Source organism: Triturus cristatus, chromosome 10 (genome assembly GCF_964204655.1).
Source record: "Triturus cristatus chromosome 10, aTriCri1.1, whole genome shotgun sequence".
Lineage (NCBI taxonomy): Eukaryota > Metazoa > Chordata > Amphibia > Caudata > Salamandridae > Triturus > Triturus cristatus.
In genome coordinates this window covers 780754881-780899059 of record NC_140593.1, presented here as the reverse complement: position 1 = coordinate 780899059, position 144179 = coordinate 780754881, and positions in this window count along the sequence as shown.

Below are 144179 nucleotides of genomic sequence, written 5' to 3'. Positions count from 1 at the left end.
GTACTGTGTTGTTATATCATAGGCGAGACAGGGGGGAGTGGATAGCAGGTGGGACACAAAAATTACCTCTATACTCATTCCACTTGCCCCATTTTGCGACCATTTTTTCGGGCAGCCCCTTGCGATATAACAGTCTTCACCCTCATCATACACCAGTCCATATCTGTTTCCCATGCTTCTACGGAAGCTGCCAAACTCGTGCCCCACATTCTGACCACATTGCGTTTTTCGCACATCAGGCCCAGCGAAACCCATGCTTTTTACTTTGGTATTCAGGTCAGTGGGTTCCCATATATTCAACACACATCTCTTGACATTGAGAGCCATTCGTGTCTCGAGCATTTACCCCAAGCTATGATGTATTCCTTTCCAGTATGTTTCAACATGAGTGTACTCCCATAATATATGTATAAATGTGCCCTCATGGCCACAGTTCCGTCTGCACCCCGTATCTTCCGTACTACCCATCTTGACTAGTGTTGGTCCCAGTAACGTATATCCTGTGCTGAATCTTTAACTGTACCAGTCTAAATCTAGCTGAGCTCGCAACCTCCTTAGGAGAGGCCATTGCTTCCTGACACTCGTCTTCGTCCAAGTCTGAGATGTCCCTTTCCCAACACTCACAAAGCCTTTCCAACGGGTCTGAGGTATTATTCATTAGTTTTTTTATAAGTAAAGGATATTTCCTTTGTTTGCGTATAACTGTCTAGGAGTCCGTCTTCTAATGGCGAGGCCACTGGGGGGTTTCTCCCCTCGGTATCTGTGATGTCAAAGCGTGCCCCACCTGCAGGAATCGAAAACGTTCCGCGTCCGCCATCTCATATTCTTGTTGCAGTGTAGAGAATGAAATAACCTCTCCCCCCCCTCCACAAGTCACTCACCCTGGAGATCCCTATTGTGTCCCATTTGTCAAAACCCTTTGTCTTTCGCAAGGTACCCAACCTTTCCGAGTCCCACAAGGGGGCGGCCTGAGTTATCTTATGTCCCCAGCCCATGTTTCTAGTGTTCCACAGCTGGACCAACGCATATTTGGTTGGCAATCAGGCGCGCAACACCCATTGGACTCACAGGGCTTCAGCCCCCCCCCCGTCGTGTGTGGCAGCCCGGGATGAGACACCTTCCCGGGCAAAAAAGCAGCCGCACCCGAGCACTTCACGGGTCTTTAAAAGACCATTTGCATGTTACTGAGGCCTCGCTGTTGTTTCACCCCTTCTAAGAGCCCCTGCAGCTCCACTCTGCCTATTGCTTAAAGTTCAGCCCCCCCCGAAATTTTTGCTCAGCCCCCCCCCGAAATTTGGCTCTAGTTGCGCCTCTGTTGGCAATCATCCATGAAAGTCCTGGAGGTTATTTTATAATAGGCTTTTCTTTTTCCTACGATGTTCTTGATGTACGTGGTTCTGTCTGATCCACATTTCCTGTCTTCTGGAGAGGATGGACTTGTTAATCTTTCTCATCTCGTGAGGAATCATGATTGTTTTTTCTTGTGGTGTCAATTCTTAAGTCCACCATTTGACAGACAGCATTTTCTTATAGCAAGTCACCCACGGTTTGTATTGGTGACATGGTACCCCTTTTCTCTCTGGGTTGTGTATTTTTGCTGACCCTCTCATTTCAGACTGGTTTATTGGTTTACGGTGTATACATGATATAATGTGCTGCTGTGTTTCATATATTGACTTGTATCACAGGTGTCGTATATGCATGAGGTTTACAAGTATTTATTTCATAAGATATTTCGCAACTTCCCTTTTAGGTACATTATATTTTTCCACATTATTGAAAAGCGCTTTTTAAACCTGGTTTCTCAGTTCTAGTTAGTTCTTATGTATACAGTGTATACATGGCTGTATTATATGTTACACTTATTTTTTATTTTATTTTTTAAATGAGAGATAAGAAAAACGTTTTAACCAAAGATGCGGTTGATTCTTTTTTTCTCGCTTATGTTGGTGTTTGAGCTTATTCAGAGCTCGAAATTGTGTTCAGTCTGTCGCACTATGGCACTGAAGGCTGTACAGAGGAATGCTTTATACGTTCTTGCATACTGGCAGTTGTTATTGGCCAGTGAAATCTTGTGAATTGCCAATTCAATTGGAGTATCTGGTGACACATTTATGTTTGTATATATATTTATGCCTATATATGAATCTTTGTGGCAAGATTTTATACAATTGGTGCATAGGATGAATATGAGTATTAATTTTGTCCAAACTAAATTATTTATACCAAGGAGATCTTGTTGTTCATCTTTCCCTTGGGGAAATGAGTTCTGAAAGTCCTGTTTTGGGATTTTATTAGGACATTTCTTTTTCTGATTCTTTATTGTCATGAAGAATGAAGATTATAGGACTTTTATCATGCATTTGACACTTTTTGGTTTTCTTACCCCTTTAGGGGACAGAGGTTACTGTCTCTCATCCGACAGATGGTTCTTCAGTGGATTTCAACCCTTTTTCCTTCAAGGGCCGATTCTCTCAGACCTTTAAGGTTGTTTTTTATTTATATGTTTTTAATAGTCTAGTCTGTTCCCCGTTACCAAGCACATTGTCTACTTTTATTATCGTACCAATTTTTAAAAAGGGTGACCGTTCCCAGCCAGGTTGGTGCAGACCCATTTCTTTGATAGACACAATGCTGAAAATGTTAGGTAGGATTCTATGTAAAAAGATTAAAATTTGGGCAGAGGAAAATTCTGTTTTGCATCCCTGCCAATCTGGTTTTTAGAAATAAAGGGGCAAAATAGAACAGTTTCTTAATATAAATCTAATAATTGGGAAATACACCATTGCTCAGCGATCAAGCTAGTATATCGCATGGTGAGCTTGTGCGCACAAAAAGTATAGCTCCATATCTGGTGCTTCGAAGCCTCCTTGCGAGAATGATTGTTTGCTGAGTTTGGAGTGTGTTGAAGAATGGGCGGCCAGGGTGATATCGTGTATTGAGGAACAGATAAAGTAATTTGGGCAAGATTACTATTGTTGCTATGGAGATCCTCCCTGCCAGTGACAATGGCAACAAGACCCAACGGGCTATTGAGTTTGTGATCAAATTAATAGCGGTGCTATAATTCGCTCATACTGTCTCCTCCCTATCTCTGGAGATCACCACTCCTAAATATTTTATTTCCGAGGCACTCCACGGTAATGGATAGTCTAGTGGGAATTCAGGATTGTTGGGGGTGAGGGGAAAGATCTGTGATTTGTTTCAATTAATATTGATGCCCCATATTTCGCCAAAGGAAATCAATTCCCTGAGAATTGGGTTTAAGCTGATTTGTGGTTCGTGGATATAGAGAGTGATGTAATCGGCGTATAAGGACACTAGTAGGTGCCAGGAGGAATAACGTACGCATATTCTCTATGGTACTGGCGGAGCTTTGCCGCGAATCGTTCAATTGCTAACGCAAAAAGCAAGGGCGAGAGGGGGAACCCCTGCCTAGTGCCCTGTGAATTGGGGAAGTAGTTGGAATAAAGACCATTTATCTGCACTGTGGCTCGCGGCTGGCTATAAAGTATCGCGATCCAGGATAAAAAGGGAGATGGGAAACTCATTCTACGCAACACAGCAAATATATAGTCCCACTCTAGCGAATCGAAAGCTTTACTGGCATCTAAGAAGATCACTGCTGCAGCTAATTTGGGATCAATATCTTGTAACAATGCAAATATAGTGCGTAGATTATGTGAGGTGGCTTTCCCACGCATGAAGCCTGCCTGGTCAGGCAGTACCAGTCCCTCCATCAATAAGCTTAGCCTATTGGCTAGTACTTTAACCAAGATTTTGGCATTACAATTGATTAAGGACAAAGGCCTATAGGCCTCGCATGCAGTAGCAACCTTACCTGGTTTGAGGAGTGAAATGATTATAGCTTGTGGCACAGTCAATAGGAGAGTGTCCTTGCACTTAGCTTCTTCATATACCTGTTTCAGGATAGGAACTAGCTTGTCGACATAACATTTGTAGAATTCGTCCGGTAGGCCATTCGGGCCAGGTGCCCTACTGAGCAGTAATTGCATTATGGCCATGCAAAGTTCATCCTCCTCGATGTCGGCTGTTAGGAACTCCCTATGGGAGTCACTGAGTCAGCCTATGGCTGTATCTTCAGTGTAAAACCCCACGTCAATTTGGTCAGTTCTGCGTGTGTTATGTAAGTGTGAATAGTAGTCTGTGAAGGTATTAAGTATTGTTCTAGAAATGTACCTACTGCGTATACTATCACAAAAATATTATTGGAGAACCAGTGAATCCGCGTCACCTCAGCGAGTGCTTTCCCTGGTCGTTCTCCCTCCCCATACCCACGAGCACTGTGATATTTGAAGCGAAAGAGGGATTCCCATTCTGCAGTGACTAAATATTCTGTCATGAGCTCCGTGATCTGTGCCTGCCACTGGGGCTTTGGGGTTTCAGCAATGTGGGCCTCTGTTGCTTTGATGGCGTGGTCCAATTTCTGAAGAGACCCTCTAATGTCTAGTAGGATCCCTCCTCCCTTTGCAAAACATGATACCTGGATAGTGACTTTGAAACTCCCCCAGACACAGTCTAAGGTTGGGACTGTGCCTATGTTTCTAGGAAAAAAATCATGTACTTCCTGCCCTATCTCTTCGCGAAAGCTATCATCTAATAAAGCAGTGGTCTGCCGTCTCCATGATTGATATGAGGTCTCATTACCTGGGGTACACAGTTTCAACAGTACATGGGAGTGATCGGAGTAGATTAGTGCAAGGTGTGTTGTTACTCTCAACCATGTGCTTATTCCTCTCATGAGTATCCAATAGTCAATGCGGAAACAGCTGGAGTGCATACTAGAATAAAAGGTACCCTCTCTTCGAGTAGGATGTAGGGTCCTCCAGGCATCGAGCAGGTGATCAGTCATAATATCAGTTAAATGCTTCACCGCTTTGGTACAGGGGCCTGGGGTGTTATGTGAGCGATCTATGCTTGGGTTCAGTGTGACATTAAAATCCCCTCCCCATATTAAATACGTAGAGTGGATATCTAGTGTAAGGCCACACAGCTTATCAAGCTGGAGGGCGTGGATACTAGGTGCTAGCGTGCGCATGGCATTCCCGGTCAAAGCGAATGCTTAGTAAGATTTTTCCCTGGATCCTGCTCACGGCCATACGGACCCTTGTCCAGTCACTTTTGATTAGTCGACTGGATTACGGGAACTCATTGCTGGTCGGGCTGAGGGAGGACCTGGCCACCAAACTACAGGTGGTCCAGAACACGGTGGCTCGCCTCATTCTCAATAAACCGGCTCGGACCCCCTCATCACCCCTTCTGCATCAACTCCAGTGGCTTTCAATGAAAAAGAGATGCATTTTTAAACTGCTATGCCTGGTCCACAAGTCTCTCCATGGGCTGGGCCCTTCCTATTTGGCTAGGAAGCTCAAATGGTACCACCCTACTCGATTGCTGAGATCAAGCAATCAAAATCTGCTTTGTGTCTCGAGAGTCAGAAAGGTCAGGATGGGAGGGAGAGATTTTTCCTATCTTGCTCCCACCCACTGGAACTCCTTGCCAGATGAGCTCCGTGCCTGTATGAATTACCGTAGCTTTAAGAAGCTTCTTAAAACCTGGCTATTCTAAGCTGTCCTTCTTTTTTTAATATTGAGTGCCCCTCTCCCATGCGCCGAGAGATCCCTCTGGGGATGATTCGCGTGCGCAATATAAATGAGTAAATAAATAAAATAAATAAATAAATAAAGAGGGGGCGGAGCCGTCCCTCCGCCTGCCCCTTTACTTAAACCAATGTGCCAGTGAGCGCGCAGAGGATGCGCGCAGCAGGTGCGCCTAAGGCAAGCCCGTCTGCAACCGGCCGGGACAAGGTGCTAGGACCCCTGCTCCTCGCAACACAGACCTCAAGAGCCCTCTTGCCTATTCCAGAAAAGCTCTCACAGCGCTGAACAGACATGCCCCAAGCACCCATGCAAGGTACATCAAAGCATCCCCTGAATATACCCGAAGGGCCATACTCATGCTTAAACTGCAAATGGTGCAGCGTAGCACATGTAGAACGGCCATCCAAAACGACAGGAAACCAACCAAAATTTAAATGCCTATACTTTAATGCCAGATCAGTACCTAAATACTCTTTTGAGATCTGGGACACTATCAATGAATTGGACCCTGACTTAGTTTTTATTACCGAAACCTGTCTAGATGAGAACAATTGCCCTGATATAGCTAACGCCCTACCCCCGAAATGCACAATCTTACGACAAGATAGGCAAGGAAGAAGGGGAGCAGGCTTGCCATACTATTTAAAGACGACCTCAACTGCCTCCCTATCACAGCAGCCCAGCTCGGAGAGCACGAACTACTACCATTTCAAGTGTCCAAAGGAAACCATATCCTACTAGGAGGAGCGGTGATCTACAACCCCCCTGGCTACCATGCTGAATTCAGCGCCAAGCTACTCACACAACTATTCTCCGCCTGCCTAAAATATAAAAACTTCATGGTGGTCGGTGATTTTAAATGTGCACTTTGAAAAGTTAGACAACCCAGTGGCCACACACCTGAGTAACGACATGCAGATCCTCCAACTTAAACAATGGATCCAAGGCCCCATGCACAACGCAGGCCATACACTGGACCTACTGTTTTCCAATATCGAAAGCACTATGATTGAGGGGATTAAACCCGTCACGTGGACAGACCACTCCCTAATATCCTTCTCATTTGCCCAACCTGCAATACCCACTAGACCCCCTGTACCCATGCACGAATCATATAGAGCCTGGAAACTTGTCACTCCAGACTCATTTCAACTTCATTGGCCAATAGACAATCTTGAACACCTAGGAACCCTCCATCCCAACAAAGGCGCATTGAATCTCGAAACATAGATCACTCACACATTGAATTTATGTGCCCCCATAATCAAATCTAAACCCAAAAAAAGAACTATTTCAGAAAATTGGTGTACACCAGAACTCAAGGCACTAAAAAAGAAGTGCAAAACTATGGAACACAACTGGAGAATGTCCAGATCAGACACCGATAAACTATCCTACAAAACCGATCTCAAGATCTACAATCATGCCATAAAAAAAGAAAAAAAGACCTATTTTGCGCAAAGAATAAACGAAAATAGCAACTCAGTAAAAGAGTTATACAAAATCATACGAGAACTATGCAAACCAACCTGTATGTCCCAAACGCTGCACCCCTCAGCAGAGAGCTGTGAAAAGATCAGTAACTTTTTCACAGACAAAATAGACAAATCTATTCGACATTTAACACTAACATCCCAGTAGTCCCCACTATCTGGGGACAAATAGACCCTCAGTCCGAAGACTGCGCGAAACTGGACAGTTTTGCCCCGATCACCGAAGTTGAAGTCGTCAGGACTATGGAAGAAGTCAAATTAGGATCACCCCTTGACCCCTGCCCACACTTTATACTCAGGCAGATCATACCCACCCTTACCCCATTTATTACGCAGCTATTCAACAAATCATTAGAAACAGCAAACTTTCCCGAGACATGGAAACAAGCCTTATTAAACCCACTATTAAAAGGCAGCAGGCGCAGATGTGACCAACCCGGTCAATTACAGACCAATCTCCCAACTCCCATACCTCTCCAAAGTACTGGAGAAGCTGGCTAACAGACAGTTGTCCAACTACCTGGAGGACAACGACCTACTGGACCCCTCACAAACGGGATTCAGGGCCACCAACAGCACAGAAGCAACTCTTCTGCCCATCACGGACAACATAAGAACATTACTGGACCAGGGCAAGGCTGTGGCCCTAATCCTATTACACCTGTCGGCAGCGTTCGACACAGTCTCTCACCACCTCCTATTAAAAAACCTACACGGGAAAGGGATACACAGAAAGGCCCTTCAATGGCTCAGCTCGTTCCTGAGCAGTAGAACTCAAACCGTGCAAGTAGGTGCCTTCTCATCCAAACCCAAAAAATTGAACTGTGGTGTCCCGCAGGGAGCATCCCTCAGCCCCACGCTGTTCAATGCCTATGTTTCACCTCTGGCAACAATTGGGACAAAGTGGGGTTTTGGTGTGTGCTACTATGCGGATGACACACAACTAACAATCGCCATCGGACACAACGACACCAAAATTTAACAGCTGTCTCACCGAAATGGCTAATTGGATGTCGGACCGCTGCCTGAAGTTAAATGCAGACAAATCTGAAATACTGCTCCTTGGAGAAGCCAAACACATCTGGGACACATCCTGGTGGCCCTCCTCACTTGGAGACGCCCCAGCATGCAAGCAGTGTGCCACAAACCTGGGCGTAACAATCGGCGACAAACTATCCATGCAGGACCATGTACGTACATTGTGTGGAAAAAGCTTCGCCACTCTGAAGCTTCTAAAAAGGCTCTTTCCATGGATGCCCTTAGAAAGCAGAAAGACAGTCACACAGGCCCTGCTGGTCAGTAGACTGGATTATGGCCAGTAGACTGGATTTTGTATGCATGCCAGACTACCTCTTCAAAGACCTACAGGTGGTGCAAAACGCTGCAGCCAAACTGGTGTGTAACAAAGACAAACATAACTCAGCGTAGGGCTGCCTAAAACAACTTCACTGGCTGCCCATGCGCCAAAGAGCACGCTTCAAGCTCTTAGGGCATGCCCACAAAATACTCCACGACACAGGCCCCAAGATCCCTCAGAACAAAATACGATTCTACACTCCCACCAGACCACCAAGATCACAACACCAAGCACTCGCCGAAACGAAAAGGAATAAAAAGTCCAGGACAGGAGGCCGCACCTTTTCCGCATCTCGCAGCAATGCACTGGAACGAGCTTCCAGTCGAACTCAGGCTGATTAAAGAATACAACACCTTCCGGAAAAAACTTAAAGCATACCAATTCCCTAAAGACTGATATCATACCCATTAACTCATTAGACTCTACTTACCACTAGTCCGTTCTTAGCACCGTGATATCTCAAGGGATGAATGTCGCGCTTTATAAATAAATAAAATAAAAAGGTAGCGTCATTTACATTGGGAGCATAACAGTTGACCAGCGTGACAGAGTGATCAGCGAGTCTACCCCACATCATGCAGTAGCATCCCTGCGGCTCCTGATAGGAGCCGGCTGGGCGCTATTGTACATTAGATTTGATCAAGATAGCAGTTCCCCTGGCATAAGTTGAATATGAAGCAAAATACCTGTGAGCAGCCCATTTCCCAGCAAAGGTGGGCGATGACTTGGGGTCAAGGTGTGTTTCCTGCAACATTGCTAATTACACATGATGTCTGACTAGGTAGCCAAGGATGTGTCTGCATTTACGAGGGTCTCGCAGGCCACGCACATTCCATGTTAAAAAACGTATAGATAGGGCTCATTTCTGACTTAAGTGCACACATATATCCACGCATTTAGTGACATCTGCGTGGTGTTTGTGTGTTTCTTAAACAGGTTTATGCTAAGGTACATACCAACAGTCAGGCACTGACATTTACGTGTCCCACTGCGCACTGTTACTGTGACAAAAAACAAACCCCCCTCCTCCCCTTCTGGGGGCCCACATCACCCACTGGGGTTAAAATAAAAGAGCGGACTTCACTTACCAGAATCCTCTACAGCACACGCCCACATGGGCGGGACATTAAATTGTGCTCAGGTGGACTGCTCGAGTTGTTGGGTCTCCTATGCCAGTGGTCAAGGGCGGTGTTACGCCCGAAACGCGTTTGGCAATATTTGTGTGCTGTAACCAGGCTGATAGAATCCTTGGAATAAATGGATTAACACGCTGTGATGTGGCTTCATCTGGGGGGCAACTCTTGTTTTGGATTTATAGCGGCCGGCCCGGTCGCGGTGAGGCCCCACTGCGTAACATGCAGGTCCGTAGTGCAGGATACTAAGAGGCACTACAGGAACAGCGTGTCCATTCCGAGGAGGATGAACTTAACTTCAAGCCGCGCTGCAGCGCATACCCACATGGGTAAGACTGTTCATTTTTCCGGGGGCCCACATCACCCACTGGGGTTAAAATAAAAGAGCGGACTACACTTACCAGAATCCTCTACAGCACACGCCCACATGGGCGGGACATTAAATTGTGCTCAGGTGGACTGCTCGAGTTGTTGGGTCTCCTATGCCAGTGATCAAGGGCGGTGTTACGCCCGAAACGCGTTTGGCAATATTTGTGTGCTGTAACCAGGCTGATAGAATCCTTGGAATAAATGGATTAACACGCTGTGATATGGCTTCATCTGGGGGGCAACTCTTGTTTTAGATATATATATATATATATATATATACACACACACATATACGTATCTGTGTACATTTGAATGTTGTTCGTTTTGCATCTGGGAAAGCCTTTCTGCAGAGAGTGTTGCACAAATAAAACACCATGCTTTATTTTGAAAACTGTCTTTGAATTGCCTCAATCGACCTCTCTCCACACCACTTCACAAATCTGGCCCATTTACAGTAATAAACAGATTTGGTGGAGTCTGCCGGTTTCTCAAATAACTTCTCATAATATTTTTTATAGGCAGTGTTTATTTCTAGTTGGGTACAGACGGCGTCACCCTCCATATTTCGGATCCTGAGAATAGGGAAGACTGACAGGGCGTCTTTAAGAATTCTAGCAAGAAGTGGGCCTGCTCTATCCGCCGTTGCATGTTGTTTCTGAGTATAGAGAAAATAGTTTAAAATGCGCAGACCCTGCAATAGTTCCACATGTTTGATATGTGCTTCTTGTAACTGTCCCTGTTGTGACCTGTTCAGAATAGCTTTCTGTTATAACTTACCCAGGCGAGTTTCGACTTCTGTAAGCTGTTCAATGAGAGCACGCCGTGCTCCCACCCTCGTGCTAATTGCTACCCCGTATCACAGTTTTAAAGGCGTCCCATTCGATTTGACGCATGCTTGCTGTATCTGCATTATCAATAAAATAATTACCTATTGCCGTGGCATGTGCACTGTGAAAGACCGAGTCTTCTAATAGCGCGGGCTGTAATTTCCAAGTCGGTGTCAGCGCAGGAACCCTGCCCCATGGGAGTGTAAGATCTATGGGATTATGATCCGATAATATTTTGCCCAAACGTGTCATGTCACTAACAAGGCCAAGTATATTCAAGGAGCAAACTATTCTGTCAATGAGGGTATGTAACCCATGTGGTGGAGTAGAAGGAGTATTCCCTGCTATTGGGGTGCGCCATTCACTATGCATCTCCTATTTTCCACCCATCTGCCCATCCCTTGAGCGCTTCCGCCAACTTTTTACATCCTGTATTGTGTAATGGAGGGTGTGATCTGTCCAGGTCTACATCTAACACCGTGTTCAAATCGCGCCACAACACCCAGGGGTGTTCTTCCCATCCCACCAGTACCGGGCTGAGAATCTCTAGGAATTTATTTTTTGGTGCAGGGTTTCATAGCTATTTTTGGTGTACATTTCTCATGTGTGGAAGGTCATTTCCCATTTGCAAATCTCCTGTCTGCACCGCGATAGGGAATATAACACTGGCACAAAGCTCGAAGGCAAATAGCACGGATCTGAGTTAGGGCATCTTGGAATGGGTAATAATATGTTGTCCCCTATTTGAAAGGCTGCAGTTCAATATTATGTATAAAATGCGCACTTGGGGCCTTATTATGCATTGTGCATACGGGGCACAACAGGCTTGTGCACCCACTTTGTTATGCCACCCACGGCACAATAGTATTACAAAAGGGGCTGCAAATACTTGTGCGGCCCCTCCTACAATATTGATAGCGCTGGTGCACATGTAGCACCAGCACTGTCTTGAGAGGGTATTACCTCATTGGCACTGGGGCGCAGCCGCATGCAAATAAGAGCATCACTTTGCCTTTGCACCTATGACCTATTGCAAACTCGGGTGCAGAAGCAAACAGGCCCTTGGTAGGCACACTGGCAGTGTGCCATAAAAAGGTGGTACACTATCAGTGCACCACCTGGTGCAGCCCTCTGGAGGAGACAAAAGCCTATGGACTCCATAGACAATCAATCCCACTGCATGCAGGTGCAGTCACACACTGTACCCAGCTGCAAGGGGATTTTTGTTCCGTCTGTAAAGTGCAGCGGCTTTCGTCTGCACTGTGAAACATGGAGCGGCTTGTAAGGAGCCTCTTTGTATGTCACTGAATGCGCTGCCCCCAGTGCAGCTTCAAGTTTCAGCTTCTCTATGGGCAGCACATCAATTATAATATGACTCACTGTTCCTGTTTGCACCTGGTGCACCCATACATGCCAACATGTTCAAATAGGAAATGGGAGATATTGAAAAAGAAATTTGGGGAATGTATTTCCCCCATTGACTTCAATTGAAGGGGAGACCATTTTAGGTGTGAGACACCTAACAGAAAGGTGTTTTTTGCTTCACAAATCTGGAGTCTCCTACCTGAATTGGGTCCATTGTCATGTAAGCACATCTGCTTAAAGGTGTGCCATGGAACAAAAAGGTACAGTGAGTCCATTATATAATAAGTGCACCAGCAAAAACGTAAATCCTACACTTTTTTTTATTTACGGAGTACACAATTCATACCAGGACATAAATTAAGGGCCCTAGTTGATCTTTTATATAGGAATGAGAGTGAACCCCCTGCCCACCCCATGTTAGCATCGTAATGACTGAACGTTGAGACATTGGACATCTGCGATCACACCATTAACATTTTGTGAGTTGATTTCTAAAGAAAGCTGCCCTTCCAAGACCCACATTTCTGACTGTCGTTCTAACTTGACATGGTAGGCCAACTGCCTTGAGTACATCTTCCTTCACCTTCAGTCAGCTGCCACCACGCAGGTGAGGATCTCTTTGGGGATGAAAATACCAGTCGCACTGACAACCATCGCTGAATCTGTCGGCAGAAGTTTGGGAGACAGGCCACCAAATGATCCCCTAAGTGCCTTATACAGAGTTGGGTGGTAAAAGAAAATTAGCTGATTTTTGGATGAAGAGCTAAATCCATAGGGCAATACCTGGTGGAATTCTATTACTGTAGGGACATTTCAACCATGAATTCGCCCCTTGGTTTAGCCACCCAATTCAAAATCAGGCCCTTTTTAAGGTCTGTGGTAGGAGTGGCCCATGTAAATGCAATGAATCTGACTGTGAATCATATAATAATAGAATGTTTTATATAGCTTGCAGGTACTTCCACCAAAGTGTCCCGGCACTAAAGGTCAACTACAGTGATCAAGCATTAATAGGGCTTGCGGTTTTATGGTATTTATATTTTTGTCATTTCCGTACGTATTTATCCATATGCTGCATAAAGCAACCTAGAGGAGAAGGAGAAAAAGCCTATCTAAATAACCACATTTTCAGTTTTTTGTGAACACCACCTCAGTCTTTGCCTGTCCAAGCTATGGAAGTGAATTGATAAGCGGGGATGCCAGAAAACTAAAGTAACTGCCTCCAATGCATACTTCCTTTACAGTGGTGACATGAGCCAGCAAGGCTCCGGATGACCTGAGATGCCTCACCGGGGAGGGGGGCTTAGTGAGAGGGTTCAAATAGTGTGCACCTGTATTTGAAAAGGCCCTGTAACAGTAGCACAGAGCTGTGAAAGCAAGACACTTTTTCACACGGAGCCAGTGCAGTTAATGCAGTGCAAGGCCCATTGAGGCCCATCTGGGAAGATTCAACAACAATTGAGCTGCAGCATTCTGTACACGCTGGAGTCTCATCAAGTGGGATCGAGAGACTCCCAAGTATAGAATGTTGAAATAGTCCAGCCTGGCGATAACCAGTGCATGGACCACTCTTTTCTTAGCAGATTCGGGTAAGAAACAGATAATGATCTTGAGTGATCCCAGGGTCCCAAGGCATTTACCTGCCAAGGCCATAATCTGGCTATTGAATGAAGGTTTCCATCAAACCTAGGTTTTTGATCTTTGGCAAAGGAGGAGACTTGAGTGAGTCTGGCCCCCAGGCAGAAGACCAAATTGAAGGTTGCTTACGTAGGATTAGGACCTCAGTCTTACCTGGATTTAGTTTCAGGCAGCTGAGGTCCATCCATTGTGCAACCTCCAACAAGCAGGCCCACAAAGAAATAGCCGCACTAGCTGAATTCTGTGACAGTGTGATAATAAGTATCATCGGCATACGATATGATCTCAAAACTGTAGGCACGCCCTGCTGTAGTGGAAGTAACTGGGATTTAAAGGGTTCTTGCAGCACCTGAAAGGTGCTACCCTGTACAAAGGAGGCCAACCATTTCAAGGCCTTATATCCGACATCGCCTCTCCACAGCCTCTCTAATAAGAGGCTGTGGGATACGGTGTTGAAGGCCGCACTCAGGTCCAACATAAGCAGTCCAGCGGTATTGAGGGCTGAAACTCGGTCTAGCACGGATAAAGATTTGACAACCGAGAAAATTTCTTGAGATGAATTTTGCCCTGCCTCAATTTTACCGGCATGGAAGATGCAGCGAACATGCCTGATGCGACCATGATATGCTTTCAGAGCTGACTGATAGATGGCCTTGGTATGCATGTCAAATGTTCTACACCAGGTACATTCTACAAACTTACACTTTTTTTTTAGATTAAGTAATTCCTCATTGAAGCATTTGACCGTAGGTATAGTTCTATGTACCAGTCTGTCTGTCAGTGGTGCAATCTGTTCCATTGCCCCAGATATCCAGTTATCCACCTGCATATTTGCTGAATTAACATGGCCGTCGAGACTGGGGCGACTGGCGGCCAAGGCCTGAATCAAACTGGCAGAGGTTACCTTGGCCCATTTCCGTGTCCTGACCAGATGATCAGACCATGGAAGTGGGAACGGAGAGTCAACCATTACATTAGTTACATAGGAAAAAATTGGATCAAGCATATGTCCATATCCTTGAGTAGGAGAGGAAACGAACTGAGGCAGCTGAAGAGCTTCCAAATCCACGATTAAAGCAGCTGCCATGGGGCACTTGGTGTCCTCAAAATGCAGGTTGAGGTCTCCAATTACTGTGAAATTGGAATAACGCAGAACAAGTGGACACAAAACATCAGCTAGTGAAGTAATAAAGCTAGCAGCCGGGACCAAGGGGAGATAAATTAATATTCCGAAGATAGAGGAGTTATTAGACAAAGCAAGCGAAGAAAAGGCTGCCTCACACCCCATGATAGTTGGCAGCATAAACACTCCCTCTTTGAACCTGTCTGTCCAATTTTGCTATTGCATACCATGTGGGACCACAGAAAAAGTATTCTGCGTAGCGTTTTTAGTAAACCATGCTTCCGTCACAAACAAGCTTATACTTGATTAATGAGCTGAAATTTAAACATGGACGTCATTTAGGAGTCGCTGCTGCTGCCCCTGGCATGCTCCTTGTGAACCCTGGCACTGCCTGACCCTTAGCGTCAGCAGTGGCAAAAAAAGTGGCAGGAACAGAAACAGCTCGTCCTTATGGACGTCGGTGGGGGCTTCACTCACCTTGTTTTTTGTAACAAAAAATATATATACTATTACTGAATAATATCACATTATTCGCTATTAGTTTAATAAAAAATGGCGTACAAATAGCTGGAATATGAGTTTCTCTGGCAGTTGAGGTAAGGAAAAAAATGCTTTTAAATGTATGTATGCTGTGTGTGTGTTTGTAGTTTTGTGTGTGTTTATGTAGAGAGAGTGTGTATGTGTGTGCATGTGTAGGTAGTGTGTGTCTGTGTGTGTGTGTGTGAATGTTGTATATGTGTGAATGCTGTGTATGTATAAGCATATGTATGTGCGTGTGAAAGTGAATGTCAATGGGCATGTGAAGTTGCTGCAGATCAGAGCATATAAATTCTCCCTACTTCCACGGACAGAGTGATACCACAGTCACACGCACATGTACTCATCATACGCTAGGGCCCATCACACCAACATTCATTCTATTACTCTATCCGCACTGAATATTACGAGAGAACTCCTAAACCAATCTGCATCTAAACTGAGGTCAATGCGACCTAATTGTTATGTCTTGAGTCATGATTTAAACAATAAGAACATATTCAGTAGTTCAATAAATGACAAAGAAATAACCACCCGACACTGGAATTCAAACAAAGGTTATCTTTTATCTAAATTAGTTCAAATGAAAGTCAATCAATAGCAAAATCATTATTCTCATAATTACCTATTCTAGCTAAATGATGTATTTGGGTCAGGACAGGTCTCTCAGTAAAGTTTCCCGAGTCGCCGTCCTTTCAATCAGCGTCGATCCTCTCGAGCATAGGTTCAAGAAGGAGTGGCCTTAGACCCTCTCTAGTCTAACAATATTTATAGGGAAACTAACAAATTGAAAGAAACAAACAATCTCTAAATGTCTGTTGAGCCATTGAGCAGAGCGAGCAGGAAAGGATGTTGATTCGCAACATTTAGAAAACCTCCGCTCACGAAAATCACAAAAATAAAAACACGGAAGAAGGAAGCTAAAACTAAAAAATGATACATCCATGAATGCTCTTCCTCGGAATCATAGTGAAGCCACCGCAAGTTTATCAGAGTTCATTGTGGCTTTATTCTTCTCCAAGGGCAATTGGCAGCAAGCCTGGAGCTGCTGTCCTCACGGAAACTTTTAATACAGTCAGAGGCCGAGGTCAGGTGGTTTTCAACCATGTTCAGCGAGGCTTCTCATCAAATTTCAACTACTCGAATGCAGGCTGTAAATATCGGCCATCTTGGATTAGGCCAAAACGGACCATCTTAATTAAAGAAATACAAAACAACGTTACTACATCATAATGATTATACAGTGTTAATTCCCACTAATACCCTTGTGTGTATGCAATTATCTAGCCATCTGCAACATAAAGAAGCATTAACAACACATTATTCTTAAAGCGCAAACACATTACAAACAGCACTTTAGCCACACATATTTAATTAATTCGCTCATCAACTTAGTTCACGTATTAATAAAGCAACATAAATGCATTCCCGCGTGTAACTCTTTCATTAGTAAAGTTGGTTAATCAGAAACTTCAACAAAATTAGTATTTAATAATTAATTATCAGTAATTTTAATTATGACATATAAACATAAACCGGAGTTTAAATCTCAATAAATTTTCAATAGAAAACTCTGCTCCAAATAGCTGGAATATGAGTTTCAGTTGAATGCTTTTAAATGTATGTATGCTGTGTGTGTGTTTGTAGTTTTGTGTGTGTTTATGTAGAGAGAGTGTGTATGTGTGTGCATGTGTAGGTAGTGTGTGTGTGTGTGTGTGTGTGTGTGTGTGTGTGTGTGTGTGTGTGTGTGAATGTTGTATATGTGTGAATGCTGTGTATGTATAAGCATATGTATGTGCGTGTGAAAGTGAATGTCAATGGGCATGTGAAGTCAATCCTGCTGCCGCTGGCATTTTAGTGAATTGACGTCATGAATTTAAAGAGTAAAACTGGGCCATGTACGGCACCTGAGAGAGGCCCCTCACCTTCATGGTGGATGTCAGTACCGTCGAAGGCATTTAGATAGTCAGTGGTTATCCTGAAAACCTTGCATGGATTCAGCCCTGGTGGACAACCATTGGGCACGATGGTTCATGTGGCCTCGCGCTAGCCTGGGAGAGGAGCAGAGTGGATAGACGGAACTGGTCCATATCTCCCTTTAATATGTCCGTATTGTAGTGTGGGTGCCAGCCGGCCCGCACCATACTTTGTTACTGTACAGCACCCCGGAGGGCGGGTTCACCCGATGGGCATAAATAAACAGTTGCATGATCGCACAAGGTCTTGGCCCTTACATCCCCAGTAGTGAGTGTATCTCATTGTATTATCTGTTTAGTCCACACCACGCGGCACCGGAGGGAACGCTAACCCCGGGCCGCTACTTTGGCGATGAGCGTGGTCTCTTACCTGCGCCAACACTGCTGCCTGATCGGACGTGCCCGTTGTGACTGGCAGTGCTTCATCATCCTGCCACATCCTGCCTCCGTTCCTGCCTCCGTCACGGCCCATCGCAGCTGTTGCCACCACCGGACTGCCTCAAGATTGCCCTCTGATTGACCCAGCAACACAGCGGCCGTGACACTGCGGCTCACAAAACCTCTGCAGTGCCTGCACGTGCACGACGAGGTCGCTGGTGCCCCCACTCGCAGGGCTGAATCAGCGCCTTTGCGAGCACACCAGGCCAGTGCCCCATGGAAGCGTGCTCGTCTGAAGGCAGCCATTGAGCACTGTTGTTGTCTCTCACTCCTGAGTGCCCCACCCACACCGCAGACAGCACGGAGGTGCGCTAGAAGCTCAATGGCCTACAAAGGCTGAATTTCAAGAAGGAGGAAACTGAAAGGAAGAGTCAGGGCACAGAGCATCACGCTACCCTCAGGGAGAGGAGGTTTACATGTGCAGTGTGTAAGAAGCCAGCCCAGTGAGCAAGAGGCTCAGAGAACCGACACACACAAACATTAAATTGGAGAACTTGCTACGCAGCACCATTGAACTGCATAAAGGCACATTGAGCGGAGTGCCCATACACCCACCCAAACAGGCATGAGTCTACCGCCCAGGCAGGAGCTGCTGAACCACAGGCAGGCGCCACACAGCCACCACCACAGCAACAGCTGGGCCATGCGGCTGTGGGGTCCCTCCCACCGTTCAGTGAGCTTGCAGATCCCGCGATAGCAGCCCCACGCTGGAAGTCGTGGATCGGCCGCCTAGATCATTACTTCACTGGGATGCGGGAAACAGATGGAACGGTCAAGAGGTCACTCCACATGTGCTATGGTGGAGCAAACTGTACGACCTGTTTGAAACGCTTCCAAACACAGGGGCCGCCAATGACTATGGTGCGGCTATGACGGTTCTAAATCAACACTTTGACCCTCAAATCAACCCCGATTTTGAGGGGTTCAAACTGCGCCAGGCCAAGCAAGCAGAAACCAAATTGATTGACGTCTTTTAAGGAAGCTGGCGAGCTCCTGCATATTCCAAGATCAACAAGAAGAGATAAGGGCGCAGATCAGAAAGGGATGCAGGTCGGCGCTACTATGACGATTAATCCTTAGGCAACTTGGGCTGTCGCTAGATGAAATACTGGTACTGGCAAGGTCGCACGAGATATTGAACGCACGGGCAGATAAAATGAAAGCAGCACTGAACAGGCACACCACCGTATCCGGAACACCTCGGATGCCATCCATCAAGGATGAGAGAGAAGACGCCATTCAGAGATGCCCAATGCTCCCCCACTAGCCCGAAGATGCCCGCAAAAGGAGCCTGTGGAAACTGCGGCGAGCTGTCGTTGGGGGTCACGTGGGGGAAGGAAGATGGCGGTTTGATCCCACCATAGAGAGCTCGCAACCTCGGCTGCTCCCGCTAATGCTATGATGGATGCTTTGTGCCCGCTGAATGAGAGACGCCAGGAAAGCCATCGATGCAATTTTACGCTGCCCAGTACTCTTTGCGACTCTTTAGAGCTGTATGGTGGCATGTGGGTGTGAATCGCCTGATAGCCCACTACAGCCGCTTTTTCACATAAAGGTCGAAAGGATCGCAAGGCCTGCGGATGAGTATGGCTCCACCGTGGGTCCGAATTCAGCGTACGCCCGCAATACCTGCTTCTGCTGTTTAACTTGAAAATAAAGGAAGCAAACTCGCTGAGATCGCAGGATGCCGCACAACTGGGGATCTGAGAGGGAGCTCCCAACTTGGCAAACCCATTCTTAAACTTTTTCAGACTGGAAAAGCATCAGGCATTATCCAAATGTGTGCCGCTCCCCTGCTGGAACAGACTATGGCGGTGGCTTTGATGGCGGCGGGGCCGGATCGAGACAATGTTGCTGTCTCTCCCTTCCCCAAAGGTCGGAGTGGAGACGAGACAAACGCTGCTCTGATACAAGGTAACACACCAACCTTACATTCTGGACTTGGCTCAGAGGAAGTAAATAGCATGTTTCAAGAAGATATCATTGAAAATGCTTCACATAATTCTCCAGCAAACATTGTCTTAATTATGCCTCAACTAGAAACAATAACTGCACCTCCCTGCATTGTTAGTGACACCAGTAGCGGACATGGTAGTGAGAACCCTGTAATGACGATAAATGAGAATGTTCAAGTGGGGGATATACTGCCATATGAAAAAATGGATCATAACGGAGCTAAGGGAATTCATGACCAAAGAGAAGAGGACTCCGAGAATGAGGGGAGATAGAGAAGCAGATTCAGCAATAGAGAGGAAGTCAGATCATCACGCTTCTGATTGTGACACTGCTTTAATAGAAAAGGAATGCGCTGATAAGCCTATGCTCTTTATTTCTCCACCTATCGCTGCTACGACAGACACTATGGGAAGTCAGAACTGTATACCCAGATCGGGCGGCGCTCGGAAAGAAAAGCCGGTAGCCGCAACCATTGCACCCAACAAGGGGGCAAAATTTAAAAAGAAACAGAAAATCAAGGAGCATTATTTAACACACTCTAACGTGGTAAAATCACAGGATATTGGTGGATGAGCTAGTAAGGTCAGACCGCTTCAAAAACGGGTTACGGCCAAAGGAGAAGTTAAAGCCATAATATCAAGGCTATCTGGCTCATTAACTAGTAGTGACCTGCAAACATCTGCTACTGCGAGCCCTGACTTTGCTGTACAGTCCTGTGAAGCTTCTAGTGGGTCCCACTGGTTGGGCAGCGAGGAAGGAACCTTGGTAGATTCTTCTTCTGCTACCTCTACTACCCTTATAAAGGATGCAGGTCATATAACTGCTACTGCTAAGGAACCCTCACTATCTACTATCTTCCAAGCACTTCATGATCAGAGAACTGAGATGCAAACCAGCTTCAATCAAGCTAGAATAGATAGTGGTTTGATACAGCAAGGACTGTCTGATGTATCGTCCAAAGTAGCTGGCTTAACCAAAGATATAGCAGAACTACAACAGCGTTTGTCAACTACGGAAGAGATAGCAGCAACAACGACAAAAACAACGGAGATACATGATGGTCAACTTTTGTTTCTTACAAATAAAATTGAAGATCTTGAAAATAGGCAACATAGGAATAACTTAAGACTTTGGTATTCCTGAGGAAAAAGAGGGCGCTGACCCTCGGGCCTATATAGTCCAGCTGCTCCAGCAGTCATTCCCAGATCTCTCCGACTGGCGCTGGGATTCCCAGATCCAGCGGGCTCACAGACTTCCAGTATTCTTAAATCAAGAGTCACGAGTTATTAGGCAACACCCTCGACATATGATTATCATTTTGGAATTTCCTACTAAGACAGGCAGTCTTCTCTTGAGCCCACCCAGGCACGGATAATACACTTACATTTTCTGCTAGGTCAGATCTTTGCAAAGAAACAATGGAGAGGCGCTGGAAACTGCGCCAGTTGATCGATCCTATGAAGACAGCTGGTGCGCAAGCATTTCTTCAAGAACCAGAGCGACTTAAAGTGATACATGGGGGTCATACCTGGACCTTTCATGCGGCCAGCAAGGCCCAGCAGATCCTTAACTCCTGGAGGTTACCAGAGAAGAATGCTCTTTAAAACCTGAATATATATGATGGACTCTTTATATATATATATGATTTCATTTCATGCTATTTAGTTTTTTCTTTTTTTTGTCAAATCCATCTCTTTATTAAGCTTCTATTTTATTTGGAGATGAAAATTGGATAGATAAGATATTGGTTGAAACTTATTTGCGATTATTTCTATGATTATACGATGACACATGCAGATATATGGTACCGATCTTCTTTACAAGTCCTTTTCCTCTTTCTTTTTTGGGGGAGGTTCTTTTTTGGGCTTTCCTCGCATAAGATTTCAAATTATGAAGGGGTTAAATCCTTAGGGTAGCACCCGGCCGGTGCACAAGCTCTCTAGTGGCTGTCAGGTCGATCGACAGCCTGTTTGGGGTGATTCCTTCTCTAGAAAATGGGGTGGGATGGGGGAGGGGGGCCTGGGCTTGGTTCTTGGTTGGTGGAGGGGATAAATATAAAAATATCAAAAGGAGTAAACACAAGAACTATTACTGACAGGGGTTATGTCATGTATAGTGCTACACTTGGAACGGGACTCTATATGTCAATAAAAAAATTTTTTTTTGTTTGGCCACAATTGAAAATATGAAAAACAGGCAGAGATATGGAATGGGGCCTCTAGGATACTACATGTTATATACTTTAAATAAATGGGGTTAATCATGTGCTTATGTTGGAATGTGTCTGGACTAAACTCTGCTAGTTAGCGCCAGATGGTACGTGAAGAGCTGCAAAATTATAAACCTCACATTGTTGCTCTTGTTGAGATACATATTGCATATAAAGATAGAAAATTGCTAAAACAATTGGGCTATACGATAATTGAATGTACTTCCCAGACGGTTACTATTAGGGGGATTGTTATTTTAATGGACAAACGGCTTGACTACACCCTGCTTAAAGCCTCTCATGATAATCACGGCAGGTGGGTAATAGTATAGTTACTAATTAATGACTACAAATTTGTACTGTGCATTTTATATGGTCCAAACTCAGATGAGCCATCTATGTTTGAGATGCTATCTCTAGACCTATTTGATTGGCAGGAAGACTTAATCATTATGGGAGATTTTAATTGTATTATGAATTTGAATATAGATTCAACTAATCGAGGTGCCTCCGGTAGAATGAAGAAAGTAAGGGCTGCTATAATGGAAACGGCCCGACTGCATAGTCTTAAAGATGTATGGTGGGCACTGCACCCTCTACAACCTGGATATACTTATTATAGTGCACCTCATCGGCAATATTCAAGGATCAATATGTTTCTTGTTAATGATACAATTCTGAATATAGCCAAATGTGAAGTATGTCCTAAGATAGTATCAGATCATAATCCCATAATGTTGTCATTTATGCTTGACCCAAGTAATAGAAAAACACGCCGGTTTTTTTTTCCTCGCTATTTGCTGACGGACATGGAGTTTATAGCATTCATGAAGAATAACATTAGGAACTTTATTTTAGACAATGAAGACTCTGCCTCTCTTTTCTCTATCTGGGATTCACTTAATGCTTATATAAGAGGAGTTACTCAGCAATATGTTTTTAGGCAGAATGACAGCAAGAATTTGGCAACTAAAGCTACTAGTGAGGCTATTCGGCAATTAGAAATTGCACATGCTGGGGAAATTAGGCAAAGACTTGCTTTACAGTAGACAACATTGGCACATTCACAAATATACTTACTTTTAATTGAGAAACGCGCCGCACCAGGACGGTCTCTAAAAGATAAGACTGCTGCTAGTTATAATAACAACTGCGCTCTTCAATATGAGTATGGAGAACAAATAGGTAAAGTCCTCGCACATCAACTCTTGGACAAAAGGGCGGCACGAGTAATTACGTGCATAAAAGAGGATGGGGGCACTTTATTCATGCCCAGAGAAAATAATAGAGCAATTTCTTTGCTTCTATAAGAAACTATATAGCAGCCCTGATATGTTTGATTTTTTTTGTTGATTATATAGAAAAGAGTAACTTTCGTAACTCCATCAAAAGACTCCAAGTAGAACAGGCAAACTCCCTTAACCTAGAGATTACAGCTGAAGAAATAGTTGATGCTATAGGGGCTCTCCCTTCTCGAAAAGCAGTGGGGCAAGATACCATACCAGCAGAATTTTATAAAATGTTTAAGGCAAGTCTGATTCCCCTTATGTGTAAAATTATTAACGATATCACTGTGAGTGGATCGGAACTAGTTCATGGGATATGACAAACATTGTTTTCATTTAAAAAAAGAACAAACCGAGGGAAGAGTGTGCAAAAATATTGACAATGCGCCTTGCACCCTATATGGCACAATTAGTTTCTGATCAACAACATGGCTTTATACCTGGCAGGGATATGACTGCACATGTGAACACTACTGTACTTGCTTTTGATGTTGCCTCTAAGCTGAACCTGAATATGGGGATGATCATGCTTGACGCTGAAAAAGCATTTGACTGTGTACCTTGGACTGTCTCTGGGCCATACTTACTGAGTACAATATCCATGGCCGGTCCTATGGTTGGATTAGAGCCTTATATAAATGCCCCAGTGCCAAACTCATTTACTTACACTATCAGTCTGCTTCTTTTATGATACTTAGGGGCACTCAGCAAGGTTGTCCCCTTTGCCCTTTACTTTTTGCTTTATACATAGAACCTTTTATAAGATCACCGCTTGCTAACTCTTCTATTTTGCCAGTCTTTTTAGGTTCTGGTGATCTGAAAATAATGGCCTATGCTGACGACATAGCTGTTTTTTCTATATATCCAGTCAAGGCTATAGAGGCAATTCAAATTGAGGCTAGGACATTTGGGAATTTTTCTGGTTATAAATTGAATGTAAATAAGACACAGACTATCCTCAATTATCAAACCAATAGGGAAGTAGCTGGTGCCTGCTTAGTAGCAACTTACCTAGGTGTATGGATTACCTCAAACTTGGGACGGATCATAAAGTTGAATTATGATTGTATGCTAAAACATATGATATCCAAAATGAAGAATTGGCATAAATTGCCTATTAGTATCCTAGGGCGCTGTAACAATATTAAAATTATTGTTTTACCAAAATGTCTTTATTTATTTACGGCAATACCATTGAGAGTCCCGAATAAAACATTTTTTAACTGGAGGGGGCTATTAGCAGCTTCATATGGGGCTATAAACAACCACAACGCGCTATAAGATACTTAAAGCTTCCATATAAATACAGTGGATTTCAACTACCGGACTTAAAATGTTACTTTTGGGCCTCTTTCATAGGTCGCTTACAGGATCTTCTTTCCCCTAACATGCAATATTGCTGCTATAGCCTTGCTATTGGTAGCGATAGTAATATGTTTTTATATAGGATCAGTGATCCAAATTACTTAAAAAGAGTACGGTTTAAGACTCTAAAAGATATAGCAGATATGTGGCTTGATATTACAGCTAAATGCTCTTTGCCACTGATGCATCCCAACTTACCATTGTGGAGCAATCCCATGCTTCTAGAAATATTTCATGACACATAAGCTAAAATGTGGGATATATATGGTATTAACCAACTTAGGCATTTGTATGATAACAATGGGTTTTGTACGTTTGAAGATTTACAGAGGCTAACCAGTGTACCCACGAATATGTTTTACAAATACCTACAGATCAGAGACTGCTTATGGGGTGCAGGGACATAAGAAAACCTAGGGGATCTGATATATTGACCTATTTGCATTCAGATGCAAAATTGACTATTAGCAAGACCTATCAGCTACTCTCTCAATTCTGGGAGAATGATGGCGCAAAGCTGGCATCTAAATGGAGCCAGCAATTGGGTCAAGATATTAATTCTGGAGATACTGAAGATGCGTTAGAGACTCTTGATGAGGCGGCACACTCCACTAATCTAAAGTTGCAACAGTTTAAAACCATATGCATGCTTTACTACACTCCAGAAGAATCGCTAGGTGGGCATCTAATAAGGGCACTAATATGAGCGATAAAGGTGGATTGGTTGCTGCAGACAGTTTACATATGTTTGTTACTTGCTTAGAATTGACAACTTTTTGGAAAGATGTTATGCATATAATAGGGGATCGCTTGAAGATTGATGTACAATTCAACGAAAAAGAGTGTATGCTTGGTTGTAAAATAGAGATGGACTCTGGATTAAGATCTCTTATATCAGTCATTATAGTAACAGCGCGACTATGCATTGCCTGGGCTTGGGTCTCTAAAATACTGCCTAGGGCTCTGGAATGGTGGGCAATGCTAAGGGAAATATTTGAAAGAGAAATGGCCATAGCTTAGAGTAGGGGCATTCGCTCTGGGAAGAAATGTCACCGAATTTGGGGGATCATGTTGAATATAGGATTATAAAAATGTTAGGAATTAATGTGATACTTTAATATTATATGGATCTTGTCATCTATTTATTTATACATGTTTTGAATATTACTGTTATTGATGTATGGTTTCTATGTTAACTCCTGGAGATAAGTAAAAAAAAAAAAAGGAAACTGCCGCATCAACCACCCTCCTACTAGCATGTGTTTCGTGAGGGGAAAGAAATACTCCAGGTGTGGTAAGCTAAACCACTTCGCCAAAGTATGCCGAGGTGGACGGTCAAGAACATCTGCTAACAACCTGCGTGGAGCTTTGGCCACCATCAAGCAGCTGTCCCCAGAAGATCCCACTGGACATGACGACGCCACCCTGCCCGGCCAGGGTTTCGACCTGGACACAGATGATGAAGATGTCTTCTTTGTGTAGTTCGTCAATCGCACAGCCCCACGCCGGAGGCCTCCTCCCATGTGCTTGATCGTCGTGGCCGGCTCCACCGTAGAAGCTCTCTTTGACATGGGTGCTTGAGTTAACGTCATGGACAGCATGCAATATGAACGGCTCTCACCCAGGCCTCCCCTGTCACCATCCAAGGCAAGGATCTACACATATAGCAGAACCGAGCCTCTTTCCCTGAGAGGAGTGATGGATGTGGAAGTAGCCAGTGATGGACGCTGTGTCCACATGAGAATCCACGTCACAAAAGGCTAGAGGGGCACTCTTCTCAGCTGTCACACGGCCGAAGATTGAGAATTGGTCTTCTGCGCAATCAAGTCACGACTCCCACGCAGATGCCATCCTGCGGTAGTTCCCCACGTTGTTCGAAGGCCTAGGATGTCTCAAGGAAAAACAAGTAAAGTTACACATCGACTCCTTAGTCCGACCAACAGCCCTAATGCATTGACGGGTGCCATTTCATCTGCGCCCCCAAGTAGAAGAAGAGGTGAGGGAACTGGAACAACTGGGGGTCATCGAAAAAGTTTATGGTCCAACCCCGTGGGTATCGCCACTCGTTGTAACCCACAAAACCAAAAAGCCAGGGGCCTACAGGCTGTGTGTCAACATGCGCCTTCTCAACAAGGCGGTGAAGAGAAAGCGGTACCTAACACCGGCGATGGGCAACATCATGGCTGGCCTCAAGGGAGCTAAGTGGTTTTCTAAGTTGGACATAAACGCTTGTTACGATCAGCTCAAACTCGTTCCAAAGAGCAGGTACATCACTGCGTTCTCCACGCACGTGGGTCTGATAAGATATAAACAATTTAGTTTTGGGGTGTCGTCAGCGGCGGAGGCCTTCCAGAATGCTATTCGTGAAACTCTCTCTGGCCTGCAAGGAGTGATCAATCTCAGTGACGACATTCTCATTTTAATTAGTTGCAAACCCTTAAACATTGGGCGTGTCCCCTGGGCACTGGTGTGTCGATGTTGAATTGTTGTTACCCAATTGAATTCAATAAAGTTTCTTCAAAGGTTTCTTTTGTGGTTTATATTTCTTTAATCACGAAATTCATATATCATTTCGATGATGCATCGTATAATACGAGTTTACAATTCCCAATGCATTTCGGCATGATGCCTTCTTCCGGGGAATATCTAAAAGTAGATAATGTATGAGGCGTTTGTAGTACAATGTTGCGTTGTATCACTAAAGAAAAATATTACAGACATTCATTGGCGTCAATTGTGATTAGTCTTCCTGCGCGTCCCGGTAGTGATTAAGGTAGAGCGATATTTAGTGACTGTTAGTTATGTTCCGTGTCGTGTTATGATCTAGATGCTAGGTCAAAGGTGATAAGACTATGGTGCTCAGCGAAGATACTGAGAAAGGAATTGTGTATGTGCGTTTAAAAAAGGGTTGTGGGTGAGCGTTTAAAAGAACGGAGAACGATCTTAGTGCTTATAAGGACGTGCGCCATTGCAGTGGTACAATCGGGATGCAATGTCTCCCATTATTTCGCGTATGACACGGAGGAACGCTTGCTCTCTAAAGTTACTTACTTTCGTGTCAGAAAGGTTCCTAGCGCATGCGGTGAACGACCATGCCGAGTGCCTCCGCCAGTGTGTAAACGCTGAATCGAACGTGGGTTAATGTAAGAGGTTGTGTCATGAAAATAGAAATGGGACTCGTTGTTTGAGAACTGATAGTGAGAAAAGACTATGCGTACAACATGAAACACATTTGACAGTCTGCAATGCAAAACATCCATGTGTTTAAAACAAAGTCATTAATGCACGTATTTACTGTTAATGCTAATTCTCATTTTCTCAGGGACTCTTGAGGAACACCACACACACCTGCGTAACATGCTCTAATGTTCCGCAGATAGCGGCTTCATTCTCAACAAGTCCAAATGCTCTTTCTACAAAGAATCAGTTGACTTATTTGGTTATGTCGTCTCCCGTAGAGGGGCTGCAAGTCGACAAGAGAAAGGCAGTTGCCATCCGTGCAGTGCCAGTACCCACCTCCCCGACTGAAGTACGCAGTTTTCTGGGAATGACCACCTACTGTGGCCGTTTCATCCCGAATCTGGCGTCGCTGTCGCAACCTCTAAGAGCCCTCACAAAAACTGGTGTGCCATGGAACTGGACCACAGAGGCCCACAAAGCATTTCAAGACATCAAGATTGCCCTGATGGACAAGACCGTGATAGTGTACTTCCACCGAGGATGACGAACCGAGGTGGTTGTCGATGCCAGTCCCATTGGACTAGGCACCGTCCTCCTCCATGAGACCACCAGCAGAGAATAGGTTCCCGTGGCCTACGCCAGCAGAGCAATGTCAGAGACAGAGACGAGGTATGCGCATATAGAGAGAGAGGCCCTCGCCATCAAGTGGGCCTGCCAGCACTTTAACTTGTACCTCTATGGGCAAGACTTCAGAGTTGTGACGGATCACAAACCATTAACCTCCTTTTTGCGGGGACAACGCGTCTAGCCCCGCCGAGGATCGAGAGGTGGGCAGTGCAGCTCCAAGCTTACCACTTCGAAGTGGTGTTTCGGCCAGGGGCCAACAATCCTGCTGACTTTTTATCACGTCACCCTATAGGGTCTAGACAACCGGGATTGTCTGTGGATGAAGAAGATACTGAAGAACTGGTGTACATGATCACGCAGGAAGCCTGACTCAAGACACTGTCCCTGGAAGAGATAGGCATTGCAACAGCACTCGACGAGAATCTGGAGAAAGCCAAGGAGGCGCTAGCTGACCGGAAGTGGCAACACTTCCTAGACTGGGTCCACGCACTAAATAAAGAGGATAAGACAGCCTGACAACAATTGTGGAAGCTTCGCAACCAACTCAGCACCAGCCCCCTTGGGATAGTGCTAAGAGGGTCCGTCATCATCATACCTCGAAGCCTAAGCGCTAAGAGACCTGTCGGTATACATGCGCTATATAAATTCCCCTACAAATACAAATACAAATACAGCAGCAAGTGGTCGGCCTAGCACACATAGGACACCAAGGACTAGCTAAGATGAAAGCCCTCCTCCGTAGTATGGTCGTAGTATGGTCTGTTTCTCCGGAATGGATGCCATGGTTGACAATATGATCCGAGCATGCCACTGTTGTGCCATCACTGGTGGTGACCCTGCGCCTCATCAAGTTCTGACTGAAGATCCCTGCCGGGAACCGTGGTCTCATGTCAGCATCGATTTTGGATGTTTCCCTGATGGGGGCCACACCCTTGTTCTGATAGACTCTTATTCCAAGTTTCCTTTTGTGGGGGTTGTATCGTTCCCGAAGGTCAAGACCGTCCTCAACAAAATCTTTGCATTGATGGGTCTCCCTGACGAGATACGGTCCGACAATGGCATGCCGTTCCAAGGGAGAGAATTTCATGACTACCTGGTAGCCCACACTGTCCCACATCGCAAAATAACTCCCCAATGGCCTCAAGCTAACGGGGAAGTGGAGCGGTTTATGAGGACCCTTAACAGGGCGCTGAGGATCGGTGTGGAAAAGGGAGAAGACGTGGAGAAGTGCCTGCAATGATTCCTGAATGCGTATCGCCAAACCCCCCACAGCACCACCCATTTTGCCCAGTCCCATGTACTGTTCCGCTGAGCTCCACGGGATGGCGTACCCACTGGGCCGCCATGGCGGCCTGAAGAATTGGACAGTGAGGCCACTCAGGCCCAGAGGAAGGCCACCAATCAAAGGACCAGTGTAACGAGAAGAGCTCAGCCAGCCAGGATACGGGTGGGTGACCACGTGGTTGTCAAGGATCGACACCCTGGGTTGAAATTCCGGACACCCTACGAACCCGAGGTATGGGAGGTGACAGACGCACGAGGGACCATGATCCCCACAAAAAGGGGCTCACACACCTTTGCCCGAAATGTGTCATGGTTCAAGAAAGTTGACGTGCCCCAGACCGAGAGGGGGAGACCCCGAACGTGGAGAGATGGAAGAAGATGCTGTGGTGCCGTCACCCACCTGCAGCGCTAAAGGCAAGACAACCAGAGCCCCAAAGACTGAAAGAGCTGTCGCCACCGCAGAGTCACCTTAGCCAGTCCAAATCATATCACTGCCTGCCGCCATCCTGACTCGGGCGGAGCTGAGTTCCAACGCACGGAGCCAGACGTATGGTCTCCGGCCGAATCCGGTGCCAAGTCAAAGACTCCGAGACTTTGTGTGCTGCATGCCGTGAGAAGAATCACAGGACTGAGTGTTCAGAAAGCAGCTAAAGAAAAGGAAGGATGTAGTGTGGGAGCCACCTGGCCAGCACCATACTTTGTTACTGCAAAGCGCCCCGAGGGCGGGCTCGCCCGAACGGCTTAAATAAACGGGCGCATGACCGCTCAAGGTCTTGGCTCTTAACTCCCCAGTAGTGAGTGTGTCTCATTCAGGCGCGCAACACCCATTGGGCTCACCGGGCTTCAGCCCCCCCGTCATGTGTGTCAGCCCGGCTGAGACAGCCTCGCGGGCTGGCGTCCGTCTAATTGCAGCCGCACCAGAGTACTTCACGGGTCTTTAAAAGACCATTTACTCGTTAATGAGGCTTTTGTTGTACTTTCACCCCTTTTTACAGCCGCTCTGCCTATGGCTGGAAGACTTAGCCCCCCCCCGAATTTTTTTCAGCCCCCCCCAAAATTTGGCTTTAGTTGCCCGCCTGGTCTCATTCTATTTTTGATAAGGCCTCACCACGTGGCATCGGAGGGGGCGCTAACCCTGTGTGTACCACCTACCACCCTGTGCTTACCCTAACCACTTATCACATTCTTGCCATAAATCAGGCAATGTGTATATGTAAAGGACTTTTGGATTGAATTGGCAGCTCTCGTGCCATTCCACTGGCCCCAATTTACAAATAAGATGCTCTCTTGTTTTTGACTCTGTGGCACACTTCGACTTATCTTAAAATTCGTTTGCTTCAATGCGCGTTAAAGTAAAAACTCCCCACTTCTTTACCTAAATAATCTTGATCTTTTTTTAGACTCATGTGTAGGCATTGTAGATGTGTTCGTGTGCAATATTGTAAGGCTTGGTTCTTTTCATCACGTTTCCTGAATTAGTACGCCTGGTGTATTGGAGCATTGTTTTATGAAGTGCCTCATGCCACCTTAGCAGTATTTCCACCCTAACGTTATTCACTCAAATCACAGTAATATCTTTAAAACTCATATTACAGACAATCGTGGAATTCTCACCGAAACCAAAAGGGGGCGGTAATGCTCCACCAACGTTTTTTGTTTTTTTTGCTATGTTGTCAGTGCCGACTTAGTAATATCCAGCGGAGGCTTTGTGTGAATCTGAAAAGCAGTACCGGTGCAAATCAAAAAGATAAACGAGTGTTAAATTCCTTCATAAGCAACCCGAGGAATCATTGGATTCCTGTACTCACTGGCCGAAGCTAATGGCGCAATATCCATCAACCTTCCGGGGTGTCAGCGGGCCACACAAAGGGTCAGGGCTCTCATTTTGAATGCTTTCTCGAACCGCGAGATTTTCTGAAAAGGTCGTGGTTATCCGAGCTCTAGCAATCTGCTTTAGGTGTCTGCATTGGACATCTGAAGATGGGTTTTCGAAATGGTTCTTCTCATTGAATCGAGGGATCGTGTCCGCTCCGCTCGCACTCGGCCGACTGCGCTGATTTATAACATGGCTGCAGCTCCGATAATCCGTCACCGTCACATCTGTCGAGCGTCCTTCTCTTGAGTGAAGCTTGCTCGTCGGAATGCGGGTGTCACGTGCTTTATCTGTGGCTAAGAACCGTCTACAAATCGCTACTCACCAACCCTGGGCGAATTCTCCCTCGCAAAGACCTTACTATTGGATTCACACATATTAGGTCCTGTTCAACTTAATACCGGAAGCTGCCCCTGAGAATACTCTTCAGATGCTGCGTGCCATCAGAAGCACTTCTTGTAGCAGTGCTTAATTTGTACAAAATGAAGTGCCAGGGCCCTTCTGGGAAGGCCACTGCAGCCAGAACCACACATAGACCGTGCCAGCGCGCTGCCAATGACAGTACCAACGTAACACCTAACAAATGAACTACAATTGCGACAATTCAAACTATTTCAAGCCACACAAAGCTATAGATAATGTCATGAGAGTCTGGTATCTATTCATTTTCAATACACATTGTTTTAATAAACTTGATTGTTGTGCTCGTCTCGAAATTAAAAAGACAGCGCCACCATGTGGTGGACTGTCACTAGAGCTGGTGATGAAAATTAAGTGCGGGTGCTGAGCACCGGAAACCACCAGCACAAATTAAGCACTGTCTTGTAGGTTGTATGACAAAATATTAACCTCAGAAATATTGCGGTAAATAACACTGACCACAAAAAACTCAATAGTTACAATATAAAGTACAAAAATACAGTGGTCAAAAATATTGGAGGCCAAAATATCCACATCACAAGGCGAGACCTGACGGCTAACCACCTGCTGCACACTTTAAAAGGATACGCACTGCGGCGGGGAGTTGGCCATATGCGTCAGGGAAGGGCTGGATACATGCATCCGGTGGGAAGGTTGGCCACAAGCAGGAAGGGGTTGGTTGCAGGACTGTGTGCTGAAGTTGGTTGGCTGTCTGTGGGAGATGATGACCACATGCAGGGATGGTTGGGCGCAGGGCTGGATGGAAATGAAAACTGGAGACAGGCTAATAACCAGCGCTTACTTCCTTGCCTACGAAACTGGTGTACACTAATGGGGGTGAGAGTTTACTGTTATTAACATTCTCTGCAGTTTGCCATGTGCTTTTCAATTCAAGTAGAATTGCAATGTAAAGATGTGTTCAACTAGATAATGATAATTTAAGTTGGAAAATAAAAGGAAGGTTGTGGAATCAGTGAAAAAAGTTAGTGAAAATATAACAAAAGGGAAGAGAACAGACTGAACCAAAAAAAAAGCACACAGACGTAGTGAGGTGCAGGGAAGCACTTTAGGGTGTATATGGTATTATATTTTTTTTTGGCAGGACACAAAAAAGTGCAATTCAAGTGTTTTTTAACTATGTTGTACTGGTTCAATGTAGATAGCTAGATGTAGGATAGTGGAGTGTTCTGTGGTGTGGGATTAGACCTCACCATTCAATACTATCACAATTTCCCAAAGATGGTGTGGTACTTTGAAATTTGGGACCGCGTGGGAGACAGGGCCCTACCCCTGTCTATTCCGGTATTAGCGAACCGCGAATGGTCAATGCGGTATGTACAAGTGCTTTATATAACGTTTCATTGATAAGTGCACTATGTATACGTTATTATACATTGACTACGTGGGTTCCATCTTAGAGCGGTGGCCATCTTATGGTTGCCCTCACATAGGCTACATATCATGAAGCAAATACGGGCCTTTAGAGCACATGTGCCTTCCTTTGACTTCTCTGTGACCTGGGCAGCTTGGCTCCGCTGCCCCAGGTCAGTCCGGTCTAACGAGCTCCCCGTCCTGCGGCCACCTGTGATTAGCATCAGGGCTTGACACACCATAAAGCCTTTTCATCCCACACGAGCCTCCAGCTAATCTCTTTCACACCTGACTCTTCCTGCTTTATGGCTTGTTTTCCAAACAGGAGATGTTCGTGTTTATTGGGGCCTGTTGATATCTGATGTGGGATCTGAGCCTTGCTGGGTAAATAATTATGGGCTGGCTTAACTGGAATGTGGGATGGTCATCATGACTCTGCCTTTTTCGTTTGTAATAGATACATGTAGATGACCGTATCGTAAAACAAGGAATGTGTGCCTGAAGCATGATATTTTGTATTTAAGGAGAAGCCCGTTTCTGTAACTTTAAGCAGTCTCCTGAGAACATACACGCTGTTGTACTTCTAGGATACCTGTAATTGGTCTGCAGCCAATAAACTGATCTTTGACTTCACCCAGAAGACTCTGTGTTTCTGTAGGTCTGAAACAGGAAGAACCCGAAGTCTTAGGGTGTGTTCCCCTGCACCGCTGGGCTTAAAATTCCCAGTACTTCAATGGTCCTTGGATTCCTTGGATTCACACCAACTCGGGACGATTTCAGCGGTACCGGTCCAAGCCAGAGGTTCGTGAGGAGCTTCGTGTGGAAATTCTGGAGGAAGGCCGCCACTTCATCGACCCCTGCATGTCGACGTGGTCCAAAAGTCTTTTCTGTGAGGTTCTCCGCGTCCCGACGGCTACGAAGGACTGCTGCCCTGATTAATCGCCCTGTTTTGGACCCTTGACGATTTTGGTAGAGCGAAACAATCGAGAGAGTCTTCTGGTGAGGCCATCGATCATCGATATTCAGTTAAGTATAAGTGGAGCGTCTCCCAGTTTGTTTGGTATCCTTTGGGAGTTTTGGTATCCTTCGGGATCATTTCGATTTGGAGCTTGCAAGCGCCAAAGCCAGAGGACTCGTGTATTCACGAGACTATCGTAATCGATAATCCTTTGACGTTTGAAACTAGACTAGTGAGCAAGATGCCTGGTTCTAGTGTATTTGGAAGATTGTTTTGTTTGGGTTGTGGAAGGGATTTCCAGTTAGAGGATTCATATCCGGTTCCTCCAATTGGAACTCCAACTTATGAGCTTTATGTAAAACATGGCGTGGGCCCCATTGCATATAATGAAGTATGGATCCGATACACCAGAAAGGACGGTGTTTTAAAATGGCCCCAAAATGGTAGTTTCGATACAGATATCTTAGATAATTTGGAAGTGAAATTGTTTAAAAAGAAAGCCCGGCCGGCAATGTTTGATTCTTTCCGCCTATGGCGAAAGGAAGCCAAACAGAAGGAAATTAAGCTAGCAAAAAGGAATAAGAGAGAAAGAGGTATGTCAATGATGCAAGCAGCTGTGCAATTTAAAGATAATGAGGAGGAACAAATGAATGAACAGCTACATAGACAGCGCAAACTAGGGATCGATAAATGTTACCCTGTTTTGTCACCCCTTGTGCAAGATGAGACAAAAGAGAAAGAGAAAGATTCCCTAATGTCCCATTTGTTAAGTTCGCCACCCCCGTATGCGCAAAATGCCACAGCACCTCCACAGCTTGTAAATGTGCAGCCCCCAGTAAATATGCCGCCAGCCTTCCCACAGCCGCCAGCTCCTCTTCAGCTGGCTCCTATCCCTGCAGTGCAGCCCTCTCAAGGGCCGCCAGTTTTGCTACCTGTTGCCCCTGCGCTTCCTGTGACTTTGCCTAGCACATCAGCTGCCTCCCCTGGCGCTCCTTCTTACACTACCCAGGTACCTGTATCTGACTCCGCTTTTCTTCCCTCTGTCTATCCCCCCGTTTTCGCCTCAACTTCTCCTTCAGCACGACAACGACTAGCTAATGTAGTTACTAGTTTAATGTCGCCTCTCTTTGGGTCATCTAGTGTGACCCCTGGTTTACAGCGTAAGCAATTGCGTAGTCAGCTGCCTGGTCCTGACGAGAAAGAAGTGTTAGATCATCTGGCGCGTAGGTGGATTGGTTTCCCTTCACTCTATGATGTGGAATCAGTTGTTAACGTTTTTCACCAATGGGATGCCCCAACACAGAGGTATGTCTTTGACAAAATGTGTGAATTCCTCTGTGAGGAATTGGAAGATAATGGTTCACACCCAAACCCCCAGGAATTGTGTCGAGTGCGATTTGACTTTGGGACAGGTACAATTGTGGGTCCCAATGTAGATAAAGCAGTTGCGACTTTACTGTCCTTCAGAAATGGCGATTGTCAGCAATCATTGCTCGAACAGGAACTCCCTGTGGGGAAAAAGGTAAAAGCGCGCCAATATCCGATGCGTGAGGTTCCCCCAGTTTGGAGACCTGCTGAGCCAAATGCTGTTCCACCTGTCTTAGCACATTTTCAGCGTGTTTGGGTGCATGTCCCTTGGAAACGATCTGAGGTGTTAGCGCTTAAGCAGACATTGCCTAACCCCCGTAAAAACCCTACAGGATATTATAAGGAGTTATCACAAACTGCAGAATCGTGTGTCTTGAATCTAGCTGACATAGATATGTTGTTTGGGAATGTGGTTCCACAGCCTTTATGGGGATCCATTCGTAATGTAGATCACGCTGCAGAATTGGGCAACACATGGGCTAATATTATTGCTGCAGACGCTGGACAAGTTGGTGGCGCGAAGCCTGACCCTTTGGTAGCAGAACTCCCTGGTAGAATTATTACCTACATGAAAACTATAATGCCCGCGATGCGCGTAAATTGGGATAAACTATCCGCATGTAAGCAGAAGAAAGATGAGACAGTGTCTGATTTCTTTACAAGGTTTGAAGAAACGTTTATCGACCACAGTGGTCAAGACATGAGCACTGAAGGTGGCCAACGGTTATTTGTGGATACATTTGTACAGAATCTACTTCCCGAGTTGTGTAAGAAATTAAAGGATTCAGAAAGTTCTTGGGCTGTTTCCTCTTCAGCGCAAATACTGGCTACTGCACAGTATTATGAAAATAGAGATAAAGACGAGAAAGATAGAACAGATAAGAAAACGAAAGAACTGAAAACAAAGGTCCTCTTGCAGCAGGCTTATCCGCCACGTGGAGGACAGAATAATTATAGACAAACACAAGGTATCTATCAGCAGCCCCAACAGTTCCAGAATAATCAGCAAATGAATGGGTATTATCAACCACGTATCCCTGTAGGTCCCAATCAATGTTCATATTGCAGAGAGGAAGGTCATTTCAAGTATAGTTGTCCTAAATTAATGCAGCGTACTAGTAATGCGTATGGCGCAAGAGGAAGAGGTGGTCAACAAGCTCCTAGAGGTAGAGGGCGTGGAAATGTTCCCCAGAACGCGCGTCCTCTTCCGCCTCAAAATACCATAAATAGCTTTGATCAGCAAGCCAATGCAACTGGTAATACAGCCCAGTACTATAATAATGATTATTATGCAGAAGATGACAATGTGGAAGGTAATGATTACTAGGACAGCCGTAGACAAAGAGAGGGAGTTGTTTCAGTGCCAGTGGATCAGAGCGGACCATATGTTAAAGTGACTACAGCGGGTGTAACAGAGCCCTTTCTGCTGGACACTGGTGCTGCAAAGAGTTCAATCATGCATTCAAAACTCCCTGGCGCGCATTTGTCTGGCGAAATGAATGTTTCAGTAGGTTTTTCTGGCGCCCCAGTTAGGAACCCGATTTCTAGTCCTATGTCACTTTCTGTTGGACCTTGTGAGCTAAAAGCACCCCTCATTCTAACAACAGGTTGTGGTGAAAATTTGCTAGGATTAGATTTGCTAAAAAGATTGCATGCAACGCTGTATTGTTCTCCCTCAGGAGTACAACTTACATTAGGTAAGGAAGTGATTTCCCCAATGTATTTGTCTAAGAATGCAATGCCACCCGAATTGTCATCCCTTCCGGATGTCCTTTGGGCTACTGGTCCCAATGATGTGGGCCTCTTGGAAATACCGCCATATGTGGTCACTTTAAAAGCCAATGTCAGATTGCCACGTATTCCCCAGTACAAAATCTCCAATGAAGGTCAGAAAGCGATGTTAGCAATTGTCAGTGATTTGATTAAAAAGGGTGTAATTGAAGAGACAAGAGGCAACGTTTGCAATCGTCCTGTTTTACCTGTCTTAAAACGAACGGACCCTTCACAGCCACCTGTTTACAGATTTGTGATTGATCTTAGAGAGGTTAATAAGATTGTTGTGCCACAGTTTCCAGTTGTCCCTGATATAACTGCCTTGTTAACCATGATTCCAGCCTCCGCTGCATGGTTCTCAGTGATTGAATTGAAGAATGCTTTCTTTAGCATCTCAATTGCAGAGGAGAGCAGAGACATTTTTGGCTTCAGTTTAGGAGGTCGCAGCTTCCGCTTTAAACGCGCTCCCCAGGGCTACTGTGAAAGTCCATCAATATACAGTCAAGCTTTAAAAGCGCAGCTTGATGCACTGGTTTTACCCAGTGGCGCTATCCTCATTCAGTATGTTGACGATTTACTAATCGCTGCGGATACTGAAAAGATTTGCAAAGAAGCTACATTGTCATTGTTGCGTCAATTGTTTGCCTTTCATCACAAAGTGTCCCTCTCAAAAATGCAATATTGTCGACAAGAAGTGACCTACTTAGGTCATCTCTTATCGAAGGAGGGAAGGAAACTGACCCCAGAAAGAATTCAAGCCATTGCACAGTTGAGCGTGCCAAGAACACAGAGAGAAGTGCGTGCTTTCTTGGGCATTACTTCATACTGTAGGCACTGGATACCAAATTTCTCTTTGCTGGCAAAACCTTTGTTAGCATTAACATGTAAAGACACACCGAATCCTATCCCATGGTCTGAGGAATGTCAGAAAAGTTTTTTGGAATTGCGTAATGCATTATGTTCAGCTCCTGTGTTGGGTACCCCTGACTACAGTAAGCCTTTTACATTGTATGTTCATGAGAAAGATGGTTGTGCATTATCAGTGTTAACACAGCCTTTTGGCGACAGACCGCGTCCATGCGCATATTTTTCGTCAACCTTGGACCCGGTAGCGAGGGCATTGCCAAGTTGTCTGAGAGCCACAGCCGCCGCAGCTATGTCTATTCGGCAGTCTGCTGGACTAGTAATGGATAATACATTGATTGTTATGGTTCCACATGCTGTAGACACATTGTTAAACAGGACCAAGACACAGCACTTAACTAGTGCGCGATTATCCGGATATGAGTTGACACTGTTAGCAAATCACATACACATAAAGAGATGCAACACGTTGAATCCAGCTACATTATTGCCGATCCCAGCAGACCTGGATGAGATTGAGCAACATGATTGTCTGTTCAGAACAGATGAAGAGACAAAAGGGAGAATAGATCTTAAAGATACTCCCCTGACCGAGTGTGATGGTACCTTATGGGTGGATGGTTCGTGTTTCAAGCTTCCGAATGGTGATACGACTGCTGCATATGCTATCACGACTTTGCACACGATTGTGGAAACTGCACGTGTGCCACATAATTCGGCCCAAGCAGCAGAATTAATTGCCCTTACAAGAGCATGCGTGTTGTCTGAAGGAATGAAAGTGAACATATATACGGATAGCCAGTACGCCTTTGGCGTGGCTCATAGTTTTGGGCGATTGTGGAAAGAACGTGGGTTCCTGACTTCGCATGGAGCTAAGATTCAGAATGGCAAGTTGGTGAATGATCTCCTTGAGTCACTGACCCTACCGTTACAAGTTGCGATTATGAAATGCAGTGCGCACAAGAAAATCACTGATGATGTTGGTCGTGGTAATGCGTTTGCTGATGAAATCGCGAAAGAAACAGCAAAAGATGTGAAGACTCGAATGTATGTTGCGGGCCCTGCAAGATGGGTTGGTGATGTTGGAATGTGTGAAAACACAATAGAGAGTGTGAAGTCCCTTCAAGCTGAAGCCACAGAGAAAGAGTTGAGCAAGTGGAGAGAAAGTACGGGTAAATTGGATGAGAATGGTTGTTGGATTGATCTGTCAGAACATAGGCGATGGTTGTTACCTGATGCATATGTGCTTCCAGTGGTTACTATGGCACATGGAATGGCACATATCAGTATGAAAGGAATCTGTAAGTTGTTGGCTCCAGTATGGCAAAATGCTGGAATTCCCAAGTGTGCAGAGAATGTGGTCAAGAATTGTATGGTATGTTTGAAATACAACCCTGGTAGGGGAACCCCAACTCCAGCTGGTCATTTTGCGCCTCCATCATATCCATTTGAAGTTTTGCAGCTAGATTTTATCCACATGGAAAGGTGCAACAACTTGAAATATGTATTGGTTGTTGTTTGCGCTTTTTCAAAATGGATAGAAGCATATCCCCTAAAGGACAACACTGCTTTATCCACAGCCAAAGCCCTTGTGAAGGAATTTTTCCCTAGGTTTGGAATGCCAAGAATGGTGTAGAGTGATAATGGGAGTGAGTTTGTGGGTCAAGTGATGAAGAATGTGTGTGAGGGGTTAGGGATAAAGCAGAAGTTCCACGCTGCAAATCACCCCCAATCAGCTGGATTAGTAGAGCGCTACAATGGCGCTCTAAAACTCAAGCTGGCCAAAATCCAGGCGAGCTCCGGTCTTAAATGGCCTGACGCTCTGCCTCTAGCACTCCTATCCACCAGAATGATTGTGCATTCACGAGTGGGACTCAGTCCATACGAGGTGTTTTTTGGCCGCCCGGCCAATGTATGGGGTGTGCCAAGACCGACGAAATTCAGCGAAATCGAACATCCAGTACTGCTTGATTACTTGTATGAATTGACGGCTAAATTGCGTGTTTTACACCAACAGGTGCATGATACTCTCCCCCAGGCCTCTGAGGCTCCAGGACACCCTATCGACCCTGGCACGTGGGTGCTCATCAAGAATTTCCAGCGGAAGAGCAACGATGAGCCCCGTTGGATTGGCCCTCACCTCGTACTTCTGTCTTCAAGATCAGCTGTTCGAGTAAAGGGGAAAAAGAATTGGATCCACGGCGCCCACATCAAGAGGATACCTTTGCCTCTGCCGTATGACCAGTGGGTCCAGGAGGGTATCGCTGACTCTGAAACAGACACTGTACCTCGTTTTGTGCCGTTCAGTGATGCACGCGTAAGAGGCACAGCTTCAGCACAAGAAAGTGACGATATTTTGCAAGAAGCTGTGCCACCGTCAATTCGATTGGACACTACAGAGCCTGAAGTCTTGTTTCAAGATCAGACAGTACCTGGCCGTTTCCACTATAACCTGAGACCAAGGCCTATGGACAAATAAATATTCTTTTCCTTACCTTTTTGTTTTTTGATATCATAGCTCTCCCATCTGAAGGACTTTTTCTTGATTTTTGTTTTTCGAACCACCATCCGGGTTCAGCCGCAGGGTCGCAGTGCCAAGACTTTAGGGTACAGGCCGAAGACGTTAGGTCAACGGTTCTGGTTGGTCTAGGGCGTTCCCTGGTCCGACAGGCGTACTCCTTAGCAGAAGATACTCACCCGCCGCGAGCGGCACGATTAGAGGATGGAGTTTTTTAAGATGGAGAGACTCGCTGAGGAAATGAACTTTAAAGCAAGAATGTGTAAAACAATGAAGAGCAAACGTTTTGTATTATTATGTCTGTTTGTATTATGTAGTATGATTGTGTTTACTGTAGGATTTGTATTCTTCTCCTCTCAAGAGCCCATTGCACCCACTGTACAGCCTATACCTCCTCCTACTGTCTCCTCACACTCTTTTCACCCTCTGCCTGAACACGAACAAGCGAGACGATCCGAGTTTGTAAACAACTCATTCATTCAACTCCTGTACCAGCACCAACTAGTGATGAATACAACCAATTGCTGGGTGTGTGGTTTAATGCCACATACCATTAATAAGGGTATTCCTTATCTAGTGCTGCCGTTTAGTTACAATGGATCGTCATGGGCATTCCAGACCATGTTTCTCTTTGCATTAGATGCCTACTCCCCGCGACAACCACGTTTCATCAGACCTAGCACAAATAATAAAGCTTTAATGAAAGGAGTTGCCGATATGAGCAGAGATATCGACGCATACTCATCTATACCCAAGGATGAATTGAGAGCTTATGTAGGGTGGAACGCGACGGGGTATAGTATTAGTCTGGGTGAAAGACAGCGAAAAATCTCATCCCCAATTTGGGTCGTACCCCACATGGGTCGGTTCTGTTTACAAGGTAATGGTCAGAATCCTAGAGCTCAACTGGGGAGAAGTGACTGTACTGAAACGTACACCTTTCCGTCACCGTTTTCCCCTGCGTTTTTGGCTGCCAAGGGTACATATTTTGTCTGCAGTGACCGAGCATATACATGGTTGCCCCCTGATTTCTCGGGCACATGCTATATTGCAAATCTGCTACCGCCAACATTTACTGCTGCCTCCGACTATCACAAGACCAGAGTTGTGAGAGGCGTGATTAGTAAGGAGGATACTGCCAGTCAGGAAGCGGGAGACTTCTTTTTGGGTTTCCTGCCGTTTTGGGGACCTATGGTCAATAGTAGGAACCTGAGACAACTTACTCGTGTGGTTGAATCCACTGTTAATGTTACGGCTGGTGCCCTTGGTAATTTGACAGCTGAGCTCCAAGCGGATCGCCTCATGACTTTGCAGAACCGCATGGTTCTAGACGTTATACTTGCAGACCGCGATGGGGTATGTAAGGTTATCCAATCTAGTTGTTGCATTTTCATACCAGATAACGCTCCAACAGTTTATCAAGCCATCTCCAAACTGCATAGAATATCTGAATTCATACACGTGGATAAGGGAGATTGGTCACTGATGGGGTGGTTCTGGGAACTGATATCTGCCTGGGGTTGGAAAGTTCTGATGGTCATTGGAATGATCTTAGCCATCCTTTTCCTGTTCTGTCTGTGCATACAGTGTGCTCCTGCGATATGTGGCCTCTGCGCTACATTATGTGTAAGGAAACCTGTATCGAGGGACGAGCTAAGTAATAGGATGATGCTACAGCAACATCTCCATGACTTCGTGAATATTGACCTAGACTCGGATTGATGTGAGCATAGTTATTGCCTATGTAAGGGCAAAAGGAGGGTCTGTGGTACTTTGAAATTTGGGACCGCGTGGGAGACAGGGCCCTACCCCTGTCTATTCCGGTATTAGCGAACCGCGAATGGTCAATGCGGTATGTACAAGTGCTTTATATAACGTTTCATTGATAAGTGCACTATGTATACGTTATTATACATTGACTACGTGGGTTCCATCTTAGAGCGGTGGGCATCTTATGGTTGCCCTCACATAGGCTACATATCATGAAGCAAATACGGGCCTTTAGAGCACATGTGCCTTCCTTTGACTTCTCTGTGACCTGGGCAGCTTGGCTCCGCTGCCCCAGGTCAGTCCGGTCTAACGAGCTCCCCGTCCTGCGGCCACCTGTGATTAGCATCAGGGCTTGACACACCATAAAGCCTTTTCATCCCACACGAGCCTCCAGCTAATCTCTTTCACACCTGACTCTTCCTGCTTTATGGCTTGTTTTCCAAACAGGAGATGTTCGTGTTTATTGGGGCCTGTTGATATCTGATGTGGGATCTGAGCCTTGCTGGGTAAATAATTATGGGCTGACTTAACTGGAATGTGGGATGGTCATCATGACTCTGCCTTTTTCGTTTGTAATAGATACATGTAGATGACCGTATCGTAAAACAAGGAATGTGTGCCTAAAGCATGATATTTTGTATTTAAGGAGAAGCCCGTTTCTGTAACTTTAAGCAGTCTCCTGAGAACATACACGCTGTTGTACTTCTAGGATACCTGTAATTGGTCTGCAGCCAATAAACTGATCTTTGACTTCACCCAGAAGACTCTGTGTTTCTGTAGGTCTGAAACAGGAAGAACCCGAAGTCTTAGGGTGTGTTCCCCTGCACCGCTGGGCTTAAAATTCCCAGTACTTCAATGGTCCTTGGATTCCTTGGATTCACACTAATAAATCCTTAGCTCAGTTCTAGTAGAGTGGCAAAGAGTAGTCCAGCTTTACTAGAGGAACATGTGTTAAGCATTTCATAGTACCAACAGAGATGATGAGTAATTGACACGACTCGGGAATAATCCAACACCAATTTATAAAAATAGAGTGCATTTTTATCTTCATTTAGAACAGAATAGCATACATATAACCAGAGTTATAGTTTTGTGAAGCAAAATTAAATCAGTGTAAAATAATACATGAAAAAGATATTATTGCGGTCAATAGGAAAACCCACTAGTGACAATTGGTCACTTGTAGGTTGAGTTATGTGGAACCCTTACAGGGTTAAGGCCATGTGGGCCCCTGGGCTAGGCCACAACAGTCAGATCAGTTTTACCTAGCCCGTAAAGTGCAGGTGCAGAGTTATCCTGGCTGTCCTTGGTGCTGAATGGGAGCTGCGAGGATGCTGGTTTTACCTCTTATGCAGTGCCGCAAGACACAGAATACCAAAACACAACAGATACACAGCTGCTGATGTTGTATGAAGGTTGCACGGTGTTCCCTGTAGATGCAGAGTTGAGTGTGAGGGTTAATTGCAGGATCGGCAACCAACAAGCAGTGGCAGTGGCGAACACAGTAAAAAGGTACTGAAACTTCAATCTGTCCCTGGTAGTAAGGTAGTGGCCTGAAATGTCGCGTAAGGCGAGACTACACCTCCCACAACGCACCAGTGTTAGACTTGGCATCTTTCTCATGGTTTTCCCTGACTTTTTGCCTCTACCTCCTGTATTTTCAATGCTATGCTGGATTTGGTTTTGATGGTTTAGATGCTTTGGGCACTTTGCCACTGCTGATCAGTGTGAAAGTGAAAGTAGTCCCTGTGTAAATTGTGATTACAATTGGTTCTTCCTGATTGGCATATTTGATTTAGTGGTAAGCCCCTAGTAAAGTGCACTGAGTGTGCCAGGGCCTGTAAAACAAATGTTACTAGTGGGCCTGCACCACTTATTGTGCCACCCACAGAGTAGCCCTGAAAAGGTATCTCAGACCTGCCACTGCAGTGTCTGTGCACAGTTTTGAACTACCATGTCAAACTGGCAAGTGCACCCACTTTCCAGGCCCTAACCTTTCCTTGTCTTACATATAAGGCACCCCTATGGTAGACCAAAGGTACCCCCATGGGCAGGGTGCAGAGTCTGTAAAAGGCAGGACATGTACTGGTGTGTGACACATGTCCTGATAGTGAAATACTGCCAATTTTGTTGTTCACTATTGAAAGGCTATCTGTCCCATAGGATAGAATGGGAGATACTTTGCAACATCTTAGAAGTATAACTTCCCATTGGGACAAGATCGAAAAATAAAGTTTAGGCTCTCTGAACTCAGAATTTAATAACACATCTTTTAGTAAAAATGTTTTTTAAATGGTGTGTTGGAAAATGCCACTTTAAGAAAGTATTCGAGAAAAAGGGGAAACCTGACACCATATACATTTTAAAGCTATTTCTTTGAAGCAACGATCAAACGAACTCCTTTCAGTTTTATCAGGTTGTTTATTTATACATTCTTCCAAAAAAGTTCAAGTGTTTGAAAAGAAAACAGCACTTATTCATTCCAGGAACATATACAATAACTAACAAGACATCCAACAATTGCAAAAAATTCATAAACAACAAACATTAAAATGTGACATCACTATATAAAACAAATAGCAAGCATATTCTTACACCATTTTATAATTTGCCGAATAGGCAACCCTTGAAACTACCAATTCATCAAACTCAAGGGAATGCCAAACACAGCGAACTAGGTTATGCATACAGCAGGGTATAATTTTCATTTAATTTCCCTCAAACGGAACACATTAATTCACAGTTCCTTAGTGTTATTAAATGCCAACACGTTTTGAGTCCCAGGCAAAAAGTCCCTGGGCTTCTTATTTATGGATGCTGGTGTGATCTGATGGAAATTGTTATCACCATCGGTAATGCTCTCAATGGGTCGTGAAGGGGGTTTATGTCAATCCTGCCAGGATACACTGTTACTCCCACTTGTGTCCCTTGCGAGTGATTTAACAGACGTCCGATGGCTTCGGATATTATCTGCAACGATAATTGTCTCACGAAGCAATCTCGCTTTAGTCGCGTAGTTCAATTCTAACGTTTTCCGCGTTCTTCCATTGAATTGATTCAACTATTACTTCCTCTCTTCACGGCCGGCACAGATGCATGTAAGACCTTAGGATCTGTGAATTAATATGTGTTCCGTTTGAGGGAAATTAAATGAAAATTATCCTCTGTTGTATGCATAAACTTGTTCCCTGTGTTTGGCATTCCCTTGAGGTTGATGAATTGGAAGTCTCAAGGGTTGCCTATTTGGCAAACTATGAAATGGTGTAAGAATATTCTTGCTATTTGTTTTATGTAGTGATGTCACATTTTAATGTTTGTTTATGAATTTTTTGTAATTGTTGAATGTTTTGTTAGTTATTGTATATGTTCCTGGAATGAATAAGTGTTTTCTTTTCACACACTTTTTGGGAAAACTTTATAAATATCTATAAATGGTAAGGTTAAATAAATAACCTGATCAAACTGAAAGTAATTAGTTTGATCGTTGCTTCAAAGAAATAGCTTTAAAATTGATAAGGTGTCAGGTTTCCCCTTTTTCTCTAATAATTTATACGGCCTTACCTGACCCTGGTCCTTTGGGCCTAACCCCTCATGTTGGTTGACTTTAAGACAGTAGGCATTTTCTTTTTTAACCATTTTGTGTGCCTCTGCCTGTTTGTTGATTGACTGTCTGGTTTTGGAGTGACAGGGCTTGGGATGTGCATTCACTGTAGACAGCCGCTGGGGGTTTGAGGTGTGCCTGGGCCTTCCTGGATGACTCAGAGCTGATCTGAATGGGGCTTGGCTGCATTTAGAGTAGTGGGAAGAGATTTCCTTGCACCTGAATAGGGCCTGTCTCCCTTGCACAATGCTGCCGTCACCCCCTGTGGTCATACTGCACTAGTGAGGACAGAACTGATTTGGACTGGGCTCAGAGACCCTTGCACAAAGAGAACAAAGACAAAATGGGGTATAAGTAGTAGACCTTAAACCCCCAAACGTTATATCTCTTCTGGACTCATGTGGAGAAGAGCTGAAGAGCTGTGAGGAGAAGTACTGCCCCTTTGCTGTGTGCTGTGTGGGGTGGCCTGCAGTTGCTGTTTCTGCCAAGGAAAGGATAAACACTGGAACATTGCTGTGAACCTGCTTGAAGAAGAATCTCCAAGGGCCTGTGTATGCCGGCCTCCTATTCTGAAGTCTCAAGGCACAAAGACTTCACCCCCAGCTCCCCTGAACTCTATTGCGGAGAGTTCTGACCTGCCAGAACGTGCCTATTACAGTTTTGGACCTCTGGAGGTTGTTCTTGCTGTTGGGAGCTGCAAGCAAATTAAGAGAAGTAAGAAAACCTGTCTCAGATGCCGCTGTGATGCCGGCAACCTGTACAAGGCCAGGGGCACAGCTCGTGAGGTGCACGACACACCCCCCGGCCTGCACCACAGCTCTGACTCCCTTCGACACCTGCAGCTATTGGCATTTTCTGATGCCAGCGCTGACACCGACCTTGTCAACACCAGCGCCTGCATCCTGTTATTGCGGTGCCAATAACCATCGAGGGTGACTCCACGAACTCGGCGACTTCGCATCGTCGCAGGAACCGACTTCTCACCTCCGATGCAAACGGCTTCCCCTGTCCTGGACTCGACACGTTGCCTACTTAGGGACAGGATGCCTCACCTCCCCCATGACAACCAAGGAGCCGACCTCGCCCTCAGCACTGACGCCTCACCTTCACGACGCTGTGCATCATCATAGACTTCCTTTCCAAAGTACTGTTTATTTGGGGGCAGTGTGACTCCATGCCTGACGCCACGCTTCTTGCGGACATCGCCGTACTTTGGATTTACAGCTGTCACGACGTTGCAATAGCCCCAGGTGGAGCTATTTGTTTTCTACAAGCTTTATTTTTGCCATAACTGTTCTAAAGTCCTATCCTATCACCTGTATGTTGGATTTTTGTCATTTTGGTCTTGTTGAGTTTAGATGAAGATACTTTATTTTTCTAAACTGGTGTGGTGTCTAGTTGTGGTGTTATCACTGTATTACTGTGTGTTTTAAGTACAAATACTTTACACATTGCCTTTGGGATAAGCTTGTCTGCTCGTGCCAAGCTATCCAGGGGATGAGCAGGGGTTATCTAAAGTGTGTACCCCCCTTACCCTGACTAAAAGCAAGGGTCCCTACCTTAGCCAACTAGAGACCCCTATTTCTAACAACTGTAGAGCCTGGATTTGGACCATTCTTCGGATCCTGTGAGTGTTTTTACCTGCAGTTTGCTGGGGCTAGTGTCACTAGTCCGGGGGAGCCTAAGGGTGCTTTTGGCTTCCGAAGGGGTCCCTCTCTACGGGAGTGCAGAGTTTTAGCCAAGAACAGGGTTTGTTCACTCACTTCCAAGTCTGTTGCCACAGAGACAAAGCATCCCTCTTTTACTTTGGTGCTGTGGGCAAGGTCCTGTTGTCTGGGACACAGGTCTCCTCTTGGCCCTTCCTTGATGCAAGTTGCTGAGATCTGTGGTTCTGGTGTCAGGCGGGTCCCTTAAATCCTAGATTTGGACGGGTTAGGGGTGTGGGAGCTAGTAGCCAATGGGCAGCTAGTCCCTGCAGCTAGTCCGCCCCTGAGGTGACCCAAGCCTTTATTCCTGACTCCTGGCAGTGATAATACTGCCTGGCAGGAGGTCAGAATCCTGTCTGAGTGGCTTCAGGCATGGGAAAGCATGGGCTGGTCAGCCAAAGCACAGAAAAGCTGGGGGAGTCTGAACAGACAGCGCACCGCTAGATGTTGCAGTGGGGGTGATTGAAACTGTTTTTAGTGCTTGTTTGTGCACTTGCTATTCTCTGCCAAAAAGCTTTTAATAGTTTTAATGACTGTCAATTTGAGGAATTTGAACTGTGTTGGGGTGACTGAATCTGTTGACTTTGAACTGGGTTGGGGCCACTAAGAAGGGGGAACCGCACTGGGCAGGTGCACTTTAGACACTCTTTTACACATTCAGAGCCACCATTTTCCATCGTGCTCTAGTTGTTACGGCCGGTCCTCTTCAAATGAAGGATCCAGCATGTTTGTTTGTTTATATCTTTATTCGAATGTAATACAATACATCCATAAAAGTACATTTTAGAACATACAGACATAACATATTCCTTTCATATAAAGAGAAACCATCCATTTCATCAATAAAACGCAAGATAATATCCAAGAGTATTCTAAAACCAGAATAACACATATGATACAACAAGTTAAAAATATAAATAATTATACAGAGTTAAAAAAGGATAAAAATACAGCGATAGTAGCAGCATAATTAACCTTCCATACTCTTCCTGAAGGTGATAGCAAGTTTCAGAAAACTGCATATAAACAAAGTATAATCACAATTCAGGAGTTGGAGGTAATAAAGTGCTGGTTTAATTTGGGTAAATTGTAAATCCTTTAAGCAAGGCTTCAAATACAATCTCCGAGGTACTAGGTAATAAGGACAAACAAATAAAAAGTGTGCCAAATCTTGCGGAGACTTCCCGTCGCAGCCGCAAGCAGGTAACACTTGGCCTCGATGGGCTCCTTTTGGTACTGCCAACAGGAGATGAAATAAATCAAAACGGAACCTTATCAAGAGATAGCGTTCATACCCTGACATAGGCCAGGATAGGTATGGTTCCATTTGAAAACATGTCTTAAGTAGGGCGTGTTTCCTTACACTATCTTTCGTCAACTCGCCCTCCTCCCGGGCGAGATACCTAGTGGACATGAATGTCTTTTTCACAAAAATTATATCAGCTTTAGTTATAGAATTTGGGGATGAGAACAAATCCGGTCGCCCCATTTCAGTGAGGCGGTCGTTAATATACCTTAGCCATGGAACCTTAAACCTACCGTCCCAGATTAGAGCTTCTTCTAGTATAGCATGAGTGAGAGGTATATCATCATTTAGCCAGGAGTTCAGCCAACATAACAGGGGATTTGCTGCTATTCTGTCACTCAGGAATGGTACACCTAATTCCTCGTGTACCGAGAAATTTCCGGTGCCCCTTGGCAGCCTCAATACCTTCTTTAAGAAGTTGTTTTCTGTAACCTCCAGGGCTCGTGTCTGGCAGTAACCCCATATCTCACTGCCATAGCAGGCGATGGCAACACTTTTGGCTTGATATAGTTTGAGCAAAGCGGCCACCGGACTATTGCCCATTTTTCTAGCAAAGCCAAGTATTGCTGCATTGACACGTATTACTTCACCCTTTTTTTTAGCAATAGCTGGGCCCCACTCTAGTTGGTCGTCGAGAAGGACCCCGAGGTATGAGAAGGTTTTGGAGTTTGGAATTCTTTCCCCATTTGTATGAAAAGAGTTGTGTTTACCTGACCCCTGGCCCATTTTCATAGTGTAGGACTTTGAATTATTGATACTTAAGCCTCTAGACTCCATAAATTCATAAAAAGAATTTAGAAGTTTCTGGAGACCAATTGCGGTCCTTGAAATAAGGACAGCATCATCCGCATAGAGTAAGACTGGGATACCTTTTTTACCTACGTAGGGGTAATCTGCACCTGTTCTCAACAGACAGTCCTCCAGCTCATTTATATACAAATTGAAGAGAAATGGTGCTAGAATACATCCTTGACGGACGCCCCTATTAATTCTAATGTCCCCTGTCACCTTCAGGTCTTGTGAGTAACGGACGTTGGCTCTTGTATCTGAGTGCAAATCGATCAGAACATAAACTAGGTTCTGATCAATGCCCATTTTCAACATAATGTCCCATAATTTACCTCTGTCCACACAGTCAAATGCGGACGATAGGTCCATAAAGGCCATGTGTATGGTTCCCTGGCGGGCCAAAGTGTATTTACTTACAATTAAATACAGGTTCAGACACTGGGTCACTGTTGAGTGGCCTGGTCTGAAACCATATTGTATTGAAGATAGAATATTTTTCTCTTTTGCCCATGTTGTAAGTCTGTTCAAGAGTACACCCCCTACCACTTTTGCTACAGAGTTGATTAAAGATATTGGTCTGTAGCATGTCGGGCTGCCACGATCACCCTTTTTAAACACGGGGACAATAGTTGATTGTCCCCAGGATTTTGGGCACCCAGATATTACAGCTGCATTTATTACATTTGTAAGGATAGGAGCCCATAACTGAATACTAGATTTAAAAAGATCCGGAGGGAGGCCATCCGGACCAGGTGCCTTATTGCTAGTTAAACCTTGGATTGCCTTTTCTACTTCGTTAATTGAGAAACAGGGTGGCTTCTCCTCTGAAATTAAGAATTCATGATCTGAGAGTTGATCATGACTTTTAAAAATTGCACTAAAATGAGACACCCAATCTGCCTCTGGGATATTTGTACCTATTGCAGTATCATTTGGGTTGTCAAACAAAGGTTTGTTGACAATCTCCAGCATGTACGTGCAGCCTGAACAGACACTGCAACACTAGACATTGCAGCAGGAGTGATGAAAATTGGTTTTATGCTTGTTGGTGTGCCTGATATTCTCTGCCAAAAAGCTTTTAATATTTATAATGGCTGTCAATTTGTGGAATTTTAACTGTGTTGGGGTGATTGAAACTGTTGAATTTGAATTGGGTTGGGGCCACTAAGAAGGGTTAACTTTACTGAGAACATGCTCTTTAGACGTTCTTTTGCAAATTCAGAGCTGCCATATTTTGATGCGCTCAAGTTGTTCCGGCCGGTCCTCATTCACAGCATGGACGTGCAGCGGGTGCACCACTGGCATGCTGAAGGCACACCCAAGGCAAGCCTGTCTATGCCCATCAGCAACGATCCAAGACCAGGGGCCAGGGACTATGCCCCTTTCTTACAAAATAAGATACTACTACTCAACTGCGAGCACGTCAGACCACTTCAACTGACTCCTGTCTTCACTCTATTGACTTTATTCAACCTACATTGGTCTGCAGTAGCTGCAGTCTGTGTCCCCAGCTTGGACCTAGTCAGTCATGTGTGACCTCTACAGCTATAGTTTGGCACATGTTTTTGGTTAATTGTTGCTCCCTTGCTGACCATATGATGGATAGCTTCTGTTTTTTAGTAGAATCAGCACCGGATTTGCTTTTGCTCACTGAAACTTGGCTTTATGAGGACTCTGCCCCTATGTTGTCCAAGCCTTTCAACCTGGCTATCATATCAACAAGCTAGACCGGTTGGGTAAAGTAGGTGATGAGGTAGCCATCATATATAAGCAAAATGCTAAAGTGCTTGTTTTCACCTCTTGATATTCAGAATTGTGAGAATCTGCTTTTATCCCTGTCCACCTGCAGGTTTAATGAGTGGATTACCAATTCATTAGACACGGTCCTACTGGCAGGGTGGCACAAGAATGTCCAGTGAGGCAACAAATTTCCCTGGTTCAACGCTCATTTATTGACCCTGAAAAGGGAATGAAAGCGTTTGGAGAAAAGCTGGAGAAAGTCCTATGACAAAGCTAGTAAACTAAAGTCTAATGCTACTAGGCTCTATCATACAGAAATAAAAGCTTCTCAGTCATCTTATTGATAATCAAAAATTGGATATTCTTTCCAGCTCCCCTAAAGAGATCTTTCAGGGAATCTCATAGCCTTTCCTAATCTTACTGAGTCTTCTTGCACACCTTTTAAGGACAGTAAAATCAGGCTCCCTCTTGACCTGGCTCCCCCTCACATTCTTTGTCAAGTGTCCGAAAGTATCTCCCCCACCTTGACTAATTTGCTTAATCGTTCTCTCAGCGGGCAAGTTTCCCCACAATGGAAGCATGCGGTGGTCAAACCACTTTTAGAATAGCCTAGTCTTGATCCTCTTTGTCTGAGTAACTACAGGTCGTGGTACCAGTTACCAGGAGCATATAAGTTCCTGGAAAAATATGTCAATTAGCATCTCTCTGCCTTCCATGAATCCAATGAAGTCCTCCACCCCACTCAAATGGGATTTAGACCACAGCACAGAAACAACTTTGCTGGCAGTGGTTGAGGAACTAAGACGACTGTTGAATCAAGGTGGCTCTGCAGCCATTATTCTTTTAGACCTTAGTGCGGCCTTCGATACGGTAGATCATGTCACACTTATATGTAGATTATCAAATGTGGATATCGATGGCACTGAAATGGCTCACCTTTTTTTAGGAGAACAGAGCATTTCAGTTTTAGATCAATTCTGTTATTCTAACTGTCTTCCTTCGAGTTGTTGGGTGCCCCAGGGGTCCTCACTGAGCCCACTCTTTTAACCTTTATATGTACCCCTGACTGAAATTGTGCACTCCTATGGGTCCTCACTGGTTTCTTATGCTGATGACACTCAACTGGTGATATCAATCTCTCCTGATCCCAGCTCGACTCACCTCAAACTGGCCCCATGTCTTCTGGAAGTAGCCAGATGGATGGCTAAGTCAAGATTAAAACTTAATGAAGACAAGAAGAATGTCATGCTGCTGGGCAATAATTTTAGCAATAAGGTCCCGACTCCCATGCCAGTCTGCCTGGATAGGCTTTCTAGCTCAAAAAGCGCAATAAAGAGTCTTAGTATGTGGCTGGATTCCAGCCTAATGATGGATCACCGAGTACAAAAAATTTGCTGCCAATTCTTATGCTATTCTAAGACTCCTGAGAAAGGTTCTCAATCTTCTACCCTTTTTAGCTAGAAGATTGATTGACTAGGCTCTTGTAATTTCACACCTGGATTATGTAAGTTGCCTTATACTTTGGCTCACTGCAATATGTAATCAAAAGGCAGCAGGTTGTCCAGAACGCTGCTGCTCAACTTCTTATGAACATTCCAAGACACCAGTCAGCCAAAAAGTCTCTGATAGATCTACACTGGCTCCTGGTGGAGGAGCGAGTGCAATTCAAGGCTTTACGTCTTTTGTACAGGCTACTTCATAAAAGAGACTCTCTATTGGTAAGATCTCTAGCCTCCCCATATATCACTGGGAGGCTCCTTTGATCCTCCATGGCATATCTGCTAAAGGTTCCTAAGGTTTGTAGGTCCCGATGAGGAGGCCGATCAATGGCCTACATGGCATCCAAACTTCGAAACACCCTTCCATTATAATTATGTGAATTGGACTACAAACTTTCCTTTCATAAGGCCTTGAAAACCTGGTTGTTTATTAACTAATTTCCTCCTCTGTGGTGATCTGGTGACTTGTGATGTCTGTTCTAGAACTGGGAGGCCTTTGGAAGCTACACGCTGTATAAAATCCTTAGAATAAAACAGAACCAAGTGGGCAACCGCTAAGGTCGCCACCTGGGTGCATGCTACATTACCCAGGGCAGGAGATTCATGTCAAGGGTGAGATGGCACATTTTTTTATACCAAACATGACATATTTCGGTGGTAGCATAGTGGAATTGCCAACCTTGAGAATGTTCGGGTGGTAGCCCATGTTATCCTATGGACCACTAACACTTATATTAGTTTCCAATTGGGAAAGCCACTATAGGAACATATAGGCTTGCACTTACATGTCCTCACCTTTAATATACTGCACCTGCCTCCTGAACTGAGGAGGTCTACATTAGGGGTTCCTGACATATATTAAAGTCATAATGAAACAGAGCCGAGCAGCATAAGGTTTGAGGTGGTAAACTGAGCATGTTCCAAAGTGAGCATGCTGTGAACTTGGCCGAAAGTGGGGTGCTTGTAGACATAGAGAAGTGATAGTCACTGTGCACTTAACCTGTCCACTGAGTGTGGCATACAAGTACTATACCCGAAGAAGCAAAAAGAGCACCAACCTTAAAGAACTGTGTGGAATAGTTGGTTAATAACTTGTACACCCATGCAAAATGAAGTTCAAAGAAGGCCAAAAATAGAAGAAAATTATTTAATGTCTAATCAGTTCTAGGGCTTTAACTTCTCGTGGTAGGCGTGAAGCCTGGTGTCCATCCGAAAGCAAAATTCAAAGTGAAACTGAAGTAACTCACCTCTCCTTCATACAACATCCAATTGGAATTAATAATGAAACAGAGCAGAGGAGTATAGGGTTTAGAGAGGAAAAGGAAAAGTGTGCATTCAACAAGGTGATTATGCTTTGGACTTGGGAATTGCGCACCTCCAAAATATTTGATCTGCAGGCATATTTTCTTTGGTCTGTTATATCCTGAGAAAGAAATCGCAGCTAAACGCGTGTGAAAGACCTTAGGCGTACATTAGTGAAAGGGTGTGAATACTGTAGTGCTCATAGGCCTGCATAAGTGGTGAGATTTGGGTTTAGAAAGTAAAGTGAAAACTCACTTTGCACTTTACTCGCCTACTGACCATGAGTGTGGTATACAAGTGCTACATGGGAAGACGTAGTAACAGCATTTTAACCCCAAGAAAATATTGTGGAATAGTGCACTTGTGACTTGTGAAAACATGCAAAATGAAAATTGAGAGTTGGCCAGAAAACTATTGAAAATTATTTAATGTGTAATCAGCTCTAAAAGTTCAATTTCTTGTGGTGTGCATGATGTCTGAAATATGTGACAAAGGAAAGCTGAAGTGAAACTGAATTGACTCACCCTTCCTTTCTACAAAATTTTTTGGGAAAGTTATAATAAAACAGAGGAGAGTAGTATAGGATTTATGGTGGAAAAATGTGCATTCTATAGGTATTCTGTCGAAGGAGCTTATAAGGTCTCTTTTAATGGAATATTAATATTTCACTCAATTAAAAAAGAAATGGGTGGTAAGGGTTTGGCAGACAGGGTACACATTTGCGACAGAGTGCACTGTGTGCTAACGTCTTAAAGACCCCCTTTGTTCTTAATTACACACTCTGTCCTTACGGGGCCATAGCCTTATAGCTCATTGTAATAGGTTATACTGGCAATTAAAGTCCCATTCCCTTGTTATAGTTCATCGCATTAGGCTCGAACCTGTAACACTGGAGCAGGCCTTTAATGGCCGCTATAGTTGGCTACAGTAGGTTATAAAGGTGTATTAAGACTTTCTGCCCTCATGTGACAGAATACTCCACCAGTGTTCTAGCCCTCTATAGGTGGATAATGTGGATATTAGAGCTATTTAAATCCCTCTTCCTTGTTAGTGACCTTCGGTTTTAGATTAGGTCTATAACATTGGAATGGCCATTTTTTTTTTTAAATATATTTTTTATTTTGAAATAAACATTCACCAGTACACATTTATTACATCATAGACAGTTCAGGTACTTAGCACAGTTAAGCATAGAATATCTTATCGATTTTGTACATCATCAATACTCTTGTAACTGAGTTACAGGCACATAGTTCCCAAATGTCGCCATGAACTATAGACCGCTGTCCCTTTGAATGTCTTTAATCGGTAACATCCCCTGGATCACTCTCCTGTGGGGGTTCGCATATATTCCCACGAAAGGTATTCCAGCTACCCCAAATCTTAGTCCATTTCTTAGGGCAACCCCTGTGTATATACACCGCCCTCTCCACGAACATAGCAGCATCCATGTCCAGGCACCAATGTTGCAGTGTAGGAGCTTGCTGCAATCCCCAGTTGTGCGCTATGTTCCGTTTTACCAACGCCATGCCCATGGTAACCCAGTCCTGCTGCATGTGAGTAAGATCTGTGGGATCCCAGGTATTGATCAAGCATTGCTTGGGTGGAATGGCCATTTAATGGCGGCTGCTATAGTCTGGTACAGCAGAGTATAAATCTAGATTAAGACATTCTGGGGCAGAATTATTTTCTAATAGTGTTATAGCCTGCTGGAGATTGTTATTGTGGTCATTGAAGTGCTACTCCCTTGTTATAAACCTTTGCCTTTAGGTTAGGTCTTTAACAGTGTTCTGGGCCTTTAATCACCAGTATTGCACTCTTTGGTAATCTTTAAGAGCCTGATTATGAGTTTAGGTGATATTAATTGCACCTGAAAAATATCGATACCCTAGGGTGCGTTATTTATTGAATGTGACAAATAACACCTATTATGAGTTTGTGGGGAACATTATGCAGATTTTGGTGTTTAACGCACCAGAATCGCATGGTACGGTACATACCATGGAGGACCTGCCAACATTTAACAACAGTTCAGGTATTTAGCACATATGATAATTGTCAAATGCATTAATTACAGCCTAACTCATAATTCCTATCCGTGCGCAAACAGGAGTTTGCGCACCTGTCGGAATTAACAAACCCACTCGTAATCAGGCCCTCAGGCTTTATTAAGATTATGAGACAGACAAGAGAAACCACATAAATTATTTTTACTATTTGTGATCCAATTAACGTAGATCTAAAAAGAACCCTTTTCTGTTTTTTAATGTTTTTTAAAAAACATTTTGTATTTTTGATTTTTGGGGGGGATTGAACTAAAAACAGGAAAAAAGGGACATCAAAACTTGGATCCAAAAAACCCTCAAAAATTTTCTTTGTGAAGACTTGCTGGTTCAGCAGCCTACAAATAGTCTTTGGCAGTGGTACTTTGCTCTCCAGCAGAGATACATTTATCACATTCCATGCAGTATAACGTGATCTTCTCGTACAAGGGAGTGACATTGGTGGTATTGTGGTAGCAACATCAAGAGAAAGAGCATCACCATGCTGGACACTGTGCACTGGAGCAGATGATGTGGAGTCTGTTTCATCCTGCTTAGATGTTATCTTTGCTGCCTTCAGCTGTCTGCTATGTCAAGCATTATGATGCTTTAACATTCCAAAGGTATCAAAGGTATGTTTTTTCCATTTGCTCTTGAAACTCCTGATGGCACAGCTTACAGGTGACTAACTTGGCCAAGATTTTTTCTTCCTTCTGAAATTGTAAAAAAGTCCCAAATAATGGACTGTGGTGTGGTCAGTGGATCTTCCTGCTGTTTCTGTTCTTGCTGTTATTGTTCAATGAAAAAATGGCACATACAAAAAAAAGGCAAAAGAGAGTGGTGCGAGTGTGAATGCTCTGAAGTGCCAGTCCTTAATAACAATAGGAGGGCAGGAACTTTAAGAGAATTCATTGGCCAATGAAATGCAGGTTTAATGTGAGTCACAGGTGATAGAGCGTGGGTCACCAGCTCGGGTTAAACACACACATATCTAAATACTCACCTGGGCCCAAACCATTCACACAAATGAGCTAGGAAACACTGCTGATATCCATTTTTGAGTTTTACCTGCAAATTTAATTTCACCTTTACCAAGTCTTATCAATTTTATCTCCTTAATGTTTTCATTCTCGATGAATAAGGTTTCTAAGATAGTTAAAGGTAGAACATTACATTTATCTTATACTTGAAATAACCACAACCTCAGAACGTTTGGAAGACCTTTATCTAAATTAACAATTTTGTGAGTCAAAATCAATCACAGCTTAAACACATTATTCCAAGAGGTAAAATTAAGTCAACAAAACATAGTCAAATAATGATCAATGAAGACTGTACCTGAAAAAAGGAAAGAGAGAGAGAGAGAGAGAGAGAGAGAGAGCAGGTACAATGACAGTCTTCTCAGATTTATATTTACCTAAGGTGATAGATGAACCCAACTCTTGGAGATAAGCCAGATAGAATCTGCCAGGACAAGATTGCAGACAGAGGGTTTGGACAGATTCGGATCTGCAAAGGTGACCTCTTCTAAGTGCAACGCCAGCGTCGCACCCCTCTCTGATACTACTCTCCTCGAGTGTCCCTCTTCCGAAATTCCCTCTAGATGATTAGATTAGCGATCAGTATATCAATTTCTCGAGCACAGTTTCTGGCAGCAGCAGGGTCTGATACAGCATCTCAGACTGAATAGCAGCATACACATTGGGCCGGTGACGAGTCGGAATGGTGGATCTGACAATTCTGACAAACTATCTAACTAACTTTCCTTTATTTATATTATTCTTTATTCATGTACCACCCCCAATGTATCCAAGTTTGTGTTTTCCCTCATTCAAATTGGTCAGGACAAGAGGTGAGTTCATCACACCATATTAAAAGTAATAATTTTATTGTGGACTATTGTTCTATGTTTCCGCCCCTTAATTTACTTGCCCATAGCTTTATTCCCACCCGCATTTCACATTATGTTCAATAAGACTTTGCAACAATTATTTGTTTCAAGCTTTAGGTCCACAAGTTCAGTTTCCCAAGCAACTTCAGCTTGAGGTGGCCTTGGATGTGATTCAAGTTCCTTCGTGGGTTTCCGGCCAGTCTTTATGCACGTGTGCGCTGGTCGGATGGGATAGGGATTTCAGTCACCCTCCGAGGCCCAAATAAGAACTAATATTAAAATCAGAAAGAGATACGTTAGAACACGGAACAAATGATTTCACTGTATACCACATATCTCTACTCTATCCCCATTTACTTATATTAATCTTTTGCATCAGTGTTTGGTAGAACTTATGAGGTTTAATTTAGCAGTAGCATATGCGTTAATGTGTGAGTTTCAAGTAACCATTTTAAAAGCTATTGCGCAGCTGCAAAGTTTTCCCACCAAGCGACAGACTACATCATACTACGTAGGTGCAGTAGACGCATGCGCAATGAAGTTCCTGCGTTTTTGGCGGCCATATTAAGACACTCGGGTTACTTGTTAGTAATACACATAGGAAAGCTTCCCCTGGATACTGTATGTCGTGTTTAATGTAATATTACTATTCACAAAACAGGTTGATTATAGTGTTACACGTTATTTGAGAGGATTGCGTCTGAGCAAGTCTCTTCTATTTTGAAACCTTGCTCCATCACAGGTACGGCAGTACCATTTTTAGGTACCACGGGTACCACAATACCTAAAAACAGAGACATTTCGATAAAAACCACAATACCTCTTCCTTGTTGGTGCCTATGAAAAATCCAGCCCTCGCAGTACTCCTTCAAGACTAGGAAAAGGAAGTAAAGGCCCCACTGGAGTGATGCGGCACTCTCTCATTGGTTCTATTGGACCCTTGGAAGTACTACGGTACCATATCGAAGGCCAACAAAAAAATGAAAGGAGCCATTAGATTTACCAGTAAATTAATATTAGTTTAAACAAGAACAAAGGCTATAGGAAATAAAAAACAGGAATAAACTTTCTGAATACCACTTGCTTTTGGTATTTGATAGATGCACCTGGAAAGAATGATAAACTCATACATCATGGCTACTCTCAAAACTGAACAGAAGGAACCATTGACCAGTGGAAGCATAGGGCCTAACGTAACATCACCATCCCAAGATGAGGATGTAATTATGATGCCTATATAACATCTTCAGCACCACCATCGACTAGGCCATAAAATGAATCTGTCATGTGACAGTTTTATACTCTTCCACTGGGACAGTAACAAAATGAATGTCCAAAATGTAACATGGCAATGTGTTATCAAGAATTTCATTGTGGCCATCCTAGGCACTACTCCATGGGCACTTCTGGAATGTTGAAGTCCTAAGATCGATGCATTCAAATGAGATAACCCAAGCCGAGTTCCAGCGAGAACATGCAGCAGGCTAAGAAGTACAAAGATTACCTGCTGATATACTAAAACTGCATCAGGAGGAGGTAGACTGCATTGTGCAGTATTTTATGACATAATACAATGAATGTCACCAGGTGGTTTCTTCAGGTGAGACAAACAGGAGAGTTTTCGCCAAAGCGATGGTCACACACTTAAAAGAACACTATAAAAATGTGTAAAAAAATCATAGGAAGTAAAGAAAGTAATTTAAAAATGGAAAAGTCAAAGTTATTATAAAGTGAAAAAAAATGATTAGATGCTGGAGGTGAAGCCCTGTTTACTAAGATCAGTGCGCACAGAGTGAAGGCTGTGCAACACAGTGGCAGCTCTCCCTATAATACATATGTGTGTGTGTGTGTGTATATATATATATATATATATATATATATATTATCTACTGGCGGTCGCCAGTAGATAGTTATAGTTAGGACCTATTTTCCATAGGAAATCCGCAATATTCTATTGGGAATTTCTTTGGCGCCGATTGACGAATCTTCGCGAAATTCTCCAAACCTTTGGCCAGCTCCGCTCCTACCCTGAAAGTTTCGTGGTGATTCGTCAAGTGGGGGGCGAGAAAAAAGGGGGGTCCCAAAACGCGTTTTCCCCATGCAATTTCCCATAGGATCTGTTGTCGCAGCTACAGCGCGAACCGCTGAACGGAATGACACCAAATTTGGCAAAGAGGTAGTCCTCAGTTCGGACTCGTGCCTTTTGCATTTCTGGTGTGAATCTGTTCAGTAGTTCCTGAGAAAATTAGGGTAAAAAAGTTAGTGATATCTATGGCTGGGGAGGATCCTCAGACCCTACCCGCACCGTAAGCGAACCCTCCCCGAACGGAGCGCGCACCCTCCCGATCGCACGCTGAATGCTAATTGGCTGTCGAGCGTCTGTCTACATTCAAAACTAGGAACTGTTGGTGGCCATTTTCTGCCTCAGTAGAAGCGAGGCTGAAGAAGCAAGGGGAATAAGTGCGTAAAACATATTAAGGGGGCAGAGTGGAAATACTCTGACCCTCTAGAGGTGCTTAGGGGGTCCCAGAAGGACCCCCTGTGGCCCCCCTTTTTAAAAAAAAAAAGCGTTGAAATGCGCGCACGGTGCGCGCATCCTATCGCGTTGGATGCACGGATTCTCTCGCGGTGGGTTCGCGGATCCAAGGAAAAAAAAAATTTAATTGTTGGGAGATAAAGATTAAGCTTAAGTGTTTTGTTCTTGAGTGGCTCTAAAAAGAGCCGTTGTGTTCATTGAGAGTTTTTGGTACTTTTTTTTTTGAAAATTCTTTTTATTGGCATTTATAGTAAACAAATTGCAAATATTTGCACATACGGATTTACAGTAAACATGTGCCCTTGGATCAACGTGTACAGCGGATCTCACAAGCTTAGAGTGTCAGGGTCCCCGCCCTATCCTATGTCTAGGCTCATCCCACTGACGTGCGCTGTGGATGCCTCATTACATGAGGGCTGCTATCGGTATCCATATCCCCTGAGTGCGTTGTCCCTCAGGTCGTTGAAGCGCGGCCAATTAAGTACTATGAACGAACTGGGGACATGTAAACTGGGGAGTGCACCCTATCTGGAATTATAGACATTGTGAGTCTATCGTCGGAAATCAGTGTCCGTGCCTGTCGCAGCGCTAAGTTTTCTCAGACGCGAGGAAGGGTTTAGGGAGGGGAGGGGCAAGGTTCAATGGCGGGAGTGTAGATCCCCGCCCGCGCATGGGACGAATAGGGTACCAGGTACAGTTTAAGGTTAGGGCCCATCGGATACCCAGGCCTCTCGGTCACCTCCTTCCTGAGTCGCGGAGGCCTCCTGAGAGTCAACTATTCGCGGGCCCGCCGCCGGTTGTGTTTCTTGTGTGAAGGAATGCATTAGCATCGCCCAGGGCAGGGAAATCGGGTGTTTGTGGTGTCCCCGAGCCTCCTCCGTTCGAAGCAACGTCTCCTCCACCTTCCCCCACTTCTTAACTGCCCCCACCCATGCCGCCATGGGAGGTCCCTCCGGCGCCTTCCAGAGAGTTTTTGGTACTTATAAGTAAGTACCTATACAGAGTCTAAAGTTGTTGAGGAAGACTCTGTTTCCTTCATCAGTAAAGTGTACTCCATCTCTCCTATACATCTCTTGCATATCAAAGCACAGATTGTTATTGTAAAGGGACCCCATTCTGTAGTCTCGGAGAAAAGCAGAAACAGATTTATTCACATGTTTCCTAGCTTTCTCAATCTGTGGACAAAAATGATCGGACCAGTTCCATTTCTGCCTTTGGCATATGTTAGAATACACAAAGGCAGTTTTAGGGAAAAGTGAAATCAGTTGTGCAAAGGTGTCCTTCATAAGCATTTCCAGACCTACCCCAGTCAAAGTGCCTAGGTCATTGCCACCACAGTGCAGTATTATGAGGTCAGGGTGTTGGATTTGCATGAAGGGTTTCACCAATGGCATCAATTGGTGCCACTTTAACCCTCTCTGTCCAATCCATTTAATGTCTACATTTGGCAAACCTAGGTCTTTGTGAATGCCTTTGTTTTCTGCATACCTTTGGCTCCAGAAAATGTAGCTGTGTCCCACAATCCACACTGTAAGCATCTTGTAAGGAGGTCTGGATGCACTCAGATGGTCTCTGTAAATGATATGGCAGTTTGGAAAGTAAGATGTTTCTAAAATGGTGGCTAAGATGCAATTTTGAAAAAAGACAAGAAATCATTGGTTGTTTGACAACCTTCTACACTAAAAGGTAGGGTGCATATTTCTGTTTTTTAAACGCTTGATTCTTATTGGTTAACAAAAACAGATTGTAAGGAACATTATATATGATAAGCTGATATGTTGAGAAGTCAAGCACACTTGCTGTTTTGATTAGCAACATTGTGTGTGCTGAACTTGTGACCTGTGTGCTCAGTACAGAGTTCCATTTTAAAGACTCGATCTCCCTGGTGGAATTAGCAGTAAAGGAAGTGGCAGGGTTTGAGCTCATGGGCTTTTCTATCATGGCCCAGGGTGGCACCTTGATTACAGGGTTGTTATGTTATAGACCTCCCTCCTCGACCACAACCTCTCTTCAGTCATTGGTTGATTTAATTTACGATCTTTCAAATTCCCACGCTAAATTTCTAATATTGGGAGATTTTAACCTCTGGCCTTCCGGCCCTCAAGATCTGGCCTACAGAGAGCTCTGCCAATCGTGTAGTAACATTCAACTCACACAGCTGGTTTCATCACCCACGCATGTTAAGGGTCACATGTTAGATCTGATCTTCGCCGAGAAGGATTTGGTGGTAGTGAAAGAGATCCTGGAGCAGGGCTGGACAGATCACTCTTTGATTAATATGTCCATTGTTTTGCCTGGGCCGCTAAAATCAACTAACCCAAGTGGCTTTAAATTTAATCGTCAATGGGCTCGTCTTCTTAGAGAGCCAATTCGCCCTATTTTATTGCCCAGGGGCTTCCAGGTGGAGGATAGTGTAGATAAGAGTTATACTGCACTTTGTCAGCAAATTTCGACATCCCTAGACGAACTGGTCCCTCTACGGAGGGTGAGGGAGAGACCTAGAGTGACAAACGCCTGGTTTAATGACGATCTCAGACAGCATAAGATCTGCTGCAAACAGGCTGAGCGTACTTGGAGGAGAGGATATAAGGAGTCGGACAGGGCAGCGTATAAAGTGGCCCTACAGGTATATAAGACTCAACTAAGAAGTGCTAAAGCAAAGTTCTTAGAAGATACCTTGGAAAAGGCCACAAATAAACCGCAAACCCTATTCAAGCTGGTTAATAACTTATCTAATCCATCTTGTACAGCTCCAGCTATTCCGACCTCTCAAGATCTGTGTGACTCTCTGGCCGTTGCATTTGAGGAGAAAATTAGGACTATCCTGAATGGACTCTCAGTGCCCGGACAGCTGGCGTCGCCGCTACCTCCTTCCTTGGAATCCCTTGGCCATTCGGCGCCTCTTCTGGATAGCAATAGGGTAGATACATTTTGTTTGCCTTGCTTTCCCATTCCTTCACCAGAAGAATTTGGTGCCTTGGCCAATGGAGTGTCTTCGGGCTCACCACTGGATCCAATGCCTCATAAGTTCTGGAATGCATTTCAAGATGAGTTGTTCCCTCCACTCTACTCCATTTGCTGTCAGTCACTGACGACGGCGACAGTTCCAGTTAGTTGGAAAGTGGCAATAGTAACTCCACTATTAAAGAAGGCTTCTTTAGATCCATCATGCCCGGCCAACTATAGGCCCATCTCGCTTTTACCATTTGTGATAAAGGTCCTCGAGAGATGGGTCACAAGAGCCTTGTCCAACTATCTGGAAATAAACTCTTGCCTAGACAAAGCTCAATTTGGCTTCAGACCGGCCCACGGTACTGAGACCGCATTGGTTACCGTGTTGGATGATCTACGAACGCGTGTCGACAGGGGCAGGTCAGTCTTTCTGGTGCTGCTCGACATGTCGGCCGCGTTCGACACGGTTGACCATGCGGTTCTCTTGGAGCGTCTCCAAAGTGCGGGAGTAACCAATCTAGCCCTAAGCTGGTTAACGTCTTATCTCAGTGACAGACAGCAAGCTGTGGCTTTACCACCATTTCGATCAGCCACTCGACAGGTGAATCAGGGTGTTCCTCAAGGGTCGGCGATTAGTCCGATCCTGTTTAATTTATATCTTCGACCCCTTATAGAACTTATTAAGTCATTCGGCATATCAGTCATCAATTATGCCGATGACACTCAACTGATTTTTTCATTTGAGGGTAGTGAGTCGGTCTCGAAAGACACTTTTCATCAGTGTATGTCGGCCACAGCTGAATGGCTGCGAGCTAACTCACTCCAGTTCAATGGGTCAAAAACGGAGGTTCTCCATTGCTCTCCTGATCGCCTCCCTCGTGCGTTACCTGACGATTTTCTATTCCGGGTTCGGTGGAAGGAGCTAAATCGGCTCGTAACTTAAGAGTGGTATTTGAACCTGACCTACAGTTGGATGGTTCAGTAAATAAGACCGCAGCGACCTGTATGGGCCTGCTTCGCGCCCTGTGCAAAATTTTGCCAATACTCCCCCCAGGTGTCAGAGCAGAGGTAGTGCGTAGTATCATACTCAGTAGGTTAGACTACTGCAACGCACTACTTCTAGGAGCTCCTAAAAAACTGATCCTTAAGTTGCAGAGGATCCAGAACATGGCTGCGAAACTGGCCTTGTCGCGACCATGCTCTGCTTCTTCTTCTGCAGCTTTAGCTGATCTACATTGGTTGCCGGTACAGCAGAGGATCGCGTTCAAGGCGTTATGTCTTGTATTTAGAGCGTTGCATGGACTCGGACCAATTCCACTCCAGGGTCTGTTTTCATGGTACCAAGCTGCCCGACCTCTGAGATCCTCATCGGCGTTCCTGGTGCGGATTCCAAGGATCACTAGAGCGAGGATAGGGGGCCGTGCTTTTAGCTATACGGCCGCCTCACTATGGAACTCCCTCCCTCTGGCGCTGAGGGGTAATCAAGATCTGCTTTCCTTTAAAAGGGATCTTAAGACCTATCTGTTCCCAAGAGCAATGTAAAATATTCTTTCTGATGGTTTAATAGGGTCTCAGCGCCAGGATACCCTTTGGGTGACAGCTGCGCTTAATAAGAAATAAATACATACATACATACATACCTGTTTCTATGGTAACGGGCAGAAGGCAGATTGGTGGAAGGGTTGAAGTTTATGTCATTTGGAAAGGGTTGAAATGTTTAACCAATAGAAATGTGTGTTTGCTTTTGAATTTATGTGGGAAGGAATGTGATTTGATGTTTACATGTATATGTGTGGAAAATGAGAGGGAAACTTTGCCATTCTTTGGTTTTGCTGACAGGTGCACAGTGCAGAGATTCTGTATAAGAAAATCTGGTGTGTGACTGATATCTGGTGTGTGACTGATACACTTATTAATCTACAAAACATCTTGAAAGGTGAGTTATTTAATTGTGAGGGGATGTATGTAGACTATTTTTATTTTAATCAGACTAATGTATTTTTTCTGCTGAAGTGTAGGGAGTATTTTTTTCCCTACAAACTTATTGACAGTGTGTGTGCATGTAGAAACCATTTTGTGATAAGGATTTGTGTTTTTTCATGTGTTTGTAGACAGATAACTATGCAGTTCTTATATTTTGGTAGATTTAGAAACCACTTATTGTTTATGAATTTGTGAAATGAGTTATGTTTCTGTAGCAAAATGTAGTACTCCTTGTAGATGAAGAAATGTGTTTTGGTATAGTGTAAGGGGTAGTGTTGTTTGTCTAGAATGACACAGAGAGCCTGTGTGCATTTGGGAACCACTGTTGAGAAGCGTTTGGTAACATCGGGCCTTTGCTGACAGATAACTGTTTTGAAACGTGTCATGTTGTCAAGTTTTAGTAGCATTAGAAGACAGTTATGGCTTATGCTTTCATTAAATGAGTTAGGTATTGACAGTAAAGTGTAGTCGTGAAATATGTAGATTATGTGCAGTTCCCTTACCATTTCCAGTGTAGGGAATGAGTTTTGGTAAACTCATAGAAATACTGGTGCTTGTCAAGAATCACACTGTGAGTCTGTGTGCATTTGGGAACCACTGACAGAGAAGCGTTTGGTTACATCGTGCATTTGCTGATAGAAAACTATTTTGAAACCTGTCATGTTGTCAAGTTTTAGTAGCATTAGAAGCCAGTCTTTGCTTATGTGTTGATTAAATGAGTCAGGCATTGACACTAAAGTGTAGTCGTGAAATATGTAGATTATGTGCAGTTCCCTTATCACTTCCACTGTAGTGAATGAGTTTTGGTAAACTCCTAGGGATAGTGGTGCTTGTCTAGAATCACACTGTGAGTCTGTGTGCATTTGGGAACCACTGTCAGAGAAGCGTTTGGTAACATCGTGCATTTGCTGACAGATAACTGTTTTGAAACCTGTCATGTTGTCAAGTTTTAGTAGTATTACAAGCCAGTTTTTGCTTATGTGTTGATTAAATGAGTCAGGCATTGACACTAAAGTGTAGTCGTGAAATATGTAGATTGTGTGCAGTTCCCTTATCACTTCCAGTGTAGTGAATGAGTTTTGGTAAACTCCTAGGGATAGTGGTGCTTGTCTAGAATCACACTGTGAGTCTATGTGCATTTGGGAACCACTGTCAGAGAAGCGTTTGGTAACATCGTGCATTTGCTGACAGATAACTGTTTTGAAACCTGTCATGTTGTCAAGTTTTAGTAGTATTACAAGCCAGTTTTTGCTTATGTGTTGATTAAATGAGTCAGGCATTGACACTAAAGTGTAGTCGTGAAATATGTAGATTGTGTGCAGTTCCCTTATCACTTCCAGTGTAGTGAATGAGTTTCGGTAAACTCATAGGAATACTGGTGCTTGTCTAGAATCACACTGTGAGTCTTAGTGCATTTGGGAAACACTGTGAAAGAAGCATTTGGTAACATCGTGTATTTGCTGACAGAAAACTGTTTTAAAACTTGTCATGTTGTCAAGTTTTAGTAGCATTAGAAGGCAGTTTTTGCTTATGCTTTGATTAAATGAGTCAGGCATTGACACTAAAGTGCAGTCGTGAAATATGTAGATTGTGTGCAGTTCCCTTACCTCTTCCACTGTAGTGAATGAGTTTTGGTAAACTCCTAGGGATAGTGGTGCTTGCCTAGAATCACACTGTGAGTCTGTGTGCATTTGTGAACCACTGTCAGAGAAGCGTTTGATGACATCGTGCTTTTGCTGACAGAAAACTGTTTTGAAATCTGTCATGTTGTGAAGTTTTAGTAGCATTAGAAGCCAGTCTTTGCTTATATGTTGATTAAATAAGTCATCCCTTGACACTGATGTGCTGTACTTAAATATGTAGATTGTGTGCAGTCCCCTTACCCTTTCCACAAGAGGGAATGAGTTTTGGTAAAGTGCTAGGATAGTGTTGCTTGTCTAAAATCACACTGTGAGTCTGTGTGCATTTGGGTAAGGATTGTGAGAGAAACATTTGGTAACATCGTGTATTTGCTGACAGAAAACTGTTTGGAAACCTGTCAGGCTGTCAAGTTTTAGTAGCAGTAGAAGCCAGTCTTTGCTTATGTGTTGATTAAATGAGTCAGGCATTGACACTAAAGTGCAGTCGTTAAATATGTAGATTGTGTGCAGTTCCCTTATCACTTCCACTGTACTGAATGAGTTTTGGTAAACTCCTAGGGACAGTGGTGCTTGTCTAGAATGGATCTCTGACATATTATCGAAAGACACATTATCGAACTACAAAAATTTCGCAACAAAAATATCGACATCAAAATTATCGAGATTGTATACTTAATTAAAAGACTACACTAATATCGACACTACAATATCGTAATACAGCTATATCGATCACACAAAAATCGCACACATCAATATCGCAATACAAAATATCGACATAAATAAATAAATATAACACATGTAAGAAATATCGATAACCAAAATATAGACATCAATAATATCGTTTTTTACATATATCGACAATTCTAATACAAATAAAACCAATACTTTAAACAACATAAATACTATATTTTCCTAAAACATACATTTTCCAATTATATTCAACTTAAACATAAACATAAAATATATACCAATATAAATATTTAACAACATAATAAAAAAAAAACAGAAATAATTATCAAATAGGCATTTCGAACACATTCTAAAAAATTAATACACATTATAAACAATAATTTTCTATATAATTATTTAAAACTCTCCTCCTTTAAAACAAAATATACTCTTACTCAGCATTTTCCGTAAAAGGAAACCAATTAAATAAAAAAATTCAAAACATCCAATAGAAAGGCCACATACAGAAAGCAACCAATCACCTTCAAGAAACAATTTAAAATCCACTATATAAACCAATTAAAACAAGTCTTCTACTGTGCCTCAAACCAAAGCATTGAAAGAAGAAGAAACTCTGCTAAACAGAAGAAACCTAAATCCTACTACACTTCTAAAAACGTAAGTAAATTACCTTTTCTAACTAAACCGCCAAATTAAACTAAAACACTAATTTCTCTTTACTCAAAAAACTAACTAACTTATATATTCCATCTCTTTATGTTTCCACTACAGATATTACTCTAAACAGCTAAAGAAAACATTGAACATTGCCAGAAAAGACTCACAAAAAAAGTAAGTATACTATCAAAATACTTTCTAAAATATTAATTAAATCCTACTCAAACCCCAAAACATCCTAAACCCAAAAACAAATCCATGTTCTCTTTTTTAAGTTTTTAATAACCTGTATAAATTAACACCTATAGTCTATACCAAACAGCAATACCACCCCACTTAAAAAAATAAAACAACCAAAACAATATATATTCTTTATCTTTCAGAGACTACATCAACTAAACAGCATTTTGTCTACAAAGAACATCTTCATTCAAATACAACAAAAAACACTTGGTAAGTATATATAAAAAAAATGCTTTTTTTGCTATTTTCATTTAAATATATAAAGTACTATTGCATATATTTTCATATAAATTTTTTCCAGATTTCTAACACATCACAGTGACAGAAGAAGCCCAATTTATATCATCGCAGAAAGGAAAATTCCTATTGTGTTACATGGGTTACACATACACCCAAGAAAAGCAGACTGAACGAAAAGTGAACTGGAAGTGTTCAAAATATTATTCAAACAAATGCTATGGACGAGCAACAACAAGAGAAACAACTGTACTATATACTAGAGAGCATAATCATCCACCCAATATCTCTGAAATAGAAGTCAGATCAACCCTTGAAAATATAAAAGAATTAAGCACTGGTTCACAAACTGCTACAAGTGTTATCCTAAAATAACTATTACCTAGAGTGCCCAAAGAAGCAAGAGGCCAATTACCATCAATTGCTTCTATAAAAAGAACAATTGCTAGGACCAAAAAATCAACCACAACAACAATACCATCACCTAAAACTTTTCAAGATATCATCATTCCACCAGAATTAACTATCACCCACAATAATGAACCTTTTATTTTTTTTGTTAACAAAAGTACAGAAAAAAGAATCATAATGTTTGCTACTGCAAACAATATAACTAAACTCCAACAATGCCAAACATGGATGATGGATGGCACCTTTACAATATGCCCAAAACCATTCTACCAGCTTTACACAATACACGGTCAATATCACAACACTTGCATACCTTTAATCTATGCACTATTACCTAACAAACAAAACACAACATATAATGAAATGCTAGGAAAAATAAAACAAGAATCAAACGATTTTTCCCCTCAAAGAATTATCATAGACTTTGAGCAAGCCATGATAAATTCCATTCTAAAACTGTACCCCCATACATCTATCCAAGGATGTTACTTCCATCTAAACCAATGTCTATGGAGACATTTACAAAAATCTTCACTAAGTGTAGAATATGCCACAAACATAACTTTTGCACATCAAATAAAACTTCTAACAGCCCTAGCTTATGTACCAACCACAGATGTTGCAGAACATTACAATCTTTTATTAGAAAGTCAATTCTACAAGCAAAATGAACTAAAGTTATCTCCCCTCTTAGATTATTTTGAGGATACCTGGGTGGGGAGACTACACAGATCAGGCCATAGACGTCAGCCAAAGTTCCAAATACCTTGGTGGAATGTATATCTAAGTACACTCAACCAACAATCCAAAACTAACAACGCAGTGGAGGGCTGGCATAATGCATTCCTAACTTCTACTGGAAGAACAACTCCAACACTAGAAAAACTACTAATTTCCATACAAAAGGAACAAAGTTTCCAAGAATTAAGAATGCAACAATCTGTCCTACAATTAAAACCAAAACAATCTAGACAAACTACTCAAATTTATAATTACCTACAACAACAGGTACAGCTATACCCATCCACAAGAGGACTTGAGTACTTAAATATAATAGCTCAAACTCTCTTCTAAACCATTTAAAAAAATTAACCCACAGTTCTACTAAAACAAATATCACAACATAAAGAAGCCACTTTATTATATCAAATAATTAATTATTTTTTCTAAAATATATAAATAATTTATATATACATATATTTAGACAACATAATTAAACAAAACAAGTACACAACAACAATAATAAAAATACAATATTTTCCCACCCACAATTAAAATATTTAAATCAACTTACCTGTCTAGTTGCTCCAATACAATAATGACATTTCTTCCAAATAAATCCAGGTAGTTCAAAATCCATAGATATCAAAAATAAACCCAAATAAAATGGAAAAATACAACTGTTTTTCGAAAAAATCGTCTAGGCCAAAAAAACACCTAAATAACAAAACACTAACAAAGCCGCAAACACGGAACACAACGTAAATTATAAAACCGTATACAAACTATTACTAACACCCTAACTTCTAAAACATCACTCCATACACACTTATTACAACATTACTACTTCCAGAAAACACTTAAAACTATTTAATAAAAAGAAAATAACTCTTACCTTCTCAAACGCGAAACAGCTCCCAACCGCGACCTGGATTCTACCAAAATAACCCAAAACAACAGCGAGCGGTTACTAAATAAAAGACCCAAACAAACATAACACCTAAAAAAACACCAAATAAATATCCAAACTATTTATTTAACATTACACATTACTTTAAAAATTAGTAAAACATTTGAATAAAATACTAAAAAAGAAAACCTATTTATTTTATATACGTGAACATTCTTTAAAATTATTTAACTTATAATAATAAATATAATAAATTAATTATATTTACTAATATAATAATAAAAATGTATATATTACAAAAAAAACAATTATGAACATGATATAATTAATATATTGTATCTAGAACATACCAGAACTAAAAATAAAAAGAACAACTGTTATAACATGTAAACATTATCAATATTAATTATCTAATATTAATATTAGTAATTAAAATATATTAATCATATATTTCAAAACATACAATTTCTTATAATTTCAATTAAAGTGTACAAATATTAACAGTATACAATATAAATTAAAAAAAAGATAAACAGCTGTAAAAATCAGAATTTTTTTATTTATTTATTTTTTCTGTTAATATATTAATGTCCAAAATATACATTACAAAAATAGATATCCATTATAATATATTTCTTACAATAATACAAATGTTAAATACTAATTATTTTATTACATGTTTATTTCAATGATTTAATTGTTAAAATATGCCTAATAATAAACAATATTTTCTCTGTAATCAATATACCTTCCAACAACTATAAAACAAATCATATTTTCCTTTGCACTATTTAATACCAAAAATTTCAATTCGAATTCTGATGTGACTTCTATGTTTCATCCAACAAAAACAAAAATCTACAGAATTATTGTAGATTAAAACAAAGTAATTTAACTGTTCCTATTCAACTCTATATTTAATGATAATAACTGCTGTTCAACAAACTTAATTAATTTACTACTCCCACTACAGACTTAACTTAATTAATTTACTATTCTCACTCCAGTCTATATTTAATTAGGAAAACTGCTGGACACTGAACTTAATTAATTTACTATTCCCACTCCAGTCTATATTAAATTAACATAAGTGCTAGACACTGAACTTAATTAATTGACTATTCTCACTCCAATCTATATTTAATTATGGTAGGTGCTGGACACTGAACTTAATCAATTTACTATTCCCACTTCAAAATATATTTAATTAGGGTAGGTGCTGGACATTGAACTTAATTAATTTACTATTCACAATGCAGTCTATATTTAATGAAGGTAAGTGCTGGACACTGAACTTAATTAATTTACTATTCTCACTCCAATCTATATTTAATTAGGGTAGGTGCTGGACACTGAACTTAATTAATTTACTATTCCCACTCCAGTCTGTATTTAATTAAGATAAGTGCTGGACACTGAACTTAATTAATTTACTATTCTAACTCCAATCTATATTGAATTAGGGTAGCTGCTGGACACTGAACTTAATTAATTTACTATTCCCACTCTAAAATATATTTAATTAGGGTAGGTGCTGGACACTGAACTTAATTAATTTACTATTCCCACTCCAGTCTATATGAAATTAACATAAGTGCTAGACACTGAACTTAATTAATTGATTATTCTCACTCCAATCTATATTTAATTATGGTAGGTGCTGGACACTGAACTTAATTAATTTACTATTCCCACTCCAAAATATATTTAATTAGGGTAGGTGCTGGACATTGAACTTAATTAATTTACTATTCCCAATGCAGTCTCTATTTAATTAAGATAAGTGCTGGACACTGAACTTAATTAATTTACTATTCCCACTCCAGTCTTTATTAAATTTAGATAAGTGCTGGACACTGAACTTAATTAATTTACTATTCTCACTCCAATCTATATTTAATTAGGGTAGCTGCTGGACACTGAACTTAATTAATTTACTATTCCCACTCCAAAATATATTTAATTAGGGTAGGTGCTGGACACTGAACTTAATTAATTTACTTTTCCCTCGCCAGTCTATATTTAATTAACATAAGTGCTAAACACTGAACTTAATTAATTTACTATTCTCACTCCAATCTATATCTAATTAGGGTAGGTGCTGGACCCTGAACTTAATAAATGTACTATTCCCACTCCAAAATATATTTAATTAGGGTAGGTGCTGGACACAGAACTTAATTAATTTACTATTCCCACTCCACTCTATATTTAATTAAGATAAGTGCTGGACACTGAACTTAATTAATTTACTATTCCCACTCCAATCTATATTTAATTAGGGTAGGAGCTGGACACTAAACTTAATTAATTTACTATTCCCACTCCAAAATATATTTAATTAGGGTAGGTGCTGGACGCTGAACTTAATTAATTTACTATTCCCACTCCAGTCTATATTTAATTTACATAAGTGCTAGACACTGAACTTAATTAATTTACTATTCTCACTCCAATCTATATTTAATTAGAGTAGGTGCTGGACACTGAACTTAATTAATTTACTATTCCCACTCCAAAATATATTTAATTAGGGTAGGTGCTGGACGCTGAACTTAATTAATTTACTATTCCCACTCCGGTCTATATTTAATTTACATAAGTGCTAGACACTGAACTTAATTAATTTACTATTCTCACTCCAATCTATATTTAATTAGAGTAGGTGCTGGACACTGAACTTAATTAATTTACTATTCCCACTCCAAAATATATTTAATTAGGGTAGGTGCTGGACACTGAACTTAATTAATTTACTATTCCCAATGCAGTCTATATTTAATTAAGATAAGTGCTGGACACTGAACTTAATTAATTTACTATTCCCACTCCAGTCTTTGTTAAATTTAGATAAGTGCTGGACACTGAACTTAATTAATTTACTATTGTCACTCCAATCTATTTAATTAGGGTAGGTGCTGGACACTGAACTTAATTAATTTACTAATCCCACTCCAGTCTATATTTAATTAAGATAAGTGCTGGACACTGAACTTAATTAATTTACTATTCTCACTCCAATATATATTGAATTAGGGTAGCTGCTGGACACTGAACTTAATTAATTTACTATTCCCACTCCAAAATATATTTAATTAGGGTCGATGCTGGACACTGAACTTAATTAATTTACTATTCCCACTCCAGTCTATATTTAATTAACATAAGTGCTAAACACTGAACTTAATTAATTTACTATTCCCACTCCACTCTATATTTAATTAAGATAAGTGCTGGACACTGAACTTAATTAATTTACTATGCCCACTCCAATCTATATTTAATTAGGGTAGGAGCTGGACACTGAACTTAATTAATTTACTATTCCCACTCCAAAATATATTTAATTAGGGTAGGTGCTGGACACTGAACTTAATTAATTTACTATTCCCACTCCAGTCTATATTTAATTTACATAAGTGCTAGACACTGAACTTAATTAATTTACTATTCCCAATGCAGTCTATATTTAATTAAGATAAGTGCTGGACACTGAACTTAATTAATTTACTATACCCACTCCAGTCTTTATTAAATTTAGATAAGTGCTGGACACTGAACTTAATTAATTTACTATTGTCACTCCAATCTATATTTAATTAGGGTAGGTGCTGGACACTGAACTTAATTAATTTACTATTCCCACTCCAGTCTATATTTAATTGAGATAAGTGCTGGACACTGAACTTAATTAATTTACTATTCTCACTCCAATCTATATTTAATTAGGGTAGGAGCTGGACACTGAACTTAATTAATTTACTATTCCCACTCCAAAATATATTTAATTAGGGTAGGTGCTGGACACTGAACTTAATTAATTTACTATTCCCACTCCAGTCTATATTTAATTTACATAAGTGCTAGACACTGAACTTAATTAATTTACTATTCTCACTCCAATCTATATTTAATTAGAGTAGGTGCTGGACACTGAAATTAATTAATTTACTATTCCCACTCCAAAATATATTTAATTAGTGTAGGTGCTGGACACTGAACTTAATTAATTTACTATTCCCAATGCAGTCTATATTTAATTAAGATAAGTGCTGGACACTGAACTTAATTAATTTACTATTCCCACTCCAGTCTTTATTAAATTTAGATAAGTGCTGGACACTGAACTTAATTAATTTACTATTGTCACTCCAATCTATATTTAATTAGGGTAGGTGCTGGACACTGAACTTAATTAATTTACTATTCCCACTCCAGTCTATATTTAATTAAGATAAGTGCTGGACACTGAACCTAATTAACTCACTATTCTCACTCCAATATATATTGAATTAGGGTACCTGCTAGACACTGAACTTAATTAATTTATTATTCCCACTCCAAAATATATTTAATTAGGGTAGATGCTGGACACTGAACTTAATTAATTTACTATTCCCACTCCAGTCTATATTTAATTAACATAAGTGCTAAACACTGAACTTAATTATTTACTATTCTCACTCCAATCTATATCTCATTAGGGTAGGTGCTGGACCCTGAACTTAATTAATTTACTATTCCCACTCCAAAATATATTTAATTAGGGTAGGTGCTGGACATTGAACTTAATTAATTTACTATTCCCAATGCAGTCTCTATTTAATTAAGATAAGTGCTGGACACTGAACTTAATTAATTTACTATTCCCACTCCAGTCTTTATTAAATTTAGATAAGTGCTGGACACTGAACTTAATTAATTTACTATTCTCACTCCAATCTATATTTAATTAGGGTAGGTGCTGGACACTGAACTTAATTAATTTACTATTCCCAATCCAGTCTCTATTTAATTAAGATAAGTTCTGGACACTGAACTTAATTAATTTACTATTCTCACTCCAATCTATATTGAATTAGGGTAGCTGCTGGACACTGAACTTAATTAATTTACTATTCCCACTCCAAAATATATTTAATTAGGGTAGGTGCTGGACACTGAACTTAATTAATTTACTTTTCCCTCACCAGTCTATATTTAATTAACATAAGTGCTAAACACTGAACTTAATTAATTTACTATTCTCACTCCAATCTATATCTAATTAGGGTAGGTGCTGGACCCTGAACTTAATAAATGTACTATTCCCACTCCAAAATATATTTAATTAGGGTAGGTGCTGGACACAGAACTTAATTAATTTACTATTCCCACTCCACTCTATATTTAATTAAGATAAGTGCTGGACACTGAACTTAATTAATTTACTATTCCCACTCCAATCTATATTTAATTAGGGTAGGAGCTGGACACTGAACTTAATTAATTTACTATTCCCACTCCAAAATATATTTAATTAGGGTAGGTGCTGGACGCTGAACTTAATTAATTTACTATTCCCACTCCAGTCTATATTTAATTTACATAAGTGCTAGACACTGAACTTAATTAATTTACTATTCTCACTCCAATCTTTATTTAATTAGAGTAGGTGCTGGACACTGAACTTAATTAATTTACTATTCCCACTCCAAAATATATTTAATTAGGGTAGGTGCTGGACGCTGAACTTAATTAATTTACTATTCCCACTCCGGTCTATATTTAATTTACATAAGTGCTAGACACTGAACTTAATTAATTTACTATTCTCACTCCAATCTATATTTAATTAGAGTAGGTGCTGGACACTGAACTTAATTAATTTACTATTCCCACTCCAAAATATATTTAATTAGGGTAGGTGCTGGACACTGAACTTAATTAATTTACTATTCCCAATGCAGTCTATATTTAATTAAGATAAGTGCTGGACACTGAACTTAATTAATTTACTATTCCCACTCCAGTCTTTGTTAAATTTAGATAAGTGCTGGACACTGAACTTAATTAATTTACTATTGTCACTCCAATCTATTTAATTAGGGTAGGTGCTGGACACTGAACTTAATTAATTTACTAATCCCACTCCAGTCTATATTTAATTAAGATAAGTGCTGGACACTGAACTTAATTAATTTACTATTCTCACTCCAATATATATTGAATTAGGGTAGCTGCTGGACACTGAACTTAATTAATTTACTATTCCCACTCCAAAATATATTTAATTAGGGTCGATGCTGGACACTGAACTTAATTAATTTACTATTCCCACTCCAGTCTATATTTAATTAACATAAGTGCTAAACACTGAACTTAATTAATTTACTATTCCCACTCCACTCTATATTTAATTAAGATAAGTGCTGGACACTGAACTTAATTAATTTACTATGCCCACTCCAATCTATATTTAATTAGGGTAGGAGCTGGACACTGAACTTAATTAATTTACTATTCCCACTCCAAAATATATTTAATTAGGGTAGGTGCTGGACACTGAACTTAATTAATTTACTATTCCCACTCCAGTCTATATTTAATTTACATAAGTGCTAGACACTGAACTTAATTAATTTACTATTCCCAATGCAGTCTATATTTAATTAAGATAAGTGCTGGACACTGAACTTAATTAATTTACTATACCAACTCCAGTCTTTATTAAATTTAGATAAGTGCTGGACACTGAACTTAATTAATTTACTATTGTCACTCCAATCTATATTTAATTAGGGTAGGTGCTGGACACTGAACTTAATTAATTTACTATTCCCACTCCAGTCTATATTTAATTAACATAAGTGCTAAACACTGAACTTAATTAATTTACTATTCCCACTCCACTCTATATTTAATTAAGATAAGTGCTGGACACTGAACTTAATTAATTTACTATGCCCACTCCAATCTATATTTAATTAGGGTAGGAGCTGGACACTGAACTTAATTAATTTACTATTCCCACTCCAAAATATATTTAATTAGGGTAGGTGCTGGACACTGAACTTAATTAATTTACTATTCCCACTCCAGTCTATATTTAATTTACATAAGTGCTAGACACTGAACTTAATTAATTTACTATTCCCAATGCAGTCTATATTTAATTAAGATAAGTGCTGGACACTGAACTTAATTAATTTACTATACCAACTCCAGTCTTTATTAAATTTAGATAAGTGCTGGACACTGAACTTAATTAATTTACTATTGTCACTCCAATCTATATTTAATTAGGGTAGGTGCTGGACACTGAACTTAATTAATTTACTATTCCCACTCCAGTCTATATTTAATTGAGATAAGTGCTGGACACTGAACTTAATTAATTTACTATTCTCACTCCAATCTATATTTAATTAGGGTAGGAGCTGGACACTGAACTTAATTAATTTACTATTCCCACTCCAAAATATATTTAATTAGGGTAGGTGCTGGACACTGAACTTAATTAATTTACTATTCCCACTCCAGTCTATATTTAATTTACATAAGTGCTAGACACTGAACTTAATTAATTTACTATTCTCACTCCAATCTATATTTAATTAGAGTAGGTGCTGGACACTGAAATTAATTAATTTACTATTCCCACTCCAAAATATATTTAATTAGTGTAGGTGCTGGACACTGAACTTAATTAATTTACTATTCCCAATGCAGTCTATATTTAATTAAGATAAGTGCTGGACACTGAACTTAATTAATTTACTATTCCCACTCCAGTCTTTATTAAATTTAGATAAGTGCTGGACACTGAACTTAATTAATTTACTATTGTCACTCCAATCTATATTTAATTAGGGTAGGTGCTGGACACTGAACTTAATTAATTTACTATTCCCACTCCAGTCTATATTTAATTAAGATAAGTGCTGGACACTGAACCTAATTAACTCACTATTCTCACTCCAATATATATTGAATTAGGGTACCTGCTAGACACTGAACTTAATTAATTTATTATTCCCACTCCAAAATATATTTAATTAGGGTAGATGCTGGACACTGAACTTAATTAATTTACTATTCCCACTCCAGTCTATATTTAATTAACATAAGTGCTAAACACTGAACTTAATTAATTTACTATTCTCACTCCAATCTATATCTCATTAGGGTAGGTGCTGGACCCTGAACTTAATTAATTTACTATTCCCACTCCAAAATATATTTTATTAGGGTAGGTGCTGTACACAGAACTTAATTAATTTACTATTCCCACTCCACTCTATATTTAATTAAGATAAGTGCTGGACACTGAACTTAATTAATTTACTATTCCCACTCCAATCAATATTTAATTAAGATAAGTGCTGGACACTGAACTTAATTAATTTACTATTCCCACTCCAATCTATATTTAATTAAGATAAGTGCTGGACACTGAACTTAATTAATTTACTATTCCCACTCCAATCTATATTTAATTAGGGTAGGAGCTGGACACTGAACTTAATTAATTTACTATTCCCACTCCAAAATATATTTAATTAGGGTAGGTGCTGGACACTGAACTTAATTAATTTACTATTCCCACTCCAGTCTATATTTAATTTACATAAGTGCTAGACACTGAACTTAATTAACTTACTATTCTCACTCCAATCTATATTTAATTAGAGTAGGTGCTGGACACTAAACTTAACTAATATACTATTCTCACTCCAATCTATATTTAATTAGGGTAGGTGGTGTCCACTGAACTTAAATAATATACTATTCTCACTCCTTTCTATATTTATTAGCTGTAGGTGCTGGACACTAAACTTAATAATTTACTATTCCCACTCCAGTCTATATGTAATTAAGATAAGTGCAGGACACTAAACTTAATTAATTTACTATTCTCACTCCAATCTATATTTAATTAGGGTAGGTGCTGGACACTGAACTAAATTAATTTACTATTCCCACTCCTAAATATATTTAATTAGACTAGATCATGTACACTGATCTTAATTAATTTACTATTCCCACTCCAATATGTATTTAATTAGGGTAGGTGCAATATAAATATAAATATATAAAAAAAGTTTTTTTTTAATCATTATTCCACATTTTTCATAAAACAATACCCACCCTTATCCTTTACAAATCCAACTCCCCAATCTGAAATTTATAAAAAAAAATTTAATTTGAATATATTTTTATAAATAAAAAATTACTCAATATTACAAATTTAAAATACTTTTTTAAAACACTCCCCACCCTTATCCCCTATAACCCAACATCCCACTCCTAAAATTAAGCATAAAATGCCAAATTTATTTCAAAATTTCTAATTAAATTTTAAAAAATATTACAAAATTAATAAATATTTTTAAAACACTCCCCACCCTTATCCCCTATAACCCAACATCCCGCCCCTAAAACAATATAAATATTTTTCATATTATATACATTTCAACAATTTATACAAACAACTTAAAAATATTAACTAAACATACAATAACGATATTTTTACATGTCGCTATTCTTACTAACGATATCACTTACATCGACATATAATTAAAAAAAAAAACATATTTTTTACATCGATATTATCTATTTCGATATTTTTTACATTAGATATTTTTTACTCGATATTTAGGTCCCTCGATATTAAGAATTCGATATTTAGACTGCTCACCGTCTAGAATCACACTGTGAGTCTGTGTGCATTTGGGAACCACTGTCAGAGAAGCATTTGGTAACATTGTGCATTTGCTGATAGAAAACTGTTTTGAAACCTGTCATGTTGTCAAGTTTTAGTAGCATTAGAAGCCAGTCTTTGCTTATGTGTTGATTAAATGAGTCAGGCATTGACACTAAAGTATAGTCGTGAAATATGTAGATTGTGTGCAGTTCCCTTACCTCTTCCACTGTAGTGAATGAGTTTTGGTAAACTCCTAGGGATAGTGGTGCTTGTCTAGAATCACACTGTGAGTCTGTGTGCATTTGGGAACCACTGTCAGAGAAGTGTTTGGTAACATCGTGCATTTGCTGACAGATAACTGTTTTGAAACCTGTTATGTTGTCAAGTTTTAGTAGTATTAGAAGCCAGTCTTTGCTTATGTGTTGATTAAATGAGTCAGGCATTGGCACTAAAGTGTAGTCGTGAAATATGTAGAGTCTGTGCAGTTCCCTTACCTCTTCCACTGTAGTGAATGCGTTTTGGTAAACTCCTAGGGATAGTGGTGCTTGTCTAGAATCACACTGTGAGTCTGTGTGCATTTGGGAACCACTGTCAGAGAAGTGTTTGGTAACATCGTGCATTTGCTGACAGATAACTGTTTTGAAACCTGTCATGTTGTCAAGTTTTAGTAGTATTAGAAGCCAGTCTTTGCTTATGTGTTGATTAAATGAGTCAGGCATTGGCACTAAAGTGTAGTCGTGAAATATGTAGATTGTGTGCATTTCCCCTACCTCTTCCACTGTAGTGAATGAGTTTTGGTAAACTCCTAGGGATAGTGGTGCTTGTCTAGAATCACACTGTGAGTCTGTGTGCATTTGGGAACCACTATCAGAGAAACGTTTGGTAACATCGTGTATTTGCTGACAGAAAACTGTTTTGAAACCTGTCATGTTGTCAAGTTTTAGTAGCATTAGAAGCCAGTCTTTGCTTATGTGTTGATTAAATGAGTCAAGAGTTGACACTAAAGTGTAGTCGTGAAATATGTAGATTGTGTGCAGTTCCCTTACCACTTTCACTGTAGTGAATGAGTTTTGGTAAACTCCTAGGGATAGTGGTGCTTGTCTAGAATCACACTGTGAGTCTGTGTGCATTTGGGAACCACTGTGAGAGAAGCATTTGGTAACATTGTTCATTTGCTGACAGAAAACTGTTTTGAAACCTGTCATGTTGTCAAGTTTTAGTAGCATTAGAAGCCAGTCTTTGCTTATGCATTGATAAAATGAGTCATGCTTTGACACTAAAGTACAGTACCATGTAGTATTGTCTTTACTGCCCCAGAACTGAACATTGAATATTTTTACCCAGGCACTGTCCTAGAAGTAGTCTGATGATTTAGTCAGTTTCTAAGTACTTATGTTGTGAACCATTCATTACCAAATAGACTGCTTCAAATGTCCATGCAGTATGCATGTAGTTCTCTAACCACCTACACAGTTGTTTTTCTCACCTTCAATTTTCTAGACAGTTTCCATACACTTCCAGGAAACACCCTATCACTCGCTTTGCAGTCCTCTAGTGACCCATTCAGTACCATGTACTAATCCATTCACTGTGCCAAAACCCAAACACTTATAAATTCACCAAGACACTCTCTTTCCAGTACTCTAATGATTCAGTCACTGCCTAAGTATTCATGCACTGAGCTAGGCCTTAGCACATGGACTTCTTCAAACCCCTATGCACTGTGCATGCAGTCTTCTAACCACCTAGACACTTGTCTTTCACAGTTTCAATTCCCTAGTGAGTATCCATACAGTCCAGCAAACATCCTGTCACTTCCTTTGCACTCTTCTAGTGAGCCATTCAGTACCAAGTACTAATCCATTCCCTGCGCCAAAAGCCTACCACTTATAAATTCACCCAGGCACTATCCTTGCTGTAGTCTAATCATTCAGTCAGTACTCAAGTACTCATGCAGTGAGCCAGACCTTAGCACATGGACTGCTTTAAATGCCTATCCAGTATGCAATCAGTTCTCTAATCAGCTACACAGTTGTCTTTTGCAGCTTCAATTCCCCAGTTAGTATTCATACACTTCTAGCAAATACCCTGTTACTCACCCAGTGTGTCTCTTTTTAGTACTGTAATCATTCAGTTAGTTAGCATGTAGTCTTTTTGTGAGGTAGGCTTTAGGGCATGAACTGCTTCAAAGTAGTATGCATTATGTATGTAGTGTTTTAATCATCGTCACACTTGTGGTTCAGGGCTATAGTTTTTTAGTCTGTTTTTATATAAAATGTGTTTGTACAGTAATGAAATATTGTAAATTTGAAAGTTATTAATTTACATTTATTTGTGACTCTTTTTTGCAGATACTGTTTTTCAACGTTAAAATCGAGAAAGTATGCCAGAAAAAAAAGAAAAAGAAAAGAACAGAGACAGGAGGATTATTTGAAGAAACATCAACCACAAGTATTGAATGAAAAAGATAATGTGGCTAAAAGGAAAAAATCTTCTGGTAATATCACAAAGCAATTTATTAAAAATGTTTGTAGGAGCAAACAGAATGTAAAGAATGCTGCAACTTCAAATAATTTTTTGAGTAAGAAAAAAAATCAAAATAAGAGGAGAAGTAAAAAAGCAAATGTTCAGTCAAAGTAATGGTAAATGAAGACAAAATCAGTATAAGGAATTACGCAAAAAAATATTTTACAAGAGAGTAGTGCATAATTTGCTGAAAGATGTAAAGAAATATAAAAAGAGAGCTTTATTTTATAATAATAAGAAGCATATTGAAAGCATTGTGGAAAAGGTTTTTGAAGTAAAAAGGAAACTGTTTATTTTATGTGTTGAACAGAATTCGATCACTAGATAAATCAATATATGTAATGAAGGCCAAAAGTAGGAGGAAAAGAGTTATTAATAAAAAAAAAATTGTGATTTTTTTGGGGAGAATGGAAACACAGTTCTAGTTCAGAGCCTTTTTTTAATGGAGAGAGTTATTCACTAAGTGAAAAATTATTGTATGCAGTTGACACCAGTGGTAGAGGTTATGAGGTTAGTGATGGTTGTCCAATGGAGAAAGAGAAAATGGTTGAAAGAAATGCAGAAGAAGTGATAGCTGATGAAGTTTTAGGGAGACGTGCTAAAAACCCTGTGTACACTTGGGATTGCAGTAGTGTTTGTAGTGTACGACAGGAATCTATTGAAAAATTATGTCGTTTTTTACGAGTCTATCCTAAAAAAAGTGTAAAACAAAAGATGCCGATTAGGATCCTGGAAAAAAATTCCCCGCACGACTCGTATCCGGTCTTTTTACCGTACGAATCGTACAAGTGCTGTACAAACTGCCAACTACGATTCGCATGGCAAAAAGTCCATACGAATCGCATTGGGAATAATTCCCCACACGTCCTCGGGTCGGAAAATGTGTCCGACACGTCCCCGGACGATTTACCGTACAAATGTGAAAAGTGAAGTCCGACCGCGCAAGTACGATCCATCCCGTGCGTCTGATGTTACAACTGGATGGAAAAAACACCGTCCGCACCGAACTCCAATAGCAACCATGGAGACATGTGCCCGCATACGGGCCCAACTCCTCCCAGCCCCTGTATGTATGCGCCCAACCCCCCCAGCCCTCGTATGTACGAGTCGAACCCCCACCCTTGTATGTACACCCGTGTACGTACGAGTCGAACCCCCACCCGTGTATGTACACCCGTGTACGTATGAGTCGAACCCCCACCCGTGTATGTACACCCCCGTACGTACGGCCCGTACCCCCACCCACGTATGTATGGAGCGTACCCCACCCCAACAGTGTATGTACGGACCGTACCCTCACCCGCGTATGTATGGAGCGTACCCCCACCCCAACAGTGTATGTACGGACCGTACCCTCACCCGCATATGTATGGAGCGTACCCCCACCCCAACCGTGTATGTACGGCCCATACCCTCACCCGCATATGTATGGAGCGTACCCCCACCCCAACCGTGTATGTACGGCCCGTACCCACACCCGCGTATGTATGGAGCATACCCCACCCCAACAGTGTATGTATGGAGCGTACCCCCACCCCAACAGTGTATGTATGGAGCGTACCCCCACCTGTGTATGTATGAACCGTACACACACCCGCGTACATATGGAGCGAACCCCCACCCGTGTATGTACACCCCCGTACGTACGGCCCGTACCCCCACCCGCGTATGTATGGAGCGTACCCCACCCCAACGGTGTATGTACGGACCGTACCCTCACCCGCGTATGTATGGAGCGTACCCCCACCCCAACAGTGTATGTACGGACCGTACCCTCACCCGCGTATGTATGGAGCGTACCCCCACCCCAACCGTGTATGTACGGCCCGTACCCACACCCGCGTATGTATGGAGCGTACCCCATCCCAACAGTGTATGTACGGCCCGTACCCTCACCCGCGTATGTATGGAGCGTACCCCCACCCCAACCGTGTATGTACGGCCCGTACCCACACCCGCGTATGTATGGAGCGTACCCCACCCCAACAGTGTATGTACGGCCCATACCCTCACCCGCGTATGTATGGAGCGTACCCCCACCCCAACCGTGTATATACGGCCCGTACCCACACCCGCGTATGTATGGAGCATACCCCACCCCAACAGTGTATGTATGGAGCGTACCCCCACCCCAACAGTGTATGTATGGAGCGTACCCCCACCTGTGTATGTATGAACCGTACACACACCCGCGTATATATGGAGCGTACCCCCACCCCAACAGTGTATGTATGGAGCGTACCCCCACCCCAACAGTGTATGTATGGAGCGTACCCCCATCCGTGTATGTACGGACCGTACCCACACCCGCGTACGTATGGAGTGTACCCCCACCCCAACAGTGTATGTATGGCACATACCCCCACCCCAACAGTGTATGTATGGACCGTACCCCCACCCGTGTCTGCATGGAGCGTACCCAGACCCGTGTATGTTTGGAGCGTACCTCCACCCGTGCATGTACGGACTGTACCCACACCCACGTACGTATGGAGCGTACCCCCACCCCAACAGTGTATGTACGGAGCATACCCCCACCCATGTATGCATGGAGCGTACCCACACCCGCGTACGTGTGGAGCGTACCCCCACCCCAACAGTGTATGTATGGAGCGTACCCCCACCCCAACAGTGTATGTACGGACCGTACCCCCACCCGTGTATGCATGGAGCGTACCCAGACCCGCGTATGTTCGGAGCATACCCCCATCCGTGTATGTATGGACCGTACCCACACCCGTGTACGTATGGAGCGTAACCCCACTCCAACAGTGTATGTACGGAGCGTACCCCCACCCATGTATGCATGGAGCGTACCCACACCCGCGTACGTATGGAGCGTACCCCCACCCCAACAGTGTATGTATGGAGCGTACCCCCACCCCAACAGTGTATGTATGGAGCGTACCCCCACCCCAACAGTGTATGTATGGACCGTACCCCCACCCGTGTATGTATGGAGCGTACATGGCCAGACACAGGATGCTGGGTGCAGAGTCCCCCCAGCAGTGCCCAGACGCAGGAGGGGTGGGTGCCTATCATTCCCAGCAGTGCCCAGACGCAGGAGGGGTGGGTGCAGAGTCCTCCCAGCAGTGCCCAGACGCAGGAGGGGTGGGTGCAGAGTCCTCCCAGCAGTGCCCAGACGCAGGAGGGGTGGGTGCAGAGTCCTCCCAGCAGTGCCCAGACACAGGATGGGTGGGTGCCTCTCACTTCCAGCAGTGCCCAGACACAGGAGGGGTGGGTGCAGAGTACCCCCAGCAGTGCCCAGACACAGGAGGGGTGGGTGCAGAGTCCTCCCAGCAGTGCCCAGACGCATGAGGGGTGGGTGCCTATCATTCCCAGCAGTGCCCAGATGCAGGAGGGGTGGGTGCAGAGTCCTCCCAGCAGTGCCCAGACGCAGGAGGGGTGTGTGCAGAGTTCTCCCAGCAGTGCCCAGACACGGGAGGGGTGGGTGCAGAGTCCTCCCAGCAGTGCCCAGACACAGGAGGGGTGTGTGCAGAGACCTCCCAGCAGTGCCCAGACACAGGAGGGGTGGGTGCCTATCACTCCCAACAGTGCCCAGACACAGGAGGGGTGGGTGCAGAGTCCCCCCAGCAGTGCCCAGACGAAGGAGGGGTGGGTGCAGAGTCCTCCCAGCAGTGCCCAGACGCAGGAGGGGTGTGTGCAGAGTCCTCCCAGCAGTGCCCAGACACAGGAGGGGTGTGTGCAGAGTCCTCCCAGCAGTGCCCAGACACAGGAGGGGTGGGTGCCTATCACTCCCAGCAGTGCCCAGACACAGGAGGGGTGGGTGCAGAGTCCTCCCAGCAGTGCCCAGACACAGGAGGGGTGGGTGCAGAGTCCTCCCAGCAGTGCACAGACACAGGAGGGGTGTGTGCAGAGTCCTCCCAGCAGTGCCCAGACGTAGGAGGGGTGGGTGCAGAGTCCTCCCAGCAGTGCCCAGACACAGGAGGGGTGGGTGCAGAGTCCTCCCAGCAGTGCCCAGACACAGGAGTGGTGGGTGCAGAGTCCTCCCAGCAGTGCCCAGACGCAGTAGGGGTGTGTGCAGAGTCCTCCCTGCTGTGCCCAGACACAGGAGGGGTGGGTGCAGAGTCCTCCCAGCAGTGCCCAGACACAGGAGGGGTATGTACAGAGTATTCCCAGCAGTGCCCAGACACAGGAGGGGTGGGTGCCTATCACTCCCAGCAGTGCCCAGACACACGAGGGGTGGGTGCAGAGTCCCCCCAGCAGTGCCCAGACGCAGGAGGGGTGGGTGCAGAGTCATCCCAGCAGTGCCCAGACTCAGGAGGGGTGGGTGCCTATCATTCCCAGCAGTGCCCAGACGCAGGAGGGGTGGGTGCAGAGTCCTCCCAGCAGTGCCCAGACGCAGGAGGGGTGTGTGCAGAGTCCTCCCAGCAGTGCCCAGACACAGGAGGGGTGGGTGCCTATCACTCCAAGCAGTGCACAGACACAGGAGGGGTGGGTGCAGAGTCCCCCCAGCAGTGCCCAGACGCAGGAGGGGTGGGTGCAGAGTCCTCCCAGCAGTGCCCAGACGCAGGAGGGGTGGGTGCCTATCATTCCCAGCAGTGCCCAGATGCAGGAGGGGTGGGTGCAGAGTCCTCCCAGCAGTGCCCAAACGCAGGAGGGGTGTGTGCAGAGTCCTCCCAGCAGTGCCCAGACACAGGAGGGGTGGGTGCAAAGTCCTCCCAGCAGTGCCCAGACACAGGAGGGGTGTGTGCAGAGTCCTCCCAGCAGTGCCCAGACACAGGAGGGGTGGGTGCCAATCACTCCCAGCAGTGCCCAGACACAGGAGGGGTGGGTGCAGAGTCCAACCCAGCAGTGCCCAGACGCAGGAGGGGTGGGTGCAGAGTCCTCCCAGCAGTGCCCAGACGCAGGAGGGGTGTGTGCAGAGTCCTCCCAGCAGTGCCCAGACACAGGAGGGGTGTATGCAGAGTCCTCCCAGCAGTGCCCAGACACAGGAGGGGTGGGTGCAGAGTCCTCCCAGCAGTGCCCAGACACAGGAGGGGTGGGTGCCTATCATTCCGAGCAGTGCCCAGACGCAGGAGGGGTGGGTGCAGAGTCCTCCCAGCAGTGCCCAGACGCAGGAGGGGTGTGTGGAGAGTCCTCCCAGCAGTGCCCAGACACAGGAGGGGTGGGTGCCTATCACTCCCAGCAGTGCCCAGACGCAGGAGGGGTGGGTGCAGAGTCCTCACAGCAGTGCCCAGATGCAGGAGGGGTGTGTGCAGAGTCCTCCCAGCAGTGCCCAGACACAGGAGGGGTGGGTGCATAGTCCTCCCAGCAGTGCCCAGACACAGGAGGGGTGTGTGCAGAGTCCTCCCAGCAGTGCCCAGACGCAGGAGGGGTGGGTGCCTATCACTCCCAGCAGTGCCCAGACACAGGAAGGGTGGGTGCAGAGTCCCCCCAGCAGTGCCCAGATGCAGGAGGGGTGGGTGCAGAGTCCTCCCAGCAGTGCCCAGACGCAGGAGGGGTGTGTGCAGAGTCCTCCCAGCAGTGCCCAGATACAGGAGGGGTGTGTGCAGAGTCCTCCCAGCAGTGCCCAGACACAGGAGGGGTGGGTGCAGAGTCCCCCCAGCAGTGCCCAGACACAGGAGGGGTGGGTGCCTATCACTCCCAGCAGTGCCCAGACACAGGAGGGGTGTGTGCAGAGTCCTCCCAGCAGTGCCCAGACACAGGAGAGGTGGGTGCAGAGTCCTCCCAGCAGTGCCCAGACACAGGAGGGGTGGGTGCAGAGTCCTCCCAGCAGTGCACAGACACAGGAGGGGTGTGTGCAGAGCCCTCCCAGCAGTGCCCAGACGCAGGAGGGGTGGGTGCAGAGTCCTCCCAGCAGTGCCCAGACACAGGAGGGGTGGGTGCAGAGTCCTCCCAAAAGTGTCCAGACACAGGAGGGGTGTGTGCAGAGTCCTCCCAGCAGTGCCCAGACACAGGAGGGGTGGATGCAGAGTCCTCCCTGCAGTGCCCAGACACAGGAGGGGTGTGTGCAGAGTCCTCCCAGCAGTGCCCAGACACAGGAGGGGTGGGTGCCTATCACTCCCAGCAGTGCCCAGACACAGGAGGGGTGGGTGCAGAGTCCCTCCAGCAGTGCCCAGACGTAGGAGGGGTGGGTGCAGAGTCCTCCCAGCAGTGCCCAGACGCAGGAGGGGTGGGTGCCTATCATTCCCAGCAGTGCCCAGACGCAGGAGGGGTGGGTGCAGAGTCCTCCCAGCAGTGCCCAGACGCAGGAGGGGTGTGTGCAGAGTCCTCCCAGCACTGCCCAGACACAGGAGGGGTGGGTGCAGAGTCCTCCCAGCAGTGCCCAGACACAGGAGGGGTGTGTGCAGAGTCCTCCCAGCAGTGCCCAGACACAGGAGGGGTGGGTGCCTATCACTCCCAGCAGTGCCCAGACACAGGAGGGGTGGGTGCAGAGTCCCCCCAGCAGTGCCCAGACGCAGGAGGGGTGGGTGCAGAGTCCTCCCAGCAGTGCCCAGACGTAGGAGGGGTGTGTGCAGAGTCCTCCCAGCAGTACCCAGACACAGGAGGGGTGTGTGCAGAGTCCTCCCAGCAGTGCCCAGACACAGGAGGGGTGGGTGCAGAGTCCTCCCAGCAGTGCCCAGACACAGGAGGGGTGGGTGCCTATCACTCCCAGCAGTGCCCAGACACAGGAGGGGTGGGTGCAGAGTCCTCCCAGCAGTGCCCAGACACAGGAGGGGTGGGTGCAGAGTCCTCCCAGCAGTGCACAGACAGAGAAGTGGTGGGTGCAGAGTCCTCCCAGCAGTGCCCAGACACAGGAGGGGTGGGTGCAGAGTGTTCCCAGCAGTGCCCAGACGCAGGAGGGGTGTGTGCAGAGTCCTCCCAGCAGTGCCCAGACACAGGAGGGGTGGGTGCAGAGGCCCCCAGCAGTGCCCATGGAAAGAAAAAGGGTGGAGTACCCACAGATCCAATGGCCACAATTGTCAGTCAGGTGCACAAAGACCCTGCAGTACATGTAACACATGTGTGCGAGGCTGGGAGTACACACATGCATACTGCCGAAAAGGGAACATGTCCACATGAAGTCATGTCAACAGACTACATACACAAGTACAGTGATCACCAAGGATGCCACGAATGATGCAGGTGGAGACATCGCTCTGCATGCATGGCCAACGTTGAAGGGGTCCGTCACACACCCAGCTAATGTAGACACAGCTCAGCACAACATATTGGAAACACCCTGCAGGGAAGATGTCAGGGTACACAGAGGAAGGAACACACCTTGGGACAATTTCACCATGCAGTAACTGCTTACATGAACAAAGAAACTTAGCTAACACCTTGTGATGGCACACAGATACCAGGGTCCCCCTATGACCAGCACACTACTACATTTCCCACACACCCAACACATGATCACCACTCAAAATCATGTAGCAGCCCCACCAACAGCAATACCAGAAAAGCAGTAGGGTTCTAAGGAAAAAAAAGGCTTTATTCAGCATTATCAAAAAATGTTTGTGTGGATAAAGTTCAATATTTACAAAGCCCATAGGGCAGTCCATAAGTCACAGCTGGATGGGGGACACAGTGGGACGCGTGTCCCCTAGCTTGCCTGCACAGTTCAGACCACCCTGTCTTCCACAGGGGGGGGGCATCATGTGGGGGGGAAGGACCAGGCACCGCAGGGACAGGAGGGGCAAGGGCAGGCGTTGTGGGTGCAAGGACGGAGGACTCCACCACAGGGGGTGGGGCAGCACCAAAGGAGGTGGTGAGGATGGCGCTGCACACGTCAGCAAGGTCCCCCAGCGTATCCCCTGCACCCGAAGGAACCACAGGCCCCAAGGAGGGGAGGGGGGCAGATGAATGGGTCACAGCGCCACTGGGGGAGGGTGTGGACAGGGGGGGGCACTCAAATACCCTGACCGGGGACTCCTTTGCCCGCTTGTGGGGTGGTGTCACTGTTGGGCTCAGGGACAGAGCGGCCATGAAGGAATCTTTGCTGGATTCGTGGCCAGGAGAGCTGAGGGGAGTGGATTTGGAGGGAGTGGATTTTGCGGAATGCGGACTCCCACTCTGGCTGCGTGACTTACGTTTGCCCCCCGACCCAGTGGGTGTGCCTACCTCACCCTGTGTGTGCGTGCCAGGAGGTGTGCGCTTGCCCTGCTCTGCTGGTGTGGTGCCTGTGTCTGGTGGGGTGCGTGCATGCTGACGTCTGGGTGTACGTGGAACAGGCATGGGAGTGGGAAGTGTGGATGGGGCAGGGGTAGGGGGTGGGACGTAGCGCTGCAGGAGACCCACTGCTGCAGTCGGTGTCGAGTCTATGGACCTCAGCAAGTTGCGTTGGTCAGACTGCGCGGCTGAAATGCCCTCCAAGTATGCCTCCATCTGGTTGAGCACTTGGCTGTGGCCATGGAGGACATTAAGCGTCGCAGTCTGACCAACCCGCAACTGCCACAGGATGTCCACAGACTCGGCATTGGTGGCAGCAGTGGAGACAGGGGCAGGGGGTGCGGTGCCTGGCAAGAAGGAGACACGTGCTGACCGAGCACGGCGGGAAGGGACACGAGCAAGTGGGAGGCCGGTGATCGGAATGGAGGGGGTGGGTAGTGATGGAGTGCTGGTGTCAGCTGTGGGACCAGCCTCTGCCCCCTCGGAGTGCTCAGCCTCGGACCCGTCTGCGTCATAGTCGGTGGTGGTGTGACTGGACAGGTCCTCCGCTGCACTCCCGTCGGCCTCCGTGCCACCCGATGTGCCAGACAATTCTGCACTGCTGGCACTGGTGCTCGCTCCCTCCACACGGTCCGTGCCAGTGTCTCCCTCGGTGTCCCCCGACGATGCTGTGGGCAAGGTGAAGAGACAGGAAATAATCAGACACCTGTATACATATGTCACATGAGTCAAATCCACATAGGTCACAGTGCATAGCCTGAAAAGCAACATGAGTAACATCTACAATACAAGGTACATATGTAGGCCCTGCTACACACAGTTGGTTGACCCACCATGCCACTGACTAACTATGGAGAGCATGACACAAAAGCAAATAACATGATATGCATTAGGACAGAGGAGCCAGGCACTGGGGACAATCCAGCACAGCATCTGCATCACACAGCGTTGGCGTAAAAAGGGATGAGCAGGAACCATGTCTATTAACTGTAGGCACATGCTGCAAAGGTAATACTTAAAAACATGCCCAACATTAATGGGTCACTGCACCTTGAGTGTCTGTCCAGACAAACATCACACACTGGCCAGACCTAGAAAGGAGACTCCAGGTTTAGACATGTAGGCCTTGCCCGCACCAACCACCCCCTACATGAGACAATTTTTTGAGACACAGGAAGCACTTACATCTCTTAGTCAGGAATAAAAACACATGGCCTGCAAGAAATCCTGATTGGACACAAAATACCCCTGGTGCGCCGGTACAAATACATCATCTACAAATGGCCATCATCTGATCATTTTACCAAGACACACAGGCACTGGCCCTCGTGAGTATGAACAAGGGACATTTGGTCAGCCTGTACAGTGGACACATGGAGCAGAGTTCACGTAAATACAAATGGTGCCAGGGTACAATGGCACAGAGCACAACCTATGCTGTAGACACGGAGATTGTCGACATTTTTGGATTACACACATGATACCTAGGAAAAGATGCCCCAGGGGACAGTAGTGGCCACACTACTCCATGGTCCTGAATGGTAATGACTGCAACACAAGCCACCATCCCTGCACTCTGCATATCTCACACTCATGCACATCATGTCACAGGCCACAAATTAGGACATGCATGCTGTAAAGCAATACACTTTTGAGACACACTCCTATGTCTGGACTCAGCATCAGTGACAACTGACATGGACCCCACAAGTACTGAACTGGACAGGGCACAGGCAAGGTCCCAAAACCTGTTACACACCACCCCCACACATGAAGCTGCAAGCATTGGGCACATCGATAAACTGGCAGCCTAGATGACCTTGTGCAAGTGTGACTACACACAGACCAGGGTACACATGGCAAGGAGGGGAAGGGTGGAAGGACAGCACCGCTACACTTTGGGGACCAGGAACTGCACGGCACATGTAAACCCTGGCAGTGTATCCATGCAACTGTGCACTTAAAAATGCTGGTGACACAACAAACACACATGTACCTACCCCCTTCCTGCTGCTGCTTTTCCCGTAAGCGCCTGTCCGTGTCAGGGAAGACGACCGCCAGCACACGCTTGTGGATGTGGGTCAGACGGCGGTGCCCATGGTTCTTTTGGCTCACAGGTGAGTCCCCCAGCAGGACCCGTGCGATCCTCCACGTCCAGCACCGGATATCCTGCCAGCGTTTCCTCACCTGGGCTAGGCTCCGCTTCCGACCATCCGTCTGCCTCACGGCACTGACGGCGTCCTTCCAGATCTGCTCCTTAGCACAGGCGCTTACTTGTGAGCATTAAAAAGTGAGACAAAATCAATACACCTGCGACATGTCACAGAGACACACATTAGGACAATTTGGCTAGTTTTAACAGGGCATAGAATGCATCAAACTCATTACACCGGTGTCATACGGACATTTTCCTCTGTGGAAGGCAAAATGCACTAGGTGGCATTGTAGAGTACACAGGTGGCATGAGGGGTCCGACACAATCAATCATCCAGGCTCACACTGTGCATCACAAGCGACACCAGGATTATGTGCAGCACCTCAAAGCAGTCACATGCCACAGGCCACTGAGGCGCCCTCAGCAGAGTACACAGACACACACAGCCACAGGACAATCACCTGCCATTGCCAACTGCAGCTACACACCTCACTCTGCACATGTGCCACTAGACTGGGGGGTGTCACAGGTGTGGGGCTGGCCCATCACCGCAGACACACAGCACTGCTCCCTGCTCACATCAGATGGGCAGGGTATATCCATCCCTCATGCAGCTGGGGTGCTACACTCCACATATGCACTCACCCACATGACAGGGGACTTACACCCACCCACCAATGTCCAGGGGACAAACACATCATTTGTACACTCTCAGCACAGGTACACTAAACAAACACACATCTGTGGGTACTGCCACCTGTCACACTGGGGGGAGCTCCGATTCACATAAGGACTGTAGTAACAACATTCCCAGGAGGATTAGACAGGCAGAATGTGTAATGCCACATGCAGTGATTGTCACAGTACACACAACGCAAGTGAGGAGAGCAGACATGCACCACAGCATGCTCTGGCTGGGAGACATTAGGCATTCCCCCACCCGGGACCCACCATACAGTACATTGCATGTGTGTTACACCTGGACACAATGGCAGAAGTCACAGTCACAAAAAAGGGGCACAGTCTTTGCTAGTGGACTCAGCACTCACCTGAACCCCTGGTCGACCATACAGCATAGGGTACTGTGGGAGGATCACATCCAGCAGGGCTTGGTTCTCCTCGTGGGTGAAAGGCTGGGCTCTCTCCACAGACCTGGACATGGTGCCAGAGGATTCACGAGCAGCAGCAGTGGTGTGGAATCAAAGGTTGTGCAGGCAAGTGCTCTCTCATGGGACCTGGCTGCCTTATATCTGCCTTCCTGCCCTGTTTCATTCACAGGAGTACAGAGTGATTGGTCACTCACATTTGCATCCTATGTTTCCTCCAATCCCTTTAAACCTACCACAGTCAGTGCCTTTGCTTTTTTTTTAATTGAGCATGATGTCAACTCAACAACCAATTTGCAACAATGTAGATTCTTTCAAACCGACTTTAGCTGGGCACCTGATGAAAAAAATTCAAACTTTAAACTCGGTCTCCATGACAACCAGCATGCATGTAGGGCTTTATACTTGTCCCTCATGTGTCCCCTATGTAATTTGGACATTCACACACAGGTACGGTGAGTTCCAGGGCCCTAGGGCACCCCAAATGCATAGAAACGGCCCGTACACGTGTGTGTACGGGGCGTATCACTATGGGTACTCATACGCGAGCAAAGCCCTAGTGAAACGGCCCGTACACGCGCGTGTACGGGGCATATCACTATGGGTACGCATACGCGAGCAAAGCCATAGTGAAACGGCCCGTACACGCACGTGTACGGGGCGTATCACTATGGGTATGCATACGCGAGCAAAGCCATAGTGAAACGGCCCGTACACGCGCGTGTACGGGGCGTATCAATATGGGTACGCATACGCGAGCAAAGCCATAGTGAAACGGCCCGTACACGCGCGTGTACGGGGCGTATCACTATGGCTTTGCTCGCGTATGCATACCTATAGTGATACGCCCCGTACACACGCGTGTACGGGCCGTTTCACTATGGGTAGGCCTACGGCAGCACTCCCATAGTGATGGGGAAAGTACACACGCCCTCAGAGCGCATGTACGGTGCATTTCACACCTGACAGTGGTCACAGGCAGCACACAGAAAGGAATAGAGCTGACATACTTGTCAAAGGCTGGACATCAAGGCATTGTCTGTGCAGTACTACATGTGTGGGGCACAGGTGTGTCAGGCTGTAATGTGGCACATTACTCCTGAGTTGTGAAGGCAATAGATGTATGATGAGATGTGTACAGATGTCATGTGTGATGGTGGACTATGTGCCAGACATCCCCTTCACTCCTTTGACATGTGTGCATGTAGTACAGAACACTTGTGAAAAGCGGCACTGCCATGGCACAGTCAACAACACACGCAACTGTCCCCTGATGCCAGCTACAGGGGTTTTCACACCTGACATGTGACTACCCGCGTTGCATGATGTGACTATGTCAGGTATGTGTCGTGTGTTCCCATTAGCTTGCTGTAGGTGTTTGGTCAAATGCATCTGCAGTTGCTGCAACCAACATGTGTCTGTGTGTAGATGGCCATGGCACAGTGTTACACATACCAGGCCACATGTGGAATCCGATGTAAGGTGTGTGTGTATGCGTCGACACGGAGTTTCAAAACAAGGACATATCTGCATCCTCTCAATGTATGTGGGATCATTCTTGAAATGTAATCCTTCATGGCAAGGTGTGTGGTCTGTCCTTTTTCTATTACATGTGACCTGTGCCTCTAGTGTTCCGCAACCTGTCTGTACAATAAACATCCTTCCTCTGCACATATTTGGTTGTCTGTAACTCCTGTAATGCGTCTGCCTGCTCACTTACACTGGCCCACAGCTAGTTTCATGGCATGGCATTATGAGGTTGAGAATAAACGTTTGGAGCTGTCTCTTGGTAGGAGTGTCACATGGCTGGCATACGTGTCCAGGGCATATTGCACAGACCTGACTCTGTATGTAGCATATGTGTATTGCCTGTTGAGCATGTGCTCAGTACATTGACATTGGTGGTGTACTGTACTCACTCTTCGTTGTCCCTTCTAATTCACTGCAGGGCTACGCCTCTCCCTCGAGCAATTCCGGACTTGGCTGACATGCGGGAAAATGACTGTATACGCCGCTACCACTTCCCCCAACGTTTGATTGAGGACTTGACGACACGGCTGGCAGCACACCTCCAACCGCTACACAGGTATCCGGGTGCACTGACACCCAAGGTGAAGGTGATGGCAGCCCTACATTTCTTGGCCACAGGTACCTTTCAACATACCATTGCCCATGTGGGTGGGATGTCCCAAACCATGTTGAGCCGTGTTCTGCATGATTTTTTAGAGGCCATGTTGGAGCACCTTGATGAGTTCATAAAATTCCCAACTCCTGAGCAGTTGACAGCTGTTAAGCGTGAGTTCTATGCCCTGGGAGGGATGCCCCATGTCATTGGGTCCATAGATGGAACACATGTGGCTTTGGTACCACCACAGGCACAGGAGGTAGCCTTCCGTTACCGCAAGCATTACCACTCCATTAATGCCCTTGCGGTGTGTCTTGCCAACATGGTGATTTCACATGTCTGTGCTCGTTTTCCAGGATCAGCACACGATGCGTACATCATGAGGCGTAGCAGGGTGCCTGAAATGATGCTGCAGCTGCGCAACGAACGAGCATGTATTGTTGGTGGGTATACTCTGGCAGTCCTGTATTTAACGTCATCTTCCTGTCTTACTGCTTCTCCTGACCCACTCTTGTCCATGATGTTTCCATGTAGGGGACGCTGGCTATCCCAACATACCATGGCTGATCACGCCTCTCCACAACCCCCGCACGGCTGCCGATCACCGCTACAACAACGCCCATGGGAAGACCAGGCGAGTGATAGAGAGGACGTTTGGCCTCCTGAAGAGCCGATTCCGTTGCCTCCACAAGACCGGTGGCGCACTCCCATATGCACCGGTGAAGGTCTACAAGATATTCCTCGTGTGCTGCATGCTGCACAACATGGCAGTGGAGAAAGCTGTGCCACTCATCCTGGATCCAGATGAGCAGGACCATCCACCCGTGGAGGATGAAGGGCTTGGGCACGAGGCAAGTGATGTGGAGGAGGAGGATGCGGCAGAGGACATGCGGAGTCGGCTCATACGCGACTTCTTTGCTTAGTGGTGAGTTCCAGTGTCTGAGTGTGCACGCATTGGGCTGTGTGTGGCATGTGTTGCAATGTGTGTGTCCATCTGCATGTCTTCCAAGTGAGTCTGAGGTGTGTTTGGATGTGTCACTCGAGTGATGGTGCAATAGAAGAATGTTTTTCCAGAGTCATCATTGTCACCTAGCATGTTGACAACCTAATACGTGTCGAGTACATGCACATGCATGCGGATGTACTTCTTTTGGCTGACTTCTGGTGTGTCTCCCATCCACAGGTACTTGCGCATGCTGTCTTCTGGTTGCATCGTTGTGCTCCTGCTATTCCTCATGAACACCGGAACATGTGCTGAATCAGCGTTACATGCACGGACAAGTTTGAAAATCTCCTTCGGGTAAGGGATGCAGCACGGCTTTTTGGGAGCGGTATTTGTTTTGAATGTGTGTGCACTGCTCCTGTTCATGTTTGGTTACTTAGCATACATGTAGAATCACCATGGGGCACATGACCTGGAGCAGAATTCACCTGAATTGATGGTCAGACTTGGTGACAGTCATCTGTAATGGGATTGTGATGGAGCCATCAATGTGTGTAACACTGGCCTCGGAAACATACGGGTTGCACCGGGTTGACATGGTGTGTGAATTCCCCATGAGGGGCTCAATGGTGTATAGCAGGCTCTCCGTGAGCAGCAGGGGGTGTTTAGCTGTAACCCGTCACTTGTGTGCCAGTGCCATGGATTTCCAGCATCTGTGGTGGTAAGGGGGGTGCCAGTGTTGGTCCCACGTGTTCATCCACATGACCTGTGTATGTGTTGACAGAGTTGCATTAGCATTCCGACACACATGAGTAATAAAGGTGTCCCTCTGCCTCCAAGGTGCCTCATCTCTGTCAATGGTGGTCTGTTGCCACTGTGCATGCGGCATGTCTGGCATTGTTCTCAGAGATGGTGCATATAAGTCTATGTGTAGAGTAGCAAGATGCAAGCTGTTTGTCAGGGATTAGATACTGTATTGTGCATGATGTCCATGGCTGTGTAGGTTTTGTGGCATGTCAGTCTCCACGACGGCCACTGTGCCGCATGAGAATCCATTGTGTGTGTGTGTGCCATGTTGAACCAGACATTCCTTCCTTGACATACACCTTTTGCATGGTTCCTTCCTGAGTTCCTTGTCTTTGTGTGCTACTTGTGGCATTGTTTCCTTGACATGGCGCATGCTGCTGCAGGCCCTGCTGCAAGGGCACCCAGTGTCCACGCAAACGAGCTGGTGTCCATCATGGATTGCTTGCTGACATGTGCTATGCTGATCAGCAGCATCTGTGCCTCATGCGGCAGCACACTCTGCATTATGCACAAGATCCCCAGTTCCATCCACCTCAAGGCAAGAGGGAGACCATCCCCCAGGTCAACTATGGCATCCGTGTCTACTCCTACCCTGCACTCTACGGACATGTGCGTTAGAAATCCCATGATACTTGTCCACATCCAGGGTGCATCTGCACAGCTCTGCTACTACATCCGGCGACCAGGCCACATCAACGTCCAACAGAGATGGGGGGAGTGGATCACTGCCAGCTGCAGGATGACCTTCTCAATCCACGCACACCCTCAGGATGCAGCCCACACCCACAACACAACCTTGTGGCACTGTGATCCAACACCCAGTTGTGCCATCTCCATGCATCCAACCTTGGCTGGCCCACCATTCTCCACATCCACCTGACTCAAGCATGCAGGACATGGTTCTGCCACGTGTCTACACATTCCTGGGACTCCAACCCCAGGACACTCCACATGATCCCTGACCTCTGTGCATGACTGTTGCTCTTCTAAATAGGTCTGTGGGCACAGTTGTGCGGGCACCCCCTCAGCTGTTTGGGCCCATCACGGGTGAGTATGGTGCTCCATGTCTGTCTTGGATGGTACGTTGTGACCCATGTGTGTCCTGTGCCAGACTCAGACCCCAGGGTATGGTGGTTCGGAGTTAATTCAGAAATCAGGCATGGTTTGACTTTACAACACGCACATGTAGTGGAATAATGCAAAATGACGGCATCATCTTGTGATTGTGATGAATTTTATTAGTGCTGGGGTACGTGTTTGGGGGGGTGACAAGAGGTGCTTGGCGGGAGTGTAGAATCCAAAGTTCACAGGGGGAGTTGGTGTCCTTGCCATTGACAGTCATCAGAGTCTGTGCCACAGTCTTTGTCAACATTGGTCGGACAGTGACCAGCAAGGCCATGTGGCAGAGAATGTCCTTTGCTGCTGTGCTGCTGTTGGGCCATAGGGCCAGGTGCCAGGCCAGGTGACCTGGGAGATGGTGATGTTCCGCTGACTCTCACGGTCTTTTGGGTGGATGACCCACCTTCCTGCGGGGACCCTCAGACGCCTGGCTTGACGGTGCAAGGGACGCTCCGTCAGATGAATCCTCCTCCTCCTCCCTCCCTGTGTGTGGGGCTGCTCTACGCCTGGTGGCACAGGGAGGGTTTGCCAGGCTTTGGGCGATCTGACGGAGGGATTGGCTCAGGTCCCTGTGCACCGCCAAGTGTTCTGCATGTCTTGCCTCCATCCTGGCATGATGTTCAACCTGCAGGGCCTTCATCTCATTGAGGGTCTCCACTACCTGGGCGATGCCTCTGGAGTCACGCCGGTATGCGTCCAGGATGGTTCTGACGTGTGCCATGGCCGGGTCCTGAGCTGGCTGGTCAGGCTCGCGCCTCCGCCATCCTCCACTCCCACCACCCCTGCCCACTTGCGCCTGGCCTGCCGTTGTGGGCATATCGGGTCTCCGGGACCCCTGAGGGATGGCATTTGCGGTGTCGCCTGCCTCCTCCTGGGTGCCCGAAGAACCTTGTCCCTCCTGGACAGACTGGATGCGTTGTTGTGTGTGGGCAGTTGCTCCTGGGTGACTCCTGGGATGTGGCAGGAATGGGGGGGGTGGTTGGCACAGTTGTACCTGACGCAGGTGCTGCAGGTGGGTGGACACCAGAGGGGCGAGGTTGGTCTGGGTCATCCACGGAGTGGTGAGAGTCGTCGCTGCCGGTGGGGTCCTCTTCATGCAGAGCCTGGTCCTGTGAGTCTTCCCCCCCAGTGTTGGGGGGAGATCGATGACGTTGACCTGTGTGTGAGAGAGACAGTGTTAATTGTGTCACATGCGACATCCATGTTTCATTCTTTTTTGATTTGGCACAGTTCCTCTGGGTGGTTGGATTTGGCTAGCATTCCTCACACAGTGCACTTGTGCATGGGTATGTCCCTTGGCCACAGCTGTCGACACTTTACCTATGTGTGACACAATCTTAGTTGATGCATCTTTTGGGAACGCAGTCAGCAGTGTAGTGAGCGGGCGTAGCAAGCCATGCAGAGCCGCCTTACATGTTGCACTGTACGTGGCCAAATGGTGTTTTTTCCATGCGATTTGAGAATGCAGGTAGGTAACTTAACAATTTGTGACAGGGTTCTGAGGAACACAGAGGGTAGGTATACTGGGTGTAAGGTTCTGTTTGTGCCTTGCAGCAGGGATGTACTCGTGCACAGATTGACACATGGCCTAGTGTTTATCAAAGGTTCAAGGGGGGTTCAGGCACTGCCAAACCTTGTCTACATGCACACAGTCCACCTGCTGACGAGCGGACATGGCCACACCACCCAAGGGTGCTTTGGTCTCCCTCTGTCTCCCTTTCTCCCTCCCTCTGTCAGCCTCCTCCCTCTGTCCGTCTCCCTTTCTCCCTCCCTCTGTCAGCCTCCTCCCTCTGTCTGTCTCCCTTTCTCCCTCCCTCTGTCAGCCTCCTCCCTCTGTCCGTCTCCCTTTCTCCCTCCCTCTGTCAGCCTCCTCCCTCTGTGCGTCTCCCTCTGTCTCCCCTTCTCCCTCCCTCTGTCAGCCTCCTCCCTGCCTCTGTCTGTCTCCCTGTGTCCACCTCTGTCTCTGTCCCTCTCTCTGCCCCTCTTCCTCCCTCTGTGTGTCACCCTCTGTCACCTCAGCCCAGCTTCCTGGGCACACACAGTTTGCAGGTCTTGCAAAGGCCATTGGCTTGTTCATGTGGGTTTGTTTCTTCTCTGCGGGCACCCATTGGGTGTAGTGTCTAAGTCTGCACTGCTGCTGTGGCGGTGTGTGCTGACACTCTTTCACTGTGCTGCGTCTTGATTGGCTGCTGTTATGTGCAAATTGTGCCTTCATACCCATGTCGTCCTGCAACGCGGCCACCATTAGTAGGCAAAACTGTACTGTGTGGGGACGCACTGTTTGTATGGCTGTGCCGTTAGCCATATGGGCTGAGGGTATTGTTGTGTGCTTCAGAGTTGCTCTATGTTAGTTTTGGTGAGCAGTCTAAATATCGAAACTTTAATTTCGACCTACAATAATATCGAGTTTAGAATATCGAAGGGACAGAATATCGATGTCAAGAATATCTATGGACAGAATATCGACCCTAAGGTAAGTAATAGCAATTTCATTTATATCGATGTTAGTAATATCGAAATTAGTAATATCAATATGAAATATATCGATGTTACTAATATCCATGTCACTAATATCTATATTTATAATATTACTATGTGTTTTATTATGTATTTAATATGTATGTGTTAATTATTTTTTGTTAAGTGTTCTACTGGTTTAAAAATATATGTATACAATTTTTATATGTTAATAATGGTTTTTTTAAGTTAATTTTGTGTTTTAGTATTGTAGCGGGTTGTGGGTTTATAGGGGAATAGGGTGGGAAGTAATTTAATTATATGAATTTAGTTATACATTTTTGGGAATTATAAATTAATTTTAAATAATTTTAGCGTTTAAATTCTGTAGCGGGTTGTGGGTTTATAGGGGAATAGGGTGGGAAATAATTTAATTATATGAAATTAATTATCAATTATTAGGAATTATTAAATAATTTAAATAATTTTTGCGTTTAAATTCTGTAGCGGGTTGTGGGGGAATAGGGTGGGAAGTAATTTAATTGTAATTAAGTAATATTTTTATTTATTTATTGGTATTGATAATTATATTATTGTTAATTAAGTATTAATTGGTAATTAATTATTATTAATTGGTAATTAGTTTTTATTAATTGATTAATTGATAATTATGTTAACTGTATTATTTTATTATTTGAGTGTTTTGTGTGTTTATAGGGGAATAGTGTTGGAAGTAATTGAAATCTAATTAAGTAATTATTAAATTAGTTGTTGGGTATTGATAATTAATTAATTGGAGATTAATTATTAATTGGTAAATATTTTAAATTACAATAATTTGGTTATGAAAAATAATTTATTGTTGATTAATAATCAATTGGTAATTAAATATGTTTAAATATTATTTATTGATATTTCTAATTAATATACTAATACGTAATTAATAATTGGTAAATAATGTATAATAATTAATAATTTGTGTATAAAAAAGATGTAATTGTTTAATATTTTTTAATTGGTAATTAGTGTTTGATAATTATTTTTTGGTCTAAAAAATGTAATTGTTCAATATTTTTTAATTGGTAATTAATATTCATTCATTATTATTTATTGGTATTTATTAATAATTTATTGCTAATTAATTATTTATTGGTAGTTATGTTTTTTATAAATATCTATTGGTATTTGTAAGTAATTTTGAGTTATTTAATAATTAAATTATTAATTATTTTAAAGAATTATTTTATTTATAAGTATGATATTTTTAACTTCTAAGCTATCCAACACTTGCCCTACTGTTGCACTCTCTGGAGTTAGAATAGTAATTTTTACCCCTACGCAATCCAACACTTTCCCTGCTGTTGCACTCTCTGGAGTTGAAATAGTAATTTTTACCCGTACGCTATCCAACCCTTTCCCTACTGTTGCACTCTCTGGGGTTGGAATAGTAATTTTTACCCCTACGCTATCCAACACTTTCCCTGCTGTTGCACTCTCTGGAGTTGGAATAGTAATTTTTACCCCTACGCTATCCAACACTTTCCCTACTGTTGCACTCTCTGGATTTGGAATAGTAATTTTTACCCCTACGCTATCCAACACTTTCCCTGCTGTTGCACTCTCTGGAGTTGGAATAGTAATTTTTACCCCTACGCTATCCAACACTTTCCCTACTGTTGCACTCTCTGGAGATGGAATAGTAATTTTTACCCCTACGCTATCCAACAGTTTCCTTACTGTTGCACTCTCTGGAGTTGGAATAGTAATTTTTACCCCTACGCTATCCAAAACTTTCCCTGTTGTTGCACTCTCTGGAGTTGGAATAGTAATTTTTACCCCTACGCTATCCAATACTTTCCCTGCTGTTGCACTGTCTGGAGTTGGAATTGTAATTTTTACCCCTACGCTATCCAACACTTTCCCTACTGTTGCAGTCTTTGTAGTTGGAATAGTAATTTTTACCCCTACGCTATCCAACACTTTCTTTACTGTTGCACTCTCGGGAGTTGGAATAGTAATTTTTACCCCTACGCTATCCAACACTTTCCCTACTGTTGCACTCGCTGGAGTTAGAATAGTAATTTTTACCCCTACGCAATCCAACACTTTCCCTGCTGTTGCACTCTTTGGAGTTGGAATAGTAATTTTTACGCCTACGCTATCCAACACTTTCCCTGCTGTTGCACTCTCTGGAGTTGGAATAGTAATTTTTACCCCTACGCTATCCAACACTTTCCCTACTGTTGCTCTCTCTGGAGTTGGAATAGTAATTTTTACCCCTACGCTATCCAACACTTTCCCTACTGTTGCACTCTCTGGAGTTGGAATAGTAATTTTTACCCCTACGTTATCCAACACTTTCCCTACTGTTCCACTCTCTGGAGTGGGAATAGTAATTTTTACCCTTACGCTATCCAACATTTTCCTTTCTGTTGTTTTTTTTGGAGCTGGAGTAGTAGTTTTATTGTCTCTGCTATTTAATATTTTTTTTATTATTTTAGCTAATGTAGTATATAATTAATTTTAACAATATTAAAATTAAATGTAATAGTTTTAATTTGTTATACATAATTATTTAATTTTTATTTATGTTATTGTTTTATGTGTGTAATGTTTTTGCAATTGTTAACATTTTTAAATAATGTATAATTTATTAAAATAATTATTAAAACATTATTAAGTAAGTATATATATATTATATATTATGGTTCCGATCACGATCCGGTAAAAAATTCCCCCGTGCGACTCGTATCGGGTCTTTTTACCGTACGAATCGTACAAGTGCCGTACGAACTGGCAATCACGATTCGCATGGTAAAAAGTCCATACGAACCACACTGGGAATCATTCCCCACACGTCCCCGGGTCGGAAAATGTGTCCGACACGTCCTCGGACGATTTACCTTACAAACGTGAAAAACCAAGTCCGACCTAGGAATCACGATCCATCCCGTGCGTCCGAGGTTACAACCGTATGGAAAAAACACCGTCCGCACCGAACTCCTACAGCAACCATGGAGACATGTGCCCGCATACGCGCCCAACACTCCCCCCAGCCCCCGTACGTCCGACACGTACCCCCCGTATATGTATACCCCCACCCGTCTAGGTACACCCCAGTACGTTCCAGTCGAACCCCCACCCCAGTACGTGTCGTACCACCGTCAATGTACACCCCCCCACCCCAGTACGTGTCGTACCACCGTCCATGTACACCCCCCCCCTGTACGTGTCGTACCCCCCGTGTACCTACACCCCAGTACGTGCGAGCCACACCCCCACCCCAGGACGTGTCATAGCCCCGTCCACCCACACCCCAGTACGTTCCAGTCGTACCCCCACCCCAGTACGTGTCGTACCCCCCGTGTACCTACACCCCAGTACGTGCGAGCCACACCCCCACCCCAGGACGTGTCATAGCCCCGTCTACCCACACCCCAGTACGTTCCAGTCGTACCCCCACCCCAGTACGTGTCGTACCACCGTCAATGTACACCCCCCCACCCCAGTACGTGTCGTACCATCGTCCATGGACACCCCCCCACCCCTGTACGTGTCGTACCCCCCGTGTACCTACACCCCAGTACGTGCGAGCCACACCCCCACCCCAGGACGTGTCATAGCCCCGTCTACCCACACCCCAGTACGTTCCAGTCGTACCCCCACCCCAGTACGTGTCGTACCACTGTCAATGTACACCCCCCCACCCCAGTACGTGTCGTACCATCGTCCATGGACACCCCCCCACCCCAGTACGTGTCGTACCCCCCGTGTACCTACACCCCAGTACGTGCGAGCCACACCCCCACCCCAGGACGTGTCATAGCCCCGTCTACCCACACCCCAGTACGTTCCAGTCGTACCCCCACCCCAGTACGTGTCGTACCACCGTCAATGTACACCCCCCCACCCCAGTACGTGTCGTACCATCGTCCATGGACACCCCCCCACCCCTGTACGTGTCGTACCCCCCGTGTACCTACACCCCAGTACGTGCGAGCCACACCCCCACCCCAGGACGTGTCATAGCCCCGTCTACCCACACCCCAGTACGTTCCAGTCGTACCCCCACCCCAGTACGTGTCGTACCACCGTCAATGTACACCCCCCCACCCCAGTACGTGTCGTACCATCGTCCATGGACACCCCCCCACCCCTGTACGTGTCGTACCCCCCGTGTACCTACACCCCAGTACGTGCGAGCCACACCCCCACCCCAGGACGTGTCATAGCCCCGTCTACCCACACCCCAGTACGTTCCAGTCGTACCCCCACCCCAGTACGTGTCGTACCACCGTCAATGTACACCCCCCCACCCCAGTACGTGTCGTACCACCGTCCATGTACACCCCCCCCCCGTACGTGTCGTACCCCCCGTGTACCTACACCCCAGTACGTGCGAGCCACACCCCCACCCCAGGACGTGTCATAGCCCCGTCCACCCACACCCCAGTACGTTCCAGTCGTACCCCCACCCCAGTACGTGTCGTACCACCGTCAATGTACACCCCCCCACCCCAGTACGTGTCGTACCATCGTCCATGGACACCCCCCCACCCCTGTACGTGTCGTACCCCCCGTGTACCTACACCCCAGTACGTGCGAGCCACACCCCCACCCCAGGACGTGTCATAGCCCCGTCTACCCACACCCCAGTACGTTCCAGTCGTACCCCCACCCCAGTACGTGTCGTACCACCGTCAATGTACACCCCCCCCACCCCAGTACGTGTCGTACCACCGTCCATGTACACCCCCCCCTGTACGTGTCGTACCCCCCCGTGTACCTACACCCCAGTACGTGCAAGCCACACCCCCACCCCAGGACGTGTCATAGCCCCGTCCACCCACACCCCAGTACGTTCCAGTCGTACCCCCACCCCAGTACGTGTCGTACCACCGTCAATGTACACCCCCCCACCCCAGTACGTGTCGTACCATCGTCCATGGACACCCCCCCACCCCTGTACGTGTCGTACCCCCCGTGTACCTACACCCCAGTACGTGCGAGCCACACCCCCACCCCAGGACGTGTCATAGCCCCGTCTACCCACACCCCAGTACGTTCCAGTCGTACCCCCACCCCAGTACGTGTCGTACCACCGTCAATGTACACCCCCCCACCCCAGTACGTGTCGTACCACCGTCCATGTACACCCCCCCCCTTGACGTGTCGTACCCCCCGTGTACCTACACCCCAGTACGTGCGAGCCACACCCCCACCCCAGGACGTGTCATAGCCCCGTCTACCCACACCCCAGTACGTTCCAGTCGTACCCCCACCCCAGTACGTGTCGTACCACCGTCAATGAACACCCCCCCACCCCAGTACGTGTCGTACCACCGTCCATGTACACCCCCCCCCCTGTACGTGTCGTACCCCCCGTGTACCTACACCCCAGTACGTGCGAGCCACACCCCCACCCCAGGACGTGTCATAGCCCCGTCCACCCACACCCCAGTACGTTCCAGTCGTACCCCCACCCCAGTACGTGTCGTACCACCGTCAATGTACACCCCCCCACCCCAGTACGTGTCGTACCATCGTCCATGGACACCCCCCCACCCCTGTACGTGTCGTACCCCCCGTGTACCTACACCCCAGTACGTGCGAGCCACACCCCCACCCCAGGACGTGTCATAGCCCCGTCTACCCACACCCCAGTACGTTCCAGTCGTACCCCCACCCCAGTACGTGTCGTACCACCGTCAATGTACACCCCCCCACCCCAGTACGTGTCGTACCACTGTCCATGTACACCCCCCCCTGTACGTGTCGTACCCCCCGTGTACCTACACCCCAGTACGTGCGAGCCACACCCCCACCCCAGGACGTGTCATAGCCCCGTCCACCCACACCCCGGTACGTTCCAGTCGTACCCCCACCCCAGTACGTGTCGTACCACCGTCAATGTACACCCCCCCACCCCAGTACGTGTCGTACCATCGTCCATGGACACCCCCCCACCCCTGTACGTGTCGTACCCCCCGTGTACCTACACCCCAGTACGTGCGAGCCACACCCCCACCCCAGGACGTGTCATAGCCCCGTCTACCCACACCCCAGTACGTTCCAGTCGTACCCCCACCCCAGTACGTGTCGTACCACCGTCAATGTACACCCCCCCACCCCAGTACGTGTCGTACCACCGTCCATGTACACCCCCCCCCTTGACGTGTCGTACCCCCCGTGTACCTACACCCCAGTACGTGCGAGCCACACCCCCACCCCAGGACGTGTCATAGCCCCGTCTACCCACACCCCAGTACGTTCCAGTCGTACCCACACCCCAGTACGTTCCAGTCGTACCCCCACCCCAGTACGTTCCTGGCGCACCCCCAACACAACCTCCTAAGTACGGAGCGCACCCCATGCCCCAACATCACAACCGCATGTACGAGTCGTACAAAGCCACACACAAGGACCAAATCGTACAACCAAATGGCCCATGTACACACCGTACACACGCTCAAAACGCACGTACACAACAAGGACAAAACAAAACAACTCAACAATACACCATTCGAAAGGCACACAGCCACTAAACATGGCCAACAACCACTAAAATAACACAATCACTGACCTGCAACTGTCAAAAACAAACAGAGGCCCAATACACCACCACTCCTTATAACACACCCACCCAAAATTCAAACACTGCCACACCCACCCATGGACCAATGAAAAGGGCCCACACACACAAACCATGAGCCTTTGCAACAGACCCACTGCTGCCAGACACCACAGAACCAGACTACAAGCGACACCACATCTTACACTTGCACACCTTCACACGACCACCCTCACAAACACCCTCTCATCACATTCACACACACACACAACCATCCACACCCCCCCCCAACATCCACACACCCCCCACACCCACACCATCCCCACCCACACCCCTCACCATGCCCACTACCAAGAATCCAAAGTTCAGTCACCGAGAGTTGGAGGTCCTTGTTGATCAAATCCTCAGAGTCGAGCCACAGATCTTTGGAACATTGGTCAGAAGCACCAGCCAGGCAGCCAAAACAGCCATGTGGCAGACCATCGTCGATGCTGTGAATGCTGTTGCGGACACCAGGAGGACCAAGCAGGATTGCCAGAACAGGTGGTACGATCTGCGGAGGAGGGTCAGAGCCAAGAGACAGGAGGAACACGACCAGGCCAACGCCACCGGAGGAGGGCCCTCCCGCAGAGCCGTACAGTACCATCCCTGGGAGGAGAGGGTGATGGCGATACTGCCGGTGGAGGCAGTTGAAGGAGTAGAAGGACTCCGAGACCCGGGTGAGTACACAAACAACGCACCTCACATGGGGGGAACTGCAACCACAACCAAAATTAATAACAGGCACGCAACCACCACAAGCCATCGCATTACTCAACCACACTCCATGAGCAGGCACATGCCACTGCTGCCACCATGCCCCATGCACCCAGCTGGACAATGTCAAGTCACAGGCCACAGAAGACAACAACACATGACACGGTAACCCGGATGTCGGGAGGCTGGGCACCAAGAATCACATAGTGCGACTCCAAAGCAGACAACAATGCCCTCTGCCCATATGGCCTAGGTCACAGACAGACAAACACTGTGTCCCAACACAGGAATGACTTGCCAGCAAATGGCGGACGCCTTGCATCAACACATGGGGGTGAAGGCACTGTTTTGCACATGCCAGCAGCTAATGAACAGCCAACAGTGTGAAAGAGTGGCAGCACACACCACCACAGCAGCAGCGCACAGACACACAGCAGACAAAATGGGTGCCTGGAGATCAGAAACAAACTCACATCAACAGGCCAAGGGCCACTCAAAGATCTGCTAACAGTGTGTGCCCAGGAAGCTGGGCCAAGGTGACAGAGGGTGACACACGGAGGGAGGGAGAGGGGGACACAGAGGGAGGGAGAGGGGGACTGAGAGGGAGGGAGACGGACAGAGGGAGGAGGCTGACACACAGAGGGAGGGAGAGGGGGACAGAGAGGGAGGGAGACACAGGAAGATGGACAGAGGGAGGAGGCTGACACACAGAGGGAGGGAGAGGGGGACAGAGAGGGAGGGAGAGGGGGACACAGAGGGAGGGAGAGGGGGACTGAGAGGGAGGGAGACGGACAGAGGGAGGAGGCTGACACACAGAGGGAGGGAGAGGGGGACAGAGAGGGAGGGAGAGGGGGACAGAGAGGGAGGGAGACACGGGAAGATGGACAGAGGGAGGAGGCTGACACACAGAGGGAGGGAGAGGGGGACAGAGAGGGAGGGAGAGGGGGACAGAGAAGGAGGGAGACACAGGGAGAGCAAATCAGTCCTGTGGTGTGTGGGAATGTCTGCTCGTCAGCAGGTGGACTGCGTGCATGTAGACAAGGGTGGCCAGTGCCAGAACCCCCCTCTTCATCATGGCAAAACGCAGGGCCATGTCACAACCTGTACACGAGCACAAGGACAGCCACCTGCATCATATAAGTGTGTGGATCCACTCCATGTGCACATGTACAGTGCTACAAGGAAGGCGCAAATGCATAGCTCGGCACACATGCACACTCCACTGCTGACTGCAGTCACACTTGACGCAGCAAGTAAGACTGTGCCACACATAGTTAAAGGGGCCAAATTGGTGCCCAAGGGACACACACATGCACAAGTGCACTGTGAGTGGAATGCAAGACAGATCCTAATTCCAAGAGGAAATGTGCCAACTTTGTAACGGATGAAACATGGATGTTGCATGGATCAAAATTAACATTTTCTCTCTCACACACAGGTCAACGTCGTGCTGCACCCCCCAACACTGGGGGGGAACACTCACAGGACCCGGATCTGCAGGAGACCGATCCCACCGGCAGCGACCACTCTCACCACTCTGCGGACGACCCCGACCGACCTGGCCCCTCTGGTGTCCAACCACCTGCAGCACCTGCGTCAGGTACAACCGTGCCAACCACCACCCCCACTCCTGCCACATCCCAGGAGACACCCAGGATCCCTGCCCCAACACCACAATGCAGCCAGGCTCGCCAGGAGGGACACGGTGTCCCGGGCACCCAGGAGGAGGCAGGCGACAACGCCAATGCCACCCCTCAGGGGTCCCGGAGACCCGATGTGCCCACAAGTGCAGGCCAGATGCAAGTGGGCACGGGTGGTGGGAGTGGAGGACGGCGGAGGCGCGAGCCTGACCAGTTGGCTGGGGATCCGGTATTTTCCCATGTCCGTAACATCCTGGACTCATACCGGCAGGACACCACGGGCATGGCCCAGGTTGTGTCCGTCCTCGAGGGGATCAAGGTCCAGCAGGCCCAGCAACATGCGGAGCTAATAGCCTGTCTACAGCTACACCAACGGAGGATGGAGGACAGACAGGCTGAGCAAGTGACGGCGTCCCAGGGGATTCACGCTGAACTCCGTCGGATGGCCGACACCATGGCCGACCCTCCCTGTGCCAGAAGGCGGAGAACATCACCACCCACAGGGAGGGATCATGAGGAGGAGGAGGAAACATCCGACGGAGCATCCCAGACGTCGTCACGGCCTGCTGCTGAGGTTCCCCGCAGGAAGCCGGGTCGTCCACGGAAAGGACCGTGAGGGTGGCTGCTACATCACCATCTCCCAGGACACCTGGCCTGGCACCTGGCCCACTGGAGCAACAGCATCACAGCATCAAGAGACATTCTCTGCCACATGGCCCTGCTGGTCACTGGCTGACCAATGTTGACAAAGACTGTGGCATGGACTCTGAGGATTTCCAATGGCAAGGACACCAACTCCCCTACTGAACTTTGGATTCCCTAATCCCGGAAAGCCCCTCACTTTGTCCCCCCCCCCCCCCAATAATAAATCACACTATTAAGAGTAGATGCCTGCTGGTAGCATTATTACCTAACATGTGTCTTGTACAGTCTAAACATGCCTGAGTCATCTGTTCACTTCAACCATCCACACCCTGGGGCCTGAGTCTGGCACAGGACACATGGGTCACAGTTTATTAGGCAAGACAGACATGGAGCACCATACACACCCGTGATGGTCAGAACCAGCTGAGGGGGTGGCCGAACAACCGTGCTGACAGACACATTGAGTACAGCAACAGTCATGCGCAGAGGTCAGGGATCCTGGCCCGTGTCCTGGGGGGCACCCAGGTACGTGTAGACAGGTGGCAGAACCATGTCCTGCAAGCTTGAGTCCGGTGGATGCAGAGAATGGGGGCCTGGACAACGTTGGATGCATGGGGATGGCACATGTCACACTACCCACACAGTCATGGACATCATGCCCAATACACAGTCTCAGCACACACACACAGCTTGCATCTTGCCACTCGACACATTGACACATAGCCACAATCTGGGAATACCATGCCAGACATGCAGGATGCACCGTGCCAACACACCAGCATTGACTGAGAAGAGGCACCTTGGAGGCATAGGGACACCTTTAATAGTCATGTTTTTGGGATTGCAGAGGCAACTTGAAGTACACATGAACACATCATGTGGAGTAACATGTGGCTCAAACACTGGCACCCCCCTTCTGCAGCACAAATGCGTGATAGCCATGGAACTGGCACACAAGTGTCGGCTAACAGCTAAATACCCACAGCTGCTCACGGAGAGACTGCCATACACCATACATCCGCTGTTGTGGAAGTCCCACGCCATGTCAAGACAATGTTAACCGTATGTGTCCGAGGGCAGTGTCACACACATTGATGCCTTCATCACAATCCACTATCCCATCACTGATGACTGACAACCAGGCAGCCCATCTATTCAGGTGTACCCAGCTGCATGTTGTGTCCCATGGGGATGCCACATGTCTGCAGAGGAACCAAACCCCGACCGGGCCAGTGTGCACACATCGTGAACAACTGCCACACCCAATACACCCCAGATGCATCCCTTACCCCATGGAGACTTCCAAACGTGTCCGTGCCTGTAACGCTGAGTCAGCCCACGATGCCATGTCCATGAGGAATAGCAGTGCCACAACAATGCAACCAGAAGACGGCATGCGCAGGTACCTGGGGAAGAGAGACACACAAGAAGTCAGCCACAAAGAGCACAGCCACTTGCATGTGCATTGACTCGACACATGTATGGATGAAAAAATGCTAGGTCACAATTATGAGTGGGGAAATACTACCATCACTGCCACCATCACTCCAGTGACACACCCACGCACACCTCTGACTCACGTGCCATACATGCAGGTGGAGACACGCATCACAACACATGCCACACGGGGACCAAGGCGTGCACACTCAGACACTGGTACTCACCACTAAGCAAAGAAGTCGCGTATGAGCCGAGTCCGGATGTCCTCTTGCGGCTCCACATCCTCCACATCACTAGCCCCATTGCCAAGCCCTTCGTCCTCCACGGGTGGATGGTCCTCGTCATGTTGATTCAGGATGAGTGGCACAGCTCTTTCAACTGCCATGTTGTGCAGCATGCAGCAGACCATGAAGATCTTGCAAACCTTTGCCGGGGCATATGGGAGTGCGCCGCCGGTCTTGTGGAGGCACCGGAATCGGCTCTTCAGCATGCCAAACGTCCTCTCTATCACTCGCCTTGTCCGGCCATGGGCGGTGTTGTAGCGGAGCTGGGCCGGCGTGATGGGGTTGCGGAGAGGTGTCAGCAGCCAAGGCATGTTGGGATAGCCAGCGTCCCCTAAATGGAAAGCACATGGATATCGTTAGAACTGGCGAAGCGGTAGTGCTGCTCGGCCAAACAGAATACAGGACAGACAGACTGTACCCACCAACAACACATGCTCGTTCGTTGCGCAGCTGCATCATCATATCAGGCATCCCGCTACGCCTCATGATGTAGGCATCGTGTGCTGATCCTGGGAAACGAGCACAGACATGTGAAATCACCATGTTGGACAGACACACCACAAGGGCATTGATGGAGTGGTAGTGCTTCCGATTGCGGTACGCCACCTCCCGTGCGTGTGGTGGTACCAAACCTACATGTGTCCCATCCATGGACCCAATGACATGGGGCATCCCTCCCAGGGCATAGAAACCACGCTTGACCTCAGTCATCTGTTCAGGGGTTGGGAACTTGATGAAGTCATCCAGGTGAATCAACATGGCCTCCAAGAAATCATGCAGCACACCGCTGAACATGCTCTGGGACATGCCACCAACATGAGCTATGGTATTTTGGAAGGTACCCGTGGCAAGGAAATGTAGGGCAGCCATTACCTTCAGCTGGGGTGTCAGTGCCGTAGGATACCTGTGCTGCGGTTGCAGGTGTGGTGCCAGTCTCGCCGTCAGCTCCAGAATCAACGGTTGGGTGAAGCGGTAGAGCCGGATCCTGTCATTCTCCTGCATGGTGGCCAAGTCTGGAATTCTTCGGGCAACAGGAGGCGCTCTGCAGTAATTTGGAAGTGACAAGGAAGAGTGAGTGCACTACGAGAACAACTCATGTCTACTGAGCACATGTAAATCTGGCAATACACACATGCCACATAGGGAGTCAGGCATGTGCTACATGCCCAGGACACGTATGGATGCAAGGTGACACTCCTTCCAAGACCCAGCTACACACGGTGATTGAGAACCTCCCCATGCCACGCCATGGAAATAGCTGTGTCCCAGTGCAAGTGCACTGCCCGACGCAAGACAGGAGTGACATACACCCACACTTCAGCAGAAGTGTGATGCCGATTGCAGAGACTGGCAGCGGAACACTTGAGCCACAGGTCACATGACATTACACTAGTCCAGCCCACACACCTTGCCATGAAGGTGCACATGTCATGACTCACCACACATTCCTTGTGAGTTTGCTGACATGGCCTTGTCACGCTACTCCGTGTCCCTTGCATACATGTGCACCTCACATCCGAGAACACATGTGGCATGGTGTTGGGAACAGTGTGCAATGACAATCTACACACAGCCACATGTTGGTTGCTGCAACGGCTGCAGCTTTTGAGGGTGCTACAACATCAACCTGATGTAAATCCCGGACACATATATGGCATAGTCACATTGTGCACTGTGGGTAGTGATAAGTCATGTGTCATGACCCCTGTACCGTGCATCATGGGACACTTCCGTGTGTTGGTGTCCGTGCCATGCCAGTGACGCTCACCCCAAGTGCGCAGTCCCACATGCACACATGTCAAAGGAGTCAAGGGCATGCCTGGCACACATTGCACCCTCACACAGTACACATGTACACATCTCATCATACATCTGGTGCCTTCTCCACTCAGGAGGCATGTTCCACATCACAGCCTGTGACACCTGTGCCCCACACATGTGGTAATGCACAGACGATGCCTTGATGTCCATTCCTGGACAAGTATGTCCATCCATGGACAAGTATGTCCGCCCTATTCCTACATGTGTGTCGCCTATCACCACAGTGATGTGTAAAATCCGCTGTACTGCTGCTGAGAGGGCCTGTGCATGTTCCCAAATCACTGTGGGAGTGCTGCCGTATGTGTACCCATCATGATGGCGAGCGTAGATGCGAGTGTACGGTCCGTGCCACTACGGGTACGCATACGCGTGCAGACCCATAGTGATGGAGAGCGTAAATGTGAGTGTACGGTCCGTACCACTACGAGTACGCATACGCGTGCAGACCCATAGTGATAGAGAGCGTAGATGCGAGTGTACGGCCCTATCACTATGGGTCTGCACGCGTATGCGTACCCGTAGTGGTACGGACCGTACACTCGCATCTACGCTCACTATCACTATGGGTCTGCACGCGTATGCGTACCCGTAGTGGTACGGACCGTACACTCGCATCTACGCTCACTATCACTATGGGTCTGCACGCGTATGCGTACCCGTAGTGGTACGGACCGTACACTCGCATCTACGCTCACTATCACTATGGGTCTGCACGCGTATGCGTACCCGTAGTGGTACGGACCGTACACTCGCATCTACGCTCACTATCACTATGGGTCTGCACGCGTATGCGTACCCGTAGTGGTACGGACCGTACACTCGCATCTACGCTCACTATCACTATGGGTCTGCACGCGTATGCGTACCCGTAGTGGTACAGACCGTACACTCGCATCTACGCTCACTATCACTATGGGTCTGCACGCGTATGCGTACCCGTAGTGGTACGGACCGTACACTCGCATCTACGCTCACTATCACTATGGGTCTGCACGCGTATGCGTACCCGTAGTGGTACGGACCGTACACTCGCATCTACGCTCACTATCACTACGAGTACGCATACGCGTGCAGACCCATAGTGATGGAGAGCGTAGATGCGAGTGTACGGTCCGTACCACTACGGGTACGCATACGCGTGCAGACCCATAGTGATGGAGAGGGTAGGCATGCATGTACGGGCCGTTGCCATGCATTTGGGGTGCCCTAGGGCCCCCACACGCACCGTACCTGTGTGTGATGCTCCAAATTACATAGGGGACAAGTATTAAGGCCTACATGCATGCTGGTTGTCATGGAGACCAAGTTCAAAATTCGAAATTGTTCTGGAAGGTGCACAGCAGAAGTCAGTTGGAATTTGTCTACTTTGTTGCAATGTGTTTGTGGGGCTGACATCATGCAGGAGAATGAAACCGATAGAGAACCCACAGACTGCTAGGTTTGTAGGGATTGGTGGAAACATAGGATGCAAATGTGAGTGACCAATCTCTCTGTACTCCTGTGCATGAGACTGGGCAGAAGGGCACATATAAGGCAGCCAGGTCCCATGAGGGAGCACTTGCCTGCACATCTTTGCATTCGTCGACCCAGCTGCTGCTACTGATTCCCTGGAACCATGTCAAGGGCTGTGGAGAGGACACAGCCATTCACCCTGGAGGAGAACATGGCTCTGCTGGATGTGATCCTCCCACAGTACTCCATGCTGTATGGGCGACCAGGGTATCAGGTGAGTGCATAGGCCACTGCCACAGACTGTCCCTATGTTGTGACTGTGACTTCTGCCATTGCGTCCAGGTGTAACACACATGCCATGTACTGTCGGGGGGTCCCAGGGGGGGGGTGCCTGATGTCTCCCAGCAGTGCCCTGAGACAGGAGGGGTGGGGGCCTATCACTCACAGCAGTGCCCTGAGACAGGAGGGGTGGGGGCCTAGAACTCACAGCAGTGCCCTGAGCCAGGAGGGGTGTGTGCAGAGTCCTCCCAGCAGTGCCCTGAGACAGGAGGGGTGGGGGCCTATCACTCACAGCAGTGCCCTGAGACAGGAGGGGTGGGTGTGATGCACAGTGTGAGCCTTGATCATTGATTGTGACATTGCCATCATTCCACCTGTGTACCCACTGTGGCACGTAGTGCTTTTTCCCTCACCAGGGGATGATGTCCCTATGACAAAGGTGCAATGCGTTGGCTGCATGACATGCCTTGTTGTAACCAGCTAATTTGTACCCATATGTCTCTCTGTGACATGTGGCTGGTGTATTGATGTGGTGTCACTTGTTCTTCCTCACAGGTAGGCGCCACTGCCAAGGAGCAGATCTGGCTGACCGCCGTCAGTGCCGTGAGGCGTGTGGATGGTCGGAGGCGGAGCCTGTCCCAGGTGAGGAAACGCTGGCAGGATATCCGGTGCTGGACGCGGAGGATTGCACGGCTCCTGCTGGGGGACTCACCTGAGAGCCACAAGAACCGCGGCCGCCGCCGTCTGAGCCACCTCCACAGGCGTGTGCTGCCGGTGGTCTTTCCAGACCTGGAGAGGCGCTTACAGGCGATGCAGCAGACGGAAGGGGGTAGGTACATGTGTGTTTGTTGTGTGTCACCGGCATTTGTAAGGGCACAGTAGCATGAATTCACTGGCAGGGTTTAAAGGTGCTGTGCAGATCCTGTTTGCCCCAGTATAGCGCTGTGCCCCTGCCACCCTTCCCCTCCTTGCAATGTGTTCCCTGGTCTGTGTGTAGTCACTCCTTCACAGGGTAATGTAGGCTGGCGCTTTGTCCACGGGAACAATGTCTGTAGCATCATGTGTGGGGGTGGTGTGTAACAGGTTGTGGGACATTGCCTGTGCACTGTCAAGTTCACTGCATGTGGGTTCCATATCAGTTGGCACTGATGCTGACTCCAGACATGGGAGTTGGTCTCTCATGTGTCATGCCTTACAGCGCGCATGTCCCATGTAGTGGCCTGTGACATGATGTGCATGAGTGTGCGATACACATAGTGCAGGGATGGTGACGTGTGTTGCAGTCATTACCATTCAGTAGCATGTAGTTGCGTGCCCACTACTGTCCCCTGGGGCACCTTTTCCTCAGTGGTGTATGTGTCATCATACACGTGGCCACTGTCAGTGTCTACAGCGTAAGTTGTGCTCTCTGCCATTGTCCCCTGTCACCATGTATATAGACGTGCTATTTTGTACAGGTGTCCACTGTGCAGCCTGACCTGATTGTCCTTCTTCATACTCACAGTTGCCAGTGCCTGTGTGTCTTGCTATACTCATCTGAGGATGGGCACTGGTACCTCATTATTTGTACAGGCGCACCTTGGCTGTTTGGCGTCCAATCTTGCTTTTTGCCTGCCCCTGTGTGTATCACCCAGACTATGAGATGTTGGTGCCACCTGTGTCTCAACAATTTGCCTCGTGTAGGGTCTTGTTGGGGCGGGCAATGCCTATGTGTTAAATCCTGATTACCACTTGCTGGGTCTGGGCAGTGTGTGATGTGTCTGGACACACACGCAATGTGCAGTGACAGAGTCATGTTGTGCATGTTTTCAGCATTACCTATGCAGCATGTGTCTCAAGTTCATGGATATGGTCCCTGGTCATCGGTATTTTCGCCAACGCTGTGTGGTGCAGATGCAGTGCTGGATTGTCCCCAGGGCCTGGGTGCTATGTCAGACTCCTTTTCCTGTGTTTAGCTATTGTCTCATGCTCTCCATGGTATTTCAGTGGCATGGTGGCTCAACCAACTGTGTGTTTCATGCCCTACATCGGTACCCTGTTCAGTAGATGTTAGGGATCTTCCTTTTCAGGCCATGCAATGTTACCTATGTAGATTGGACTCATGTGACAGATGTGTACAGATGTCTGATTATTTCTGTCTCTCCACCCTGCCCACAGCATCGTCGGGGGACACAGAGGGAGACATGGACACAGACCAGGCGGAGGGACCGAGCACCAGTGCCAGCCGTGACATCGGGTCTGGCACATCGAGTGGTACAGAGGCGGAGGAGAGTGTGGCCGAGGACCTGTCGACTGGCACATCAGACTACGAAGCTGACAGGTCCGGGGACGATGTCTCCGAGTGGGCGGAGGCTGCACCAGCAGCTGACAGCGGAACAACACCTCGCACCGCCCCCTCAGTTTCCACCAGCCGCCTCCCACTTGCTCGTGTCCCTTCCCAGCGTGCCCGGTCACAGCATGTCTCCTTCCTGCCAGGCACCGCACCCCCTGCCCCTGTCTCCACTGCTGCCGCCAATGCAGAGTCTGTGGACATCCAGCGGCAACTGCAGGTTGGTCAGGCTGCGATCCTTAATGTCCTCCATGCCCACGGCAAAACCCTCACCAACATCGAGGCTTTCTTGGAGGGCATTCATTCATCGCAGGCTGACCAACGCAACTTGCTGAGGTCCATCGACTCCACACTGACTGCAGCAGTGGGTCTCCTGCAGCGCGACCTCCCCCCACCTACCCCTGCCCCATCCACACTTCCCACTCCCATGCCTGTCACACGTACACCCAGACGTCGGCATGCACCCACATCAACGGACACGGGCACCACACCAGCAGGGAAGGTCCACCGCACTCCTCCTGACACGCACACACAGGGTGAGGTAGGCACACCCACTGGGTCGGGGGGCAAACGTGTGACACGCAGCCATAGTGGGAGTCCGCATTCCACCCAGTCCACTCCCTCCAAATCCCCTCCCCTCAGCTCTCCTGGCCACCTCTCCCCCAAGGACTCCTTCATGGCCGCTCTGTCCCTGAGCCCCACAGTTACACCACCACGCAAGCGGTCAAGGAGGTCCCCGGTCAGGGTGGTTGAGTCTCCCCCCCTGTCTCCACCCTCCCCCGGTGGTGCTGCGACCCATCCCTCTGACCCCCCCCCCTCCTTGGGGCCTGAGGTCCCTTCGGGTGCATGGGACTCCCTGGAGGACCTTGCAAAGGTGTGTAGTGCCATACTGGCCTCCGCCTTTGGCACTGACCCACCCCCTGTGGTGGAGTCCTCCATCCCTGCACCCACAACACCGCCCCTTTGCCCTGATGTCCCTGCGGTGCCTGTTGCTTCCCCCCCCCCTGATGCCCTCACCAGTGTGGAAGACGATGCCATTTGACTGTGCAGGCAATGTAGGGGACACGCATCCCACTGTGTCCCCCATCCAGCTGAGAATCATTGACTGCCCTATGGGCTTTGTGAATATTGAACTGCCTGCGATCCACGGACATTGTGCTCATGCTGAATAAAGCTTAATTTTGTTTTCATTATCACACTACTGCTATGCTGGTATTGGTGTTGGTGGGGCTGCTACATGGTTTTGGGTGGTGTGTAAGGGTTTGGGTGTGTGGGATATGTAGTAGTGTACTGCTCATTGGTGGGACCCTGTGATCTGTGTGCCATCACAAGGTGTTGGCTAACTTTCTTTGTTCATGTAAGCAGTTACTGCATGGTGCACTTGTCCCAGGGTGTATTCCTTCCTCTGTGTACCCAGCTTTCTTCCCTGCAGGGTGTTCCCAATGTTTAGCGCAGAGCTGTGTCTACATGAGCTGTGTGTGTGACGGAGCCCTTCTACTTTGGCCATGCATGCAGGGCCATGTCTCCACCTGCGACAATCGTGGCATCCTTGGTGATCACTGTACTTGTGTGTGGAGTCTGTTGACATGAGTTCATGGGGACATGTTCCCTTGTAGCCAGTATGCATGTGGATAATTCTGGCCTCACACACATGTGTTACACCCCTCCTGTCTCAGGGCACTGCTGGGAGTGATGGGCACCCACCCCTCCTGTCTCAGGGCACTGCTGGGAGGACTCTGCACCCACCCCTCCTGTCTCAGGGCACTGCTGGGAGGACTCCACACCCACCCCTCCTGTGTCAGGGCACTGCTGGGAGGACTCCACACCCACCCCTCCTGTCTCAGGGCACTGCTGGGAGGACTCTGCACCCACCCCTCCTGTGTCAGGGCACTGCTGGGAGGACTCCACACCCACCCCTCCTGTCTCAGGGCACTGCTGGGAGTGATAGGCACCCACCCCTCCTGTCTCAGGACACTGCTGGGAGGACTCCACACCCACCCCTCCTGTCTCAGGGCACTGCTGGGAGGACTCCACACCCACCCCTCCTGTCTCAGGGCACTGCTGGGAGGACTCCACACCCACCCCTCCTGTCTCAGGGCACTGCTGGGTGGACTCTGCACACACACCTCCGATTTCAGGATATGTGCGCTTGGCACATACACGGTGGGGGTACGCACAATGCATTCGAGGTGAGGGTACGAGTCTACTGACACTGGTGTGGTGGGGGTACGCTCCGTACGTCCGCGGGTGTGGGTACGGGTCGTACTTACACTGTTGGGCTGGGGGGTACGCTCCTTGCATTCGCGGGTGGGGGTACGGGTCGTACTTACACTGTTGGGCTGGGGGGTACGCTCCTTGCATTTGCGGGTGGGGGTACGGGTCGTACTTGCACTGTTGGGCTGGGGGGTACGCTCCTTGCATTCGCGGGTGGGGGTACGGGTCGTACTTACACTGTTGGGCTGGGGGGTACGCTCCTTGCATTTGCGGGTGGGGGATACGGGTCGTACTTACACTGTTGGGCTGGGGGGTACGCTCCTTGCATTCGCGGGTGGGGGTACGGGTCGTACTTACACTGTTGGGCTGGGGGGTACGCTCCTTGCATTTGCGGGTGGGGGTACGGGTCGAACTTACACTGTTGGGGTGGGGGTACGCTCCGTACGTCCGCGGGTGGGGGTACGGGTCGTACTGACACTGTTGGGCTGGGGGGTACGCTCCTTGCATTCGCGGGTGGGGGTACGGGTCGTACTTACACTGTTGGGCTGGGGGGTACGCTCCTTGCATTTGCGGGTGGGGGTACGGGTCGAACTTACACTGTTGGGGTGGGGGTACGCTCCGTACGTCCGCGGGTGGGGGTACGGGTCGTACTTACACTGTTGGGCTGGGGGGTACGCTCCTTGCATTCGTGGGTGGGGGTTCGAGTCGTACTTACACTGTTGGCATGGGGGGTACGCTGCATGCATACGCGGGTGAGGGTACGGGTCGAACTTACACTGTTGGGGTGGGGGTACGCTCCATGCATATGCGGGTGGGGGTACGGGTCGTACTTACACTGTTAGGCTGGGGGGTACGCTCCTTGCATTTGCGGGTGGGGGTACGGGTCGTACTTACACTGTTGGGGTGGGGGTATGCTCCTTGCATTCGTGGGTGGGGGTACGGGTCGTACTTACACTGTTGGGCTGGGGGGTACGCTCCTTGCATTTGCGGGTGGGGGTACGGGTCGAACTTACACTGTTGGGGTGGGGGTACGCTCCGTACGTCCGCGGGTGGGGGTACGGGTCGTACTGACACTGTTGGGCTGGGGGGTACGCTCCTTGCATTTGCGGGTGGGGGTACGGGTCGAACTTACACTGTTGGGGTGGGGGTACGCTCCGTACGTCCGCGGGTGGGGGTACGGGTCGTACTTACACTGTTGGGCTGGGGGGTACGCTCCTTGCATTCATGGGTGGGGGTTCGAGTCGTACTTACACTGTTGGCATGGGGGGTACGCTGCATGCATACGCGGGTGAGGGTACGGGTCGAACTTACACTGTTGGGGTGGGGGTACGCTCCATGCATACGCGGGTGGGGGTACGGGTCGTACTTACACTGTTGGGCTGGGGGGTACGCTCCTTGCATTTGCGGGTGGGGGTACGGGTCGTACTTACACTGTTGGGCTGGGGGGTACGCTCCTTGCATTCGTGGGTGGGGGTACGGGTCGTACTTACACTGTTGGGCTGGGGGGTACGCTCCTTGCATTCGCGGGTGGGGGTACGGGTCGTACTTACACTGTTGGGCTGGGGGGTACGCTCCTTGCATTTGCGGGTGGGGGTACGGGTCGTACTTACACTGTTGGGCTGGGGGGTACGCTCCTTGCATTCGTGGGTGGGGGTTCGAGTCGTACTTACACTGTTGGCATGGGGGGTACGCTGCATGCATACGCGGGTGAGGGTACGGGTCGAACTTACACTGTTGGGGTGGGGGTACGCTCCATGCATACGCGGGTGGGGGTACGGGTCGTACTTGCACTGTTGGGCTGGGGGGTACGCTCCTTGCATACGGGGTGGGGGTAGGGTCCGTACATATCCGTCCCCACGCTATGTGATGTTTGTGCGGCCCGTACCCAGGCCTTTGCCACGTGGGTGCGATCCGTCCCGCCATTGTTGGGGTGACGTGTGTGGGCGTGGTCCGACTCGTACCCACGCTCTTCAGGCGTGGGTACGGGACGTACCTGTCTGGTTGTGTTGCCGGTTCGCGTGGTGACGGACTTCCGTTGTGGCGGTCGCTGGCTTATCAGGACACGCCCCCACCCCCTCGTGGTGACCAGGGCATGGGAGTCAGGTATGTCCAGGCCATGTGTGGTGTGTGACTTATGTGGTTGTTTTGTGGCCTGCCCTGGTCGTGCCACCCCCACCCCACCCCACTTTCCCCCCTCCCTTAGTTATTCTGACCTTCTGCGGCGTCTGCGTCGTAACCTGTAGAGGAGGTGTACTGCTATGAGGGCAGGGATGACTCGTAGGTTCGGGTCCATGTCTGTCCGTCGCGTACTGGTCCTCCTTGTTCGCGTCGTCGTCTGTCCGTCGCGTACTGGTGGTCCTTGTTCGCGTCGTCCTGATTTCCCGGCAGTTTTTGGCTGCCGCAAAATATTCACCGTGCGGGGTGACGTCGGTGCGAATCGTGATTCCTGGGTCGTGAATGGCTGGCTGCGAGCGTCCCGACGTCAGGTCGGCGCTTTCCCGGATCGCATTGGTAGGTGTTTTTTGTTCGGTCGGGCTTTTTTACGAATCGTACGGTAATGGTGTACCCGTGCGAATCGTAATTCCTTGTTTGTAAAAATTGTCGACCGGGTATGCGTCGGGCGGAGATTATGCTCCGTCCGACGGTTCGTACCCGGTTTTTGCCGGATCGTGATAGGCACCTATATGTCTATGTTTAATTAATTTTTTAATAAATTATATTTATTAATTATACATTTTTAACATTGTGAAATATATTTAATTATGTTTATTTTATTTTTAAGTATTATTATGTTTATTTTACATATTTTTTATAACCCAAAAAACCCCAATATTTTTAAAAACGATATTTTTGACATCTATATTTTATTTTCGATATTTTTGTACTTACCATGTTGTAGATAGGATGTCGATATTCTTGACATCGATATTAGTGTTGCGATATTTGTGTAGGTCGAATTTCTGACTTTTGAAATTTTGTCAGAGAACCGTTAGTTTTGAGGCCCACCCTCCCGGCATCAGGGACATCCTGTCTTGTGTTGGTGTTTTGTGCGGCCTGTGACTTTGCATGGCCTTGCTTGGGGCATGGGGCATGGAGGCGCTAGTGGCATGTGTGTGTTTTTGGAGTGTGGTTGTGTCCGGTGCTGGCTTTGGGGGGGTTGCGTGCATGATTGGTATTTGGGTTGTATATGGCGTTCCCCCCATGTGAGGTGAGTTGTTTGTGTACTCACCAGGCTCTCGGACTCCCCCTAGTCCGTCTACTATCAACGGCGGCAGCGTGGCCATCACCTTCTCCTCCCAGGGATGGTAGTGTACCAGTCTGCGGGGCGGCCCTCCACCAGTGATGTTGGCCTGGTTGTGCTCGTCCGTCATTTTGCGGCGGACCGTCCTCCGCAGATCCTACCACCTGGCTTGGCACTCATGCCTGGTCCTTCTGGTGGACCCAACAGCATTCACGGAATTGACTATCCTCTCCCACATGGCAGTTTTTTATGATATGCTGGTCCGTCTGATCAATGTTCCGAAGAGCTGTGGCTCGACTCTGATGATTTCGTCGACAAGGGACTCCAGCTCGTCCTTTGTGAACTTTGGATTCTTGTTGGTGGGCATGGTGTGGGGTGTGGGTGTGGATGGTTGTGGGGGTGGGGGTGTGGATGGGTGTGGGTGTGGATGGTTGTGGGTGTGCAGGTGTGTGTGTGTGAATGTGATGAGGGTGTGTTTGTGATGGTGGTTGTGTGAAGGAGTGCAAGTGTAAGGTGTATTGATGGTTGAAGTATGGTGCAGTGTGTTGTCAATGGGGTCTGGCAGCAGTGGATCTGTTGCAAAGGATCATGGTTTGTGTGTGTTGGGCCTTTTTATTGGTCCATTTGTGGGTGTGGCTGTGTTTGAACTTTGGGTGGGTGTGTTATAAGGAGTGGTAGTGGTTTGGGCCTCTGTTTCTCTGTTTGGCAGTTGCAGGTCAGTGTATAGGATGTATTTGGCCTTGTTGGATATGTTTTGTGGTGTTGTGTGCCTCGGATTGACTGTCCTTGTGTTTTTTTGGTTGGTTCTGGTTCAGTAGGAGTGTTTTTAGCCTCTGTACGGTGCGTACATGGGTCATGTTGTTGTACAGTGCTGTCCTTTGCTATGGCTTAGTACGACTCGTACATGCCCGATGTTCGGTGAGGGTGCTGGTGTGTGGGCCTGGGGTAGGGTGGGTACGAACACGGGCAGGGTGTTGGTCCGCACCGTCCATCGGTGGTGGTGTTTCGCACGGTACATACAAGGGGGGCTGGGTGTAGGGTCCGTACATACACGGGTGGGGGTACGGTCCGTACATACACTGGTGGGGTGGGGGTACGGTCCGTACATACACGGGTGGGGTGGGGGTACGGTCCGTACATACACTGGTGTGGTGGGGGTACGCTCCATTCATGCACGGGTGGGGGTACGGTCTGTACATACACGGGTGTGGTGGGGTACGGTCCGTACATACACTGGTGTGGTGGGGGTACGCTCCATTCATGCACAGGTGGGAGTACGGTCCGTACATACACGGGTGGGGGTACGGTCCGTACATACACGGGTGGGGTGGGGTTACGGTCCGTACATACACTGGTGTGGTGGGGGTACGCTCCATTCATGCTCGGGTGGGGTTACGGTCCGTACATACACGGGTGGGGTGGGGGTACGGTCCGTACATACACTGGTGGGGTGGGGGTATGCTCCATTCATGCACGGGTGGGGGTACGGTCCGTACATACACGGGTGGGGTGGGGGTACGGTCCGTACATACACAGGTGGGGTGGGGGTATGCTCCATTCATGCACGGGTGGGGGTACGGTCCGTACATACACGGGTGGGGTGGGGTACGGTCTGTACATACACTGGTGTGGTGGGGGTACGCTCCATTCATGCACGGGTGGGGGTACAGTCCGTACATACACGGGTGGGGTGGGGTACGGTCCATACATACACTGGTGTGGTGGGGGTACGCTCCATTCATGCACGGGTGGGGGTACGGTCCGTACATACACGGGTGGGGTGGGGGTACGGTCCGTACATACACTGGTGTGGTGGGGGTAGGCTCCATTCATGCATGGGTGGGGGTACGGTCCGTACATACACGGGTGGGGTGGGGGTACGGTCCGTACATACACTGGTGAGATGGGGGTACGCTCCATTCATGCACGGGTGGGGGTACAGTCCATACATACACGGGTGGGGTGGGGTACGGTCCGTACATACACTGGTGTGGTGGGGGTACGCTCCATTCATGCACGGGTGGGGTACGGTCCGTACATACACTGGTGTGGTGGGGGTATGCTCCATTCATGCACGGGTGGGGGTACGGTCCGTACATACACGGGTGGGGTGTTGGTACGCTCCATTCATACACGGGTGGGGGTACAGTCCGTACATACACTGGTGGGGTGGGGGTACGCTCCATTCATGCACGGGTGGGGGTACGGTCCGTACATACACGGGTGGGGTGGGGTACGGTCCGTACATACACTGGTGTGGTGGGGGTACGCTCCATTCATGCACGGGTGGGGGTATGGTCTGTACATACACGGGTGGGGTGGGGTACGGTCCGTACATACACTGGTGGGGTGGGGGTACGCTCCATTCATGCACGGGTGGGGGTAAGGTCCATACATACACGGGTGGGGTGGGGTACGGTCCGTACATACACTGGTGTGGTGGGGGTACGCTCCATTCATGCACGGGTGGGGGTACGGTCCGTACATACACGGGTGGGGTGGGGGTACGGTCCGTACATACACTGGTGGGGTGGTGGTACGCTCCATTCATGCACGGGTGGGGGTACGGTCCGTACATACACGGGTGGGGGTACGGTCCATACATACACGGGTGGGGTGGGGGTACGGTCCGTACATACACGGGTGGGGTGGGGGTACGGTTCGTACACACACGGGTGGGGGTTCGGCGCGTACATCCGCGGCCGGGGGCGTTTTGTGCGTACATGCGTGGTCTGTGGTGGGGTGTTCGGCGCGTATGCGGGCACGTGTCTTCAAGCTTGGGTGTTTTTTGCATACAGTTGTGAAATCGAAAGGACGGGAGTGATCGTACTTGCACTTTCGGACTTCATTTTTCCGATTCGTACGGTAAATCGTCCGGGGATGTGTCGGACACAATTTCCGACCCGAGGACGTGTGGGGGACTTTTCCGGATGTGATTCGTATGGAGTTTTTCCATGCGAATCGTACTTGGCAGTTTGTACGGTACTTGTGCGACTCGTACAGAAAAAAATACAGCTGCGAGTCGTACGGTATTTTTTTTTCCGGATCGGAATCGGCACCAGATAGAAGTAAAATACAATCTGTTTCAGATGTTCGTAGTCTTTTGGATGTGTGTTCTGGTTCTACACAATTTACACAAAATATCCAACAAGATGCTCAGGAATTTTTAATGTATATGCTCACCATTTTTGAAAATGAAGGTGTAGAAATAGAAAATATTTTTGACCTTTCTTACAAATGGGAACATCATTGTGAAAATTGCACGTATACATGTACCACCAATGTAGACACTGAGAGATTTCTGTATTTAACATTACCAGACTGTAAATCAGTGGCTTTCAATACATTAGTGAAAGGTGCAAATCAAAACATGGAGTGTAGCCAATGTAAATCAGAAATGTTATCCACATTATTGTTAACAAAATATGGAAAATACATAATTTTAATGATGCAACGTTGTACAGCTGATGGAAGAAAATTGGATACTTTAATAAAACAATTTGTAGCAGCACAAATATCAATATCAGGAAGGACTTTTGTAGCAATTGCAATAATTTTCCATGATGGTCCTTCCACCACATCTGGACATTACACATTACACTGCCTATCTAAAATGTGACAAAGGCTGGACACTTTGTAATGATACCCAGTTGGTTTTCAAACAACGTTTGCCTAGGGAATTACAAAATTCCTACCTAATATTTTTGAAGCCAAAGTTTTAGGAAGCTAATTCACTCTCTGAGGAATTTATTATTATAATTTAATAGAACTACCATTGAACAGTTTACATAAAGAAGAAGTGCAAAAATACCATTTGGCCTCAAGGAAAGGTATATTTTTGAATTATGGACTTTTTGGTGGTCATTTATTCGGTGATTATTTTAATGTGGCAACATTTACAGTTTTTATAAGTTAAAGTTATAAAATGTTGTAATCTGTAAGCATTTCATATGTGTATGATTTGTATTTTCTGGTATTTTACTGAGAATAGTATGTTATTTTTTTTTTAACAATCTTTCTGATTGTTTTTTATTGCACGCTGTTAAGTGATGAGTACCATTGAAATCACTATTTCGAGTGAAATTCAATATATTCTGAGAACTGCAAAAAAGGCAAACAAATTACTTTGTGGAAATTAAGTTGTGTTGTAAAAAATGTATTATTATGGTGCCGATTCCGACCCGTTAAAAATAATTTGCGTACGACCCGTATCCGTATTTTTTTACGTACGAGTTGTACAAGTACCGTACAAACTGCCAAGTACGATTCGTCCGTGAAAAATAACTACGAATAGCGTCGGGAAAAGTCTACGAGAGTGCGTCGGAAAGTTTTTATGTCCGAATATCGTCGGGAAAAGTGTATGAGAGTGAGCCGGACATTTTTCCGTGCAAATCGTAAAACACAAGTCCGAGTGCGCAAGTACGATCCCGACCGTCCATCCGAATACACAATCGCACGTAAAATGGCCCGTACGGAGCCAACGCAGTAGCACACATGTACACGGGTAAACTTATGCCCGTGTACGAGCCGTACAGCCCCCCCACCCCCAAATATGTCAGCACCGTACACCACCCTGTCCGCACTGTACCCCAGCCCTGCAACTGTACGTGCCGTACCCCCATGTATGTGCCGTACCCCCATGTACGCACCTTACCCCCCCTGTCCGCACTGTACCCCAGCCCCGCACCCATATGCGCCGTACCCCCCCATGTACGCACCTTCCCCCATGTACGCACCTTCCCCCCATGTACGCGCCTTACCCCCGCATGTACGCGCCGTACCTCTGCATGTACGCGCCGTACCCCAGGGCCGCACCTGTACGCACTGTACCCCCACCGCATGTACGTGCCCTCCCCCATGTACGCACCTTCCCCCAATGTACGGGCCTTACCCCACCATGTACGCGCCGTACCTCCGCATGTACACGCCGTACCCCAGGGCCGCACCTGTATGCACCGTACCTCCACCGAATGTACACGCCCTCCCCCCATGTACGCGCCCTCCCCCCATGTACGCGCCTTACCACCCCACATGTATGTGCCGTACCTCCGCATGTACATGCCGTACCCCAGGCCCGCACGTGTACGCACCGTACCCCCACCGCATGTACGTGCCTTACCCCCCATGTACGTGCCGTACCTCCGCATGTACGCGCCGTACCCCAGGGCCACACGTGTACGCACCGTACCCCCACCGCATGTACACGCCGCACTCCAACACCGTACCCCAGCACCCTCACCCAGCATCGCGTATGTACGGATTGTACCTACGCGAAAAAGACTCTTACAGAACCAGTGTTGAAGATTGCATTAATCTCTTTGCATGAGCTGAAAGCCATTTTGTACTTTGCAGCCATTTTAGTTAGCTATGTGCTGGTCATTTGCTGTTTCCCTCTCCCAGAGTCTTGCACATGCTCAGTTGTGCTTAGCTAGTAGAGTGCACCTGTTCCTAGTATAGAACTGTCAGGCTATTCTAACTGATATCAGCAACTTATTACTCCTCCTACTTGTTGACTGTGCAGTTTCTGTATGACCATCTATGTGCATAACTCTTCTCATGTGTACTTGTACTGCCTTTTTTCAGCCCCTGTGTGGGTATATAATGCCCCTGTTCTCTGTATTCCTTAGAAATGTCTCCTACAGTGATTTGAGAATTCTGTATGACGCATTTTTCCCTCTTTAGAGGTTAAATAAAGATGTCTTTTATATTACAGCTTCTGTGCCAATCTCTTCTTTGTTGGTTTAAAAGGACCAGGTGTATCAGTGAAGCCCCAGATTAGGTTTTGATTTCTACAATTGGTGCCCTCTGTGAGGCTCATCAGAGAAGTGGCTATCCGAGGGAGTGATCCTGATGGGAGACAGGAATCTACTGAGGAGGACAGAAAAGGACTCTAGTAAAAAGGTACCCTAAAACTGAGATTCTGTCTCTGCAGCCCAGTATATTTCTGGTCTTCCTGATTGGACTCCTCCAACTGCTTACCACTCCTGACTGAGAACATTTTTGGTGTGAGTATTCTAAAAATGACCGTTTGGTCACTCAGAACTTGGCAGTTAGAATCTGGAAACTTGTGGTTGGTTAGGTCGTTTGTTACGACGCTTCTTGGATTTGTATGGAAATTGGCCAATATTTGGAATTTGGAAATATGTAAACTGCAGTTTATGTAGGCAGGTAATGAGAAACTTTTGTAAACTTGAACGGCACACTTTGAGTTAAGTGCTACTTTGTGTATAATATTGTATATGCTGCAATATTCTTGGCATGCCTGTTCATAGCACACATCGTAGAATGTGTTGCCTTGGTTTGTAGGTACCCTTGGAACTTGTATTGAATTAGCCGGCTCCCCTAGAGGGGCTACTTAACTAGGTTTAGGTATAAAAACGTATTTCTTCCTTGGTGACTAGTACCCAGAGGAACTAAATATGTACATAGAAGGGATCCTGGTCTGTGCACTTAGCAACATTCATAAGTGGTGATATGCAGAGCGTTTTTTCCTGGTGTTATGCCAGCCAAATCTAGTGAATATGACTTACAACTAGTATTTACAAATGGTTTGGTTTAAGTACAGTCTGTGGGCTGACTTTTGTTTCTGTCCTAAGTGTTGGTCTGTGGGTTAAATGTGTGTTTAAATGTCTGTGGTTTGTAATTAGTGGTACTTGTAAGTAGCGATTGCGCTCTTGGTGCAAGAATGGCTAGCCTTAAGTGCCCTGTATTATGTGTATGACACCGTTTTGAAAATGTCTGGAATGAGCTCAATGTTTTTTTTTTGTCATCATTCTGTTATGCCAAATATCATTAAAACAAAATATATTTTAAAAGAATCCAGCAATGAATTATATAATATATGCTAAATAGCTGCACGCTATCATTAAATTGACAGAGTAAGACACTATACATGTGTGCAAATTGCCACAATGTTAAAGATAAAATTAGAATCCACATTTAATAGGAATAAAAAAGCTTCAAAAAACGAAATTGTGTGTTTTGCAATAGATAAAATTAAGATACAAATGTCACAGCATTTATCCTTCTGTATTAGGTATTAACAGGCATTCACATTATCTGAGTGAGTTGGTTGTTGCAGACCTGAATACATATTACAGAACGACAGATTTGTGCAAAGGCTGACTTGAAAGGCGTGTGAATTCGACGCCTTTACGTGTCAAGCAGCTGTGTCAGCACGTGGGTATTTCTGACTCCGGCCACAGAAAACAGCTGAAGTCAAACACGGTGTAAAATCCTGCATTTCAGACTGCTGTTTTAAAAGTTAGAAATATGGTTTCATTATTTTTGATAAACAGAGGACAGATTGACAGTAGGGATTTCTTTTCTTAATGCCTTTTTAAATAAGGATAAGAGTGTTTTTTGATGTTAAATAATAATGACTGTCCTTCATTTAAAAGTGGCGCAGACTTAAGATGTTTCAAGTTGAGTTTCTGTGCTTAGGGCTAAGAATGAATGTGTTTAAATATGATAGGCAAGGGATGCAGCTTACTTTTCATATGTGGACTCATCAAAATGATTAGATTTATTAAAAAAAATAAAAATTATTTTGGTTTTATAAAAAATGTTATTTAAAATAGGTGCATTAAATTAGTTTCTTAATGTTTATAATGCCTAATAATGATGCTGTGACCTCCTAGCATCCAAATTGAATTTAAGCCATGCTATACAGCAATAGGGGGTCACTTACATGTGAAATGTCACTTTACCCAGGCGTACAAAACTCATTTTTATAAGGGTATATATCACACATTTCTGATGCCACATCTCTGGGATATGTAGAGGACATTCTGGGGATGACTATTATGCAAAAACATTGTCGGATATTCATTTTTAAGTGCCCCAAACATCAAAGTTGAAATTGAGTAAAATTCACTATTTAAATGAGGTTATTCCAATCAGAGCAGCTTTTAAACTGCCTTAGGCTCCAGTAAATGCACATATGTAAGTATAGAATGAATAACTGACATCTATACTGCTAGACAAGCACTCAGCACACTGCTTACAAATATAAATATGTACAAAAAACTGGCAGAAGTTATTAAGCTTACCTCTGAATTGCTGGTAGACAGGAATGGAGTGGGTCGTTGCGCTCTCAGTCTCCAGGGTCACTTTGAATTGGTAAAGGTAAAACTGCATGAAAACCTTGCACGCAAGATGAGACAGCTGCGAATAGGTTAAAGGTCGAAGTTCTACATTTAGAAGCAGGGCTCAGCGCAACATTTGCTTTGACATTTCGACATTTGAAAGACGAAATGGCAGGGCAGGGACAGAAAGAGGTTTTGCTTACTTTTTTTGGCAAAAGCAAGTTTTTGTTCACTCATATGAACAGATTGAATAATAATGGTATATGTCAGCTCTTATTAAGACAATGGCTCTGCCATATGTATAGCACTAATGCTTTTAGGGCTGAATTAAGGAAGCAATGGGATTTAGTTTGAATTCATGTGCCCTCGTGTTACACTTGTACATTTGCTAAAGGAATATGTTCTTTAAGTAGCTCAATGTGCTATTTAGCTCCTCAGAGTTTGTTTATGCCCAGTTGCTACAAATTGGGGTTGATAGTGTTGACAGAATGAAACCTGTTACAGGTTTCCTACTGTCAAAAATGGGGGAAGGAGGCTAGCTCCTCTACAAATTAAGGGTAGGCAAATTTATGTTTTCTCTCTCTTTTTCTCAAATTTCTTTTGAGCCTGTCTAAACTGTCTGTGAAATAGCCATGAGACATTTAATTGGCTATAAAGTAATACTGTTTTAAACATTATTAGCATTAATAAAATGAATAAATAAATTTGCTATGTTACTGCCCATCCTGTCTGATGAAATTATGAAAGGATGAGTAGTCTAGATTGTGGTTTCCTTATTTGATCTTTAAGGGGAACTAGCTGGGGGTAGTTTTGTTCTAAAATTCTCAGGTGATAACACCACTATTGTTTGTTATTCTCATGCTACATACAGTTTTGCAAGGGCATTGCTAGTTTTTATTAGCTAGTCTGTGTAAATAAACTGATAGTCCTTACTAGAGCTGATGTTGCATAGTTTGGATTGTGAAAAACAGAATGCAGTGAAGATGCCCATGTGATCCTTAGCAAACATTTTTGAGGAAAATATTGTTTTATAGGAGTCTGTGTGTCACAAGATGTTCTGCTGGAGAAAATGTACCCATTATGTTGAAGTTTTTAGTTCTTTATGTAATAGGAATCCTTGTTAAATTAGCAGTTTTAGATTTTCCTGTTGCTCCTATAACATGAGAGCATGGTCCTAAGCATACAATGTAGGTGCCTTTATTAAGAGAAATCATTTTAGAAGTGTCTGCAGTCCTGTACAAGTAATGCAAAGTCTATGAGTAAAAGTGTAGAACATTTCCTTTTTTCTTGAGGGTCTTTAGATGATTAAGATATGAATATACAGATGTAAGGATTTGGAGTATGTCTGTATTGTTTTTCTCTTTTCCTCAGAATTTAGTAAATGAACACAGACTTCCTTGGCTGCTTGGGATTGGGTGACGTATTACTCTTGTCAGTTAACCAAAGAGTTCCTTTTATACTTGCCAATAGGTCGAGGCTGTTGTGTTTTTTTACTCTCACATAGATGAAAGTGGTTCTTGGGTGCCTTGCTAATATATGGGGCGTCCCTAGACTAGGAAGTATTCTGAGACTAACCTTTCTGTTGATAGATTATTTCTGTGCCTTGTCTAAAGACCTTTTGTTCTGTCCACCAATAGATATTTGCTGCTTTACAACCATTGCCAGAGGGGCGTGGACGTCAGATCTAGCTTGAGGAGTCAGCACCAGTCCAGCTTGAAGTCAAAGTGAAGGTAACCAGCACAGGCATTGCTGGCAACCAGGACCTCAGTGAAGGTAGAAGGCCGGAAGCACTGGGATGTGAAGTGTGTACCCCTGCCACTGTCTTGGGCGAAAGACGGGGTCACAAATCAGAAAGGAAAAATCGTGGATCAAGTATTTGATGCCCAGCCGAGAGTCACAGACCGACCAGGAAGGCGAGAAAGTTTTTGCTTGAGGTAACCCCCTTTGAAACAAGGGTTGTTTCAGAGATCCTAGCATCAGGCCTCTGAATCCTGGTCCCAAAGTGGCTGTAAAGTCTTCACCTTTGTTGGTCAAGAGATACCTGGGCACACTGAATGCAATCTATGGCCCCAACGAAAGAGCAGTGTGCCAGCAGAGCAATACAGGAGTTAGGGAAGGACTTGAGTTTAGGGTACAGGTGCTGTGTCTCTGGTGCCTGTTAGATTAAAGTGAAGAAAACTGGTGCACTGCCTGAGACACTGGACAGGATCGCTGAGAGCATTTGCCCTGGTGGGTGATTGCCCTATCCTGAAAGAAGAAACTTTTCCCTTGAAACTGGGCCGTGATTCCTGAGTTGCGAGTTGTGCAGCTCCACCGTGGGAACAACAAGAGCCTGCCTGTGAGGCTCAAACGGATACAGGGAGAAGACTCCCCTCTGGTTGGTTGTACAGTGGCTTTAATTTCCCAAGGACTTCTTTTTCTTTTTTGTTGAAAATGTACCCCATTGGTCGTCCCAATTTTGAGGAGGAGCAGCCCTTTGCAGCTCTTCGTCCTAATCCTCATGGTCCTGTGTGGTCCTCCTGGTCCTCTGGATCCAGGATCATTTTTGTAATAATATGTCTGACTGCTTTCATAATTGTATTAGGAATAATGTTTATTCTGCAAGAGAAAAGTTCATCTGAGCAATTGACAAATGTTACTTTACCCTTTCCTTGATTGATACTCTTACCCTCATAAAGGAAACACTGGAAAAGTCTAGTGAAAATGTTTTTATTAGATATGTGCTGTTGGCTATTTTGAAGTTGAAATTGATGGTCACTGAAATGCATAGGAGCCTTGAAAATGTTTTTACTGGATGGTTCTAGGATTTGCTTAGGACTAGAAAGCTAATAGTTCTGTTTCTGATAATAGTAATTACTCTCTCCTGCTATCTGTATGACCCAATGCTCTGTTCCCTTTGTACTCCTGCTTATACCTTATACATACCAGCTTAACAATATTTAGAATGAGAAATGCCCACCTAGCAATGAATTAGGATATTGATAAATTTTATGAAAAAAATTAATATGCATATTTCCTACTGGATTATGGGGAATGTCTTTAGCTCATGCTAAAAGGATCATCTGTTGAAGATTGCATTAATCTCTTAGCATGAGCTGAAAGCCATCTTGTTCTTGGCAGCCATTGGCAGCCATTTTAGTTAGCTATGTGCTGGTCATTTGCTGTTTCCCTCTCCCAGAGTCTTGCACATGCTCAGTTGTGCTTAGCTAGTAGAGTGCACCTGTATCTATGTGCATAACTCTTCTCATGTGTACTTGTACTGCCTTTTTTCAGCCCCTGCGTGGGTATGTAATGCCCCTGTTCTCTGTACTCCTTAGAAATGTCTCCTACAGTGATTTGAGAATTCTGTATGACGCATTTTTCCCTCTTTAGAGGTTAAATAAAGATGTCTTTTATATTACAGCTTCTGTGCCAATCTCTTCTTTGTTGGTTTAAAAGGACCAGGTGTATCAGTGAAGCCCCAGATTAGGTTTTGATTTCTATACCAGGACACTGTAAAACAGCACAAGGAGGATCAATTCGACTTGCACAACACCACAAAACATGTCTACATGACAAAATACATCTCAATGACTGACCTGGCACATCCAAACAGGCAAACAGAGGCCCCAAATCACAACCACCTCTTATAACACACCCACCAAAATTCAAACACAGCCACACCCAAAAATGGACCACTAAAAAGGGCCCACACACACAACCCATGAGCCATTGCAACAGACCCACTGCTGCCAGACCCCACTGAGAAACAACTCCACATTACTCATACCTTCACTCACACACCTTCACACAAGCTCCTCCACAAACATCCCCCTCTTCACATTCACACACACACCGTCACATTCACACCCACACACCCACAACCATCCACACCCACACCCACACCCCACACCATGCCCACAGACAAGAATCCAAAGTTCACAACGGCGGAGCTGGACCTCCTTGTCAACGAAGTCATCAGAGTCGAGCCACAGCTGTTTGGAACATTGGTCAGACAGACCAGCATAGCTGAAAAATCTGCCATGTGGCAGAGGATTGTCGATAAGATGAATGCTGTTGCGCCCATCCGAAGGACCAGGCATGAATGCCAAGCCAGGTGGTACGATCTACGCAGGGCCGTCAAGAGGAAAATGAACGAAGAGTATGCCCAGAGTAACATCACTGGAGGTGGGCCGCCCCGCATACCTGTACACTACCATCCCTGGGAGGAGAGGGTGATGGCCCTGCTACCGCCGGTGGGAGTACACGGAGTCGAAGGAGTCACAGAGCCTGGTGAGTACACAAACAACTTACGTAACATGGGGGCAATGGGGTCCACACCACATATACACCAAATGCACGCAACTTCCCCCAAGCACTCACCGCACACAACCACACTCAAAAACCACGCTCATGCCACTAACGTCTCCATGCACCCTTCACAAATCAAGGCAAGGCCATGTCCAAGGCTACAACAACCACAAACACAAGACTGGATGTCCGGGAAGGCTGGGAGGGTGGGCCCCACACAACACATTGTGAAAATGAGACGCAGACACCAATGCCCTCAGCCCATATGGCATAGGTACATACCCATGCACAATGCACAGGGACTGGCAACGTACTGACAAGGTAGCTGACATTTGGCCCTGCTGTATGCAGCACAAGGCCCTCCTGGGACCACTGTACACTCAAACACCAACTCCACAAGCACAGGTATCTAGCACAGGGACTCACACTCACTGTCATGCCAGCATGCACCATGAGGGGACAGACACATCACCTGGGAGACCCAATGACAACTCACACTACACACAACAGCAGGCCCGGTCACAACCCCCCCCTAACACAAGCACACACCCCCGGGGCAGGCAACGGATTTACACACTCCCACAATGGACATGTGACACAACAAGACCAATCCATAGCCAAAGAAGCATCAGAGCCAACAATCTACAGGTCAAACACTCAGGAGAACATCCCAATCTGTCCCCCGCAACATACCCATCCCCAAGTGGACGTTGAGAGGAATGCTAGGCACATCCAACTACCTGGAGGAACTGCGTCAACTTGAATATGTATGAAACATAGATGTTGCATGAAACACCATTAACATTGTCTCTCTCTCACACACAGGGCAACGTCGATGATCTCCCCCCAACACTGGGGGGAAGAATCACAGTCCCAGGCTCCGCGTGAAGATGATCCCACCGGCAGCGACGACTCTCACCACTCCGTGGATGACCCCGACCAACCTGGACCCTCTGGTGCCCAAGCCCCTGCAGCACCTGCGTCAGGTACATCTGTGCCAACCACCACCCCCATTCCTGCCACATCCCAGGACACACCCAGGAGCCCTGCTCGCACTGAACAACAGAGCCAGTCTGACCAGGAGGGTCAAGGTTCTCCGGGCACCCAGGAGGAGGCAGGCAACCCTGCAAATGCCATCCCTCAGGGGTCCCGTAGACCCGATGTGCCCACAAGGGCAGGCCAGGTTCAAGTGGGCAGGGGTGGTGGGAGTGGAGGCAGGCGGAGGCGCGAACCTGACCAGCCAGCTCAGGACACCGGTATGTCACACATACGCAACATCCTGGACTCATACCGGCGTGACACTAGAGGCATCAACCAGGTCATGTCCAGAATCTCCGAGATGCAGGGGACCCTCGATGAGATAAAGAACCTGCAGGTCGAGCATCATGCCAGTCACCAACAACACCAAGAACGGATGGAGGCAAGACTGGCTGAGCTCCTGGCGGTGCACAGGGACATGAGCCAATCACTCCGTCAGATCGCCCAAAGCATGGGCAACCCTCCCTGTGCCACCAGGCGTAGACCAGCACCAGACACAGGGAGGGAGGAGGAGGATTTGTCTGACGGAGCGTCCCCAGCATCGTCAAGGCCTGCATCTGAGGGTCCCCAGAGGAAGGTGGGTCATCCACGGAAAAGACCGTGAGAGTCAGCGGACCATCCACATCTCCCAGGTCACCTGGCCTGGCACTTGGCCCTCTGGCGCAACAGCAGCACCTCATCCAATGAAATTTTCTGCCACATGGACTGGCTGGTCACAGTCTGACCAATGATGACCAACACTGTGCCCTGGACTCTGATGACTTCCAATGCCAAGGATACCATCTCCCCCTGTGAACTTTGGATTCTATTCCCCCGGTAGAGCACCTAATTGCATCTACCAAAACACGTACCCCACCGCAAATAAATATATCACTTTGGACATGAGACGTTCCTGTCATTTTGCATTATTCAACGATATATGTGTGTGGAAATGTCAAACTATGCCTGAGTGTTGAACTAACTCCAGCCATCCATACCCTGGGATCAGAGTCTGGTACAGGACACAGATGGGTCACAAGGTATCATTCAATGTAGGCATGGAGCACAACACTCACCTGTGATGGCCTCTGGCTGCTGAGGGGGTGCTTGCTAAACTGTGGGGAGAGACCTATTTGGGAGATTATCATCAAGGCGTAGAGGTCATGGCTCATGTGGAGGTTCCCGGGGAGGGAGTCCCAGGTATGTGTGGCCAGGTGGGAGAACAATGTCCTGTATGCTGGAGTATGGTGGATGTGAAGAATGGTGGCCAGGGCAAGGTTGGATGCACGGAGATGGCCCAACGGGATCTAGGATGAGAGATGTACAAGGTTGGTTGGGGTCGGGGTTGTGGACTGCCTCCTGAGTGTGGGTGGGGAGTGTGGAGGTCATCCTGCAGCAGACAGTGATCCATTGCAGCTATCTATGGTGGACGGTGAGGTGGCTGGGGCGCAGGGTGTTGAATCTGAGGTGTGCAGATGCACCCTGTAGGTGGACCAGTTTCCTGGGAGTTTGGATGTACTTGCTCCGTAGAGGGCAGGGCAGTATTTGACACGGATGTTGTCATGGACCTGGGGGATGGTCTGTCTTTTCTTGGAGTGGATCTATCTGTGGATCATGTGCATAATGCAGAGGGCGTTGCAGCATGAGGTACAGATGATGTAGACTAGCATGGCATATGTGAGCGAGCCAAACATGATGCACACCATCTTGTGTGTGTGGCCACTGGGTGCCTGTGCAGGGCTCTTGCGGGTGGGACACAGGCACTTGACCCAGCTGGAAGGGGACAATCCTCAGAGGATCACCTCAGTCCTGTACAAGTCCAGCCTCAGGTGGCTCGTGTTCAGCCATTCATCAATGGATCTCATGCATACTTGAATGATGGAACTGCCAATGTCTGTGTCGTTGTTGAGGGTGAGGAGCACCTGGCTGTCAATGGCATACGAGCTGATGATGAGGTGCTGTGCGCATGTGATGGTGGAGAGGGGGGTCCTGGACACTCTGTAGATTGACATGCTGAGAGATGATACCTGTGCCATGTCCCAGACGATGACACCATACCACATGCTGAAGCCTTGAGTCCCACTCCCATGCCCTTGCTGGGCTACACAGCCTGTGGGGAGTATTAGGGACGTGACCTGGTTGGTGTGACAGGGCCTGGAAGGTGGGGCAGCGCAGTGTAGGCAGTTGGAGTTGCACACTCAGCATGCAAAGGTGTTGTGTGTGCCCAGGGTATGTCTGACAAAGGAAACAGTTGGTTCTGTCGGGTAAGAATAATTTCTTTAGATAGTGATTCACTTCTTGAGTTATTCACAACAGAAAGCGATTACAAAGAATACACACAATGAGACCATAAAGGATATTCAAGATTTTATAAATTTCGTCATTTATAAATACTTAAATTAAATTAAATAGCATGGCTGTCAAAAACGAAAATAAATAAAGAATTCTTAGTGACAAGGTGACATGTGGTGCTCAGTGAAATAGTGATGGTGTGTAATATATACAAAGTGACTGTGAAAATTTCGACGATTTAAAGAGGCCAGAAAAACAGATAATTGAATAGGTCTGCAGATTGATTGAATAGGTCTTTAAGCAGAGTCTTTCAACTGGTCCCTGGGGTATTTGTCGACGTTTCATCCCTGGAAGCGCACTACTGTGTGGTCAATGCGGGTCTTCATCAGGTCATAAAAAGGGGGGGTGTGACAGCCTAATTAAGTCCGATATTTCTTAGAGGACGTGTTCTAAAATCTTCGTCTGGCAAGTGTTCAAGCATCTCCTATGCCACACTGATTCCAGTGTAGGTTTTAAATCTTTCAGCCGTGTTTCACATTAGTGAAAGGCAGGGCACAGGCGTTCGTCCTGGCTCCTCTGGGCGCGTTAGTCACTCATCTGAAGGGTTTTAGATAGAAGGGAATCCATTAGCCTCCTCAGGCATGCGTCCTGTCTCCTTAGAACCGAACACTGATTCGGTTCTAAGGAGACAGGACGCATGCCTGAGCCCCTCTTCAAATAACTTGAAGCTTTGAGTTCCACTAAGGTGAGCGGGTAGACTAATGAGGGTTGCCCTCTTACTTAAATACGATCGGCATTGAGGAGGCTAATGGATTCCCTTCTGGTGGCAGGCAGCAAAGGGTCCAAGCAGGCGGATTCGTCCACTTCCGATTTGAGCTCAGCTATAGAAAGTGATACCAAGTGTGGGAACAGGGACAAGAGAGTCCAGTCGCAATTTTGCTTGTGGAGAAATTGGATTTTGTAGTTGAAGAGCGGACCAAAAAGACAAACAAAAATACCTGCAAACGACGAGAAAGGAGAAGGGTAAAGCAAAGGAGAAATAACCAGGCAATACCAAACACGCCGGTGGATTCGGAAATAAGTAACGAGCAGGATGGTGCCAGCAATATCACGGTGACAAATTTGTCAACTGTAGCCCTTAACAAAGCTGAACTGCAACTACTATTGTTGGGACTTTCTTACTGCCCCGAAAGCTCGTTTGACTACGCCGCAACCAGAATGGATGTCTTCAAAGCAATCAGAAAACTAAAACTTAAAAAATATCATCTCATCAAAGGTTGAACTGACAATGAGAATAGTATGGATGCCAATAAATCACCTCCCCTTAAGTGTTATTCACCCATGTTTGGTCTATCAAAGTTAACAAAATCAAAGACTAAAAAAGAACTAATAATAACACACAGGAAATAAAATATCAACAACTGATGAAAAAACTATTGACTAATAAAGATATCATCATAAGGAGTGCCGAAAAAGGCGGTAATTTGGTAATTTGGGCTAAAGAGGACTATATCAAAGAGGCGCTAGAACAACTGACAGACCGCCAATGCTATCGTAAAAGCGACCAATCTACGCTAAAAGCAACATATGATAGCTACTACAGCAAATTGATGGCCTGGAGAAGCGTGGCATTAATTAGTAAGGATGAATATTCTTTTCTTAGAAACAACACACCTACAATTCCAGTAATATACTTTATACCCAACCTTCACAAGAATCCAATTAAACCGCCTGGATGCCCCATTATTTCCGCTAATAATAGTCTTACGGAAAATACTTCACAATACATAGACTATTTTCTTCAAGAGTTTGTTCGAACATTGCCCTCATATCTAAGGGACACTGGGGACTTTCTGGCTAAAATAAATTACTTTCAATGGCAAAATGAATTTCAATTGATAACAATGGACATTACAGCTCTTTAAACGAGCATCAGCCATAAAGATGGTTTGAGGGCAGTGAAACATTACCTTAGAAAAAGACCAGCTGTACATGAACAACATAACAAAATGCGGATTGAGATGATCGACTTTTGCCTTAATAACAATATTTTTCTCTTTCAGAATGTTCTCTACCAACAATTACGAGGAGTTGCTATGGGGGCCAGTTTTTCCCCCAGCTACGCCTGTCTCCACATAGGTTGGTGGGAGGAACTGGTCCTATATAGAAAATTCCCAGACACTCTGAAACAAAAGGTGAAATGTTGGTGGCGTTATATTGACGATCTGTTTTTAATATGGCATGGCTCAGAGACAGAGGCAAAAATGTTTATTGATGAATTGAACTAGAATGACATTAATTTGCAGTTCACAGCTAACATCAGTTCACAAATGGTTATTTTCCTAGATGTAGAGGTGTACATAGAAAAAGGTAAAATAGAGACAAAAATACACAGGAAACCAACAGCAGTGAATTCAGTGTTGCATGCAACCAGTTTACACCCAAGACATCTCATCCAAAGTATCCCTTATGGGGAAATGATTCAACTAAACAGAATTTGTAGCACCATGTGTGAACTACATAAGGCCCAACAAAATAGTCGATCTAGGTTCCTTGAATGGGGCTACACTAAAAGGTGTGTAGATGCCGCCATATTGCAAAGTGGGTTAGTTAACGGGGACACCCTCCTAAAGCTTGATATAGTAGGCACAACAGAGGTGGCCTCAAAATCATTAGTAAAGGTAAAGTGTGCAACCAATGATGATTTCCCAATGATAGTGGGATATTGCAATCAGAGCAAAGAAATTAACCGCATCATTCAAAGAAACTGGCCGTTGGTGAGAAACAACAGACAAACCGAAAGGCAATTGGTTAAGCCAAAGAAAATGTTTTTACAGATGTAGAACCTGTAAGGCCTGTCAGTTTGGTACCAACACTTTGACATACAAGACTGCCTTCAGCACACAAGATCGAGTGATTAATAGAGCTCTGTCCTGCAGGACTGAATTTGTTGTATATGTCCTCGAGTGACCCTGTGGGCTTCGGTATATGGGAAGTGCCAAGCTACAGGGGCCTAACAGGATCTTGCAACATATCAGGGCAATCACTAATCAAGACCCCGTGTACCCAATCGCCCGACACTTCAAGGAAAATCATTAGTCAGATCCCCAACATTTTAAATATTTTATAATTGACTGTGTACCTTTTAATAGAAGAGGTGGTGACAGGGAAAGAACCCTACAACTACTAGAAACTCGATACATCCTGGAACTGGATTCAAAAAGTCCCAATGGCCTCAATGTAACAGAAGATCTGTACACATGTCTCTGATCGACAAGCATTCATGCTTATAATTTGACACAGATCCCTGGTTTTCTCTTCATATAAGTTTAAAGGATATAGAATCAAAACTAAAAATCAAGTAGTAGTTAGAGCTATATATTACTAAGATGCAGCTAACATAGCCTCAGATCCCACAGAAGTCCTAACTAGATAAAGGTTTTTT